The 121896-nt window shown below is 37.9% G+C and overlaps 2 protein-coding genes across 3 annotated transcripts; both read right to left on the bottom strand.

Annotated features, from left to right (window-relative positions):
- Nucleotides 1–3174: 3174 nt before the first annotated feature.
- On the bottom strand, nucleotides 3175–7773 carry CFL2 (cofilin 2). The gene is made up of 4 exons (XM_032344018.1): nucleotides 7644–7773; nucleotides 6260–6567; nucleotides 6062–6138; nucleotides 3175–5978 (listed from the first exon to the last, which is right to left on the bottom strand). Exons 1-4 carry the CDS (start codon nucleotides 7644–7646, stop codon nucleotides 5866–5868), a joined length of 501 nt encoding a protein of 166 aa, XP_032199909.1. The 5' UTR covers nucleotides 7647–7773; the 3' UTR covers nucleotides 3175–5865.
- Nucleotides 7774–26277: 18504 nt separating this feature from the next.
- On the bottom strand, nucleotides 26278–118370 carry BAZ1A (bromodomain adjacent to zinc finger domain 1A). Of its 2 annotated transcripts, XM_032344020.1 has the most exons (26): nucleotides 118078–118370; nucleotides 105969–106247; nucleotides 84364–84507; nucleotides 74783–74884; nucleotides 71987–72074; nucleotides 67528–67662; nucleotides 66578–66677; nucleotides 65670–65836; nucleotides 63298–63393; nucleotides 62498–62636; nucleotides 61070–61216; nucleotides 55682–55777; nucleotides 55330–55554; nucleotides 54014–54179; nucleotides 53642–53755; nucleotides 50537–50661; nucleotides 46667–47263; nucleotides 44697–44860; nucleotides 43829–43983; nucleotides 42503–42651; nucleotides 34547–34794; nucleotides 34224–34450; nucleotides 32393–32865; nucleotides 30016–30158; nucleotides 27757–27844; nucleotides 26278–27311 (listed from the first exon to the last, which is right to left on the bottom strand). In XM_032344020.1, the coding sequence occupies exons 1-26, from the start codon at nucleotides 118188–118190 to the stop codon at nucleotides 27115–27117; spliced, it is 4677 nt and encodes a 1558-aa protein (XP_032199911.1). In that variant the 5' UTR covers nucleotides 118191–118370; the 3' UTR covers nucleotides 26278–27114. The 2 variants fall into 2 exon arrangements, with proteins under 2 accessions (XP_032199911.1, XP_032199910.1); XM_032344019.1 differs by lacking the exon at nucleotides 55682–55777 and having other exon boundaries at nucleotides 118078–118220.
- Nucleotides 118371–121896: the final 3526 nt, after the last annotated feature.

Raw genomic sequence — 121896 nt, forward strand, 5'->3', positions numbered from 1 at the left:
GAGAGGCAGGCAGAGAGAGAGGGGGAGCAGGCTTCCCCGCTGAGCAGGGAGCCCGATCCCAGGACCCTGGGATCATGACCCGAGCCGAAGGCAGAGGCTTAACCACTGAGCCACCCAGGCACCCCCAGTGATGCCTCTTTTATCTACAGCTCAGCTGTCTTACATACTTATTAAAAAACTAAAAATTCAGAAAGTACACTGAATTTCTTTAAACAGCCAAAAGAAATATTAGAAGGTTCATGTGCTCAGGAATTTTGCTCTCAAGCCTACAATGAGTCTATTCACTTTCTTATGCACAATTCTAAACAAACTGGCTTTCCAAGTCCACATGAGATGAGAAGCAACAATTAAGACAAGCCACTATAAGTAAAGCATACTGTTAACAGCAAAATGCAGTATCTGAGAGTTTACAAGTTCTAAAGTCAAAAGGAAAGCTAAAGGGGAGCCTGGGTGGCTCAGTTGGTTAAGTGTCTGAATCTTGATTTTGGCTCAGGTCATGATCCCGGAGTTGTGAGATCAAGCCCTACACTGGGTTCCATGCTGGGTGTGGAGCCGGCTTGTTTCTCTCCCTCTGCCCCTCCCCTACTTCTCTCATTCTGCCTACCTAAGAAAAAAAAAGTTACCAAAAAAATGCATAAAAAAATACAAAGTTGACTGTTCTGAGGCTAATCACTTAAAAGTAGCCAAATACTTCAAGATAATCTTAGCATACTAATCCCTTATAAAACTGAAATTAATGACCTAGAGTCTTTCATTCAGTTTCTTCTATTTAATTATTTTGTTATCAGCCTACTTTTTGATAGTATGATCTGGTTTGCTGAGGACTGCTGCAAATTAAGCCTATTGTCCTCGCATAATTATTAAAACTCTCCCTTTTACTCTCAAGAAATGTCCTGGTTTGGGCTGCAAATTTTAGGATAACCCTACAAAGTACTTCTGATGTGCCAGTAACTCCTCAAGGTGCTTTCATTTATCCTCAAATCTTATGAAACAGGGTGCAATTATTACCTCCTTTTATTCATGAACTAATAAGACTCTGAGTGGTCAATTTTCCTAAGGTCACTCGATAAGTGTTAAAGACCAATATGTGAACAACCCAAGCAGTCTGATACCAAAGTTCTAGTACTTAACCACTATAATACATTGCACTATCTCTCCTTAGAAAGATGGGTAGAAGAGCATAGGGAGGGAGATATCCAAGTTTTTGGAAAAAGAGTAAGGGGTACCAGCCTTGGGGTGTCTGGCTGGGTCAGTCAGTAGAGCATGTCACTCTTCAACTCAGGGTTGTGAGTTTGAGCCCCATGTTGGGTGTAGAGATTACTTAGAAATAAAATTTAAAAAAAAAATTTTTTTTTTTAATAAGAGATACCAGTTTTCTGGAAAACATGTCTACATAATCCTTACGGTTTCCACATAAACCTACAATACTGAAACATCTAAGAAAATATTTGAAGTGTAAAATTATTTCAGACTTTATGACCATGGACTTCCTTAGGAGACAAAAATTCCAAGACTATTTTTCAAATATTCTTGAGACACTACTTTGAAAACATACTGAATAATAACGTCCTGTTCAAAAAAAATCAGATTATTCCAGGGGCACCTGGGTGGCTCAGTGGGTTAAGCTGCTGCCTTCGGCTTGGATAATGATCTCAGGGTCCTGGGATCGAGCCCCACATCGGGCTCTCTGCTCAGTGGGGAGCCTGGTTACCCCCCCTCTGCCTGCCTCTCTGCCTATTTGTGATCCCTCTCTGTCAAGTAAATAAAATCTTTAAAAAAATCAGATTATCCCATTAAAAAAAAAATTAGTAACTCACTGTATGTTACAAAAATGCAGAGTGAAAAGTATACTGAACTGGAATCAGCTTTGCTACTCAACAGCTGAGCTGTCCCTTAACCTCTCCAGACTTCAGCTTCTTCATGGTAGCAGAGAATAACGGTTACCTGGTTAAGAAGACCTAAGGGGATTAGGTGAATTTCAAGTACCTTGACAAACTCAAAGGACTACATAAATTTAGGATATTAATAACAGACAGTCATAGACTTTCAACAATGTGGATCTGGACTCATGACAAGTATTCCCATACCAGCATTTCTCTAGATTTATTTCCTCTTTTATTTTTTATTTCAAAATTATTTGGGGGAAACGACTAGTAATTGATTGGTCACAAGTGAAAAAGAAAACAACACTAAAAAGATTAAGAGCAGTCATGAACATCAACTCAGAGGCTACACTTTACACCATTCTGAAAAACCGATGCCACATACCAGCTAATGTCCTTAAACTGAGATTAAGTGGAATAATTACAAAAATGAAGAGGTTCAAAGACTTAAAATAAATCTTATTTTTAACATAGTTCTTTATCTACTTAACTACCCATAGAATGGTTTAAACAACTTACATTTACAAAGCATTTTTCTGTTTCCCCAAAATCATTTTCATAGTTGATCCTCTACAAGACCTATGGTAGATATTATTCTCATATGATTATTAAGAAACTGAAGCTCAGAAAGAATACTTTGCCCAGCTCCTTTATGACAAGAAACTGAAGTGGACAGATGACTCCCAATTCTATATAGAAAAAAGCAATTTGGATGTTCTAAGGCAAAAGAAACGCCTCTTTATTGGCTGAGGTAAGATATGGAATACCTATAAATTCAAGCTGTCTGAAAAAGCAATATTCAGGGGCACCTGGGTGGCTCAGTGGGTTAAAGCCTCTGCCTTCAGCTCATGTCATGATCTCAGGGGCTCTCTGCTCAGCAGGGAGTCTCCCTCCTCCTCTCTCTGCCTGCCTCTCTGCATACTTGTGACCTCTGTCCAATAAATAAATAAATAAAAATCTTTAAAAAAAGGAAAAAAAAAGCAATATTCATTGGAGCCTGCCTGAACATCTCTAATAGTTTAAATATTCACAGAAAAATTAATATTCATGTTTGCTTGGATCTCAAACTATTATTGAATTTACAGGCAAAAACAAGTACCTATAATGAGCAAAACCAGGTTATTTTCTCAGAGTGGCAAACCTTATGGTGTTCCCAACCCTTCTATGATCGACCATTGCTAGCATTATTCCTTAATAAGGGAATACTTAATTTTCTTCCAAAACTCATTTGCTAGATTTCATAAATTAGCTGCTATAAAAGGATCTGTATCAGAAAAACTCAAACATAAGAGGCTTTTTTTTTTCAATCTATTAAAAAGGCACATTAAATACACAATGCTGGCCACATTATTTTAGATGACTGAAAACAACAGCTGATGATAGCCAGTTGGGACAAATGCCAACTGTTCTCATTTGTCTGCAAATGTTAAAATTAATCACTGTAAGTTACAAATTTTCAAAAAATATTGGTATCTGTAAATGAGAAAAGTGTATCAACTAAAATCCTAAAAAAGACTAAAAATAATGGTGCCTCTTTGATCTGCAACATTAGTTTTTAAAATTTTAATGTTCTGAAGTAAACACATCTCAACAGCTTTATATATTTTCATACATTTTATTTTTTTAAACATTTATAATTTTGCAAGCTAGCAGTAAAATATTGAAAGCAATATTTTACTAATTAGCACCGTATAACTTTTAAAGCTAACTGGAACATTGTTCATTGTAAATAATTGTAAAATAAAACGATCATTTCAAACGCCAAATTAGTCTCAAGTAACATGTGAACCATTAATTTTATCATTATTTTTGGCTTTATGCACAAAGATGTATTTCAAAAATGAACTTAGTTATCAGTCTGTCAATCAAACAAATTAAAGTAACACAGTTTAAAGCAATATTTGATCTCTGAAATTATTATTATATGAGGCATAGAAGCTGATAAATCAGCTTTAAAAATAAAAGATACTACATAACTTAGATTCCCTTATTTTTTAGAATGAGAAAATGAAAAATTAAATGGTATAAGAATCGGTTACACATATGGTTTAGTATGCCATTACTGTCATACTTTCCTTATGAGTTTAGCCTTACCAAAAAGCCATGAAAATGTCCAGGATAACTCACAGGGACAGCTGGAAGCCTGAAATAAAATGGCTCAGAGCAAAAGATCCCAAGCCATTCATATAATTTTAAAAGGAAGCCTAGACATTTAACTCCTATTTTTGTGTCCACCTGAAAAAAAATCTTTTGAAAATATGGGAAAATACCTGATGACACTCAAATTACTTTCACACATTAAAAAAAAAAAAAGGGAGAGTTTCTGTTTCCCATTTTCTGATAAGAGCACACTCTTCAGAGCTATGGGGTTAAGTTCTAAGCCACGATTGACTGCTTACTAGCATGCCTGTTTTGCATACCAGTAGAATCGAGTCCAGTTTTGCCATTTGTGGATAACTATGACAAGATACAAAAGCATGTGTTTGCCATAAATAGCTCTGGCTAACAGCAAACTGCTCACACTGAGCAGATCAAATTCTCTATAAGGAGAGCACTCTGGACCACAGCCAAATCCCACTACTAATGCTTAAGACTGCTACATCGTTTTTTCTTTCCAATTTGCAAAATAAATTAAGAAATGATAGCTGAAATGAAAGATTCTAAACGTAAGGAGTATTAACTTTTGAAGGACATTTTATAAATTACTTTCATTACGACCAAATACGCAGTAAGAGCTTCCTGCTTCTACTACTCAATTACTTAGAAATGTAAACGTGAATTAAAAAATAACTACCCTAATTTACCCAGAGAACAAATCTGGTATTGAAGAATATTTATGTCAAAGTGCAAAAAATAACTTCTGATCTTCATATTAACATATAAGGAAATAAATAAACTAATGCTTATAAAAGTATCCCTCTGTCACAATATTTTCTATTAACTGGCTTTAGGATAGAATATTTTTTAAACTCAACAAACTGGAAAATATCATGCATGAATGTTGTACAAAAAAATTCTTAAAATGACCAGTGCAAAGATTAATAATAGCTGTTTACCTTAGAAGTTGCTTCACATACCATTTTGCAAAATGTCCAAGGAAAACAAGGCAACGTTCTGTAATATGCCACAATTTTTATTGCAACGTGGCTATTATTGTGAGGGTGGGGTTTGATCTCAAAAACAATGTTCCATTTAAGGCTCTTTTATACAGAAATTGCCATCATGACTGATATTCAAAATACTTTTAGTGTTTCAAAACTTACATGGTAAACATAAACTCCTACACTTATTCAGTAGTGTACACTCAATGGAAAATGAAGAGGCATTAGTAACAGCTATTTCTTTTAAGATATGCAGGTAACAGGAATGAATACTGAGGTACTAGGATAAGTGGATGACACAGTTAACAAAACTTAATTGGCATTCCTTTGGGGGGAGCGGTGGGAGGTTAAACTCATTACAAAAAAAGTGCTTTCAATGCATAGTGTTTTATCTGTGCTGCCATGTCACAAAAATAGGCTTGCCAAGGCAGGTGAGGTGTATGAATGCTTGAGCCTCACAGAACTGCAATCAAGTGCAACTATAAATAATAATACTGAATAAAGTTTACCATCTGACCAGTGGATAATACTTTCAAGGCATCCAATCAGCTTACCCTTTGCAGTATTCTAAGCTATTCACATTGACAATCACTTTCATTGTAGTGCTTGCTGCAAGGGAGGCATATAACCAGTTGTTTTGGCTAAAATATGATGGGAAGGCATTCCTTGGATTCTACATTAAAGTAACAGTATTTAAACAGTCTAATGGCAATCACTGATAGGTTGCTTACATGAATGGTATTTCCTTCATTCACTGTATTGGAAGGACCCAGTGGGAAGAGAAAGAAAACAAAACAAAACAAAACACCTAATACTATTTCAATTGATTGAGCTGGAGAAATGGAAGCTCCTTAAGATCCAGATGGCACTTGACTGTCATTTTATAAGGGTTTTCCTTCAAGTGAAACTACTACATTGCCTCCCAATTTCTCTCCAAGTGTTGAACGGTCCTTTATATCATCCAAGCCATTTACTTGCCACTCATGTTTAATACCTAAAAAGGAAAAACATTATCCCATTATCTCATTATAATTAAGAAGGAGTGATTCCTCTGCACAAAATTTTTAATGTCTGTACCTGTAAATTTCTTTTTAATGGCATCTTTAGAGCTAGCATAAATCATCTTGCTTTTTAAAGGTGCACTTTCAGGAGCCCTACAGAAAAAAAAAAAACACAATTGTTGAATTACACTTAAAAGAAAAACAAAGGCAAAACTGACTATGTTAATAACAATCCTTGCATTTTAAAAGTACTTTTTCTTTTGTTTTTACACACCAGAATATAAATACTAGGTCTTCTTTCTTAGACTCTTTTGTTTCGTATGTGGCATCGTACAAAGCATATCGGCAATCATTCAGAGGTAGCAACTTCACAAAAGATGTGTAGGGGTCCTCTACAGTATCACCAATGTCACCCACCAAGATCTGCTTTGCTTCTTCTACAATTATTTGTCTTTTGTCATCGCTTAAACAGAAGAGAACGGCTTTCTTTCTTTTTTTGATCTCCTCTTGTGTAGAAGATTTCCTTACTTTCATATCATTAAAAACTTTGATGACTTCATCATTCACTGTAACTCCAGAAGCCTGAAATAAAAAAAGAACAGTAACTCAGAACAAGCATTTTGGTTTTAACCAAAATTACTGTTTGCCTAGAGAGGATTCACTTTAATCTGGACATCAAAAATTGCATCGTATCATGCAAGTAGTCCAATCAGATTCGCCACATTTTAATTATCAATATAAGAGATGCGCCCAAGGATTCTAACTCATCCTGCCCCATTCATCCTTTTTAAAGGGGTGTGGAGGTTGAAGTAAATGGAAGGTAGAGGAAAAGGGACAAATGCAAGCTGTCCCATCCCTGAAATGTTTCCTATTTCACTGGGTGATGTCAGAGCTTCAGGAGCAGCAGCAAAAATACCTTCTGTATTGTGTCAACTCTGCAGGCCTTAAAAAAACACTTTTGGATTTCAGTTAAAGCGTCTACTATTTTTTTCTTTAAAGTCATCCCAGCCAGTGCCGTTTCCTCATAAGGAAAGAGAATCAAGTGTGAACTCCAAACCGCCCACGGCTACAACATAATTGCCTCACAGCTCAAATGCAGACACTTCAAAACTAACGGAGCTAGTGTAAAAGCTTTTTACGGCGAAAAAGCATTTTAAAAAAGCGTTCTCACACCTCCTTAATCTCCTCTTAGGGGTTTCATTACAGGCCACCAAGACCCTTAACCGAAAGCCTTCAGCAAGGGCTTTAGAGCACGTACCAATTTGAGAGGCGAGCGCTAAGTGAAAGGAAGCCCCGCGCAAACGCGGCACGCGCGGGATCAGCCCCGCAGACCCTCCCGCGCCCCTGGCCGCAGCTCCCAAAGCCTCCACCTCTCCGGACGCCTCCTGTCAGGCTTAGGCTCTGGCCCCCGACCCCTGCCCTCCTCGCCCTCAAGGATCCCAAGAGCAGCAGGGCCCGGCCTGCCGGCGGGCGGCTAGGCCGGCCGGCTGGCTGGCTGGCGAGCGAGCAGCGGGGCCGCAGCGCTGCAGCCCCCACCTTAAAGGCCTAAATCAGGGTAAAATGGCGGCCTCGCCCCCAGGGCCCTGCAGGGCCGCGCGGGGGATTCTCGCTTCCCGCGTGCCGGCCCTCGGTGCCTGGGGGTGGCGCGCCCGCCTTACCATAGTGCCCGCGGCTGTGGCTGCGGCGGCGGCTCGGACTCCGGCTCTGTGGCACTGGTAGGAGAGGGAGGGGCGGGCGGGCAGCGGCGAGTGCGGGGCACGCCGGGAGCTGCAGCCCGAGAGGCGGAGGCGGGGGCGGCAGCGGCGGCACAGGGGGCTGCAGGCGGCGGGCGGGGCTGTCACGTGGGCACGTCCCGGGCCGGCCCTTCCGCCTCCCTGCCCCGCCCGCGTCCTCGACCTGACCCCGGCGCGCGCGCGCGCGCCCAGCAGGCCCGGGCTGCCGGGTGGCGGTGGGTGGGGCCCGGGGGCCTGGCTGAGCCGACTGCAGCCCCGGGGCAGCATTTGTCAGCCGGCCGGGAGGGCGCTGGACTCCCGGAGGGGAGCTTCCACGTGCCTCCCCCAGGGCGCTGCTCCCGGGCTTGGGCGCCCGTGAAGGGAACCGGCGCCAGGATGTCTTTTATTTTCCTGTGGTTTCCACGGAAAGGGGTGGATTCCAGCGTTTTGAGGTTTTTTTTTTTGGAAAACCCGTGTAAGAGATGGCGTGAATTGTTGAGATTTCCTTCCTCCAGTTAAATGAGGATGAATACTAGAGGGGGTTACCCCAGTTGACCGAATTACTCAGCAAAAGCAAAATGATAAACAGAAGTGGAAAATGACTTTCGCGAAGTCTGTGGTGGACATAATAACAATAGGGGAGAAATTGGGTAGTAACATCCCTGGGTAGATATGAATGCTGGTAGTCCTTCCTTCATGAAGCCCCCGCTCTGACGGCTGATATCTAATAAACGGACCCAAGAGTAGAGATTTCGTCCTTCTTGGCAATTACACCTCTTCTAGCAAAGCCTACCTCACCGAGCCATGTGTCTTCTCTAACTAAACCTTTTTGGTACTTAAACATGTATCTACTTATCATTTAAAAAAAAAAAAGTCACTTGGGCTCCTGGGTGGCTCAGTCGTTTAAGCATCTTCCTTAGGCTCAGATCATGATCCCGGGTCCCGGAATGGAGTCCTATATCAAATTCCTGGCTCGAGAGGTGGGGGGTGGGGGGATAGTCCTCTACCCTTACCCCTGCTCCTGATCTCACTCTCTCTCACTCATAGAAATAAACTCTTAAAAAAATATGTCACTTTATTCTTCGAGGAAAAATTTCTGTGATCTATAATCTATACCTGAATAATCTATAATGAAAGATTTAATAAAGTGTTTAATTATTTTGGGCTGATTTATGCTCCCTTTTCTCCTGAATGCTTACTATTTCTATCTTTCTTCATTTGTAAAATTGATAAAATAAATTTAAAGCTCTGATAAACTTATTTTTTGAAAAAGACTTGCACTAAAAAAGTGCACTTGTTATAACCTAAAACTGCTGGGAAGAAAATAGTAAGTCCAGATAAATCTTGACACAAACTAAGTGAGAAGGGCACCACATGGGCAAGAACTTTGGGCTGGGAGCTGGTAGACTTGGGTATTAAATCTTGGCACTGCCCCTATCTCTATAACCTCAAAGGACTTTCAGCCCCACTGACAAAATAAAACAAGCTCTCATTAAACTATCTTTAAAGTCCTTTCCAGCTTTTAAATACAGTTTCCTGGTATTTACACATACCAGGAAATATACACACCCCTTGTGTGTATTTTCTTAACGGAAAGATTGACTTAGTTTAGAGACAAAATTTCCTGGTGTGTAAGCATGAATGACAAGCAAGTGGATACAGTACTTTATATTTAGGGGCGCCTGGGTGGCCCAGTGGTTAAGTGTCTGCCTTTGGCTCAGGTCATGATCCCAGCATCCTGGGATTGAGCCCCCCCACCCCAGTTGGGCGCCCAGCTCAGTGGGGAGCCCGCTTCTCCCTCTTTCACTGCTGTGTTCACTCTCTCACTATCTCTCTCTGTGAAATAAATAAATAAAATCTTTAAAAAATACCTTTTGTAGCTGGTACTTTACAATTTGTGAAACTGTTGGGAAAGAAAAACTTCTCTTTGCCCTTCAAGTTCTTCTGGCTGGTCTAAAATCAGATTGGCAAGAGACAAATTAACAGAGGAAAGTCAAATTTCATTTTGTACGTAGGGGGAATCCAAATAAACATGAGATTCCAAAGACAAGTCTGGCAAAATGAAGTACATATGGGTTTTTTTGTTTGTTTTATTATTTTTTTTAAGATTTTATTTATTTATTTGACAAAGAGGGAGAGATCACAAGTAGGCAGAGAGGCAGGCAGAGAGAGGAGGAGGGAGACTATGCGGGCTCTATCCCAGGACCCTGGGATCATGACCTGAGCCAAAGGTAGAGGCTTAACCCACTGAGCCACCCAGGCGCCCCTGTTTTTGTTTTTTTAAAGTAAGCTCTGTGCCCAATGTGGGACTTGAACTCATAATTCTGACATCAAGAGCTGCATGCTCTATCAACTGAGCTAGCCAGGTGCCCCGAAATGGAGGCATATATGTCATCCTAAACTAAGGAGAAGGGGTAGGTAGAAGTCTGGGACTTCAAAGCGAAGGAAGACAATTCAAAGGAAGAAAAGAAAGAGTAAATGTTTGGTTAAAAAAAAAAATGTTTGCTGGGCCACGCAGAAACAATGGGACATAGAGAGAGCTTTGATCAAATAGGCCTTGCTGGTTTTCTCTCTGTCTGCTCTGCCTAGTTCATATTTTAATGTAGTTCTCTGTGGTGATGGCTCTGTTAACTTGAGTAGGTCTTCTGTCTAAATTCCTATAGGCAGTTAGAAGGGAAGCGCAGAATTTCTTCCTGTGTCTTTTTTTTTTTCTTCTTCCTGCCTCTTTTGGGCCTTATTTTTATTTTTTTTTTAATACATTTATTTTTTTATTTTTTTAATTTGACACACAGAGAGAGATCACAAGTAGGCAGAGAGGCAGGCAGAGAGAGAGGGGAAAGCAGACTCCCTGCTGAGCAGAGAGCCCAATGTGGGGCTCGATCCCAGGACCCTGAGATCACGACCTGAGCCGAAGGCAGAGGCTTAACCCACTGAGCCACCCAGGTGCCCCTGGGCCTTATTTTTAGATCAAAATAATCTGCATGCCAAAGTGGCACATCTTGGGGCTACTTATTCCGAATGCCCACAAAACCTTTCGCTTTCTAGATCTCTCTTGAAGTTCCATGGAAATCATGGGGAACAGATCTCAGTGCTCCAAACATTTGTTATATCTGGGTATCAGGCTCTCTTCTCCTTCCTCGACTCTTCCTCTCAGGTCTCCCTCCCTCCACAGCTTGAAATTTGAAGCAAAATGATTACATAGAAGCTACAACCCTGATACAGCCAAGGGCTGGGGACACAGGGACCTAGATTAGGTGTCAGAACTCCCATCAAAGCTGGGGATTTCAAAGATGTTAGTCACCCCCAGCTGTGACACCAAACCCTCCCCAAACCCTAACTACCCCTCTTCACTCTCCACCTCCCACTGGCAGAGTGAATATTTTCCATACGCTAGGATTCTTTTCCTGAAGATATTTTTGTCTTCGCACTTATCTTGTTGCATTGTACTAGTTTACGTGTTTCACCACCCTGCGAGGCTCTAAATTCCTTGAGGATCTGAGTCCTACTCAATCTTTGAATTTCTGGAACCTAGAATATAGTAGGGGCTCAGTAGACAGTGAAGTAACATATTTAAAGTGCTTTAGTGTTATAGAGAGAAGAAAAAGGAAGCTCTTGCAGACTGTGAGTTCTTTCCATGTGACCTTGTGATGCCGGCACTTAGAACCTCTGGTTGGTCTCAAGGCCAGTACTCCTTTTCTTCATACCTGTTATTTATAACCAGAACCTACCACCACTTGGTAAAGGGATGACATTACCAAGAATTACTGCATGAATTTTGGTCCCTGTGTAGTGGAGGGATCTGAGTGTCAGACATCATGTGTGATGTGGGAAACAAAGGCAGAAGAAAAGTTATTAACTGTCCTTACTACTTACAGCCCACTGACACGTCCTTGAAACAGCAGAGTGACCTTTCTCTAGGGACTCAGCTGCCTCACTGTTAATATTTTGCTAAGGGGAGAAGGCAATCTTAGCCCAAACCCCAGGATCCTGTAATTCTACTTTAACATACAAAAATACCTTTGGAAACTTCCTTTGTCTCTCCCCTCCTCCCAAGATACATGTTGGCAATCATCCCCAAGCATATAACCCACTGATATACATCACAACTCAGGTTTTATTAGATAAATGCTCAGGTTTTATTAGGTAAATGCTTTTCTGGGGCACCTGGTGGCTCAGTTGGTTAAGCGTCTGCCTTCAGCTCAGATCATGATCCCAGAGTCCCAGGGTCAAGCACCACATTGGGCTCCCTGCCCAGTGGGGATTCTGCTTTCCCTCTCCCCCTGCTCCTTTTCTCTTTCTCGCTCTCTCGTGCACGCACACGCACATGCACGCACACTCTCTCCTAAATAAATAAATGAAATCTTTTAAAAAAATGACCTTTTCCTAGCAACAGGTAGCCCCTTCAAGGTCCTGGAAACCTCACTTCCAAAATTCCTTAGAGACTTAGGCTATCCCTAACCCCTACCCAACTTGAAAGTATATAATGGGCCATTCCTTGTGACCCTCGGGCAGGGGATCCTTTCTGCCCAGGGTCCTGCTTCTATGCTTTAATAAAACCACCTCTTTGCACCAAAGACATCTCAAGAATGTGTTCTTGGCCCTCAGCTTCGAACCCTCACATCTTTCCTACATCGACGCTGTGGCTGCTGTAGCAAACTACCATGAATTTAGTGGCTTAAAAACAATACAAGTTTATTGCATTGCAGTTCCAGAGATCAGAAGTCAGAAGTGAGTCCTACAAGGCCAAAATCAAGATGATGGCAGCCCTTCTTGCTTGTGGAGGCCATGGGACAAGAATCCATTTCCTTGCCCTTTCTGGCTTCTAGAGGCTGCCCATATTCCTTCGTTTATGGCCCCCAGGCGGCTTCGGTCATCATATCTCTGATTCTTTCCTGCCTCTCTCTTTTACTTCTGAGGACCATTGTGATGATTTTGGACCTGATGGATAATTTAGGATAATCTCCCAGCTCAAATCATTAACTTAATCATCTCTGCAAAGTCTTTTTTACTATGTTAAGGTAACATAGTCATAAGTTCTGGGATTTAAGACAGGGACATCCCTTGGGGTTGTTAAAAAAAAAAAAAAAAAAGAAACAAGAAGCTCCAGATGGAGTCCTTTGGCCCCCCACTCCCCTGTGACAGCGAGCCAAGTCTTCATTACAGCTTCAACCTATTCCAGGAATATGCCTGGGATATCCCCCTTCACCATATGTCCTGGCCTGAAACAGGCCTTTCTTTTGTTAATAACTCCCTAGCCCCACTCTCCTTTATAAAAACCTTCCACTTTGTATAACTCCTCAGAGCACCTCTCTACTTGCTGGAAGGATGCTGCCCGATTCATGAATCATTTAATAAAGCCAATTAGATCTTCAAACATCCTTGAATTTTGCTTTTTAACCGAGGCCAATACTCTGCCTCCCACACCACATCTGTTCCCTTTCGTCATTTCAAGCCCAAACAAATAACAGATGGCACAGAAGGACGCTGAACAATCCAGTTCTAGAACTAACATCCAAGCTCTAATTTTCCATTTGCTGGACCACACAGGGATGGCAGCAGCACACAGCACGGGTACTGAGTCAGAGGAACCTCAGAGAGGATGGGTCTGAAAGGAATCTCAGCTCTGCCACGCTGTAGTGGCACAGGCTTGGGCCATTTACTTCCCTGCTCTAAGGCTGTTTCTTCAGGTGCAAAAAGGGGAATTTGTTACCTCCTTCTCTCTGAATTACGGTGAGGATCAGGTGAGATAAAGTATGTAAACTCTTTCCAGTACAGGAATAGGATCCCTGACGGCCCTAGTTAACATGAGTGGCGTGAAGTGAGAGCATGATTTTACCAATGATGGGCTTCCGGGCAGGCTTCCCCCAAATATGCCACTTTGATGTTTTGATTATTTTAAGTAAAGTTACTTAAGAAACCTCCAGTGCAAATAACACACTCCGGTCATCCTTTGTCCCCTTGAAAGCCGGAAACACATCTCCCAAGTGAAAGGTATCCTTCTGGTACCCGGAGGAAACAAGACATCCCTATCACCAGAGATAGGGAAGTCAGAGCCAAGAAAACTGTATAAACAATCCCTGGTACTTCCTCACTGGTTTACTGCCCCCAGGTCCTGCTTCTTTGTTTTGGTAATCCCTCACACATTCATCATTTCTTTGTTTAAAAGGGATAAAAGCTGCCTGCCTTGAGTTTCACATTTCTGTGAGCTCCTGTGTATGAAATTACATTTGTTTTTCTCTTGTTAACCTGTTTTATATCCATTTAATGATTAGGCCAGCCAAAGAATCTAGGAGAGGGGGAAGGAAGTCTTCCTCCCCTACACCAGCTCACAGGCAGCAGTCACGAAGCAATCCCAGGCCTCATTGGGTATTGATTTGTAAGACACAGATGAAGCTGGTTTATTCAAGATACCTTAGAAAATTGGAAAAGTAAACATCCCCTGACTCATATTCTCCCAAGAGATAAGCTAGTCGGATTTTCTGTGACGTGTAAAAGTTTAGAATCATTTCTCAAGTCCTGTCAGAACCAGAGAATTTGAAAGATTATGCAGAAAAATTCTCTCCTAGCCCCACTCACTGTCAAGACATGTCACGTTTAGCTCCCACAGCTACTTCCTGACAAAGACAAATGTAAGCGTAAAGATACTCGCCACTTCAAAATGTACCTTTTTGCTCACATGCCTTCTTTCTTCTGAGCTATCTCCTAACCCACGGCTGAGCTAAAAGACTGGTAAGGAGGCAAATGAAATATTTTTCTAAATTCGAGTTGGAACTTAAAATGAGACAATAAACATAGTGGGAGATGTGTGTCAGAGTCTGATCTCTGTGACTCACTCTCTGATCCACAAAACTCACTTGGGGTCTTACACATCTCGTTTCTAGTTCTTTCCAACTTAAGAACATGACCTCACAGTGAAGGAACTTAGCAGTTGATGTCACATGATGAGGTGGTGGGGTAGACTCACAGCCGTGAAGTGGAGGAAGTAGTGAAATGTTGTTCGAGACAGTTGCAAACTCTGTATTTGAGGAGGCTAGATGCAATATTTTTTAAAAATATGTTTTAAAAAGATTTATTTATTTATTTGAAAGAGAGAGTGAGCGAGCACGTGTGTGCTCAGAAGAAGGGGCAGAGGGAGAAGGAGGGAGCATCTCAAGCAGATCCCTCGTTGAGCATGGAGCCTGACGTAGGGCTCCATCTCACTACCCTGAGATCATGACCGAAGCTGAAAGTAAGAGCTGGATGCTTGACTGAGCGACCCAGGCACCCCTCTAGTTTCAATTTATGAACTCACAGACACATTTATCAGATCTACTATCAGTGATTTGCTTTAAATCAGATCATGAGAGTAAGTAGCAACCGGTTACCTAAATTTTACAACCCCTACAAAAGCAGCATCTGAGAAAAGAAATTTGCTAGTAATTTTTTTGAGGTGGGAATCCTTGTTTAGCTTACTTCATTACAAAAGCTGTAGATTATTATTTTTTTAAGACTTTATTTTTAAATAATCTCCACACCCAGTTTGAGACTCAAACTTACAACCCTAAGATCAAGAGTCACGTGCTCTACTGACTGGAGCCAGCTAGATGTCCCCCAAAAGTCTTCAATCACAGAAATCATATAGACATGAAAAGCATCCCATTCGAAAACTGTATGTTAACAGACATGAATAAGAGTAGGCAACAGAACAAAAACTAAATCAAGAATGACGAAAGCTTACTCAGCCACTCATTCTTTTGTCTCATTTATCGAGCACCTCTGCTAGAAGCCGAGATTGCAGAGAGAGAAGTAATAATAATTTATTAAAAAAGTAATAATTCCCACCTGGAAGAGAATCAGTTCTGTGAAACTACAGCAAGGAAGCCAGTGTCTATGGGTTGGGCACACAAAGGAGGGCCACCAGCTCAGTCTGGAGGGAGCTGGGTCCAAAGTGACAAGAGCGAATTCACTAGGCAGAAAGGAAGGGGCAGGCAAAGCAGAGGGAACGGAATGTACGAAGCCACAGCTGCGTGAGTGAGGCCTAAGAAACCCCATGTAGTTTGCTGTAACTGAAGCTCCTGTTCTTTTTTTTTTTTTTTTTAAATATTTTATTTATTTATTTAACAGAGAGAGATCACAAGTAGGCAGAGAGGCAGGCAGAGAGAGAGGAGGAAGCAGGCTCCCTGCTGAGCAGAGTGCCTGATGCGGGACTCAATCCCAGCACCCTGAGATCATGACCTGAGCCGAAGGCAGCGGCTTAAGCCACTGAGCCACCCAGGCGCCCCTGAAGCTCCTGTTCTTGGTAGGGAAGGAAAGATGGAGTGGTAGGAGATACCAGCTCTTGTGAGCCTTGCATACGATCCTACACTGAGAATTTTATTCTGCAGGCAATGAGAAAGACAATGATTTTTTAATTGCTTTTTAATAACAGCTATATTGAGATATTATTGGCATATCATAACATTCACCCTTTCAAAGTGTACCGCTCAGTGGTTTTTAGTATATTCACATTTGTGCAACCATCACTGTTATCTAAGTCTAGAACATTTTTATGGTCCCCCAAAGAAAACCCTACAACCATTCTGAGCAGTCACTCCACATTCCTGCCTCCCTCCAGCCCCTGGCAATCACTAATCTGGGTGGGTTTCCCTGTTGTGGGCATTGTATATGAATGCAATCATATAATTCATAGTCTTTTGTGGCTGGCTTCTTTCACTTCAAGTAACATTTTCAAGGTTCGTCCATGTTGTACCATATGTCAGTGCTTTGTTCTTTTTTAGGGTCAAATAATACTGGGTTGCACAGGTGTACCACATTTCCTTTATCCATTCATTAATTGATGGGCCTTTCAACTATTGGCACTTTTTGGCTATTGTGAATAATGTTGCCATAAACATTAACGTGCACATTTTTGTGTGAACACATATTTATTGTCATTTCTTTGGTATGTATACCTGGGAGTGGAATTACTGGGTTGTATGGTAACTTCACATTTAACTTCTTGGGGAGCTGCCAAATTTTTCTAAAGTGGCCGCACCATTTTACAATCTCATTAACAATGTTCCCATTTCTCTACATCCTTGCCCGCACTTGTTATTGTTTGTCTTTTTTATTTTGGGTATCTGAGTGAGTGTGAAGTGGTACTTCCTTGTGGTTTTGATTTGCATTTCCCTCATGGCTAATGATACTGAATGTATTTTCATGTGCTTGTTGGCCATTTGTATATCTTCTTTGGAGAAATGTCTGTTAATACCCTCAGTTCATTTTTAATTTTTTAAATTTTTAAAAAAGATTTTATTTCTTTATTTGAGAGAAAGAGCGAGCATGAGCAGGGGCATAGGCAGAGGGAGAGAGAAAGGGAGAAGCAGACTCTCTGCTGAGCAGAGAGCCCCATTCGGGACTTGATCTGAGGCCCCTGGGATCATGACCCCTGCTGAAGGCAGACGCTTAACTGATTGAGGCACCCAGGTGCCCCACAGTTCATTCTTTTAATTGGTTATTTGTCTTTTGAGTTGTAAGAGTTCTTTATATACTTTGGATCCAAGTCCTTATTAGATATATGATTTACAAAAAAATTCTCATTCTGTGGGTTGCGGGTTGTCTTTTCAGTTTTTCAGTGATGTCCTTGGAAGCAGAAAACTGAAGTTTTGATGAAGTCTAGTTTATCTAGTTTTTCTTTTGTGGCTTGTGCTTTTGGTGTTATATCTAAGAAACCATCACCTCATCTATGTTTATAAAGATTTTCTCCCATTTTTACCCAAGGAGTTTTGTAATTCCAGCTTTACATGTAGATTTATGATCTATTTTGAGTTACTTTCTTATTTTTTTAAGATTTTTATTTATTTATTTGACAGAGAGAGAGATCACAAATAGGCAGAGAGGCAGGCAGAGAGAGAGAGAGAGAGAGAGAGGAGAGAGGAGGAAGCAGGCTCCCTGCTGAGCAGAGAGCCCGACTCGGGGCTCGATCCCAGGACCCTGAGATCATGACCTGAGCCGAAGGCAGAGGCTTAACCCACTGAGCCACCCAGGCACCCTTTGGGTTACTTTCTTACTATCATGAAATAGTATCATTGTTTTGCATGTGGATATCAAGTTGTCCCAGCACCACTTGTTGAAAAGATTATTTTTCCCTTCAATTTTTTTTTTTTGAATGCCACTATAGGTATGCTAGCAATCACATTAAAAAATGCTATCAATTTTTAGATTTATAACTGCTTACTGACAAATTGAACCAGCAAGAAAGGAATTTCTCTTGTCTGTCATACCTTGATTGCATGTCTTAAAATTAATCTCTAAATAAATATATCAATAGGGACACCTGGGTGGCTCAGCTGGTTCAGCAGAGGGCCCTTGGTTTTGGCTCAGGTCATGATCTCAGGCTGTGGGGACCTGGGGCTCAGCGCGGGGAGTTTGCTGGAGACTCTTTACCCCTCTACTTCTCCCCCTGCTTGTGCACTCTCTCATAAACAAACAAACAAACAGACTAACTCTTTAAAAATATCAATAGATTTTGTTTTGTTTTGATTTTTTGATGTTTTTAAGTATTGAGTTCCTACTATGGGCCAAGTACTGTGCTAGGTGCCAGATGTAAGGTGAAGAAAACAAAGAAGGTCCCTGCTTTCATGCAGCTTATAGGATATTGGAAAAGCAGCAGGGGACTTCAGGAGGGTTTCTCATGTTGAAGAACATTCCAAAAAAGACAGCAGCGTGAAAAAAGCAGCTCGGTCTTTTGGGGGGGGAAAAAAAAAGCCAGTGAAGCGACAGCATAGCAGACAAGAAGGAGAGCACAACAAAACGAGGCTGAAGTGGTTAGGGGCGAACTATTGCAGGAGCTATAAACCTGTCCCAAACCCTGGGTTGAGCCCCCCCCCCCCCCCCCCCCCCCCCCCGGCTGTCCCCAGCAAACTCCCCGGGGTGAGCTGCGGACGCTTTCTGTTTCAAGGGAAACACAGCGACATCTCTCGGACAGCGCGGGGACTTATCAGCTCGAGCTGGTTTTCACTTTGAACTTCAGATCCTGCTGTTTCTTTGGATGAGTTTTCTGCTGTTGGTGTGATAAAAAGCTACACCCTCGAGAGAATCCGTGTAGAGCAGGAAATTTGGGTGGTTGTCGGATTCGAAGGTCTGGGAAGTTCTGCAGCGCCCAGGAGGCGCTGTTAGGACACATTTATTAACTCGCTTGGACTTAACTACTTAACAAGCAGAACTGTTAGGTATTTCTTTGGGCCTAAGAGCACCTTGAAAACAAGTACTGAGATACTAAGTGCACCTTGAACAGAAAATTTAGCAACTTCTACTGTTAAGGATCTTTGGGTTTTATTCCAACTGTTACAGGAAGCTATTACAAGGTTTAAAATAGGGAGAGTGGTGTGGAGGCTTTAATATCTCTGAGCAAATTGTTAGGGTGCCTGGGTGGCTCAGTGGCTAAGCGGCTGCCTTTGGCTCAGATCATGATCTCAGAGTCTTGGGATCAAGTCCTACATCCAACTCCCTGCTTAGTGGGGAGTCTGCTTCTCCCTCTCCCTCTGCCTGCTGCTCCCCCTGCCTGTGCTTTCTCTCTGTCAAATAAGTAAATAAATAAATAAAAATCTTAAAAAAAAAAAGATTATCAAGAAACGAACTGATTATAAAAGATGATAGTTAAAAAATCTATACACTAAACCTGATGATACATTATGGTTTTTTAAATTTAATTTTATTTATTTTTTACATTTCTTTTTGGTGTTCCAGAATTCATTGTTTATGCACCACACCCAGTGCTCCATGCAATACGTGCCCTCCGTAATACCTACCACCAGGCTCACCCAACATCCCACTCCCCGCTCCTCCAAAACCTTCAGATTGTTTCTCAGAGTCCACAGTCTCTCATGGTTCGTCTCCCCCTCCGGTTTCCCCCAACTCACTTCTCTCCATCTCCCCGTGTTCTCCATGTTATTTGTTATGCTCCACAAATAAGTGAGACCATATGATAATTGACTTTCTCTGCTTGACTTATTTCACTCAGCATAATCTCCTCCAGTACCGTCCATGTTGCTACAAAAGTTGGGTATTCGTCCTTTCTGACGGAGGCATAATACTCCATAGTGTATATGGACCACATCTTCTTTATCCATTTGTCTTTTGAAGGGCATCTTGGTTCTTTCCACAGTTTGGCAACCGTGGCCATGGCTGCTGTTAACATTGGGGTACAGATGGCCCTTCTTTTCACTACATCTGTATCTTTGGGGTAAATACTCTGTAGTGCAATTGCAGGGTCATAGGGTAACTCTATTTTTAATTTCTTAAGGAATCTCCACAGTTTTCCAAAGTGGCTGCACCAACTTGCATTCCCACCAACAGTGTAAGAGGGTTCCCCTTTTTCCACACTTTCTCCAACACTTGTTTACTGTCTTGTTAACTGGTGCAACTAACTGGTGTAAGGTGGTATCTCAGTGTGGTTTTGACTTGAATCTCCCTGATGGCTAATGATAATGAACATTTTTTCATGTGTCTGTTAGCCATTTGTATGTCTTCATTGGAGATATATGATATGTTAATAAAAATAAATAAATAAATGAAATTTAATTTAAAAATCAACCTACATTCTAACCTACAGTGATTCTGCTATTAGTTACTTGTTTAATTACCACAATGTCTTAGGTTTAAATGTTGAAAGTCTAATTAATTAGGGACTCCAGTGCTTTCCTCCCCAACAGACAATTTTGCCCCAATTCGAGACCAATCAAAAACAGCCACCCAGGCCTCCCGGTATCTTCTCCCATTCTCTGGGCCATCTTTCCATTTTGTTTATAGTGTTTCCTAAGAAGTTAAAAAAATTATGTGATAGAATGTATCAAGTTATTCCTTTAGGTTTGTGCCGTTTGTGTTTATGGTTTACTTTGTCCCTTCCTTCCTGCATCCCTCCCTCCCATCTTCCTCCCCTTCCCCTTCTCCTCCTTCTTCCCAATGTTTTCTCCTTTCAAGAAATCCTTCCCCAGTAGATATTTGATGAGCTCAAGGAATCAGTATTAAAGTCTTTTTAATGTAATAATGATATTGAGGTGATTTTTGTTTAGGGTCCCTTTCCTTTTAGATGTACATTCTGAAATATTTACAGATGAGGTAGTGTGATGAGTTAATTTTCCTTAAAATAATATGAGGAATGGGAGACAGAGAAAGCAAGGTTGGCCACAAGTTGGTAATGGTCAAAGCTGAGTAATAGGTACATGGAAGTTCATCTTTTTTTTTTTTTTAAGGTTTCATTTATTTGCATTTATTTGTCAGAGAGAGAGAGAGAGAGCACAAGCAGGGGGAACGGCAGGCAGAGGGAGAAGCAGGCTCCCTGCTAAGCAAGGAGCCCAGTGCGGGACTCGATCCCAAGACCCTGGGTCACTGCTGAACCTACTGACCCACCCAGGCGTCCCACATGGAAGTTCATTCTATCTAATTTGTATATGTTAAAATTTGCCCATAATAAAAAGTATATATATAATATATATAAAGAGAAAGAGAGGAGATCCTTTTTAATCTTGATATAAAATATATATTCTATATCAAGATTAAAAAATATATATTATATATAATATATATTCTATTTTATATATTATATAAAATATATATATTAAGAATATATATTCTATATATTCTTCAAATAATTTTAAAGTTTTCTTCTCTTTGCTTCTAATCCCTGGGTGACTCTGAAAGAACGCCATAGAAGAGCACCACAGAGCAGGCTTCTATTGGGCTATCCAAGGATGGTCAAGAAGGAATGCTTGTGCGGTTGGCTGCGTCCTATGACAATTTTTATGCTAGGAAAGTTCTTTCCAAACCAATGAGGACAGTTTGCCTTGGTTATGTGGAAGCATAGTTTTTGACCTAAATTTGAAGAATGAGGCCCATTATCTTCTACAAAATAGGAATAAACAAAGGAGTATTTTACATTTATTAAAATATTTTTTTAGACCCTTCTTGGCCATTTATTTTTTGGCCATAGGTCAGAACATTTAAAAAAATGTGATAATTGTATTATTTATCTAAGTAAAACACTTTTGCTAAAGCTTCATCTCAAAAAGTTAGCTCTTCAAGATGCTGCCCTTGGAATTCCTACCTTCAAAGTAACATGCACATTCGGGTGGGGGCGGTGGTGGTTGTTTTTAGATCCAATAGAAAAGAGTTCAAGCTAAGAGTCTTTGATCTGCTGGGATTCCTAACATATGTGAACTCTCAATACACTTTCTCTAGTTCTACCAGATGTAGCCATAGCAAGTCCAACCACTTCTAACTTGCTGTGGTTGCAGATAGATCTCTTGTTTTCTACGTTTACAGGATACATTTCCAGATGTTCTTTTGATTCATACTTTGCTCATTTCTCTCCAAGAAATTGTCCAGGGACGGTCTGGACTGGTGGACCCTTTATCTTTGTCCTACAAGATGGCATTGTTCAGCCCCCAGTAAGTTAAACAAAGAGAGTACTTTGTAGGCTCTGACAGTTGGTTTAGGCTTTAGAGAAAAAAAAAAGCTGAGTTGAAATGGAGGCTTATGGCTCTGGATATGATCAATCTTGGAATATGTGAAGAGAATATGTATTCCACTGTTGTTGGTGGGGGGTTCCATGAATGTGAGGGGATCCTATTGATCACTGGTGTTTCGTGTTATCTACTTGCTGGTTTTCTGCCTAGTTGTTCTATCAGCTGTTGAGAGAGGAGGTAAGTCTCCACCTGTAACTGTGGATTTGTCTACTTCTCTTTTCAGTTCTATCAGATTTCGTTCCACATGTTTTGCTTCCCTAAATGTATACACATGTAGAATTACCATTCTTGGTGTATTGATCCCTTTATTATCATGTAATGTCCCTTCCTATCTTTGGCAACCTTAATTGTTCTTAAGTCTGTTTGACCTGATAGGGATATATATATATATATATATATATAGCCACTCCTGATTTTCTGTAATCAATGTTTGCATACCTTATCTTTTTCCATCCTTTTACCTTCAAGCTACCTATATAAATTTGAAGTGAGTTTCTTGTAGATCGCATATAATTTGCTCATGTGTCTTAATCCATTTTGTCAATCTCTCTTTAATTAGTGAACTATTTATTTGAACTCTTTTAGGTTTACATAAAACTACAGCAGAAAATACAGAGTTCTCATATACTTTCTAACCCCCATCCCTAGTTTTCCCTCTTAGTAACATCTTCCATTAGTGTGCTACATTTGTTATAACTGATAAACCAATATTGATACATTATTAACCGAAGCCCATAATTTACATTAGGATTCATTCTTTGTGTTGTACATTCTATGGGTTTTAACAAATCTATAATGAAATGTAGCCACCATTACAGAATCATACAGAATAGTTTCACTGCCCTAAAAAGTCTCTGTGCTTCACTACTGGGTGTTTACCCTAAAGATACAGATGTAGTGAAAAAAAGGGCCATCTGTACCCCAATGTTCATAGCAGCAATGGCCACAGTTGCCAAACCGTGGAAAGAACCAAGATGCCCTTCAAAAGACAAATGGATAAAGAATATGTGGTCCATGTATACAATGGAGTATTATGCCTCTATCAGAAAGCATGTATCAACATGGATGGGACTGGAGGAGATTATGCTGAGTGAAATAAGTAGAGAGTGTCAATTACATGGTTTCTCTTACTTGTGGAGCATAAGGAATAACATGGAGGACATGGGGAGATGGAGTGAAGTGAGTTGGGGGAACCTGCAGGGGGAGACGAACCATGAGAGACTATGGACTCTGAGAAACAAACTGAGGGTTTTGGAGAGGAGCGGGTGGGGAGTTGGATGAGCCTGGTGGTGGGTGTTATGGAGGGCACGTATTGCATGGAGCACTGGGTGTGGTGCATAAACAATGAATTCTGGAACACTGCAATTAAAAAAAAAAAAAAAAAAAAAAAACCTTAAAAAAGACTCTGTGCTTCATTCAGCCCCCTAACCCTCTTTTCCTCTCTCCCTCCCAGCCCTAGCCAATTTCTTTTGTTTTTGTTGTTCTATTTTTTAATCGGTATAGATTATTTAAAATTGCATATAATTATTGATCTGTTAGGGTATATGACTATCTTTTTTTTTTTTCTTTTCTGTTCCTTCTCCAAAGTTCTCCATGTCCCAATCCCTGGAATCCCTATGAATATGTTACTTTAAATGGCAAAAGAGACTTCTAAAATGTCATTAATTGAAGCACTTGAATGGGGAGATTTTCCCGAGTTGTCTGGGCAGACATAATCTACTCAAATGGGTCTCCTTAAAATCAGAGAAAATTCCCTGGCAGTGGCTAGAGAAAGATGTGATTATTGAAGAAATGCACAGAGAAATGTTATGTTGGTAGATTGGCAGATGAAGAGGACCCTGAGCCAAGGAATGTGGGTAGGAGCTGGGAGGTGCACGGAAACGGATTCTTCCCTAGAGACATCAGAAAGAAAAGCAGTTCTCTGAAAACCTTTTTTTTGGCCTGTGTCAGACTTCTAACCTACAACAAGCTTGCATCATCCAAGCTGTTTGGTTTGTGGTAATTTGTTACAGCAGCAGTAGAAAACTGAAAGTCTGTTTGTTTCAGGTGTGTTTGTAATTGCTCACGGAAGCATTTTTGTCATGGCTGCCTTATTTTTTTTTGTTTTTTTAGATTTATTTATTTCAGAGACAGAGAGAATATAGGGAGAGAGAGGGAAGAGGGGGAAGCAGACTTCTGATGGGGACAGAGCGCAACTTGGGCCTCGCACCAAGCTCAACCTCCTCACCAGGAAATCATGAACTGAGTGGAAACCAAGAGTCAGACGCTTAACTGACTGAGCCAGCCAGGCGCCCCTATCATGGATGCTTTAAAATCTTTTTCACTGGGGCACCTGGCTGGCTCAGTGGGTTAGGCCTCTGCCTTCCAGCTCTGGTCATGATCTCAGGGTCCTCGGATCGAGCCCTGCATTGGGCTCTCTGCTCAGCAGGGAGCCTGCTTCCTCCTCTCTCTGCCTGCCTCTCTGTGATTTGTCAAGTAAATAAATGAAATCATTAAAAATAAATAAATAAATAAATAAAAGCCTTTGTCACAGAATTCTAACATGTCTTCTTGGTGTTGGGATCTTTCTTTTTTTCATTCAGTTTGAGACCTTCTAGGTTTGTGGTGTAATTTTCAACTAAAACATGGACATTTTTGTATTATAAGACTCTGGACCTTATTTAAATCTTCCTTCTTCGTGGGCTTTCTCTGATCCCACTGGCAGGGAAAGCCTGGGAACTGCCTTGTAATTGCCAGATGCAGTAGAAATCCAAGTTTCCCACTCAGCCACTTATGGCAGCAGAAATGGGGTTCCCATTTCTGGCCAGTGGTGTGACTCTAGGCACCTCCTGCACAGACACTGTTGGGGGAGCAGAACAAATATGTCACTCCTGACTGGTAGGGATCAAAGTCCAGGCTTCCTACTAAGTCTCTGCTCGCACCACTCCAGTGGGCGTGCTGGGGCACCTCATTTTATCCTTATTAGGGTGGAAGTCTAGGGCCCCCACTTGATTTTTGCTGGGTGTGTGGGTAAGGCCAGTTTTTGTGGTATCTGGCTGAAATGGAGTGGCTATTGTCTAAATGTTTTGTCTTATGAGGCTGTTCCTTTTGCTAGGAAAAGCTTTTGTTGTGGCCTTTTGTTTGTTTGTGCCGTTTAGAATTTCTAGTTGCCGGCTTCTTCAGCATCTTCTGGATATATGAGCCAAAAAGAAAACCCAGGGAACTCATCACTCTTTCCTCAGATTCCAAGGTCTCCAGACAGTCTGCCTCCTCTCCAACTTTCAGTCTTAAGTTGCTTTATACGTAACAGTCAGGGTTTTCAGGTTGTTGTTTCTTTTTTAAGATTTTATTTATTTATTAGAGAGATGGAGAGAGAGCACAAGTAGGCAGAGCAGCCGGCAGAGGGAGAGGGAGAAGCAGGCTCTTTGCTGAGCAGAGAGCCTGAGGCAGGGCTCAATCCCTTGGGATCATGACCTGAGCCGAAGGCAGATCCTTAATGACTAAGTGACCCTTGTGCTCCCAAAGTAAAATTTTCTAAGACATTTGGTTATTGGCATATGAAGTAATTACAAACTTACCAAAAGTTACAGTTGTGAACATATTCCTGCAAAGAATCCAGAGAGTTGATCATCTCAAAGACGTAAGAGAAAGACCTGAAAGAGGGGAACTACCGAATAAACAAACCTAATTAAATGAGAATATGGTATTGTCAAGATTTAGATGAACAAATAGAGGGATGACTCTATTGCCTCCCAAAAAGTCCTGGGGAAGACATTGCCTTCTGCATCCTAAAGAGGAAGAGCTACTCCTATAAAACTGGGGCCCCTGTATATCTTCCACACCTAAGAAATAGAACTATTTTATTTAAAAATGTCTGAGTGGTGTTTTTTTAAGCAGGTAGGCATATTCCAAACCTCCTTTCTTTCGTTTACTGAGAATCCCTGTCACAGGCTGTTACTGTTCTTAATGGGAGGAATCTTACTCCTCCAAGTGTTTGGGCCCCAAAAGATGCAAATCCCACTGCCATGGAGACTCAGGTACAATAAATTAGTTCCTATGGTCGGTATGTATCATATTTAATAGTACAATTCTGATTTGTAAAAATTCTAGATTCAGAATACTTGAAAAACACGTATTATTTTATTTGTACATTTAAAAAGTTGTACATAGAAACTTGTAATACAGTTCTATAAAACTGGAAGAACTGTCAGGGAAGAGGGAGGGTGTTACCTTTTACTGATTGATCATGAAGGAAGTTAGAGAAATAAAACAAAAACACAGTAAAATGTTTAAAAAAATTAAAGAACATTTTCCAGGTACAAATTTTATAAATACAAAACAAATTCACAAATTATTTTGAATGCTAAATAAATATCTAGTTAATAAACTCAGACTTAATACCTCCGGCCAGCACTGGTACAGCACTGCAAGGATATAAAATTCGATTCATTCATGTGTAGTGTTGAAAGAATGTGTCATTAAACAATTCTTAGACATATACACTTTTCTAAACTGTGCTATAATAGAAGATTTATCTGTATACAGAAGATTTGTCTGTATACAGATAAATCTTCTGTATACAGACAAATCTTCCTTCATATCACTTCTAAAAAAAAAAATCAAGGACAAAATAAATCACAGGTGAAAAAATATTTTCAAAGATATTGGGACACATGAATGATCTCAAAATGTACAAAAACCTCTGTAAACCAGTACTGTATCCAATACATCTATTAAACTTATTAGATACTGAACAAAACTGTAGCAAAGGAAATCTTTCCTACATTCTCCTGAGTGCTTAATATTAAAATTGAGAATATAGTGCAGGCCACACTTCAGTGTGGTCAATCAGTTGTTATTGCTTTATATATATATGTCTGCTTTAGAGCATGATTTAATGTTCCATTTTCATGAACAATTTGTTTTCCTCAAATACATCCTTTAGAAGGACAAAATTAGATTCGTGACTTTTTTGCAGCTGGTGGTGTGCTAACTTGATCCACGTTCCCAGGAGTGACATGGAGTCCAAGTTTTTGAGCCTGAATATGAAAAAATGCTTGAAGCCTAGTTCCAGCTTTTGCTTCACTTGTGTTACGAGGATTGTACTCAAAGCAGTTTGAAAACATTAACTCAATATCATCGATAAATTCCGCTAGAAAGAAAAAACCAAATGAAATTAGAATAAAAGTACATAATTTATAAACCTAATTGTTTGTTTATATGATATACGGAAATGTCATTAAGAAAATGTAAGCCCACTTTTTTCTTTAGAAATTGAAGCCTCTGAAACAAGGTAGCAGATCTAAAGCTCAAAACTGTTTAACTACGAATGCTTTAACATTGTTCTACAGAAACTATGCAATTATGTAATTAGGAATGTTACATAATTACTCAGGACTTCTATTAAGTCAGATTCTACAAAATATCTAACTCATTCAAATCGCTATCTCTTCCTTCATCTACACAGACAGCATTTTAGAGACCTCTTCGGATCCCATCTACATAATCACATTAATATACATCATTTAAATCACAAGAAAACAGCTGTTACCTCTTTAAACAAAAATAATTATCAGAGAAGAACATAAATTACTTACATGCTAATTTATATTCACATTTGTTCACTTTTTCACGAATTATATTTAAGGCAATGGGCTTTTTGATGATGTCATAATAGTCTGGGACCTGTAAAATAATTCAAACATATCTCTTGTCTCTTGTATAGAAAATTTATCAGAATGTGTTATGGTGAGTGGTGGGAATTGTGTAAGACTGAGGATTCACAGACCTGTACCCCTGAAGCAAATAATATATTATATGTTAATTAAAAAAAAAAAAAAGAAAGAAACAAAGAAAGAAAGAAAGGAAATTTATCAGAGATAAGAGGTCAAATATGTGAAGGTTCTGCACTTAATATCAACTGAATATTAATTTTTGAATACTATTATTCCATTAAAACCCTTAATATGTTTCAGTCACTATAATGTTATAGAAGCTTATTTGATACTATAAAAAAATGACAGCTTATTGTGAAAAGAAAAAGCTTATGATTTTTCTTGTGTGCTCTCTATTTCTCTCCAAGAGATACATATATGTATCTATAAAGTTACTTAATGAGCATTATTGCATTTGTAATAAATAATAAAATGTATGTAACAAAACTTAGTTCAGCACAACTACTACTCAGGAAAAATAAAAGTCAAATGGAGATTTAATTTTGCAGGATGCTATCCAATGGTAATTAATCCTTCACATTTAAAAAAAATATATTTTATTATTTGACAGAGAGAGACACAGTGAGAGAGGGAACACAAGCAGGGGGAAGTGGGAGAGGGAGAAGCAAGCCTCCTGCTGAGCAGGGAGCCTGATGTGGGGCTCCATCCTAGGACCCTGGAATCATGACCTGAGCTGAAGGCATATGCTTAACTGAGCCACCCAGGCGCCCCAATCCTTCCTCTAGAAATCTCAAAGTAGAATTTGGAAGGTGTCACTTTTCATTCAGAAACCTTCACCTAACACACCTGACAAGTGAGACCCTTTATAATCTACTTGTGCCTCTCTAACTCACCTTTTATTCCATTCAAACTACCCATCATTTCCCATATTCTCACCTCTGGGTCTTTAACTTATCACGCCCTTTTCATGAAATGTCCTTATTCCATTTCTCACTGTTGAAATTTCACCTATCTTTAATGACCAGACCAAACAGTTTCCATTAAAAACTTTCACATTCCTGCTATTCCCACCCTCCGAGATGCTCAAATCAACCTCCTTTTCTTCTGTACTTCTTGAAGTCCATGAGAACTTCTATTACTGGGGGAGTGGTGAACTGGGTGATGGGTACTAAGGAGGGCACGGGTTGTAATGAGCACTGGGTGTTCTACGCAACTAACGAATCATTGAACACTACATCAAAAACTAAGGATGTAATGGGGCACCTAGGTGGCTCAATGGGTTAAGCCTCTGCCTTCAGCTCAGGTCATGATCCCGGGGTCTGGAGATCGAGCCCCACATCTGGCTCTCTGCTCCGCAGGGAGCCTGCTTCCTCCTATCTGCCTGCCTCTCTGCCTACTTGTGATCTCTCTTTCTGTCAAATAAATAAATAAAATCTTTAAAAAAGAAACAAAAAACTAAGGATGTACTGTATGCTGGCTAATTGAACATAATGAAAAAAAATTAAAATTAAAAAAATAAGTTAAAATGTTTTAAAAAATATTAAAAAAATAAACTAATCTGATTCTATTAAAAAAAAAAGAATTTCTATTACAGCACTATCACACTGTCCCATCTGCTGCAGCTCATGACATGCCCCACATGTATCAATAACTCCAGCACCATCTCAAATGCCTTAGTGTGAGGCCATCTCTGTTTCTACGAGTACCTACCTTTCACATCAGTGTTCTTACACAGTGAGATCTCAGCATTAGCAACATCTCAGACCTAGCGAATTAAGAACTCTGGGGTGAGGCCCAGTAATCTGTGTTTTAAGAAGTCCCCCACCGCCCAGGTGATTCTGGTGTATACCGAACATTGAGAACAGCTGTTTTACATTACAGAAATACCAAGAATAGTACACAGTTGAATTAAATCTACTCATACTCCTTACACAGAATAAACACATTGGAGCCATGTCAACATACTGTCACCATACATGAGAACTGGTCACAGGGTTAGAGGGGACTAAGGAGAGCATGCTCTCTAGTGGCCTTTTTTTCAGTGTGGAAACTAACTTTCCAAGTGTTTAAAAAACAAAGTAAATAGTGACTAATGGGTGTTTTGGCTACCTCAAAGTTGCCATGCAGACTAAATCAGATCATATATACATGACTACATTTGATCAAGTGTAATAATATTACCTGGATTTTGGAAACGAGTTTCAGAAAAGGCCAGCTATCATCATGGCGTACCAGTTCCACAACGAGCTGTTCAAAAGCAGACAATTCATGGACACCTCCTTGTCGACCAGAACTCCTTCGATTCAGGGTCAGAGGAGAGGATTCTAAATAAATAATTAATTTTAGGTGATGACAAAGCAAAATATTTGATCACTACAGGCTTAATGGGTATATAAACGCAACATAAATGCAAACAGAAAACTGATATTCTATATATGCTGAAATAAACTAACTTACATTCTTTTTTTTTTTTTTTTTTTTAAGATTTTATTTATTTATCAGAGAGAGAGGGGGAGAGAGCGAGCACAGGCAGACAGAATGGCAGGCAGAGGCAGAGGGAGAAGCAGGCTCCCTGCTGAGCAAGGAGCCCGATGTGGGACTCGATCCCAGGATGCTGGGATCATGACCTGAGCCGAAGGCAGCTGCTTAACCAACTGAGCCACCCAGGCATCCCTAACTTACATTCTGAAACATGAAAATCTGAACCAAATATTCACTCTTTCCTGTTTTAAAAAAAACTTTATTTTATTTTATTATTTTTTATGATTATTAATTTTTTAAAGAGGTTTTTATTTAAGTAATCTTTACATCCAATGTGGGCTTGAACTCATGACCTTGCGATGAAGAGTCGCAAGCTCTTCCAATGGAGCCAGCCAGGCACCCCTAAAGATTTTATTTTTAAGTCATCTTTACACCCAATGTGGGTCTCAAACTTACAACCCCAAGATCAAGAGTTGCATGCTCTACCGACTGAGCCAGCCAGGTGCCTCACTATCTCCTTTTTGATCATAAAATTTCCAAATTAATTAAACATTTATTGGGAACATGTTAGAAACATGTTTTATTAATTAAACATGTTTTATTTATTATTATTTATTTATTATTAATTAAACATGTTTTATTTATTAACCTACTGTAATATGAAAGAAAATTCCTAGGATATAAAGTTTATTTTTTGCCTATTCTATTAAAAATATTTTTTCAACTATAATAAGCAAGCAAGCAATTCTCCAGAATTTCCTGAAACACATCCTTAGGAAAGCAAACTCTTCAGATCTAGCAAGTAGGCCTCTTTAAAATTATCCTGCATAATAGAAATGTAATGCTCAACAATGAAGTAAAAGATTATCTTAAAGATAATCTCCCTATTTATTGGGGGGGGAGGAGCAAGTTGTGGGGCGGGGAGGAGCAGAGGCAGAGGGACAAGTAGACCCCAGGCTGAGTGTGGAGCCTGAGGTGGGCCTCAGTCCTGTGACCCTGGAATCACAAACTGAGCCAAAGTCAAGAGTCAGTCCCTCCACCAACTGAGCCACCCAGGTGTCCCTATTATCTTAATTTTATATGGCGACTTTGTTAAAGCAAAATGCTTTCTCACAAAACTCAAGGTATATATAATGAAATCTCAAGAGTATGAATTAGCATAGTTCATCCTATGAATTCAGGTATTTAAATTCTCCGCTTAAATATAAATGCATACATTTCCTTCTCCCCCTTTGTCATTGGAACCAGGTTAGTAATTTTATAAATCAATTAAAATTTTTTTTTCTTAGCAGAGTTTTTTAGAATACAAATGTTTTAGGTATACTATGTTTCCAAATAGCTTGAAGTTCAGAATTGGGGAAAAGCAAAACAGATAGATAATGGGACAGGAAAAGCTAAATTAGATCTTGGTGCCAAGTTACCTGATACAATACCTTTCCACCATCCCCACAATCTGGTGATTGCATAACAGACTGTCTTCCATTCTTTCACCAATGAACTCCTCAATCCTCTCAAGTATTTGAATAATGCAATACAACCTCTCTATAGTTCAAGGAACAGTATCATTTTTTATGTCTAATTTCATTTTTTGGAACTATCAAAGTTTTATTACTACTGATATTAAAGGAAAGAAATAATAGAATTGAAGAGATCATAAAGAGATTATTGCTTGGATAAAGATTACTATAAACAACAATTATCAGAAACTTCCCAAATAACCCAATGTAGCTTGTCTAGATGATGATGAGTATGTGTATTTTAAAGGAGGAAAAGAGAATGAAGTGTTATAACGTCTTCTACTGACACTACTGAAATGTTGGTCAATCTCTCCATTAGAGACAGGACACTGCAACTTTCTCACAACTACCTTACTAGAAAAATACTCGTATCATTTACATTATTCCCCAAAGTGCTGTCCTTTCAATGAATATTATGCCTCAGGCCACACTACTCCCTAGTCACTTTGTCTACTAAAGTGACAGCCTTTAAGAAATGATGCAAAATATCTCAACACTCAGTCTTCCCAAATGATTCTATTTTCTTAGGTAAGAATAATTTAAATTAGACTTCTTCATACCTGTAGACTGTCTTTTCCTTCCTCTTCTCTTGGATTCACTATCTTGGAGAGAAAGTTTTGGAGTAACATTTAGAGATCTTGACTTGTCACCTGACTTCGTGGCAATGACTCTGAAGTTAGGGAAGTTGGGACTATTTTCTGGAGTACTATTAGCACTCTTCCTGCCTCTGCGTTTTCTACGAGGACTAAGTAATTCCACAAATACATCTGCTTGCAGTGGGCCGTAACTCTGGCGAGTAGAACGACCAGCAATTCTTAAAGATTTAGTTTCTGTTGGAGGAGCAGACTTTATCTTTCTAAGGCTTCTACCACTGGTGGTTTTAGAGGGACCAGTTGTTTTGGGTGTACTCTGCTGACTCCTTGAAGTATATCTTCCAGGATCTTGTCGTTGGCCACGACTTGAGAAAGAAGAGCTAAGTCTCCCTCTTGTTTTAATTGGCAATCTAACTTGCGGTCTTCCTCGTTTTGGTGGGCTGTAAATATTGTTAGAAAACATAATTATTGTACAGAGAAACAATGTGCATAAGATTATGTCTATTCCCCTTGTTCTACTATTCAGCCAGTGAGTTCTACATACATTTCTTTGGTGTCCTTACGCTACAGGAGACTATCACTTTTCATTACCATGGATGCTGAGGTAACCCACAGATTGGTCAAAGTAGGCCCTAAACCTGTCCTGAATATGAAGCTAAGAATCTCTTTGCCATTTTCTGATTGTCAAGGTAAAATACAGAACTAGGTTCAACACTTTAGTAAACTCTATTCCCAACATGGGGCTAGAACTCATGACCCTCAGATCAAAAGTTACATGCTCCACTGACTGAGCCAGCCAGGCACCCCTACGTTCATCCTTCAATTGCCTTTAAGTTGTAGACAAGGATGAAACAACCCCATTAAGCCTCTTTTTATCCATCTGCCCACATATCTGGACTTCCAGTTTACCTAAAATATTTCCAAGTATTTTCTAAATTCATTATCATCTTTATGTCTAACACAAATACTGCCCTTATCATCTATAGGGATGTCGGCTCCTACTAGGTGGAGCTAGTAAAAAGTAACAACTTGCTTACATTAGATGGGGCAGCTCTCTCTACCTATCCTCCGCAGACTGGCCTTTCTGTACTTTCTCAGTCCAAAGCTGCCCTTGTTTTACATCCACTTTCCTGATTCCACATGAATGGGGTTCAAATGTTAAAAAGGTGGGGAGGTCTTGGGGCAAACAAGGGGGAGAAAGCTCTAGTGCTGCCATAGCAGGAATGACCAGGCCCCCACTCCACCCCATTCATTTGGCCTGGGTGACACAGCTTGCTAAGTTGCAGAACACCTGGTTATATGGTGGTATAGAAGTTGTTTCTGGGGGCTAATGTGGAAGGAGTAGAAGAATACCATGTGCTTCCTGGCCTTTCTGTCACTCTCTCTATAAATGCCAAGACCACCAATATTTGAAGATAACTCCTTGAGAAAGCAAGAGAGGCACTGGGAAGCTGCATTCATCTTTATATCATGAAAATCCTTTGGGACGCTTACTTGCTGCTTTAGGCATAAAATTAAGTAAAAATCAAACTCAGCAGGTCTGGATTGGTATTCCTGTCCAAACGTGAGCTCATATTTGATTTTATGACCTGGCTAAACTCACATAGGTACTACACTCCCTTAGGAATAACTTTAAATTCTTAGAATACTAAAGCAAGGAAAACTTCAGGCCACCATATTACACACCAGTTTTAAAAAAGTTATGGGCCCCAATCATTCCATTTGTATTTGAGTAGTCAAGAGACTGTTATTTAGCTATGACTCGCAAACTCTCACTTTGTTGCATGTTAGGACTTACCTGACTTCTTCCTCTTCGTGAGAATCATCTTCATCTTGTTCTATCTCATACTCCTCCTCCTCACTTTGACCCTCTTCATCATCATCATCAACTTCATCGTCCTCGTCTTCCATACCATCTTCCATCTCTTCATCACTTTCCAAGGATGGTCTCTGTCTAGATGAGAGTCTTCTAGAACGTTGCTTTGGTCGACACTCTGGACAAAACCAGTCGCCTTCAGGCACAGTCTGACAAGTCACAGAAATGATCATTAGTCATCTGTCACTCAAAAATCAATCACTCAATTCTAATCTAATCTAAGGCACAGAAGAGGAAAAAACTACCTTGAGCTTTGGTCGAACACAATAGGTGTGATGACCCCGATCACAACCATCGCAGAGTACCATGTTTTCAGCATCACCCTTCTTTCGGCATATCTTGCAACGAGCATTCAATATAGATTTAGACCATATCACACTACGATCCAAGGTGGAGAGATGAAGAAAGACTTGGGACAGACTAGCAGAAGCAAGGAGAGACTCTCTCCAACGGTCCAGGACTGTTTTGTAAGAACGTCCACTGTCACTGGCATCTTAAATGACAAAGTAAAGTGATTTAAGTTTCTAGACAAACCTTCAGATATCTCCTAGAGTTATTTTCTTGGTATTTTAAACAGGTTAGATATTAAAGTTCTAAAACTTAACAAAAAGATCATGTTGATATTAAAAATGAAACCGCATGTTAAAGAAAATATTTGCTGAGCCACATCTTATTTGTGACATAAGAAATTACTTAAATCCTAACTCAAAACTTCGGGATTCCAACTGTTAAAAAAAGAAAAATAACTTAGGCAATATGTTCTCAAACTTGTCTGACCTGACTTACTAGCTAAATATGATTACAAGCCATTTACTATCCATTTGAGTCAAGAATATTGCTTCCTCTTTTTGGATAAAGGATGGACTGCTCTGGGATGCCTGGGTGGCCCAGTGGGTTAAAGCCTCTGCCTTCAGCTCAGGTTATGATCTCAGGGTCCTGGGGTCGAGCCCTGCATTGGGCTCTCTGCTCGGCAGGGATCCTGCTTCCCCCTCTCTGCCTGCCTCTCTGCCTACTTGTGATCTTTCAAATAAATAAATAAAATCTTAAAAAAAAAAAAAAAGATGGACTGCTCTCTTAGTTAAGTATCAATCATATATGATTTTTTTGGGGGGGGCTGATGAAAATTTTCTGAAATTAGATCGTGGTGAATGGTTGTACAACTGTGAATATACTAAAACCCACTAAATTATATACTTCTTAAAAGGATGAATTTTGCTTATGTGAACTACATCTCAATAAAGCTATTATTAAAAATATCAATTATGTAGAAAAGCCAACTTTATTGTCTTCTATCTCTAAGAAAATTTTTTTTTAAATGAGGTAAATTAAAAAATACTAATATCCCACGTTTCCCAAAAGAACTTTCAGTACCAATTTCTACATAAGAACATTTGAAACATCCTTTCATTAATAACATCATTCTTTTGTCTTCTGGACTAAAAAATTTATTAAAAGTCATTTGATTAGGGGCACCTGGGTGGCTCAGTTGGTTAAGCATCTGCTTTCAGTTTGGATCATGATCTTGGGGTCCTGGGATTGAGCCCTGCATTAGGCTCCCAGCTTGGTGGGAGCCTGTTTCTCCCTCTGCCTCTCCCTGCTGCTACCCCTGCTTGTTCGCTCTCTGTCAAATGAATGAGTAAAATCTTAAAAAAAAAGTCATTTGGTTAGATGGCATTAACTAGCCGGCCTATCATTTTACATTAGCATGTGATTTCTCTCTTCAATTAATATTCAATTATTGCTGACACATTAGTTTTCCTGACATTAAACTTAATTATGAAGGGACTAGCACATAATGTCAAAATTCTACAAGGTATATAGGACTTCATATATAGTTTGTTTCTATTATGATATCTTTCCTACTATTACCCTCAAAAAAAGTCCTTTTGGGCAGTAGCCTAATGGTTAAGGGAATATAGGCTCTGGAGTCCATCTGCCTTGGGGTAAGTACTAGCTCCCCTATGTGAGTGAGCTCGGTCAAGTTACTTAACTCCTCTGTGCCTCAGGTTCCCCAACAGTAATATGTATATACCATCTACCTCTGAGGGCGGTTGGGAAGATTAAGTGGGGTAATATACACAAGACAAGTAAAATGCCGGTCATGGAGTAAATACTGTTACTGTTAACCATTATTCCTACATTATACTGTTCCTCCCGTGTGCCACTATTTAGAAGATAGGAGAAGTCTATTCTATGGTCCCTATCTTTAAGAAATTTTGTATATAGCTGGGAGAACACAGGAGTTGAAGTCAGAAAAGAGCAGACCTGCCAAACACTAGTAAGTCTTGAGCTCCTATTTCTCGGGCAGGATGAGAGAGACAGGACATGAAATCTAGGGCTCACCCAATGTGTTAAATCCTTTCTGGAAAGCTAGAACTCCAAAGCTATATCCTCAAGCATCAGGGTGGAAAAGGGTACCATGAGGAAAAGAAGTAGTGAGGAAATCAGCTTATCTGGACCTTGAAGTTGGGTGGAAAGGGAAAATAAATCTACCCGAGAACATGTAACTATAAGCAATGCATTAAACAGTTTAAAACTTGAAAAAACATAAGATTTTCAAAGTGGTCCAGGTTGGTAGTGACCTCAGGTGAATGACAGGAACAAGTACAAATCTTTGCAAATTCTCTCTGAAGAAATTTCCATAGATCAAGTTCTGAGGAATGAGAGTTAACAGTCACACTCACAATGCACATGTGGAAACAAAACACTACAGGCAAGAGCTGGCAGAATCAGACCCATAAAGACTTGAGAGATTCGAATTAGACACAGGATATCTTAAAACATATTTAAGAAATAAATGTTTTTTGTTTTTTTTTTAAATATGTATTTTTTTAATTTGACAGAGAGATCACAAGTAAGTAGAGAGGCAGGCAGAGAGAGGGGAGAAGCAGGTTCCCCACTGCGCAGAGAGCCCGACGCGGGACTCGATCCCAGGATCCTGAGACCATGACCCGAGCTAAAGGCAGAGGCTTAACCCTCTGAGCCACCCAGGCGCCCCTAAGAAATAAATGTTTTGAAAATATAAGTAACCAAGCAGTTTGAAAAAGCTTAAGAACCTCCAAAAATAATTGAGAGCAATAACTCAATGGGAGAGGGAAAAAATGAAAGGGTCGGTCAAAGGCTCTTCAAGCAAAGCTAAAAAGAAATATTAGCAAAGTAGGAAATTAATACAGTAATACAGTCCATTTGATTTATTTCCACCCTCTCATTTGTGTTTTCTATTTGCCATGGTTTTTTGATATAAGGCTTCAAGAAAAGCTCTGGTCTGAGCAGGATCTCTAAGGAAGTAGGCAACAAAAACTGCTAGTTCAAAGATCTTGAAGAAATCTTCCTGGATAACTCAACTCAAGAGGACATTCTTATTAGTAAGTGCAAGAAATAAGGCTGCATACAGGCCAATGTGGAAGGGTGGAAGAAAAAGCCAAACTGTAAAGAGCCTTTGGAACCTTGAAAGTCAGTATGAATGATTTTTAACTCAAAGGTTGGTGAAACATTAAAGGTTTTGATCAAAGAGTGTGCTTTAAGAAAATTAAATCAATAGTAGCCCAAAGTCCAATTTTTATCCCACCTACTTTTATTGATCTATTATTATTATTATTATTTTAAAATTTATTTATTTGACAGAGAGAGACACAGCAAGAGAGGGAAAACAAGCAGGGGGAGTGGGAGAGGGAGAAGCAGTCTTTCTGCTGAGCAGGGAGCCTGACGCTGCACTCGATCCCAGGACCCTGGGCTCATGACCTGAGCTGAAGGCAGACGCTTAACGAATGAGCCACCCATGAGCCCCTCCCACCAACTGTTAAATGGATGTTCACATTTTCACATTTTTATATAGTACCTAAATAAGGATGAAAAAGAGTGCATATAACTGATTCCATTTTTCTTTTAATTGTCTTGCTGCTTCTTTAGATTATAAAACTCTCAAGGGCAGAAACATCTTGTTTCTCTTTTATGTTCCATCATGCTAGCACAAATAAATTCCTCAAGAAGTTAGGATTAGGATTTTACTAATATGAAATAATGGCAGAGTCATATGATCAATTATTACACTGGGAAATTTCATATTGTTAACTGCCACTACATAGTAATCCATGTGACCATGCTATGTAGGTTTTTCCCGGAGATAAAACAATACAAGAACTCCCACCCTATAACTCTCCCTATGCTAGTAAAAAAGAAGAAAAAAAAAGCTGTACATAAATACCATATGCAAAATAAATAAACAAACCTCCACCACTGTTCTTAACCTCTTTTTCACTAATAACTTAAGTATATTAAAATTCACAATGTCAACTTTTTATATACCAATTTTTAGAAAGTTTCATTAGCTGAGGTATGCAATGTAGAAGAAAAATGCTAGGAAGATGATATTGTTTTATAAGCTTGTTCCCAACTTCATGCCTTTCCCAAAAAATTAAATTCAAGGTTTTCTGTTAAAAGCTAAATATTCAAACTAGTACTCAGCAACATAGAAAATAAAATCATAATTCTTTAAAAAGACAGAATTCTTTAAAAAGTTAAGAAGGGGGTGCCTGGGTGGCTTAGTGAGTTCAGCCTCTGCCTTTGGCTCAGGTTATGATCCCAGGGTCCTGGGATCTAGCCCCGCATCGGGCTCTCTGCTCGGCAGGGAGTCTGCTTCCCTTCCTCTCTCTCTGCCTGCCTCTCCGCCTACTTGTGATCTCTCTCTGTCAAATAAATAAATAAAATATTAAAAAAAAAAAGTTAAGAATTTACCACCTCTCACACTAGATTGATCTTCCTCTTTCTTTTTCTTATCCTTTCTTTCCTATCTCCTCTTTGAGCTTTATTAATATGTTATCTAATTTCAAATTGATAAAGTTAAAGGATTTTTTCATAGCTTAAGGATTTAACCATAAAGCATGAATTTATAAATAATGAAATTACCAACCTAAACAAACAGTTCTCACATATCTTACCTAAATTATTCAAATATGAGTATCTTCCTCAAGTTAAAAAAAAAGCCAAGTTTTACTAATGTGATTAATTTCTAGAATAAAAGAGACATCCTGAGGAAGGTGGAATGTAAGTAGAATTCTTATTTCTTACTTGCTTCCTCAAGAAACTATAGTAATCCCTGAAACTAAACTGGGAAAATGCCTACCACAATTAATTTGCTATGCTGAAAAATAATTGAAAGAATGGAGAATTTTAATATATATTCTTTCTCAAACATTCATAAAGCAGAAACCCCATTTCTTTCCCACATTAAGGATATTCTTGATTACCTTGCTCTAAATATTTAGATTATCTTGAAACTCTAGAGGCACCTCTATCTCTTGTTGTCCCATTCAAAACAGATCCTCCAAAGGCTTAAACATAATACAAAAAGTGGGACGCCTGGGTGGCTCGGTTGGTTGAGCCACTGCCTTCGGCTCGGGTCATAATCCCAGAGTCCTGGCATCGAGTCCCATACCAGGGTTCGCCTGGTTTGTGGGGAGCCTGTTTCTCCCTATCCCTCTCCCCCTGCTTGTGCTCTCTTTCTCTCTGTCAAATAAATAAATAAAATCTTTAAAAAACAAATATAATATAAAAAGCTACAAACATCAATTATTCTATTAGCTTTTTATGGGGTAACAATGTTAGATGATAATATTCATATTATAAATGATCAACATCTAAACTTTGATCAACATTTACCACCAAAGTTAAGTTGAACTTTTCTTATTTCACCTTTTTTAAGACCTCAAGCTGAAATTGTTTATTTTATATCCCTTAGGATGAAATTAATGTTCCAACACTCTTGTATACAAACTAGCGTAAAGAACACTATAGCTCTCAGCTCTCATATAACCTACTAGATGTAAATTGCAACATCTCCCAGCATTAACTTGTTCTCTTTGTCTAGATATTTAATGAGATATACTCATGAAAATATGGACACACTAAACAATTTGACGCTTTCCCCTTGAATTTATAAACAACTTTAATCGTTGGTAGTTTCAGAAATGTAAAAATCAGCAGAGCTGTCTTTTATCTCTTTTGGAATCACAGAATTAATGAATAGTAGAAAAATACTTATAAGGGCTACATAGTCTATAAATAACTTTTTAAAAATATTTTATTTATTTATTTGAGAGAGAGACAGTGAGAAAGGGAACACAGCAGAGGGAGTGGGAGAGGGAAAAGCAGGCTCCCCATGGAGCAGGGAGCCTGATGCAGATCATGACCTGAGCTGAAGGCAGACGCTTAACGACTGAGTCACCCAGGCGCCCCTACAAATTACTTTTAATTGAAATTTTAATTTTAGTAATTGTAGATTCACATATGGTTGTAAGAAATAATAGAGAGGGATCATTTGTATATGTAATTCGATTTAGACACCAAGTATTTTTTTTTTTTAAAGATTTTACTTATTTGAGAGAGAGACAGAGATACCAATAGAGATGGAGAGAGCACAAGCAGGAAGAGGGAGAAGCAGGCTCCCTGCTCGGCAGGGAGCCTGACCTGAAGCTTAATCCCAGGACCCCAGGATCATGGCCTGAGTCCAAGGCAGACAGATGCTTAATCAACTGAGCTACCCATGCCCCAACACACAGAAAATATTAAGAAATATTGAAGACTGCTAAGTAAGATTGATATACGAAATACAAACTAATATTTTTATATTAGCTATGACAATACATGTTTATTTCCACAACTGCTACTTCCAAATTTGAAAAGTGAGTTGTTGAGCTCATGGTGGAATTACCAATTTATAAAAATATGAATAGGTTTATTAGAACCTATTTATTATGAGATACTGGCCATAAACTTTTCAATTTCAAAACAGACATTTTACAAATACATTCACATTCTGACAGCACCACATATTTACAAAAACTTTGTTCTTACTATTCAAACAAGGTAATATTCAAATAATTTAAAAGGCATTTTAGTCTATTTAAGTTGCTTTCAATATGAGACCAAATGGATATGGTTTCATTTATTTATTTACTTATTTTGAAAGATTTTATTTATTTGAGAGCAAAAGAGAGCATAAGCAGGGGAAGGGGCAGAGGAAGAGGGAGAAGCAGACTCCCTGCTGAGTGGGGAGCCCAATGTGGGCTGAAGGCAGATGCTTAACTGACTGAGCCACCCAGGTGCTGCAAGATATGGTTTTAAAATCTTTCTTCTACCCCACTACTGAAATACAAATTAACTTGAATATGACGAGTTATAAAGTAACGTATCAGAAAGAGCACACAGAAGTAGAAGAAATTATGAGTTATGGTATGAAAATTGATTTGGAACTCAAAACATATTTTCCTAAACACACAATGATTATGTTCCTAGATTAGTACCTAAAAAGGTATTTCATATATTGCTAAACACACGATCCAGATTGTATCCTCTAAACATCCTACCATAAATTATAGAGCATTTCCTCATTTACGTACCCTTTAACACTTGGTATTTCTGACTTAGAGCTTCTTATACAGTGCTCAGGTTCCAATCCGATTACTGTTATTATTTTAAAGATTTAGTTACCCATTTTAGAGAGAGAGAGCATGAGAGGAGAGAGAGGTAGAGGGAGAGAGGGAGAGAGAATCCTCCAGCAGACTCTCCGCTGAGCATGGAGCCTGAAGTGGGGCTGAATCTCATGACTTTGAGATCATGACCTGAGCTGAAATAAAGTCATCGCTCAACGAACTGAGCCACTCAGGCACCCAGTGACCCATGTTATTTAACCATACCCGTAATGGCGGACATTTAAGTAGCTTCTCTGGGGTTCTGTTTTAGATAACAAACATTCATATACAGTTTTTGATTATGCAGGATCTGGCTAGTCACATGTTTTGGTAATTTTGATGAAACACTAAAGAAAAGACTGACAGAAAATTAAAAAGACAGTCATTAAGATGAGTACTTGGACTAAAACGTACTTAAGTACTATTGTTTTTGTAGTCTTTTTAAAAAATTTTTAAAAAATTTTAAAAATTTTTTAATAAACATATAATGTATTATTAGCCCCAGGGATACAGGTCTGTGAATCGCCAGGTTTACACACTTCACAGCTTAAGTACTATTTAAAAAAAAAAAAAAAACTCACCTGAAAGAACCCATGTTTTGGAATGAAAATACAATCTCAAGTTTTTCAAATTAGCCAACAGTATTGTGTCAGCCCGTGAGTTTATATTAAAGGGCAATTTTAGAATCCTTTAAAATAGAGCTAATATTTAGAAGTAGAAATTGGTACTTACCAAGTGGAGCTTTGAGAAAACGTCGCTCAATGCCCTGCTCTATCTGAAAAAGTGCCATTGCCAGATAATGAACCACGTTGCTCACTGATTGCGGGGTACTTGCATTAGTTGAGACAGTACTAGGAGTTTCTGTTTTTACGCCCAAAAGTCTACAATGAAAACATGGAAGAGTTTATGGTACTTAAAAACACTGTTCGGTAAATAAAACTTGAGTTCAGTCCTCCAAATGCTTACTTACACCTGTGTAAGAAATAGTTTCCTCCATCTCATGATCACATAAGCCAGTAAGAAATGGAGATATATACATGAATCAAGAGCTAAACTAAACACCAACTCATTTAATGAGGTCAGAAGGGCAAATATTTGGAGGGAAGGTGGATGAAACAAAGCTTAGGGGGAAAGGTTTTAGGCAGATGACCCAGTCACAGGCCTTTAAGATAAGTATCCCAGGCAGCTGCAGCTCCCTCTTTCTTTTTCTCTTGCTTCAACTTTTACTGGTTGGGACACTGATAGCTGCCTCTTCAGTTCCTTAGCCTCCCGTCTTATTCCCTTTGCAATAAATCTCCATGCTGCAGCTAAAATGATCATTTACATGTACAAACCTATCCGCTCAAAGCCTTCAGTACATCTTCCCTCCTAGGGTCGTATCTTCTTTTCTTTCCAGATAATAAACTCTTTTTTTTTTAAGATTTTATTTATTTATTTGTCAGAGAGAGAGCGAGCGAGAGCGAGCACAGGCAGACAGAGTGGATGGCAGAGTCAGAGGGAGAAGCAGGCTCCCTGCGGAGCAAGGATCCCGATGTGGGACTTGATCCCAGGATGCTGGGATCATGACCTGAGCCGAAGGCAGCTGCTTAACCAACTGAGCCACCCAGGCGTCCCCAGATAATAAACTCTTTTTAAGAGGGGTTACGCAAAAATAATTCTGAAAGTAAAAGTATCTGTCTATAGCTATAAAGATACAGGTTCTGATTAATAATTCATAAAATATTTAAGCCTACCACAATTTACTATTATCCTACAGAAAAGAAAATGGATAGAATAAAGTTACTTTAAAACCTTAAGTTCAAAGATTTTTCTTTTTTGAACTTGAGAAATTACCATTATCTTAACTAGCTGTCTTTTGGCTGCATTAGCACAAAGTAAAGTAAAAGAGAGCCCGAGGTTGAGGAAAATGTTCATTTCAGTGGTTACAAATATTAAAAGTCCTCATGGTAAGATTTTTAAAACAATTTTTTAAAGAAAAAGAAACATTTACTGAAAAGAACCACATAACTGAAGTGGCAAGGAAAAGTGACCGTTACTTTAGAAATATCCCTTTTGTACCTGTCTTTTACTATGACCTTCGCTTGCTCATCAATTTCCATCTCTTCTACGTCTTCATTCACAGTCTTAATGATCCCATTTTCCTTGTTTTCCTCACTTAACAGCTCATACCGTCCACTCTCTAATGCTGATCTCCAGATGTGTCGATCTGTAACCTGTAACAAAACCCAAATTTACCAACCTGGAAAAATGGCATATGTGGTTCCTAAGAAGTATGAGATTCAATGTACATATGAAAAATTCATGAATATTCTAGAACAGATTGTAAATCAAAAAGGGATCTAAAACGGTTACTAAGTGGCCAAAATGAAATACGTATCATTCATAGATGGAAGCTTTAGCACTTCACTCTTTATATAGGGAAATCATAAACAATTCTAAGATTGGTCACCTGAGAGTAGCAAAAAAGTGACAGATGATAGCAAAGGAATGAACAGAACACACATATCAAGCATGAATTACTTACAGATTTTAAAAAGGTAACAAAGAAACCAATAAACAAACCAGACTCAGCAGAGCAGGCAGGAGCTAGTCAAGGAAGAAGAAAATATCCTTACACATTTTAATATCTCGGATGAAAATACCATAAAACAGATACTTAAAAAATACTAAAAATTAGTATTAAAAAGGTCAATTACATTCTATAAATTCTGTTTAAGAAAGCAGATAGCCATAGAGTATGTTTAATGAAGATCTATACCCATATATAAGTATTTTGATACAGGGGACAAACTTAATTTTCACAAAAAAATATAGCACTCCCATGTATTTATTCAAAACACACATGCCTTGCCTATACCAAATAAATAAACAAATATGACCAAAACTTTGGTAATTAGGTAAACCAAAAATGGGAACAGGTACAAACCTTGATTGCTCCTAATGTTCCTTGGTAGATTCTGTCTTCAATATCCAAAAGAAAATCTCTCAGCCTCAATTCAAGCTGTCTTTCTGCGGACATCTGAGCTGAATCATATGCAGTGGAAGACCTTCCCCGACTATAGGTTGGTTTGCTATCAGTTTGAGGTTTGTCTGAAATAGTTATCAATACCTTTATTATGATTTTCTTACTAAAAAATATAATGTCCCCAATGTGATGGCTATGATAGTGAGATAACTGATATAAAAACACTTAATAAATCCTCAAGTGCAAAAAATAGGGGGTAGTGGAAATGTTTGCACATCAAGTATCTGATAAGGAATTCATGTCTAGAATATCTGAAGAACTCTTACAACTCAATAAAAAACACATTCCTATAAGAACAGGCAATGAATGGATATGAATAGACTTTTAAGGAAGACATACAAACAGCCAATAAGACCATGAAAGGATGCTCGACATGATGAGTCTTTAGGAAAATTCACATAAAAACCAAAGTAAAGTACCACTTCATACCTCTAAAATGGCTGGAATCTAAAAATCATCAATAACAAGTGTTATCAAGGACGTGGAAAAATTCTAACCCTCAGACACTACTGGCAGGAATACAGAACGGTGCAGTTGCTTTGGAGAACAGTATGGCCGTTCAAGTGATTATGCAGAATTATCATATGACCCAGTAATTTCACTCTTAGATATACACCCAAGAGAAATGAAAATTTATGTTGAGACAAACACCTGTACATAAATGTTGACAGCAGCATTATTCATAACTGCCAAAATATGGAAACAAAAGCAATATCCATCAACTAACATATGGTTAAATAAAATGTGTTATATATTTATAGAATGGAGCATTATTTGGTTATAAAAAGGTATGAAGTACTGACATGTGCTGCAACTTGGATGCACCTTGAAAACATTATGCTAAGTGAAAGTCACAAAAGACCATGTACTATATGATCACATTCATACAGAATGTTCAGACAAGGAAATTTACAGAGACAGAAAACAAATTTGGGGTTTCTTTTTGAGGTGATAAAAATGTTCTACAATTGTTTGATGGCTGCACATCTGTATATAATGAAAACCACTGAACTGTACACTCCAAATGTGTGAATTGTATGGTGTATGAACTTAACTCAATAAAGTTGTTAAAGAATTGTTATCTATACTTTTTAAAAAAATTTTTTTTATTTTTTATAAACATATATTTTTATCCCCAAGGGTACAGGTCTGTGAATCACCAGGTTTACACACTTCACAGCACTCACCAAAGCACATACCCTCCCCAATGTCCATAACCCCACCCCATCTCCCAACCCTCCTCCCCCCAGCAACCCTCAGTTTGTTTTGTGAGATTAAGAGTCATTTATGGTTTGTCTCCCTCCCAAGAGAACTAAAGTAGTCATGACAATATGTCCCTAAATTTAAGAGTTCTTTACCTAGAGAATCTCGTTTATAATGAAATAATGAAAACTTATACCCGAAAATGCCTTACTGCTTTCTCTTATCTGTTATTAATGAACCGGCCATCATATGCTGCTGCTGCCTGATCTGCCCTTGCAGCCAATCTCCAAAGAAGTGATCACTAAGGGAACCTGTCCCTAAACCCTTAGCCAAAACCCTCAGTGACCGCACTCTCACTATCCTATCAAATGCCTAAAATTAAGGTTATCCTTAGTGCCTTGGTTATTGGGTCTACTGATCAGAGAATGAGATCAGGAAGAGTATGGATCTTTGTGCACTGCCTTTTCTCATAATCCAAATGGAACCCAGTGAAATCTAGAGAACATTGTTCCTCTAACTGGTAAATATTCTCTAACTTGAAAACTGAGAGCACGGTCCAAGCGAAAGAGGAGGTGTTTTAAATATAGCTCCAAGACTTTGACAGATGTTTAAACCTGAACCGGAGATTATGGGGAGAAAGAAAGAAACAGTTTTCAATGAAAATTTACCTGAAAAATGAAATTTCTCTTCAGAAAAATGGGCTAGCTGGGCACATATTCTGCTCTTCTCTTGCAACAAAGTTTCTTTTAAGGCACTTTCTCTATGTCCTCTAGAATTAAGAGCTTCGATGAGCTGGTCTAGTTGTTCACAAGAACTGTAAAAGCACCACCGATTTGGCTTATGCACTGGTTTTGGCAGCTGCACAGAATCATCACATGGACCCTGGTCAATGTTGGAGGTAGATTCAGACATCAAAGACTCTCCAGTTTTAGTGGATACCTGAGGATCTTGAGACTGTACACTATTCTGAAATGATGAAGGTCTAGGCAACAGCATGTCTTCAGTGAGACCGGAATAATCCTCTTCAATAAATAATCCAGGAATAGAAGGGAAAATCCAATATCGCCTATACATGCGGTCTCGGCCCAAGGGAAAGATATTGGTACATGCTATGGCACTTTGGATTTTTTCCAAGAGCTCTTTCTCTTTCCGTTGATGTTCCTGTTTTAAAGCTTCTTCCTCATCAGCAGTAAGAGGCTCTCTTGTTACACAGCTGACTTCTTCTTGTCTTATAAATTCTTTAAATCCATTTTGTCGCCTTTTCCCTATGGTTTAAACATTTGACCATCACCCATCATATTTTAAATTTTCATCAGAAAAATATCCAAAAATATCCCAAGTTACTAAGTATTATGGACCAAACTGAATGCCCCCAAAATTCATAGGCTGAAATCCTAAACCCCAGTGTGACATATTGGGAGACAGGGCCCTTGAGGAGATTTTAAGGTCAAGTGAGTTCAAAGAGTGGGACCCTAATTCAGGACTCGTGTCCTTTTAAGAAGAGAAAGAGACCAGAGTGCTCATTCTGTTTACTTGTGGGCACAGAAGAGAGGTTGTGTGAGGACACAGCGAGAAAGGGTTATAGCGAGCCGGAAGATACCTCACCAGAAATCAACCCTGCTGGTACCTTGATCTTTCACTTCCAGCCTCCAGAACTGTGAGAAAATACATTTCTGTTGTTTAAGCCACCTAGTCTGCGTTTGTTTTGTTTTGTTTTTTGTTTTTTTTATTATGGCAGCCTGAACAGACTAATATGCTATGCTGATAAGAAACTGGTACAATAAATATGAGGGACACACTTTAAACTGCAATCTCTATACCGGAGAGTGAGGCCACACTGCAACATACGTTTGGTCCTTTCTCTAAGGCAGGAGTACGCAAACTATTATAAAGGGCTAGCTAGTAAATATTTTTAGGCTTTGTGGGCCATATGGTTTCTGTCACAGCTGCTCAATTGCGCCACTGTAGCATGAAAGCGCCATAGACCATATGTAAATGAACAACCATGGCTGGGTTCAATTAAAACTATGGTCACTGAAATCCAAATTTCATATCATTTTCATATTACAAAATATCATTCTTTTCCCCCAACTATTTAAAAATGTAAAAATGTCAAAACCAGTTTAGTTAGATTATATAAAAACTGGCAGGGCAGATTTGGCCAATTGGCTAGTTTACTAACCACTGATTTAAAGTAACAGAACCCCTAATGCTTAGTTGGGTACCTAGCAATTCAAAAGTAGGGCATTTCCCAAAAGGAAATGTCTCCCCGGGAGGTATAGCTATGAGAAACTTCTGATCAGAGATGGAAGTAGAGCGTTATATGTAACCTCTGGGATAAATCATTTTGGAACAGGAGGATGGCAGCAAAACCATAAGGATGGCAGTATGAACAAGGCAGGAAGAGCCTGGATTCCTGGAGGCCTACCTGGCCTTGTGTGGCGTGTTGAAGTAAACTTCTCCTGTTTCAATCACTGTCAGATTGCTTAGATGGTCAGGGAATTATTTCTTCTATCTCTTTTGTTTGAAAGGGTCTGTATACGATTAGAACTATCTGCTGCTTTAAAATTTGGGAAAATTAGGGCGCCTGGATGTCTCAGTCCATTAGCTGTCTTAGACTCAGGTCATGATAGCAGCGTCCTGGGATAAAGTCCTGCATCGGGTTCCCTGCTCCGCAGGGAAGCCTGCTTCTCCCTCTGCCTCTCATGAATAAATAAATAAGTAAATAAAATCTTGAAAATTTGGGAAAATTCACCTATAAAGTTGTCTAGGACTAAAGTTTCCGCTATAGGAAGATTTATTTTATTCAGAGAGAGAATGGTTGTGGGGGGCAGATCAGGGGATGGGCAGAGGGAGAGAGGGAGAAAGCAGGCTCCACGGCCAATGTGCAGAGGAGCCCAACGCAGGGCTAAATCTCATGACGTGAGCCAAAACCAAGAGTTGGACACTTAGCAGACAGAGCCACCCAGGCGCCCCTCTAGAAAGGCTTTTTTTAAAAAAAGATATTTATTTATTTATTTATTTGACAGGAAGAGATCACAAGTAGGCAGAGAGGCAGACAGAGAGAGAGAGGGAAGCAGCCCCCCCCCCACCCACCCGCTGAGCAGAGAGCCCTATGTGGGACTCGATCCCAGGACCTTGGGATCATGACCCGAGCCGAAGGCAGAAGCTTTAACCCATTGAGCCACCCAGGCACCCTTCTAGAAAGATTTTTTAACACTGATTCAAGATTTAATGATTTAGGACCATACACATTATACATTTTCTCATGAATCCATTTTTATAATGTGTATTTTCTAGGATTTTGTTTATTTTTTTGCCTCCACTTTCAAAGTAATTGCCATAAAACTATATATGCTATCCCCTTATCTTTAAATTTCTACTTAATCTGTAGTTACATTGCTTCCCTTTTGAGTCTTCACCTTATGTGAACACCCCTCCCAAATCAGTTTCAAGAAAGATTTGTCTAGTTTGTATTTTTTCCAAAGAACAAATTTTTGGCTTTGCTCTTCTCTTCTATTATTTTCTATTAATTTCTACTTGTACCTTTTGTTTCCTTTCATCTGGAGGGGTTATTCTGTTTTCTACCTCTAACTTCTTAAATGAATGACTAGCTCAATTTGCCTTTCTTCTTTCCCAATATGTAATAAAACTAGAAATTTTCCTCTAAGCAGAGGGAGTATCCAATAAGTGTTAGTGAACAATACTGATTAGTTTTTTTTAGTATAGATTAGTATTAAATATTTTCTAGTTTCCATTTATGGTTTCTACTTTGACCTATTATTTAGCAGTGTGTCTTAAAATGAATCAAATGAGGCCTTTTGGTTTGGATTTCTAAATCAATTGCATTATAATCAGAAAATGTAGCCTCAATGATACAAATTTTTTGTCTACTTACAATAACTACTTAGCAAATAAAGTAGAAAAAAAGATATGAAATTATAGGCACAGAATAAAGTTAAAAATCTTCAATAGTTGTCAAATGAAGATGGTTAAAGATCCTCAGAAGTAATTTGTATCAACAACTTTTAAAAAATATATTCCCTTTGATCCAGCAATTCATGCAATTATTCTAAGGTAGCTTATTTTCATTCTCAGCCATATGGTACCAATTATAAGCATTCCTGACCTTTGTATTTCTAGCAGCTAAATGGCACTTAATGCACGCTGAGTATGCTGTAGAATAAAAATTTCTATTTGGCCTAGTATAAAATAGTAAATACAAAAACTCCACAAAATTTGCTAACCAAAAGTTGAAATTATGAGAAACTGACCTATTAAAACAATATGAATATTGTCGCTCCTCCCTCAAGTATAAATGACATGAAAATAAAGACTGAATGTAACTTCTAAAACCATTTAAGAAAACGGTCACCATTTAAAAAACTTACCACAGCTATGAGGCGGGCATTTAAAAAGCAAATACACCTTGGAATTACAAATGAAGTAATCTCATACATATTTCAGGATAGCTAAATTATAAAGTTCCTTATAAATTAAAAACAAGCAAGCATGCCCCCAAGAAACTTCTGTATTACCTCTTCTGCCTCTTTTATGTGATCCTGGGTCATCTTCATCTTCAGTGACTGTGTCTTGATCAAGTTCCTTTTGCTCTATTTCTTTGCTCTCAGTGCTAGTATCAAAATATTCCCTTTCTTCCTCTCTTAAGGAAAAAAACAAAGATTATTTTCATTAATGAACATATAATTCTATTCATGAGATATTTATTGCCTGCCTATGAAGTGCTAGCCATTATGTTTAGGAAGTAGTGGACAAAATGACAAAGAGTTTATATTCTCAGAGAGATAACAGATAATAACACAATTATAAAATTAAAACATGTAATAACTATTAAAAATGAGAAATTCAAGTTGCTATGAAAGCTTTTCAAGGATCAAGAAAAAAGTGACATTTAAACTTTGAGACTAGAGAGACTAGGGAGGGGTAAGGTGGCAGGTAAGAAGAAATCTGCTAGAAGAGGGGGTAACATGCAAAGGCTCTGAACTGAAGAGAAAAGGAAGGAGCTTATCATTTTGAGAAAAATATAAAACAAAAAGAAGTAATCCAAGATATGGATGAGAAAAAGGTAGGGTTAGATCATACATACAAAAGGCTTTGTAGGGCATTACTTAAAAAGCAATGGGGATAAAAAGTAGAAGAGTTTAGAAAAGGGAAATGATAGGATTGGAAAGCACTTTGGTTGCTATGTGGAAGATGATCTGGGAGAGAAAGTAGATGAGGGGAGACAAGAGGCCACTGTAACAGCCCAGGTAGCTTGGCTGGGAGGTGATGGTTTGCTGAGTAGAAAATAGACAAATAGTAGAGGAGAGTAGGCTGAATGAACACATCAGATGTTTCATCTAATCCACTACACTGTCCAAATTAAAACTAAAACTGTATGCACCTTGAAATAAGCTCCACCACTTATGCTCTTTATCCAGAGGTTTGCAAACTCTAATATGTTTAGGAGCCAGAGAGATAATATAAATGAGTGAGGCTAGATGAGGATTAAAAAAAAAAAAAAAGAAAGAAAGAAATGGTAGAATCTATAATATGCTTATTTTCCTTTTTTTCCAAAATGAAAAGATTACAAGGAAAAAATCTTTAACTACAGGAGGTAATGAAGAGTAACCAAACTTATTGTAGTAATTATTTCACAACATATGCATATATCACATCATTATGTTATATACCCAAAATGATTAGTACAATGTTAGAAGTCAATTATATTTAAATAGAACCTGAAAAGGTTTATAAAATACAAAAAGAATATTGAGTTGTAACTCACATATCCTAAAATCACCATTTTAAAGTGTACAAATTCAGTGGTTTTTAGTATATTCACAAGGTTGTGCAGTCATTACCCCTATCTAATTCCAGAACAGTTTCATTATCCCAAAGAAAACCTCTGAAGTAGCCATTAGTAGTCACTTTCCATTTCCTCTTCCCTACTACCTTGGAAACCACTCATTTACTTTTTGCTATAGATTTGCCCATTCTGGACTTTTTATATAAATGGAATCATACAACACATGGCCTTTTGTGACTAACTTCTTTTAATCAGCATAATGTTTTCAAAGTTTATCCACACTGTAGCATGTATGAGAATCCTATTTCTTTTTATTGCTGAACAACATTGGGCTGTATGGGTATAGCACCAAAGAAATACAACATTTTATTTATCCATTCATCAACTGTTGGACATTTGGGTTATTACTTCTTTGGCTATTAAGAATAATGATGCTATGAACTTTTGTATATACATTTATGGGTCAACATTTGCTCTTAATTCTCTTCAGTATACACCTAGGAGTGAAACTGCTGGGTCATATGGTAGCAAATGGTTCAACTGTCTGAGACACTGCCAAATTTATCCAAAGCAGCTGCACCATTTTATATCTCTACCCGCAGTGCAAGAGAGTTCCAATTTCTCCACATTCTCACCAGTACTTCTTATTGTCCCTTAACTGGATTACAGCCATCCTAGGGAATGTGAAGTAGTATCTCATTGTGATTTCAATGTGCATATCCCTAATGACTAGTGATGCTGAATGTCTTTTCAATGCTTCTTGTATATCTATTTTCTTTGGAGAGATGCCTATTAAAATCCTTTACCCATTTTTTAATTGGGTTGTTCTTTTATTGTTGACTTATAGGAATTGTTATATATACTGGATATTAAACCGTTATTAGATACATGATTTGCAAATATTTTTTCCCATTCACCGTGTTGTCTTTTTACTTTCTTGACAGTGTTCGTTGAAGCACAAAAGTTTTTAATTTTGAAGAAACCCAATTATCTATTTTATTTTTCTTTGACTGCTTGTGCTTTAGGTATCGGATGAACTTTCCCAAGGTATCCAAATTCCATTTCTTAAAGTACTGTTGATGGGCATATAAAATACAGCTGTTACAAGTTTTTGACCTATGACTCTAAGACTAATAGGCATTTTTATGTGCATGTTTAACTAAGAGTCAATATACGAATTTCAGAATACTGAGATTTTAAAACCTTCCTTTGCAGATTTCATAAAAAAATTATTTTTGCAAAATTTGAACAGAGTTTGCCCTCTACAATATGCAAAAATTCCCACTTGTCTTCATAGCCAATTTTTGTCCCAAATATTTTCAAATGCCAAGAGTACTTAAGTCACTAAATTACTTAAGGTGCTTCTACCTTCTCCCTGTACCATCTACTAAAACCTCCAATTTCATCCCTATTCCTCAATAAAGTCAGAGGAACTTTGGGAAATACACTGTACAACTGTGATGGTGGTGGTAGTTGTGGTGGAGTGAGGGAGTTGCCACTATTAATGCTAGAAATGTACTACTGGTTAAAAATAGCCTATTGAAGGCTTTCTGGGCAATTATCATTTACAACATTAATTTTATGAGAAAATCAATTCTAGATTCCCTGAAAGTATTTTTTAACATAACACATGTATACTTGAGAACTGTATATATATATGTAAATTTCATAGGTCCACTGGTATAATTATTATGTACCTATAAACAAAAAACTAGAAAACTCGTTTTTAGAACTTCTGAAAAGCATTTTAGAGGTTAAGGTGCTGATTTTTATTCTTTAAAGAATAAAATTTTTATTCTGTAAAGCCCAGTGAGCACTGTAATTCAAACCATACCCAACAGATGTATCTGCAGCTGAGTTTCTCAGCTCATCTTCCTTCAGTTTCTCTTGTTTCTCTTTCATTTTTTGTTCTTGTTCCTTCAGTTTTTCTTCCTTCCTTTTACGAATTCTGAAAGTTAACATAAAATATTATAGTCTATTTGATGGGAGATAAACTTTTAACTTTCAGCATATTGTTTTAATCATAAAATTATAGAAGTGCTCTAAATGTTATCACAAATTACAGTGTAGTAATTCATTTATAACAGTTAAGTCATCGAACATCAGTGTGAGCCAGTATCGCATTATAGTTCAATGTGAAATATCATTTTAGATGCAAAGAAATAAACAGCCTTCATTAGCACAACTAACTATAATTATCTTTTACCTAGCAGCTGCTTCTTCCCTCTCTTTCCGATGTTGTTCCGCTTTTAACTCCCGGAACTCCTGCTTTGCCTGTCGTAATATATCAACATAATCTTCAATGAAATCCCTAGTAGAAACTAGGGTCAGTAGTTTCCCACAGAGAGCATGAAGTATCTTCATTTTTTCTCCTGTCAAAAGTGGGTAAATAACTTCTGTATCATCAATGGCAAAAAGGAATTGTTTGAGAAATCTTAATTTGTGGCTCAATGTGAAAAAGCTTAATAAAGAATAGAAAAAAGTCTCTGGACCAAACATGCCAATGGCATGTTTTCAGAAAAAGTACCTCTGAATCCAAATTAACAGATACATGACATACAAGGTATTTCAAATACAAATAATTACCATATAGACCAATTAAACAGACATGAAAAACTTTCTAATGACAAAGAATTTTTTTCAAGTTTTAATATTTAGGCTCACGTAGGAAGTTCAAATTAAAAACTAAATTATTACCATGTGAATTAAAAAAGGGTGACAGGCAAATCGGTACTCTGAAAATACTGCACAAAAACACTACTACAAAGTATAATAACTATGTGAATGTTAGGAATGAAGGCACTCTACTTTTATTATATTTATTATATATTTATTATATGTTCTCTTAAATAAGTATATTAAATTAAACTCTATGTATTTGTGCATTGTAATTTTTTATCCAAAAAAGGAAGTGAAAAGTAACTTCATCTTAATTTTATATACCATTTCTCATACCTCAAACACTGTTCAAGCAAATGTTAGAATTTAGCAGCTACAGCTTAAATTTCTGATATACTGACAAATAAAAGTTCTGGCTAATTCTTACTTATCCTTCTAAATTTAGTAGATTAACCACAAATTTTTAAAGTAACAGAAAACCTACATGAAAAAGAAAAGAACATCAGAAACAGCTGATATGAATATCAAGAGTAGTCTCCACCTGGGTCACTCTTTGTATTCCAACAATTTTTTTTTAAAAAGATTTTATTTATTTATTTGATAGAGCACAGTTAGGCAGAGAGGCAGGCAGAGGGGTACGGGGAAGCAGGCTTCCTGCTGAGGAGGGAGCCCGATGCAGGGCTCAATCCAGGACCCTGAGATCATGACCTGAGCCAAAGGCAGAGGCTTAACTCACTGAGCCACCCAGGCGCCCCTTCCAACAATTTTTTTTTAAGGATGGTTCTCCTTCTCTTTTAAAACGGCTATCTGAAATTTCTCAGCAGGACCTAGTTTTCTGGGCTAAAGAGAAAGAGGAGGGGAGGAAGTGGGCAAATTATACTGATTCCAACTTGCAAAGCTTACCTGGTGTCAAATCATACACTGAAGTGCTTGCCAGTTTCTTCACGAGACTGGGGTTGCTCAAACGCAGCTCCATACAGGCGTCGTCTGTAGCATCAAATCCTCCTCGCTTCTGATATCTATACTTTGCATTTGCTGACGTTACATCAGCACCTGAAGCTAAGATGTGCAGTCTGAGGATTTCAGAGAGAGTGCAGCTATCAAGATCCAAGCTTTTCAAACTGCAGCCTATAGTTGTTAAAAGATGAAGTTGTCATTTAGAATATCAGCAGTAAACCCTCAGCAATGTAAAATGTACCTTTATAAAATTAAAAATAAAAAGCCAAACAACAAAAAAAATAAAACCCACACATACCCTGGTGCAACTGCGGCCACGCAGCTGCCAGAGATGCAACTGCAGACAGTGCAGATTTTGTGGGGTCTGCATCTTCATCCAAAGCCTCTGTTAAATCTTTAAGGAAATAAATACTTTATTCTAGTGAAAATCAAAATTGGAATCTTTGGGAATAATGCCTTTCTAAAATGATGAAAGAAACAGCAAACAGCTTAACATGCGGAACCTCAAAAGAACCAACGCTAGGTACAACAAGCATCATTCACATGCTGCCTAGTGTCCACCTTCAACTAGAAATCCCGAGACATGTACTGCACACTCTTATTTCCTTAGTTAACACAGAAGACCATTCCAAGTTAACAAGTTACAAGATGCACGTATACATTCCCCCCAAAATGGTACAGTGCACTTTTAAAAACAAATCTCTTTGCTCAATATAACTTTAGAAAAGTCTACTTTGAAAATCAGAATCTCTTTGAAGATCCCCAATCTTATATAAATTTTTTAAGATCGAATCATAACAACGTATGGGTTATAATCACAAAACCAGCACAGAAAAAGAACTAAAACAACTTTAAGGTAGAACTTCTGTCTCTTAACCACTGATTTATCCTCTTCATTTAAAGTTCCTGTTTCTACTTTGAAAACTCTCCAATCTAAGACACAACAGGAAGAGTTCCCTGCATTTTCTAAGTAAACTGCTTTAATTCTGAAAGTCATGCCTGGCTTACAAACATGACTACAGAGTAAATCTACTGACACAAATTGTATAAAGCATTAGCATATGCAATTATTCCTAATTATAATACATAGATGATAAAAAAAAGATTAAAGTGTCAACCATGAAAAAACTTTAAGCTTACGAGAAAACCTGTTGTTATATCACAGAACGGTGGGAATAACTTCAGACTGAGTCGGATAATACATATTCTAGGCTCAGCACTGCCAGTCCCCTAGTTTCTAGATGTGCAGCCTTCAGACAAATCACTTAATTGGCTTCCTTCTTCTTAAAGGGGTGAATCTCGATCAGCAGTTTTTAAATTCTTCCAACTACGTCTTAGGAATCCAATACAAAAGAGATAAAAGTTCCCTTGTTCAGTGGGATATGGAGATAATAACCCTGACCAGACATCTTTCCAACTCTCCTGCAGGGGCCCCCAGGAACCCCTGTACAACTCACAGTACTCCATGGATTAGAGCTGGAAAATCGCTGGGCAAAACTCCATCTGTGGTTCCTTAGCCTCCTACTATGTTCCCCTTCCGAAAGTTCACAAGCTGACAAAATGAACCTCAGAGAACAGAACTACTGTCCTTTACTAAAAGGAAAAAAGCAGCTCTGGGATCATGTCTGATTACAATCATTGACAATTTCATGGCAGTTAAAGCATAAACACTACTACACGGGAGAAGTTATCTGACTGAACATTGCATATGTGCAGAAGTTTTTCCTCCCAGGCCATGAATCCAGCCCAAATGACATTCTCTTCCTTCTTACCAGGGAAATACTAGAGCTAAAACTTCTTCAATTTTCACTTTACATGGAAAGCCGAAGAAAATTAATAGGCACTCTAAAATTAGCAATAGTCTTAGTTACAGAACTGTAAAAGTGAACTGGCCCTCTTCCTTTGCAGCAATCACCACATTCAACCTATTTTATCTGTAGTAACTTTTAACTTCCTAGGACAAAGTTATAAAGGCCTTAGGAAATGGACAACCAACAAAATGACAGTTTACTTTTAATTGTTTAATTGTAAACTAGCATGTTAAAATATGTGTTTTTTTACAAAAGATTTTATTTGTTTATTTGTCAGAGGAGGGGAAGGGAGGGAAAGACAGCACGAGCAGTAGCGTTAGGCAGAGGCAAAGGGAGAAGCAGGCTCCCCACGGAGCAGGGAGCCTGATGTGGAGCTTGATCCCAGAATCCTGGAATCATGACCTGAGCCGAAGGCAGACACTTAACCAACTGAGCCACCCAGGTGCCTCAAAATATGTATTATTTAACTCAATTATCTACCAAATAGGACTCTCAAGAAAGTGTATTATTACTCTAGGATTTGCTTAGAGACAGTCACTTGGGTACATCATACCAAGAGAATACAGTTGCCCTTGAACAACATGTGTTTGAACCATGTGGGACCATGTATAAGTAGATCTTTTAAAAAAGACTTTTTAGGTACTTATTTATTTAAGAGAAAGAGAGAGAAATTTAGAGAGCAAGCAGGGGGAGGGGCAGAGGGAGAGGGAGAAAGAATCTCAAGGGAGACTCCGTGCTCAGCGCGAGCACGATGGGGGTCTTGATCTCATGACCCTAAGATCATGACCTGAGCTGAAACCAAGAGTTAGAGGCTTAACTGACTGAGCCACACAGGTGTCCCTATAAGTAGGTTCTCTCTCTCTCTCTCTCTCTTTTTTTTTTTACAATATAGTACTGTAAATGTGTTTTCTCTATAACATCTTCTTTTCTCTAACATACTTTATTATAAGAATATAGCCTATAATACATATAAACATACAAAATATGTGCTATTTAACTGTTTATATTATCAGTAAGGCTGCCAGTCAACAGTAGACTGCTAACAGTTATTTTGGGGGAGTCAAAAGTTATACTTGGATTTTGGGCTGGGGGTAGGGAGGGTTGGCATTTCTTTTTTTTCTTTCTTTCTTTTTTTTTTTTTTTTAAAGATTTTATTTATTTATTTGACAGACAGAGAGATCACAAGTAGGCAGAGAGGCAGGCAGAGAGAGAGGGAGAAGCAGGCTCCCAGCCGAGCAGAGAGCCCAATGCGGGGTTCGATCCCAGGACCCTGAGATCATGACCTGAGCCGAAGGCAGAGGTTTTTACCCACTGAGCTACCCAGGTGCCCCAGGGTTGGCCTTTCTAACCCCTGTATTCTTCAAGGGTCAGCTGTATGTTATGATTATCTGAAAGTTACATTTATCATCACAGAAACCTAGAATCTATAATTCTAACACTGAACAATGATATTTTAGCAAAAACGTGAAAAGATGCTATATAAGGGTACTCCTCTATATACTTTGAAGGGCTTTTTTCATGATGTAAGACTAAAGAGAAGAACTGAAAAAATTTAAAAAAAAAATTTATTTATTTATTTGACAGACAGAGATCACAGGTAGGCAGAGAGGCAGGCAGAGAGAGAGGAAGGGAAGCAGGCTCCCTGCTGAGCAGAGAGCCCAATGCGGGGCTCAATCCCAGGACCCCAGGACCATGACCGGAGCCGAAGGCAGAGGCTTTAACACACTGAGCCACCCAGGCGCCCCGGAACTAAAATTTTTAATGTAAGATGTAAAAAATTGTTGGTCAAAATTTCCAAGATTTGATATAAAAAAAGATGGATAATTTTATAGGCAATGCTAGGGAAACAAATATCAAAGTTTTCAAAATCTTTGCCATATTATGAGGCAGTATAGCATAGCCAGTATGAGGCTCCCAAGTAGGCTGCCTGAATCTGTATCCCATCACTTTCTTACTAGCCATGTGTCTATGGGCAAGTTAATTAAACTTCTTAAGTCTAAGTTTTTTTTAAGTAATGGCAGAAAATAATTATTAACAACCTACTGATGTATTATACCTATCTATACCATAAGGATGGTATGACCATTAAATGAAATAAAGTATATATAGTGTCTTATGTCACTTTCTTTCAGAAAAAACTGTGGGGAAGCTTTTTTGTAATGGAGATAGGAGAACATAGGTAAAATAACCTGGGGGAATAGCCTAGGGTCCTTACTATAACTGAAATAACTATGTAAAATGTAGTTGACAGGACAGGGAAGTGAAGAAGATTGGAAAAACTCCAAAGCATTTTTTCCCCTAATACTTAAATAAATAACTTCAAAAGGAGCATGAAAACCTTTATTTAATGACCAATACTCATTTAGAGGTAGATCTTGCATTAGCATGTATAGATTAGTCCTCTATAGGATTAGAGCTATAAAAATTACAGATCAATCATGAAAGGAAAATACAATGGCAATACAAACACCAATAGTTGCATATATTTTCTTTAAACTAGCTGATTTTTCCAATATAATTTCCTTGTCACCCCATTTTTGGTCATCTGTACAAAACTACAAAATTCACCCGCTTCAAATCCTGAATTAAATACAAATTTAAGGTCAGAAATTATGTTAAGGTCAGAATTTGGTCACCCTGTAATGTTATTGGTCATTAAGATAATCTAATGGCTATTTGCCACATTTTCTGTCTTAGATAATTCATCTTTAGTGCTGGTACTTGTTATCTTAGAAAATCTTTAGACTTTTATAAATTGTTTTCTCTTCTATCTTCCCTTTAGTAGAGTCTCATTTTATGGACTAAGTCATCTGATGACAAATGGGACAACACTGTTAAAATGACCTTGATAAGGGACCTACTATGATGCTTAGCACTCAAGCTCGAGAATATATTTAGTTTGAACTCAGGCTGTAAAAAGAAAACCAACATCAGATGCGTAGTTATTATTATCCTGTTGCTTTAGGGCCCAGGCATAAAAAAATAAGCTCACATTATCTGAGGTCAACAATACTATCTGAATGCAAGAATGTCCCATCTTTTTGTATTGAGAATGCTAACAAAATGTCTCCCAAAAGTTATTTCTTATTGTGAATTTGTATGCAATACATTGAAGTATTGTTTAATAAGGCTTCTAATAAGGCTTCTTCCATTTATCTCTCATGTGACAAGGTTCACGGAGAGTATAATTCAGGAAGCCAAATCGATCTCTTTTTATACATGCTTAACAATTCCTCTGATTAAGGTAAGTCCTAAACAAAATAGAGAACATACTCTATTTTAAAAATAAAAAGGGTTTCTCCAAGAATTATTCCTATGTTAATATGTACCACACACTGACTTTAGATATTTAAGTGCATAGAATTTAAATAGCAAAATTTCTAGGTCAAACTGTTGGTAAAATAAAAAAATTAAATTTTACTTAACTCTGATCTACAAACTATCACATCTGAAATGAAATCAGCAGAGTATTTTCAATTTAAGTACTGGTAACAATAATTAAAGTATTTCCTTAGGTGGGGGCAAAAAAAAAAAAAAAAAAGAATCAGTGCCATTTAGCAGAATCTCTTGGAACTAGATACTGATCAGTGACATCTATAAAGCTCCTAAATCAAAAGTGAAATCTAAAAGAATAAAAAGGAAGACAGATTGTGGGGAAGGGTAGATATTTTAAGGTCATCAGAAACAGGATACATTAAAACAAAGTTTTTATAAAACAACTGATAATGTATTGTTCATATATGATTCCAGAACTGGGAGACTTGAACAGCTATATTTTATAACTGTAAAAGCGAGGTTAATTTTAAGATAACCTTCAAAGATCAGTTCCAAAGCTACAAAGCTACTATCAATCAGCAATAATACTGAATTCTGACCTTTGGTGTCAGCATCCGTTATTTGCTCTTTGGCTACTTCCTCTTCTTCTTCAGCTATCGCCTGGAAGATGGCAGTCAGGAAGAAAAAAAGCAATTCACATAGTGGGCCTTCACTGTCATTTCCTACAAGAGCTTCCTCTAACACTTCTGTGAATAAAATGTTTAAAATGAATTTAAAGTTCTGTTCATGTACTGAAAAAACAACTCCATTGGAATAATAAACATTTTAATCAAACAGCCTATGTAATTATTTTAAGTGTCCATTTATCAAAGTAGAATATTATCCAAGGCCAAATCAAAAAACAATTTATAGTGATTACAATAAAATACAATAAAATCATAAGCCAAAATCACTACATTCAGGAAAGTCAAATTAGCCTCAGCAGATCAATACCATATTTCATTTTAAGTTTAAATTTCAGGTACAAATTAAAGCACATATTAAAAATTATCATTTTATTCTAATTTGAATAACAACTCAAAGATTTGTTATTGTTGCCCCACTGTTCTCAAGAGCTATGTGAGACATTACTGTTAACAAAGTAGTGCAAAGGAGAGGTAATCATTAGTATCAGGGATAATCTTAATATTGTATCCAAGTCATAAATGTTATCTAATTTATCTTACCTAAACCAGCATTGTTTAGACCTTCTTGATCTGCAAGGCACAATGATTCATGCCTCACCAAGTTCATAGAGAAACTGAGGGAATGTGAAGTGAAAGCCCTCCTGAAGAATACACTTTTATTAAAATAACAGTAGCATCATAATTGTGTCTTTGAGGGTCTTTATTTTGATTTTAAGAAAGTTATTTTGCTACTTAACAATTAAAAATCCAAAATGAGACCCAAAGCCCTTCTCAATTAATGTAGTTCTTATAATGTTTGTACAAAGTACAAGTACAGAGTCAATATAGAATGACAAATTAAGGGAGGCAGTAACTTGTCTCTAAATACAGCTGATGTCAATTCCTTCCTTCCCTGCACTTATGCAAACCATGACAACGTCAAGAAGAGGAATCTATTCCTTCACTCCCTTAAATCCCAGCAGGCCTGACCAATGGAATATGACAGAAATAAGGCTTGCCAGTTCCAACCCTAGCCTTAAAGAAGGCTGGCAGTTTCTGTCCTCTTCCTTCTTGGAGCCCTTAGCTGCCACATTACAAGTAAAGGCTACCCTGATGGAGCGGGATGCTCATGGACGAGCACTGAGGCACCAGGCATATGTGGGAGGAAGCCATCTTGAACATGCAGTCAGGTAAGCCTTCAGATGACTCCAGACCCAGCCCACTTCCTGTTACCACATGAGAGATTCCAAGAAACGGGTGGACAGAGAGGTCCAGTGACTCTACAGAACTCTGAGATATATTAATTTTTTATTTTAAACCACTAATATTAGGGTGAACTATTAACACAGCAATAGCACTTGCCTAGGGTTACTCCCTCAGGAAACTCATCTTGAAGATCAAAAAGTTCCCCAAAAGCATTAAGAAACTCCAGAACCATCAGAGCATCACCAAAGATTTCAGGAGGTAGTCTAGTCTTCACTGGAGTTGGTTCTGGAAGTTCCTGAAAGATTAAACAATTTATGTAACTGTTTGAGTTATATAGTGGAGAAAACTGGAAAAGGTAGATATATACTCTTTGCTGAATAAGATTTCAGGTAGACTAGTGGTTCATAACCCTGGATGTTATCACAATCACCTTTGGAACTTTAAAAATTATAGATGTCTTGGCCTTATTCCAGCTTTAGTAATTACAGTCACTAGTGACTTTTTAAAAATCAAGCTAAGAACAACTTTGAGCTGATGTGTACTTCTGACTACATTTTCTAGTTAAGAAAGACTTTTAACCTAGATTCTGAGATCAAGGCATTATTAGCTACATCAATATTATCCTCAATTCAGGATCTTCTTAGGATATGGAATAGAAGTAATCCACCATCTACTGAACATGGTATTGGTTCCTTACAAACTGAGATGCATGATAATACTGGATTATTAACAGCTATACAAATGACAAATTATGTCTGCAGAATGAGAATCATTTTTGAAGTCTGTTATAAAACACTAACAGTGCTGCTTTGGGACTCTACCTATAGCATCTGCTTAATTGACTATTTCCTCTCAGTTCAATATGATCCCGCTGTTAAAAAAAAGAAAATTTAATTAGCAAAGCCACATAAGGCACGTAGAGCATAGGTGTGAAACGTCACATAATATACTTATACCTTAAGATCATCACATTCCATATCTTCTCTAGGTTTACTCCACTGTTTTAAGTATTCCATATATTTTCGCTTTTCTTCCCGTAATTTTTCTCTTTCCTAAAACAAAAGGTTAATAAAATTTTTTATAAGAATTTTGTAAGGCAGCATCAGCATCACCTGGGAACTTGTAAGAATTACAAATATTTGGGCCCTAACCCGGACCTACTGAACAAGGAACTTGGTTTGAGACCCAGGAGTTGATGTTTTAGTAAGTCCTTCCAGTGATTTTGATACATGCTCAAGTTTTAGAACTACTGATTTAGAACTACTGATACAATGCCTGTCTAACACAACTGCTGCAAAGATGGAAAGGTCTCATACATAGTAGCCCGTGGATAAATACTAATTCAATCTGACTCTGCCTACAGGGGCTCTTCCATTTCAAATCAATTAAATCCTGACAAAGTAATGTAACAAATTATTAGAGTACCTAAAATAAAACCTCCCCCCATATTTCTAGTATAGTTGTTATTTTCAAGATTCATTTAAGTCTAGCAGCCTAAGGATAGAGGAACCAGGAAGTAAAAGCAGTATCAGAACACAGTTGGTAGGTTTCTTTTTCTTTCCATCCAGGCCACTTCTCTTGCTCTCTTGGTCTTTTGATAAATACACTTATTTCTTGGTTCTTGTATTTGACACTGGAAGATAAATAATGACCCTAAAAAGTCTCCAATAAAGCAGAGTGTAAAGGAAATATTTTAAATTGATTATAATTTATAATTACTTTCCAATAAATATTTAACATATGTTAATATTATTCTCTTCCTTTGAAATTTAGGACCACTTGAGGTAACAGATGGGCACTTATCAAATTTTCAACATAAAAAGATAGTTACAGAACTAATTCTGCTATAGTAAGTCTTCCCCTCCCTGCCCCAAATAATTCTTGTAGCATGTAATAAGATGGGTATTCTCATTCACTGTTAAGAGTGAAAATAAGCACATTTAGCAAACACATACCTATGTACATTTTAAAAAATGTTCTTAGCCTTTGACCTATTATTCTACTTCCTAAAAATTTATCCAGGTATATCATCTAAAAATATTAAAAACTTTTATTCATAAATTTGAACAGGGTATCATCATTTATGAGCAAAAAATTATAAAGTACTTTACTTGTATCTATTTGATTAACTATTATGCAGTCACTAAAAATCCCACCTTACTTAGTTTACTTAATAACATGAAGGGATTGCATGGAGCACTGGGTGTGATGCATAAACAATGACTCTCGGAACACTGAAAAAATAAAGTTAAAAAAAGAGGAAAAAATAACACGAAGGGATATTTCAATAATGTTAAAACAAAAAAAAAATTACAAAATTATAAATCCTGCATTTCTTTTTTTAAGGCCCAGAATTAAGATTAAATATAAACTGAAGTGCTAAAAAAATGCTATCTTTAAGGGCACGTGGGTGGTGCATCTGGTTAATCATCTGACTCAGTTTGGGCTCAGGTCATGATCACAGGGTTCTGGGAACAAGGCCTGTGTTGGGTTCCACACTCAGCAGGGAGTCTGCTTGAGATTCTCTCTCTCTCTGCTCCTCCGGTTAGTGCTCTCTCTCCTTTTCAAATAAATAAATAAAATCTTTAAAAAATTGCTATCTCTAATGTTAGCACATGTAGGTTACAAGTAGTTTTCTTGTCCTCTACATTTTCTGGAGTGTATATGTATTAGAGACCTCCAGCCCCAATCCAATGGCCTATTTGAAATAGTTCAAGAAACTACAGGCAATTTAAACGAGCACAGGGTGTAACAGGATCAGCTAGGGCTGCTTGCGAATATCTGGGAAAACCAAGGACACTTCCTGACTCTGGAGGAAACTACCTACAGAATTCTCGAAGAAATATCTACCACTAAAGACTGTAATAAAAGATATGCTGAAAAACCCATTTTTACAGATACTTTTTCCTTCAAGGAGAATAAGAACACTAATAATTCTTATTATTTGTAGATTTTATTGTATTTTTCCAATTACAGATTTTACAAGTTTTATGTATATCATCTCCCCTAAATTTAGAAGTCTAAATAATGAAGAAAATCAACTTCAGAATTGTTTTTAAGAGGCTTTGGGGTATAAAGACAGGTATGTGTACACACACACACACACACACACACACACACGTTGAACCTTAAATTATTAAATTTTTTTTAATTATTAAATTTTCCAAAGCAAAAGAGAGATAAAGCAATAACTGTTTATCAGCAGTCTATGCACGACTAGAAATATGAGTCAAAGTGTAAAAGCATTTGAAAATTAACCATGAATTTAAGTATGTAAAACCCAATACTTATTATATAGAGAGCATAGCTAATATACTTGAATGAATACCTTTTCTCTTTCTATTTTAAGTCTCTCTTTTTCCTCTTTTTTCTTCAGTCTCTCCTCTTCAACAATTTTCTTTAATTCTTCCTTCTTCTTCTCTTTATCTTCCTTTTCTTTTTTCTTTGCTTCTAGGGCATCTGCTTTTTCTCTTTTTAATTTAGCCTTTTCAAAAGCTGTGGAGAAGGTCAAAGTTAGAACTATTCACAGACAGAAAATATTTTTTAAAGTAACAAAATAATCCCTAAAATAATTTATGGTTAAATGTGATCAGTAGAGACTCACGAGGGTTGTAAATTGCTGGAGGGAGCCAGCAGGTGATTAAAATGGGAAAGCAAGTTGGCTGGGTTTAAGACAAACTACTGCACTGGGACAAACCTCTACCTGCCTTTCAAAGCCCTGTTACTACTCCAAGGGTGGTCCTAAGATCAGGAGCAAAATATCACCCTGTTAGAAATGCAGACTCTCTTCTCCCACCCAGACCTACTAACTTAGAATCTTCATAAGATTCCCAAATGATTCATATGTATAGTCAATTGTGGAATGCAATGTTTTATAAAGCTGCGTGAATCAAGCAAATGGCGCCAAAGAGTCTGTAAGCCATAGAAACTCTAACATGTGTGTAATCTAGCATTAGGCTGGTTTAACAGGGGATACCTTGAGATACTGTTTTAAGAGATGAACACAGGTCTCATTTATCATAAAAATCTACAGATACCTGAGGGGGATTTTTATCATAAAAAACTACAGATACTGTAGATAAAAATCTACAGATATCTGATACAGATACAGATACTGAGGCTTAAAAAAAAAAAACCCAAATAAAAGAAATATGCCATATCAGAAACACCCCCCACCAAGCACAGAGAAATATTCTTTCCTATACAAACAGTTTTTGGAGAGAATGTTAAACTCACCCAGTGACTTCATTTCTTCTTGTTTCAAAAGTTTGTCTCTTTCTTTAGTAGCTTTGTTCCTATAACCTGCAATAGTCTGTTTATTAGCAACGCTGTCCTCCTAAAAAAACAAACCAAGAAACTAAAGTTGTAGACCACCAAAACTTTTACAAACTAATGGTCTGGCCTTGTTCTAACAGTAATAAAAATTTTAAACTCTCATCAAATTAAACTCTCATCTTACTATAATAAGATTTTATTCTAAGCATAACTGAACTTTTAATAACTTTATTCAGTAACAGAGAGAATTTGAGTTAGTTCTATAGCTCTACAAATTAGTACAAAAATGTCCCAAGAAAAACAACCAGTGATTTACAAGAAAAGCCTTAAAAATATGCATTAGAAAAAATTTTTTTTCCATGGTACCTTATAAACAAAATGGTGTAAACATCAAATGTGAAAGAGGCGTATGTCTATAGTCAATGTCAAATAATTTCAGAAGATTTCTTTTTACTGTACTTCTTGGGAGAATAATGGTCTGTAACCTACTTAGTATGATATTTTTATTATCTTTTATCTTTTATATGCTCTTCATGTTTCAGTCCCATAATTTATCTCTGTATTTCTGCTGCTTTACATTTCAGTAACTGCTTATATGCTTGCTTCCACTTTGGTATAAAATCCCCGTGACATTAAAGTTATGTCTAATTCACACTTGAAACTGCTACAAGTCTCATTGCTAAGTAGTTATCAACATATAGTACATACATTGTATACAAAGGAATGTGCCCCTTATTAAGGCTATGTGCAGGAGGGGAGCCAAAGGGAGCCAGGGAGCCAATGACCATTCTTGATTTTAAACAGTTTTATTAAGAGCTACAATGTAGTTTTCATTCATTCTCTACTTACCTGACTAATAGATACTCGTTTGGTAAGAGCTACAATGTAGTTTTCATTCATTCTCTACTTACCTGACTAATAGATACTCGTTTGGGAGGTCTCCCTCTTCTTCTGTTAGTAGGACTAAATATAAATGTGGGTGGATCATCAGGGAAGAAGTAAGAAAAATCTTGTTCTGCTATTTTATATGTTGCAAGAGATGACGCCTTCATTAAAAAAAAAAAAGACACAGGGTACAGTAATAACACCATTAGGAAACCATATATAGATTTAAAATGTCTAAAATTTTGTATGACTGCTATTAAAGACTAGGTCAAAAACATTAGAATTTCATGTGTTAATACACAGTAATACACTTTTAAAAATTTTCTCTCCCATATGTTTTTTTAATTTTTTTTTTTAAAGATTTTATGTATTTATTTATCAGAGAGAGAGAGAGAACAAGCAGGGGAGTGGCAGGCAGAGGGAGAGGGAGATGCAGGCTCTCCGAGGAGCAGGGATCCTCCCGCCCTCAATGCGGGATTGGATTCCAGGACTGTGGGATTGTGACCTGAGTCAAAGGCAGCCATCTAACTAACGGATCCACCCAGATGTCCCTGGTTTTTTTTTTTTTGTTTGTTTGTTTTTTTTAGTTTTAGGGGTAGAATTTACTGATCTATTAGTTGCAGATAACATCAAGTACTCCTTACCTCAAATGCCCTCCCATCATTCCATCTCCCAATTACCCCAACCAACTCTCCCTCCCCTCTCCTCCAGCAACCCTTAGTTTGTTTTCCAGAGTAAGAGTCTCTTATGATTTGCCTCCCTGTTCTCATCTTATTTTACTTTTCCTTCTCTTCCCCTATGTTCACCTGTTTGTTTCTTAAATTCCACATATGAGTGAAATCATGTATTTGTCTTTCCCTGACTGACTTACTTCGCTTAGCATAATACCCTCTAGTTTCATCCACATTGTTGCAAATGGCAAGATTTCATTCTTTCTGATGGCCGGGTAATATTTCAGTGAGTGAGTGTGTGTGTGTGTGTGTGTGTGTGTGTACACAAAAATTGTTTATCCAGTAATACACATTTTAGCTGGTTCACTTAATCTATCATTAATCAGCTTTCCCAGAAAGAAAACCACAATTCAAAGGGTTTTCCCCCCATAAAATATGCAGGAATCCTTCAAACGTTTCTTAAATTCTAAAACTATTTCAAAATTATGTTTATATAATAATCTCTTTTGGATTGCATTGCTTTTGACTTATTTTGTATGGAATTTTCTTTGTAAATAAATAACCCATATATTTAACATTACAAGTCCACTGTATTAACCCAATTAATTTTTCTCAACCATTTCCTAAGTGCTGAAGATTTAGATTTTCCCTCCAATTGGGGGTGAGAGACTTTTTAACTTAAAGACTTTATGTATCAAATTTCAAAGCTGATCTGGCAAAAAGGAGAAATGCTGATAAATTCCTTTTTTTAAAAGATTTTATTTATTTATTTGACAGAGATCACAAGTAGACAGAGAGGCAGGCAAAGGCGGGGGCGGGGGGGAAGCAGGCTCCCTGCTGAGTAGAGGGCCCGATGTGGGGCTTGATCCCAGGATCCTGGGATCATGACCTGAGCTGAAGGCAGAGCCACTGAGCCACCCAGGCGTCCAATGCTGATAAATTCTTAACAAGTTTCAATTCAGATTTAAGTTCAGAAAAGTCAACTTTTTTTTTCTTTTTTTATCAGAAGTTGTGCAGTTTTAGGATATTTGCTAAATCCAAAAGTTTCAAAACTTGTTCACCTTTCATCCAAGTCCAACTCTAAAATTTTTATTTTTGGTCTAATAGCCAAGATCATCATTCCTTCTCTCCAAAAAAATTGAACATGGCATTCACAGTAGTATCTTTCAGAAAATGTGTAAGAAAATAATGATAATAAATATTTAGGGGCACCTGGGTGGCTCAGTCAGTTAAGCATCTGCCTTTGGCTCAGGTCATGATCCCAGGGTCCTGGGATCGAGCCCAGCATCAGGCTCCCTGCTCGGTGGGGAGCCTGCTTCTCCCTCTCCCTCTGCTTGCCGCTCTGCTACTTGTACCCTCTCTCTCTCTCTCTTTCTCTGTGTCAAATAAATAAATAAAATCTTATAAAATTTTTAATTTTTTTTAACACTTCAACTGGGAATCAAATTTTCTGTGTAATAATTGTAATCATGGTAGAACATAACTTTTAACATTTAAAACTCAATCAGTTCTGGGCATCATAATAAATCAAGAATCTATTAAGATTTTGTATTAAAGTCTATTAAGATGGTTGCTGTCTATCCCACATAAATAACTCCTGAATATATAGAATTGTCCTTTAAAAATACGAATATAAAACATATGGGTGGTTTCTTCTCAAATATATATGCTTAAAAAAGGTCAAAATAGGCTTTAATACATCAATTGCCAATGTTTCTTCTTCATACACACATAACACAATAAACAAATGCATCTTCGTGTTCTTGAGTACTCCTAATAGTGGACTATACTCACATTGGGTATTAAACTTTGTTGTTTTGGGGTTTGTGTGCAAGTACACTAGACTAACCACTAATAACTTTCGTTACACTCTAAGAGAAAAACGTGTACTGTCACTTTAATTTTCATTCATTCATTTATTATTTTTTAAAGATTTTATTTTTTTATCTGTCAGAAGGACAGAGATTGAGAGAGAGAGAACACAAGCAGGGGGAGCAGCAGGCACAGGGAAAAGCAGGTTCCTCATTGAGTAAGGAGCCTGATGCAGAACTCGAACTCAGGACCCTGGGATCATGCCCTGAGCAGAAGGCAGATGCTTAACTGACAGAGCCATCCTGGTGTCCCAATTTTCATTTATTTATTAAGTAAAGTTGAATGTCTGTTCATGTCTACTGATTGTTTATTTTCTTTGGTGAAAAACTGCCAATACTTCTTACCATTTTTTTTCCCAATTGGGTTGTTTTTATTCATCAATATGTAAGACATTTTTATAAGTTAGGGAAACTGGTCAACTTGCTATTTATGATAAACATACTATAACTTATTTCATATATAACAGATTGCTTACCAGTGCCAGCACTGTTCTAGCCACTTCTCACAAATATCTGAATCATTAACTTTTTGTAAGCATCTTTTTACATGGCTATCTGTGATTTTCAATGCCACAGATTGAGCACAATTTAAGCTTTTCCCTCTTACCAAGACAAATACATAAATATGCTCACATTAACAAAATTATTTCAGATGATTCTATCTTACGTTTTCAAGTTTTTATATTTCATCTACTGTGAATTTTGATCATGCCTATTTGTTTATTTTTCTACTAGGATATTTATGTTTTTTAATTGCTTTGAGCTCCTCATTATAGTCACTGAAAGTATTTTTCCTCTAGCACTTGTCTTTCAATTCTATTCATGACATTTTTATTTTTATTTTTTGAAAATTTATTTATTTATCACAGAAAGAAAGTGTGTGCGTGCACACAGGTGCAAGTTGGGAGGCAGAGGGAATCTCCAAGTAGACTTGCTACTCTGAGATCATGACCCCAGCCAAAATCAAGAGCCAGATGCTTAACCAGCTGAGCCACCCAGGCACCCACCTAGGTGCCCCTGAACCTACCTTAAGTTTCTATTGTCAAATAAGTCTTATTCTTGGTATTTCTTTTCTCTTGCTCCTCCTAAGTACTTTAGCATGCATAACATTAAGAATTATTTCATTTCCTTTTTTCTCCTTTGAGTTAGTTCTAATTTTGTTTTCCAAGTTAACCAGGTGTCCCAGTTTTGTTAAATAATCTATCTTGGTTTGTAGAGACTTGAAATAGTACTTTCCACATAAACTCATATCTTCTTTTTTTCCATTTCTTTTGATGGAACATTTATTTATTATGCAATACACAAATCTTAAGCATATAGTAGCTGATTTTTGACACATGCATACGTCTCTCTACCCATTCTACTGCTTTTTTACTTAGTATTTCTTCCAATATGAGTTAAATATTTCTCAGTTAAAAAAACTAGTCCTAGTTTTACCATTTAACTTTTTATTTACTTTACAATGTGAGACTTCTAAGCTTGATTTTCCCCCTCTTAATGATTATGAATAAAATAATCCATCTACTTAGTATAGGTCTCTGATGTTCTTTTTATTATATGAATTGTTTTCCTCTCTAGTAGAACTTATTTTAGCATTGTTCTTTGAATTTATTTTTGTGAGACAGGATCCCACTTAGAAAAATACAGTTGTTCCCTTCCCCTATAACATTTTCTTTTTCCAAGTTTTCCATATATTACTCTTACCTGTCTTGGTTGATCTTTTTTACAAGGGGTAAAAAAGTGCAGTACCTGAGCCATCTAGCAATTCTAGCAATTGCAAAAATAGTATTTAATAAATAGAAAAATTACTAAAAACTGGCTCCAGATGAAAGAAGAACTATTTTCAAACACTTTGAAATAACATTTCTGCAATGTTTCAACTTTATAATACAACCCGTTTCTTTTTTCTTCCTTCCAATAAATAATTTCACTATTCTGATTACCTTAATTTTAATGACTCCATCTTGTGGTTCACAGTGTTGCTTCAGAAAAAGCTTTAATTTATCACGAGAAAATAAGTGTTTTCTCCGGCTACCAGGGAAAGAGGAGGAGAAAGAGTAAAGTGTTAGTATCAAAGAATTCAGTTTGAACTTGATAATCTCCGTAAATCCATAACCTCTATTTCAAGCTTAGGAAAAGAAGGATATTTCATTTTCCAATAGCATTTATGTAGAAGTTATGAGAAACTTTATACAGAAGTATTTATGTAGAATGTTAAAAGATCAACAAGTGGATCTATTATAAATGTCCATTATGAACATAGTATATGCATTTGTTGCAGAAGAACCACTTAGACACCAAATAAACCTCAAGGAAAATATACTACAGAGTAAACCTAATTTTAGAAAATTTGATGATCATTCTTACAAATATCACCGTTGAAATTCTTTAAAAAATTAAAATCAGCAGACTACAAGATTTCATATAACACTAAGTAGGTCAACATTCGAATGGTTATTGTGAACATTCTTGAACACAGGTTGTTTCAAATTCTAAAATATTTCATATTTGCTGCCTTCAAAAGGCAGCAAACAAATTCATGGGATTAAGATGAAAGAGAATTAGAATTAAGATTCCAAAAACATGCTATTTTTGATTTTCCCTTGCCCCCAAACTCAAAAACCACCACCACAATGGTAACAAACACCACCAAAACCAAATCAAAACAAATTAAAAAATCCGCCAAAATGCCCAAGTATTTCTAGAAAAGTTCTGGAAAGAAAGCAAATGTTTTAATTGAATTCTATGTATTTCTTTCAAGAGAAAGCCAACTTAAAAGCTTCTAAGAGTGAATGAACAATATAGGAGTTTTAAAGTACTAGTCTCCTCAAAAATGTATATTCTTATAGAAAGGATTGGCTTGCTGTGCGTACTTACTGGCTTACTGTGCTATCCTGGCTTCTTAACAATAAGAAGGTTAATTATCTCTTGACTACTGAATAAACACACCAGTGCTCAAGAATCGTATTGTCCTACATGGCACTCACTAGCCTACTTAAAAAAAAATAGTTAAAAACAAGTGTGCATAATCTATGAGCATTATTTTGGGAATACTATTCTTTGGCATATAATAAAATGCAGAATGCTCCAGAGATCTTTTTTTTTCAATTTTTATAAAAAAGATTTTTATTTATTTATTTATTGTCGGAGAGAGAGAGAGAGCGCACACAAACAAGGGGAGAGGCAGGCAGAGGGAGAAAACCAGGCTCCTCAATGGACAAGGAGGAGCCCAATGCAGGACTCAATCTCAGGATCCCTGGATCATGACCTGAGTGAAGGCAGACGCCCAACCAACTGAGCTAGCAAGGTGTTCCCACTCCAGAGATCTTAGTTAATGATGTACCCCCAAAACCCAACCAAACAAAAACTACACTCACCTCCTTAAATAAAGTAATATATCTGACTCAGGAATTCACAACACTTAGGTTATTATCACTTTTCTTTGGACTCATATGAGTATATATGAGGCAAGAGGTATATGAGAATAAGTAAAACCATTTTTTTAAAAAAGATTTTTATTTATTTATTTGAGCAAGAGAGCACACATGCACAAGCAGGAGGAGTGGCAGGCAGAGGAAAGAGAGGGAGAAGTAGGCTCCCTGCTGAGCAGAGAGCCCGATAAGGAGCTGGATCCCAGGACCCTGGGATCATGACCTGAGCTGGAGGCCCATGTGTAACTGACTAAGCCATTCAGACACCCCCAAGTAAAATCATTTTACATCAAATGAAATGCAAGATTGACTACTAGGTAGCAAGTTGATCAATGGCTGATAGCGTCAATTTACTTTCAGATGACTAGGGGCCTAACATCAGCACACAACAATAGGGATTGTCCTAAAAATAGATCTGTGTCACCTAAAGTCATTTCCTTTAAATATTAACCACTAATTATCCCTCTTTTATTTATTTAATTTTTTTCTTTTCTTTTCTTTTTTTTTTTAAGATTTTATTTATTTATTTATTTGACAGGCAGAGATCACAAGGAGGCAGAGAGGCAGGTAGAGAGAGAGAGAGAGAGAGAGAAGCAGGCTCCCTGCTGAGCAGAGAACCCGATGTGGGACTCGATCCCAGGACCCTGAGATAATGACCTGAGCCGAAGGCAGCGGCTTAACTCACCGAGCCACTCAGGCGCCCTATTTATTTAATTTTTAAAAAAAGATTTCATTATTTACGTAGGGGGAGCACATGTGCAAGCAGCGGGAAGGACAGAAGGAGAGAGATAGAGAAGCCCAAGCAGACTCCAAGCTGAGTACTGAGCCCGACTTGGGGTTCAATCTCATGACTCTGAGATCATGACTTGAGCTGAAATCGAGAGTCAGATGCTTAACTGACCACACCAACCAAATGTCCCTCAAACAGGAATTTTTAAGGATACTAATTTGCTATTATTAACTTGAAGGAACAGAAGAGACTGATCAGATGTTTGTGTCTAATGAATAAAATATTACAAATGTGACCTATTTCTAAGTACCATCAGACTTCTCAGCATTGAAAACTGAGTTCTCTCATGAGAAATACCTTGCAAATAGGATCCTTCATAATTTTTTAGACTGAAGACTCTTTGGGGTTAGTTACAAAGGGCTCATGGAGTCCATTGAGATTCACTTTATCAGTCTATAAGTGTACATTTATTTTAAAAAGGGAAACAATCACAGGCAACACTGTTTGTTCTATAGCGAATCTTAATTGAACACAGTTATTCTATTTTTAACCAGCATGGGTGAGATACTGAGTTTTACCTTATTTGTGTTGCTTTAACAATAGCACACTCATACAATTCTTTTTTAGTGGGTTGCACCTTATACTTGAATAATAAGGGATCGATTGCATCTTTTTTCTTCCTAAAAAAGAGCAAAGGTATAAATCAGTTAATAACTTGTTTGAAAATCTGAGATTTTAAATAGAAATACAGTTTCTAAGAACACACTGTAACAGAATCTAATGCATTTTTAGTTTAACTAGGATTTTATAAGTTACTAACATCCCTCACCATTCTATTAGCCAAAATAGTACAAAGCACTATTTTATGTTAGGTATGTATTTCAATCATTCAATAAATTTTCCTGTGAAGAAATCAACTAAAGATGAAAAAGCACAAAGTACCCAGTTCAGGTAAGATAATTTTTTTTTTTTTAATGATTTTTTTTTTTATTTCCAGCATAACAGTATTCATTATTTTTGCACCACACCCCGTGCTCCATGCAATCCGTGCCCTCTATAATACCCACCACCTGGTACCCCAACCTCCCACCCCCCGTCCCTTCAAAACCCTCAGATTGTTTTTCAGAGTCCATAGTCTCTCATGGTTCACCTCCCCTTCCAATTTTTTTTAAAAAAAGATTTCATTTATTTATTTGGGAGAGAGACAGTGAGAGAGGGCATGAGAGGGCAGAAGGTCAGTGGGAGAAGCAGACTCCTTGCTGAGCAGAGCGCCCAATGCGAGACTTGATCCTGGCATTCCAGGATCAGGACCTGAGCCCAAGGCAGTCACTCAACCAACTTAGCCACCCAGGCACCTTAGGTAAGATATATTTGTAAGCAAACAAATAGCTCTTGGATTTGCTTTTAAGCTTTTTTCTTAATAGCTATGTAAAGCAAGAGCAAAAGTGGTGATAAACAGTTCACCCTGTTTTAAGAATTGGCAGAGGGTATAATTTAATCCTTGTCTCCACCAACTTCTCATCTCGTCTTTCCTTTGGGGATGCATTCATCCATCTGTCCAATAAATACTTAAGAGTGTATTATGTGCCCAAAACTAAACAATAAAGATTAAACAGTGAATGAAAAAGATCATAGTGGGGACATAGAGGCAAGCAAAGAAACAAAAATCTGCAGCAGGGTAGGTGGTAAGCTATGAAAGGAATTCATAGGTACTCTCTGTTATAAAGTGACAGCCCTGATCAACTGACGGGATAGGGCTGATAAGTTAACATTTAAGCAGAGATCTGAAAGAAAAGAGGGAACTCTCCTGGGAAAATGAGTTTAAAGGAAGAGAGAAAATAGTGTGCAAAGGCCCTAAGGTAGAAGTAGTCATGGTTTGCACAAGAATGATAAATAAGGAGAATAAAAGAAGAAGATCCAGTTAGAGAAGAAGCAGAAGGGCTAGATTACAAGCAAATAATAAGGGTTTTGGATTTCACTCTGAAAAGACACTAGAGGATACTGAATAAAGGGGGGATAATGACTTAACTTACACTTCAGAAATATTACTCTGGCTGCCAGACTGTTGGGCAAGAGTGCAAACAGGGACATCCATTAGAAAGCTAGTGCAATGAACCAAGTGAGAATTGATGGCAATTACAGACTAGGGTGGTCGTTGGCAGTAGATGACAAGTGGTTGGATTTTTGATAAGCTGCTGTGAATGCAAGTACATATGTAACAGGCATGTGAGTATGGGTGACTGAGATGAAAATGATAGGAAAGGACAATAAAGGAAGCATTTAGCAATGAGGGTCAGATATAGCCAAAGTGTTATAAATACAGTACACACAAGGTGGGGGGTGCGGAGAGACTCAGACAGAAGGGATGCATGAGACAATCACACAAATAAAACGGAAGTATTCACCTTTAACTGCATTCAAGTTTCTAGTTGGAGAACGAAAGATCTTTACATTGAGACCCAGTATACACAGGAAATATATTTAATCATTCAACCGGACTATATGGAATGCAGTCTAATATTTTCTATTCTGTTAAAATTCATTATTAAATTAATTTCACAACCTACACAAAGCTATATAACCCGCAGTTTGAAAATCACAGTCCCAAAAGAACAGATCAAAGAGAGAAGTCGAAGTGTTCAGAGAGTAATACTGATGTGAGTTTCCGATAAAGGAATTTCTTGGAATGAAAAGAAGGGGAAAAAAAAAAGGATCTTAATGAATCAGCAGCAGTTGTTCAAGAACAGACTTGATTTTTTATCTTGATATCATTTTTTTAATCAATCACTACCATTTTATACATATAAGGGGTTGATCAAGCATAATATAGATTGCACTTAAAAGATTACTGCCAGGAGCATTATATAATTATATTTTAAGTCACAGTTATAAATCTATAAATATATTTATTTTATTTATATATTATTTATTTATAGAAAACTTGTTTGGACTTTATCTTAATGGATTTAAGGTTATAAAAATGTGATTTTTTTGTGTATATAAAATTATTTTTTTCTTGCTATATCATGAAATTCATTTTTTTAAAAGATTTTTATTTATTTGACAGACAGAGATCACAAGTAAGCAGAGAGGCAGGCAGAGAGAGACGGGGAAGTAGGCTCCCTGCTGAGCAGAGAGCTCCATCCCAGGACCCTGAGGTCATGACCTGAGCCGAAAGCAGAGGCTTTAACCCACTGAGCCACCCAGGCTCCCCATAAAATTTGTTTCTGAAGATAAAACATAACAGAACTAAAATAATTTTTTCCAATCAGTGAAAATATTCTTGTGGGAGTTTTGTTATAACTCCTACACAAAATTCTATATAAATAAAATCATAACTGGATTATTTCCAAGGAAATACGGTTGTTGGAAACCAACAGAAACTGCTTATCATATGGATTCACCTATAAGACAGGAATTAAAAGATAATACTAAAAATAAAGGGGCACCTGGGTGGCTCAGTGGGTTAAGCTTCTGTCTTCAGCTCAGGTCATAATCTCAGGGTTCTGGGATCAAGTCCCACATTGGGCTCTATGCTTGGCGGGGAGCCTGCTTCTTCCTCTCTCTCTCTCTCTGCTTGCCTCTCTACCTACTTGTGATCTCTCTCTGTCAAATAAATAAAATCTTTATTTTTTTTTTAAAAGCCCATTTTAACAATTTTTCTCCTTTGCTTCCTAAAGCCTAGACCTAAATAGCTGGAATACTAAATTGAATGTAATGATCTTAGCCATGACTACTAAGAGACTGATTTTATTAGCAACAAGTACAGATCTATTACTAGCTCTACACTGGCAAATTAACACCAAATATTATATTTATAGAAATTAGATCACCATTCCAATGATTTATTCACAAAATTTTATCACCGATTTATTTTATAAATATACCATATTTCAATATGTCTAGTTATATGTAGTTTTTAGCGGGGAGGGGCAGAGGCAGAGGGAGAAACTGCCAAGCAGGCAGGCTCTATCGTGGGACTCAGTCTCACAACCCTGAGGATCATGACCTGAGCCAAAATCAAGGGTCAAGCATTTAACTAAGCCCACCAGGTGCCCCAATACATATACATTACATATAATGTATATGTAACTAGGCATATTGGCATATTGTATATATTATACATACATGTTATATGTATATATAATTTTATATGTATTATATATTATATAATTATATATTTTTCTATATATAATTTATTATATATTATATATTTCAGTATTATATTATATATTTAGTTTTTATTATATTATTATATATTACATATAATTTTATATAATATTATATGTATTATATATAATTTTATTATATATTATATATTATATATATAATTTTAGTTCTACTTTTATTTTCTCATAATGGGAATTGTTTTTGTTGCTATCCCATGGACAATATTTGACACTAAAAAGGCAGTTAAAATTTTTTTCTATAGCAGTACAACAGAAATGACAAAAGATCAAATAATTAAGCTTTCAGCACAGGGGTTATTTATGGTGGTGTTTTGTTTGTTTATTTTTAGAATTTAAAATGCTAACCTGACCTCACACATAAAAATTTCATATATGAACTACAATTAGCAAAACAATTAGGTCTACTTCTTTAAAAATAACACTTGGATAATACGTAATTCACACCCTGAAATATTATACAACAATGAAAATGAATCAACTATAGCTATCATCACAGCCAGATTACACTGCATGAAGGAAGTCAGTTGCATAGTATTTCAAAATGGGATACACAATACACTTTTCAAGGTTCCTAAAATAATTAGTTTTTCCTTGTGCTCTTGCAAATTACCACCAGGATTATAAAATGTTACCAAAAATGTATCCTTGTTCATATACTATTTTCAGGTTAGAATAATATTTTTAAGATAATTTTAAACTTCAAATAATATCTGCCTAGAGATGACTCTATAAAACTCTGATATTCAGATATTCATCAATATTTTCATCATTATTCATTTTCATCAATTATTTCCAATTTCATCAATTATTCATCAATATATTCACAATATTATTATTCATATAAACTCAAGCATCTATCAACAAATGAATGGATAAACAAAATGTAGTATACACATACAATGGAATGTAGAGTGATAAAAAGTAATGATTAGAAAAATTAGCCTCATCTCTTTCTAAAGTATATTTAAGACAGGTATATCAAAGCTCTATTATAAATCTCAACATACTATGACATGGCTGTACCTTGGAAAATAGTACTAAATGAAATAAGCAACACACAAAAGGACAAATGCAGTATGATTTCACTTATATGAATATTTAGAATACGTAAATTCACAGAGACAGAAAGCAGATTAGAGGTTACCAGGTGATGGAGGGGGAAAAGGGAATGTACCATTATTACCTAACGGGTATAGAGTTTCTGTCTGGGGTAAAGAAAAGGTTTTGGGAATAGTGGTGATAGTGGTATGATACTGTGAATGCAATTAATGCCATTGAATTATACACTTAAAATGGCTAAAACAGAAAATATTATATATATTTTAACGCCCCTTCCCTGGAATGCTGGTGACCATTTTGAGCACCTAGGCTTAATTCTAAATATGCTGCCTTAGTAAGTCTCACAGATATTTTTAACTAGGTGATGTGGAAACATTTTTAAACTCTGAACGTCCATTTCTCCTCAATGATAAAAGAATATGATCACCTACCCTTATAGAATGGTTCTGAGGAATAAAATAAATAAGAAAACAGATGTGGGTGCTGTTATACAGCTCAAGTAATGGAAAATGACCAATAAAGAACTGTTCCATTCTCATCCTTTCAGTCCACCTACTGAAACGTGAGAAACTCCAGATTATGTTTTGTTGTCAGGGAGCAACCTAGAAGAAGTAAAATTCTTACTCACTTAGGTCATAGAATTGATAGAAATAACAGAACAAAGGCCCAAAGATGATTATGTTTCACTTTTCCTGGTATATCAGAATACAATGGAAGCAAGCTATAAATAAGTAGGCATTTTATGATGTTGATGTATATAGTGAAGGCTCAGATCCTTTTAGAATCACCAACAGGTTAAAATACCTGTGAATAAAGTAATTAATTAGCTTACTCACTTTTTCTATACCAAGTATATTCATGGAATAAGGCACAAGCTATTTAGGCAGGAAATCACGGTCAAATTAAATAATACTCTGTGATAAGCTTGTTATACGTGGCAGAAGTAGAATTGATGGGAATAAAGCCACATATAACAAGTAAAATATTTACTATTACTAATGGGGATTATGAATTAATTTGCTTTGTACTCAAGGTACCAAATCAGCTACAAACTATGCATGTACCTCATATTCAAAAAAGGAAGAGAAAGAACATTAATGAGCTGAATAATGGAGTGCTGAACCTAAGAGTCTAGACATTCCTCATCCTAAAGCACCTCACAGCATCTACAAGAATTAGAAAGATTAGGTTAAAAGTTACTACAAAATAGGGGTGTCTGGGTGGTTCAGTAGGTTAAGCGTCTATAGGCTCAGATCATGATCTTCGGGTCCTGGGGTGGAGCCCCCGTATTGGGCTCCCTGCTTCTCCCTCTTCCTGCCCCTCCCTCTGCTTGTGCTTTCTTGCTTGAGCTCTCTCAAATAAATAAAATCTTAAAAAAAAGTTAGTATAAAATAGCCTTAACTGATAAATCGTTTAAAATGAAAAAATTTAATGCTTACCATATTTAAACATCAATTTAAATAAAGTCTTTTATATACAAATCTATATTTAACCCTTCAAGACTCATATATAATTAACTCTATTTAAGGGTTATAATCATTCATACACTCCAAACAAAACACATGAACTACTGTCAGGGCTGCTAAAGGACATATATTAACCACCATAATACTCAATAATTTTGCATCATAAACTCTATATTCAATGAGGGATGCGAAAATCTCTTTTTTGTCCTTAATAAACTATCAACTCAAGAAAAAAATGAGATGCATCAAAAGACTTAATACATGGGATCATGTCATGCTTCACTCACCTAAAAATTGTTTTTTCTGTCAGGCAATATACTAGGCTAGATGGTCTTGTGCAACACCAATTAACATTACTAAAGCTCAGGTTCTTCTTGTTTAACAAGGATAACAACACTCTTCCAGGAGTGACTGATATGCATATAAAGAACTTAGCACAGTGCCTGGACAGCAAATGCTCAAATGCTAGTTATAGATACAGTAAGTTCAAGTCAGATAAAACAAGAAGCTGAACTGTGTACAGAACTTGGTAGTTACTGATATTTCAGATACAAAGGAGATAAAGGAAGTAGTTAAGAGTGGCCTCAGAGAGTTCATATCCACAATATATAAAAAAGTGATACAATTCAACACCAAAAACCCCCCAAATAATCCAATTAAAAATGGGGGGGGCGCCTGGGTGGCTAAGTGGGTTAAGGCCTCTGCCTTCGGCTCAGGTCATGATCCCAGGGTTCTGGGATCAAGTCCCGAATGGGGCTCTCTGCTCGGCGGGGAGCCTGCTTCCCTTCTTCAATCTCTCTGCGTGCCTCTCTGCCTACTTGTGATCTCTGTCTATCAAATAAATTAAAAAAAAAAAAAATGGTGGAGGGCCTGACTAGAAATTTTCCAAAGAACACATACACACAGATGGCAAACAGACATGTTAAAAAATACTCAGGGCAGGGGTGCCTGGGTGACTCAGCAGTTTAAGCCTCTGCCTTTGGCTCAGGTCATGGTCTCAGGGTCCTGGGATTGAACCCCGCATTGAGCTCTCTGCTCAGCAGGGAGCCTGTTTCCCCCCTCTGTCTCTCTGCCTTTCTCTCTGCCTACTTGTGATCTCTGTCAAATAAATAAATAAAATCTTAAAAAAACCAAAACACTCAAGGGGTATATAGGCCTCTAACTCTTGATCTTGGCTCAGATCATGATCTCATAGGTTGTGGGATCAAGCCCCGAATCAGGCTACCTGCTTTGCAGGAAATCTGCTTGAGGTTCTTGCCCATATCTCTTTGTCCTTCCCCCGACTCATGCATGCGCAAGCTCTCTAAAAGTAAATAAATAATTCTTTAAAAAAAATGCTCAATTGCTGGGGCACCTGGGTGGCTCAGTTGGTTAAGCGCCTGACTCTTGATCTCAGCTCAGGCCTTGATCTCAGGGTAATGAGTTCAAGCCCCATGATGGGCTCCATACTGGACATGGAGTCTACTTAAAAAAAAAAAAAAAGTTCCATATCACTATTAATCAGGGAAATGCAAATCAAAACCTTGCACCTGTCAGGATGGCAACAATCAAAAAGATAAAAAAAACAAGTGTTGGTGAGCATGTGGAGAAAAAAGAACCCTGTGTACTATTGATAGGAATGTTAATTGGTGTAGCCACTGTGGAAAACAGTATGGAAGTTCCTCAAAAAAATTAAAAACAGAAATACCATATGATCTAATAATTCCTGTACTGGATATCTACCCAAAGAGAACAAAAACATAAACAAAGATATATGCACCCCACGCCTATGTTTATTGCAGCATTATTTACAATAGCCAAGATATGGAAGCAATTCAAGTGTCCATCAATAGCAAGTCAATTTACTCAACTGAATGAGTGAAGACACACATACATACATATACAATGGAATATTAGGTAGCCATAAAAAGGATGAGATCTTGACATTTGTGACAACATGGGTGAGACAAACACCATATGATTTCACTTATATGTGGAACCTAAAAAACAAGTGAACAAATAAAAAGGAGAATCAGACCTAAGTATGGAAAGCAAACTGATGGTCAATGGAGGGGAGAGGGGTGAGGTATGGGCACAATGGGTGAAGGGGAGTGGAGGATACAGCCTTCCGGTTATGGAATGAATTAAGTAACAGAAATGCAAAGGCACAGCATAGGGAATATAGTCAATTGTATTGTAATAGCATTGTAGGGTGACAGATGGTAGCTATACTTGTGGTGAGCGTAAGTACAGAGAGAGATACTGAATCACTATGTCACATAGCAAAAGTACAGAGAGATATTGAATCCCTATGTCTTTTTGTTTGTTTGTTTTTTGAAGTAAGCTTTATGCCCAGTGTGGGGCTCAAACCCATTACCCTGAGATCAAGGGTCAATCATATGCTCTACTGACTGAACCAGCCAGGAAACCTGAAACTAATGTAGCACTGTGTGCCACCTATACCCCCCGCCACACACCAAAAAAAAAAAAGCAGCCTCAGGTTAGGTTTCTTACTAGAACAGAGAAGGAAGTAGAGCTAAGAACATAAGAAGACTTTTTTTTTCTGGATATATTTTAATTTTTTAAAAATAATAATAATTTTTTATTATGTTAGTCACCATATAGTACATCACTAGTTTTCGATGTAGTGTTCCATGATTCACTGTTTGTGTATAACAGCTATGACCTGGCAACTCTATTTACCCCAATGATGCAGATGTAGTGAAAAGAAAGGCCATATGTACCCCAATGTTCACAGCAGCAATGTCCACAATAGCCAAACTGTGAAAAGAGCTGAGATGCCTTTCAACAGATGAATGGATAAAGACATGGTCCATATACACAATGGAATATTATTACTCAGCCATTAGAAAGAATAAATACCCAACTTTTCATCAACATGGATGGGACTGGAGATTATTCTGAGTGAAATAAGTCAAGCAGAGGAAGTCAATTACCATATGGTTTCACTTACTTGTGGAACATACAGAATAGCATTTAAGAAGGCTTTTAACCAGTTGAAGACTTAGCTGAGATTTTAAATTTACCTGCGGACAATGCCAATCTATATTTGCCTGTGTGATTTTTTTGCCCAGAACACTCAGCTGACCCAGGCTGTCAAATGACCAATTTCCATATGCACTATAAAGTGATTAGGTATAATAATTAAGGTACAGAAAGAATTTTCCCAAGAAAACCAAATTGGAATGTGTATGTGTAACTGAATGAGGCGAACTTCAGTTATTCCTAAGCAGCTGACTAGAGTTAACTAGGTACTTTCAATTTTGCAAATTCTAACACGTGTTGTTGAACCACATCACTTACATGGATTTTACACTATAGGCTTACTAAAGAAAAAGGGAAGGATTAAAGAGAAAATTGTATCAATAGGGTATCATTAGCCAATCTGATAATACATTTAAAAAATTATACATTTAAAAATAATACATTTAAAAAATCACTTACCCATTTTGAAAAGAACTGTTTTGTGTTTCTGAATCATCACTATCACTGATGATAATAGTTTCTCCATCGACACTGCTGATATGTCCATTAGCAAAGCCATTTTGATGTGATGGAGGGAGGACTTCCAAAATCCTACACTGTAACCTGAAAGAAAAGGATACATTAAAAAATGGAAATTATTTGATATTTTATAATCAAATGTTTCAGAACAATCTAATTATTCTGAACAACTGAAAGATATTTTGTTTCGTAGAAACTATGACTCATTGATGTAACCAAATAGAAAATCTGTAACATCTAATTTAAGCCAAAGGTTAGCTACAGTTTAAAATAATACGAGGTCAATTTATCAAAATTCTTAGCAATTACATTATTTTTTAAAAAAAGATTTTATTTTATTATTTATTTGTCAGAGAAAGAGAGAGAGAGAGGGAGAGAAATGGAGAGAAGCAGGCAGGTAGAGGGAGAAGTACGCTTCTTGCTGACCAAGGTGCCTGATGTGGAACTCAATCTCAGAACCCTGGGGCATCATGCCCTGAGCCAAAGGCAGATGCTCAACCCACTGAACCACCCAGGTGTCCTAGCAAGTATATACTTAACTAAAGTTACTACTTAGAAAATAAAACACTGGCATAATATGTCATTATACAGACTGGATCTTATAGTTTTTCAAAGCACCCAACATTTTAAATTCTGAAATTCTCCTGATGATAACCTTTTTTATTCTCACCATAGCTTTTGTTGGCATTTCTGATCTCTATAACAAACTTCCTATTCACTAGTTCTATTGCCTCTATTTTTTTTTTACTAACATATAATGTATTATTGGTTTCAGAGGTACAGATCTGTGATTCATCAGTGTTATATCATATCCAATGCTCATTACATCACATTCCCTCCTTAATAACCATCACAAGTTACCCTTCCCTCCATCCTCCTCTCCTCCAGCAACCTTAGTTTGTTTCCGTAGTTAAGAGTCTCTTATGGTTTGTCTCCCTCTCTGGTTTCCTCTTATTTTATTTTTTCCTCTCTTTCTCTGTGATCCTGTTTTTTTTTTTTTTTTCTTAAATTCCCCACATCAGTGAGATCACATGATAATTGCCTTTCTCTGAATGGCTTATTTTGCTTAGCATAATACTCTCTAGTTCCATGTTGGCACAAATGGCAAGATTTCTTTCTTTTTTGATGGCCGAGTAATATTCCATTGTGTATATACACACCCCATCTTCTTTATCCATTCATCTGTCAATGGATATTTGGGCTCTTTCCATAGTTTGGCTATTGTGAACATTGCTGCTATAAACACTGGGGTGCAGGTGCCCCTTCAGATCACTACATTTGTATCTTTGGGGTAAATACCCAATAGTATAATTGCTGGGTCATAGGGTAACTATTTTCAACTTTTTTTGGGTAACCTTCATACTGTTTTCCAGAGTGGCTGCACCAGCTTGCATTCCCCACTAATAGTGTAGGAGGTTCCCCTTTCTCTGCATCCTCGCCAGCATCTATGGTTTCCAGACTTGTTAATTTTAGCCATTCTGACTGGTGTGAGGTGGTATCTCATTGTGGTTTTGATTTGTATTTCCCTGATGCTGAGTGATGTGGAGCACTTTTTCATGTGTCTGTTGGTCATCTGGATGTCTTCTTTGGATAAATGTCTGTTCATGTCTTCTGCCTATTTCTTTATCGCCTCTATTTTGAATTCCTTAACCTCTGCCCACTCTATCTGGATTTTATGGGCAATTCCAGACATATTCACAACTGAAATACTTCTCAACCCCATTTTTACTATGCCAATTTGCAACCTATAATGAAAATGTAGTATATCCATACAATGGAATATTATTCAGCACAAAAATTAAAATGAAGCATAGATGAACTTTGAACACATTATGCTAAATGAAAGAAACCAGACATACAAGGCCACATAGTGTATGACTCCATTTATAGGGAATATTCAGTAAAGGAAAATTCATAGACAGAAAGTGGGTAAGTGGCTGCCAAGATCTTGGGGGCAGGGAAGGGAAAAGGGTGAGAGAAAACAACTTAGGCAATCCAAGGGGAGGTTTTATTACTAAGAATATCTTAAGTACATATATACCTATACTTACCAATGGGGTAAATCTCTTTTCTGAGAAAAAGCAGTTCAAGATTAGACAATTTGCTCACTATTTATCATTCATTTGGTCATCCTACAAACCATAAACAAGTTTTGATATATTGTGGGCATTCATAAACTGCCCATCTAGTCACCATCCCCATTCTCCTAGGAACTTCATTCTTCCTTTACCCCACCTCCCTCCACACAGCAACTAAGTAGAGCTGTCATGGTCCCACAAGGTCCTGGCCAGAGTTAGTTGATACTGGGTGGGCACCTTTTTGCTGAGCCGATACATTTTTTCCAAGCCTTTATTTATTTATTTATTTACAAGATTTTATTTACTTTTAGAGAGAGGGAGAGTGAGTGTGAGCACATGTGCACAAGGCGGGGTACACAGAGGGAGAGGAGAGAGAGAAAATCTCAAGCAGACTCCCCACTGAGCATGAAGTCCAACATGGTGCTTGATCTCACAACCCATGAGATCATGGCCTGAGCCAAAATCAAGAGACAGACAGTTAACCAACTAAGCTACTTATGAGTCTCACTCTTTTCCAAGATTTTAAAATTTGGAATCTAGAAAGCAAAAATCAGTCCCTTTCCCATCACGGAATTTATAAGATATAAAGTTCTGGTTGGAGGCCATGTTTCCTGCCCTGAGAAGCAGGTAACTGTGCAGTGAGAAGATGAAGCCAGGATGCCTGGGTGGCTCAGTCATTAGCCGTCTCGCTTCGGCTTGGGTCATGATCCCAGGGTTCTGGGACTGAGGCCCACACTGGGCTCCTAGTTCAGTGGGAAGCCTGCTTCTCCCTCACCCACTCCCCCCGCTTGTGTTTAAATAAATAAATAAATAAATAAATAAATAAAATAAAATCTTAAAAAATAAATAAATAAATAAATAATAAAATAAAATAAAATAATAAATAATAAAATAATAAAATAAAATAAAAATAAATAAACAAATAAATAAATAAAATCTTAAAAAAAAAAAAAAAAAGAAGATGAAGCCAACGAGAGAGGAGAGATGGCAAAAGTACTAGAGGCAATCAATTCTCTTATTTCTGTTTTTCCTCAGACTTAAGCTGGGCTTTGCTCATCTAAGGTTTAGCTATTTAATTTTTCCTTTGATTCAATAAACTGATAAGTGACCCTTTGTCCCTATTTTTTAAAATTAATTTTTGTCACTTACAGCCAAAATAAAGAGAATCATACAATTCAGAAAGACCAACAGGATATTCAGAGTGGACTCATTTTGGGAAGCTGGTGAATTTTTTTTTAAGGTTTTTTTTTTTTTTGACAAAGAGAGAGAGATCACAAGTAGGCAGAGCAGCATGCAGAGAGGGGTGGGGGGAAGCAGGCTCCCCACGGGGCAGAGAGCCCGATGCGGGGCTTAATCTCAGGACCCTGAGGTCATGGCCATAACTGAGGGCAGAGGCATAGCCCACTGAGCCACCCAGGCGCCCCGGAAAGCTGATGAATTTTTATAACATAATAGCACATATTTTCATTAGTGTACATTTTATCATGTGCTCATTAATTCTCCATTAGAAGAACATCTTTAGTATACCCTAAAATATCTAATAGTGCTGCTGTTAGGCACAGAGAAAACCAGGACCAGGGATTTCCTGCTAGGAAATTTCTGCATCATTCCTAAATTGAAGAAATAATCGGTTTTACAGCACCCCAAAGTTTAAGAATCCTCAAAATGTAAACTATGTAGGTGAATCCTCAAATCATCTTCTCTCTTTGCTCATTTTCCCTCATTCTGAGTGTTATATAGGTTCAATTAAAAGTATCATATGTGACTCCTTTACAACTTGCTCTTAAAGAATTGAGAACAAACAGAGAGGACTCAAATTACTAAAATGAGAAGTAAAGTGGGGGACATTACTAGTGATTTTACCAAAACTAAAAAAAGACTATAAGAAAAGATTATGGACAATTGTTTATGCTGACAAATGGGATAGCTTAGATAAAATGAACAAATTCTTGAAAATACACAAACTACCAAAACTGACCCAGGAAGAAATAGAAAATTTGAATAGATTTGTAAGCAGTAAGACTGAATCAATAATCAAAAACTTTCCAAAAAAGAAAAGCCCAGGACCAGATAGCTTCATGGCAAATTCTATTAAACATTCAAAGAATTAATATCAACTCTCAAAATCTTCCAAAACACTGAGGAGGATATAACATGTCTTAACTTATTTTATAATACCAACATTACCCTGATACACAAACCAGACAAAGACATGGCAGAACATATAAAGAACACTTATTAACTCAACAAAAAGAACCCGATTCAAAAACAGGCAAAGGACCTAAATAGATACAAATGGCAATAAGTACATGAAAAGATGTTTAGCCATCGTTAATCTTAAGTAAAGGAAATACAAAATAAAAATTGCAATGAGATACCACTTTATACCAAGACGGCTATTATTAAAAGAACAAAACATGAGAAATAATGAGTGTTAGTGAGGATATGGAGAAACTAGAACCCTTGTGCATTGCTGGTGGGAATATAAAATGGGGTAGTTGCTGTGAAAATAGTGTGATGGTTCCTAAGAAAATTAAACACAGAATTATCACATGACCCAGCAATTCTATTTCTAGGTATATACCCAAAAGAATTGAAAATGGGAACTTGGGGGTGCCTGGGTGGCTTAGTCGTTAAGCGTCTGCCTTCGGCTCAGGTCATGATCTCAGTGTCCTAGGATCAAGTTCCGCATTGGGCTCCCTGCTCAGGGGGAAGCCTGCTTCTCCCTCTCCCACTCCCCCTGCTTATATTCCCTCTCTCACTGTGTCTCTGTCAAATAAATAAATAAAATCTTAAAAAAAAAATAACAAACAGGAACTTTGCAGATACTTGTATACCAATCAAAAGGTGGAAAAAACTCAAATGTCTACCAATAGGTAAATGGGGAAACAAAATGTGGAATATTCAGCATCCATGAAAAGTGATGAAATTCTGATACAGGCTACAATATGGATGAACCCTGAAAACACTATGCTCAGTGAAATAAGCCAAACAAGTAACAGATATTGTACAAACCCACTTATATAAAGTATCTAGAAAAGGAAAATTCATGGAGACAGAAAGTAGAATAAAGGTTACCAGAGTCTGCAGGGAGGGAGAAATGGGGAGTTATTGCTTAATGGGTACAGAGTTTCTGTTTGGAATGATGAAAAAGTTCTAGAAATAGTAGTGATGGTTATGTAACACCGTGAATATACTTATGACAACACATTATACATTTAAAAATGATTACAATGGCAAATCTTATGTTTATTTTACTTTTTTTTTTTTAAGAATTCTTTTCTGTTCTAACAATAAAGCTTAAGAAGGCTCAATTATCAAGGCTAAATCAGTAGCAAATGTAAATGGTATAAAAAGAACTGCAGGCTGACTTTCACCATTGGTTGGCAGAAATAATCCAGTGTTTCTAAAGAGGAACAACTACAGGAAATCCTATCAAAAATGTTAGGTAATTATGTAGCCTAATAATACAAAGGTTCTGTAAACTTAGTGACATGAACTGCACAAAAATATGCAAGGAATCAATCAAATGGACCCAGTTTTAAAAAATGTATTATTGAGGTATAGTTGACATGCAATGTTATATTCATTTCAGGTATACAACAGTTATTCAACGATTCTGTACATTATGCAGTGCTCACCACGGTAAGTGTAGCCATCATCTGTTGCCATATAGCACTATTACAACACGACTAACTATATTCTCTGTGCTGCACTTTTCATTTCCGGATTTATTTATAACTGGAAGTTTGTATTTCTTAACCCCTTTCACCTCAAACAGACCCAGTTTTGAAGGGTCTGGGTATCATCTAGGGATGATTTGCTCAGAGTTCCCTTTGGTGATGAAGGAAGCTCTTCAGTGAACTTATGATAAGGTTCTTCAAGTTATATAAAGAGATGGTTTTTCACTAGCAGAGCCCAGGTGAGTTCCCCTAAGTTGTGATGGTGGTGGTGGTGGTGGTCATGAAGAAAAAAAAAGAAATGGGTCTGTGCCCAGCTCAGGTATGGCTGGTGTGATGCCTGAAATGGTTCGACAGTCTACGGAAGGGAATAGTCTATGATCCCCAGTAGGGCCCACAGAGCTACAATAATTCAACAACTAATTTATTTAAAACCAACAGAAAAATAACATAGAAATATAATTCCCTGACACAATGAGGGAGAAGCAAACCAGTCCAGAGGCATAGATGAGAATGTAGGAAATGTTCTACATATAAATTATACTACTTATTACCAACACTATTAACTTTGCACAAACCACAGGTTTAACATTTCTTGCTAATCTTATCAAGGCCAGGCCTCTTGCTAGTGCTAAGCTAAACTTCAGTTAACTATTCAAGATGTTAAGTCAACACCTTCTAATAGATTTCTAAATAAGCTTATTAGTCTATGTCTTTCAAATCCACTTGCTACAATTTCTTGGTTCTAGTCCAAAGAAGGTGGGAATGTAAAAAAGCTTAAAGAGTCATGAGTCCACAAATAGCTAGTGGGTCTTTTAGGGTACAGAAACTTTCTAAATTAAAGTTATGCTCCATTATTTGAGGACAGAGCGGAGGCTGGCAATCAAAAGATGACCCTTATTATTAGAGTTTCTGTATGCCAGATAAGTACATGACTTATACGTGTTTCTGTCTTCATATCAACTCCACAAGTTATACATTTTCCAGAAGATGAAAATTTAGGGTCAGAAAAGTTAAATCATTTTCTCATGCCCATAGAATCAGTAATGATACAATCAAAACTTTAGCTTTGACTCTGAAGCCCATGTATTTTCTAATCTTCCACTCTATTACTGGAACAGAAACACTGTACTGACCCAGGTGTACTTCAAAACTTTAAGCCCAGGCAGTCAAGAGGCTCCTAAGATGCTAATGACTTAAACAATTTTAAGAGTGAAAGCAAGTCTGTGGAACAGCAGTAAGCACAGAATGAGGACACAGCAGAAATTAGCCATAAATCTGTGACAATGAGAATGTAAACAAGGAAATAGCCTTTTATAAGAATACGGTATATAGCTCTTCTCCCAAAAAGTTGGGTCTTGTTTTATTTATTTTTAAAAAAGATTATTTATTTATTTGTCAGAGAGACAAAGAGCAAGTGAGCACAAGCAGTGAGAGCAGCAGACAGAGGGAGAAACAGGCTCGCCACTGAGCTGGGAGCGTGATGTGGGACTCAATCCCAGGACCCTGGGATCATACCTGAACTGAAGGCAGCCGCTTAACTGACTGAGCCACCCAGGCACCCCTGGTTTTGTTTTGTTTTATTCCTTCCTTCATTCATTCATTTAAAAGATTTATTTGAGAGAGAGAGACAGCAAGAGAAAGCATCAGAGGGGAGAAGATCAGAGGGAGAAGCAGACTCCCTGTGGAGAAGGGAGCCCGAACCCCGGGATTTCAGGATCATGACCTGAGCTGATGGCAGATGCTCAACAATGGAGCCACCCAGGTGCCCCCTGGTTTTGTTTTAAAAATAGTTTTAATACGGGCGCCTGGGTGGCTCAGTGGGTTAAAGCCTCTGCCTTTGGCTCAGGTCATGATCCCAGGGTCCTGGGATTGAGCCCCGCATCCGGCTCTCTGCTCAGCAGGGAGCCTGCTTCCCTCTCTCTCTGCCTGCCTCTCTGCCTACTTGTGATATCTGTCTGTCAAATAAATAAATCTTAAAAAAAAAAAAAAGATATATAGTTCAAGTGAAAATCTTTGGAAATAAAATCCTAGATATAAGATATATGGGTTAAATCCTACATATTTCTAATAAGTATCAAATACCTGGATATTATGAGCATGCTATTTAAGCTCTTTAGTATTCAAAATTATCACCTTAAAGCCCCAAGAGTTAGTCAGGCTTAAGTATAAATCATATTAATTAAAACTTCACCAAAATACTTTAAAATTCTAACTACTGTATTCAAATTAATAAGCAATTAAAGCGTTTGTGTGCTTAGCTTTATGTTAGCCTGGCATACTGACACCAACATGTAAAGAGACATGATAACCTTGTAAGAAGGCAAGACCAACATATGAAGATCAGAGACAAGTAAACACTAAATATAATGAAATGCCACCACAGATTTAGCAGCAAGTGACCTTTCGTTTTGACATATAGTATTTTATTTATTTATTTATTTATTTGACAGAGAGAGAGAGAGAGAGAACGAGAGAGCGTGCGCGCGCACGCACAAGTAACCAGAGTAGCAGGCAGAGAGAGAGTGGGAAGGAGGCTTCCTGCTGAGCAGAGAGCGCAATGCAGTGCTCGATCACAGGACCCTGAGATCATGACCTGAGCTGAAGGCAGCGGCTTAACCCACTGAGTGAGCCACCCAGGTGCCCTGTTCTTTTAAAAATATTAATGCACATGAGAAAGGCTAACTGAAGTAGGTCTACTTGTTAGATCTCACTGAAGTATAGATTAGTCCTGTGATACTTATCAGAAGAAAGGTCAAAGAGTTCTGTGTAATGCGAGAACTGTGTCAAAGGAGACCTATTCTATAGGTTCTTTCTACCTCAACCATAATAAACATTATAAAAATTCACCTAAAAATCCATTCTTCATGAAAAAAAATTCAATATACGGTATGTCTCTTCCACCTCGAGTTAGTCAAACGAAAGTCAAATGGCTTCTGCACATCAAAATACAGTGCATAGAAGTAAAAAAGAATTAGCAAAGATTATTATATACACGACTACTAAATTAAGATGACAGAATTATACCAAGTACTTCTTGCACTCTCAAATTCTAGCTGGAAGCTTAAAGGAAATAACCTGAATATTTTTTTACTATCCTTAAGGTCAATAACATTCTTTTTTAATAATTATTATTTATTTGTCAGAGAGACAGAGAGAGACAGAGAGCGAGCATGTAAAAGCAGGTGGAGAGACAGAGGGAAAAGGAGGCTCCCCACGGAGCAAGGATCCTGCCAGACTCCATCCCATGACCCTGGGATCATGACCTGAGCTGAAGGCAGATGTATGACTGACTGAGACACCCAGGCATCCCAGGTCAGTAATATTCTTAATATGGTAACAGTGAAAATCAACACACTGACTGACTGACTGGAAGCAGGTGAAGATGCAAGCATACCTTCATAAAGATTAGTAACTAAAAGGTAAAACACCAGCCCATTCTAATGACCAATCACAGCAAATTATTATCAGATTGCTAAATTAATTTGGCATTACAGTATCTTTTATTTGTTCTTTTTTTAAAAAAGATTTTATTTATTTCTTTGACACAGAGAGAGACAGCAAGAGAGGGAATACAAGCAGAGGGAGTGGGAGAGGGAGAAGCAGGTTTTCCGGTGAGCAGGAAGTCTGATGCGGGGCTCGATCCCAGGACCCTGGGATCATGACCTGAGCTGAAGGCAGACGCTTAACGACTGAGCCACCTAGGCACCCCTATTCCACTCATTCTATTTGAATGTTAGTGATATATTCACTAACAAAATAAAACTCAGCTATGTCTCTTTTAGCCCAACTTTTGCTGAGGAATTACTGACATACGTCACTGTAGAAGTTTAAAGCATACAGCATGATTTGATGTACATATACTGTGAGTGATTTATAATAGATTCAGCTAATATCCATCACCTGATACAGATACAATAAAAAGAACAAAAAAAACTTCTCCTTGAGAACTCTTAGGATTTATATATTCACTTAACAGCTTTCCTGTATTTCATACAGCAGTATTAGCTACAATCATGTTGTACATTATATCCCTAGTACTTATTTATCTTGTAACTAGAAGTTTCTACCCTTTAACTACTTTCCTCCAATTCTCCCTCCCCTCTATGCCCCTTAGGGCATTTCTTATTCAATCCTTTGTCATTTATACTTATTTCACTTATCTTTGTCCTGCAAACTCTATTTCTATTACTTATGTTCTGCTTGAGAACAGTAAGTACTAATTCTTTACTCATACTGGATTATCCTGTAGCATCCAACAGTGGTTTATGGAGAAATCATTGGATTTAATTGGCTAAAACAAAAAAGTAAAACTCAAGATTCTATTCCATCAAGTTTTCTTTTCTTTTTTTTTTTAAAGATTTAATTTTTTTATTTGACAGAGAAAGACAGTGAGACAGAGAGGGAACACAAGCAGAGGGAGTGGGAGAGGGAGAAGCAGGCTCCCTGCTGAGCAGAGACCCTGATGCAGGACTTGGTCCCAGGACCCTGGGATCATGACCTGAGTCCAAGGCAGACGCTTAAGGACTGAGCCACCCAGGCGTCCCAAGTTTTATTTTCTTTACAACACTGATGAGAATCTGAATTATCTTGTTGATTTGTGTGTTTCTCTCTCTTGCACTTGAATATAAGTCCCTAGTTCTTGCCTTAATCACTACCCTCTTTTCGAAACCTACAAGAGTAATAACCTAGCACACGATGCTTATTGAATGAACCATATAAAACTTGGCTTTGTTTTATACACAAAGTAGAGGACCTAGAATACATAATATTCCCCACTATCTCCAAGAAAAAAGACATAACTAATTCCATTGTTCATTCTGGCAACTCTGCCAAAAGACAAAATCAATAAATAAAAATTACAGTCTTCCCCATGCTTGCAGTAACCTTTTCATAGTTTTTTTTTTTTTAAGATTTTAATTTATTTGTCAGAGAGAGAAAGAGCACCAGCAGGGGGAGAGGCAGACATAGGGAGAAGCAGACTCCCCACTGAGCGAGGAGCCTGATGTGGGACTCTATCCCAGGACCCTGGGATGATGACCTGAGCCAAAGGCAGCAGCTTAACCAATTGAGCCACACAGGCGTCCCTGCAGTCACCTTTTGTTGCTAGTAAATAGCATTCTTTAATCTGAGGGCAAAATATCTGAAAAGAAGATAGCTTAAACAGGCCAAAGTACAGAAGTAAAATAATTAAGGTACCCTGTGGGAGTGCCTGGGTGGCTCAGTTGGTTGAGCATCTGGCTATGGCTCAGGTTGATCTCAGGGTCCTGGGACTCAGCCCCCAGTCAGGCTTCCTGGTCAGTAGGGAGTCTGCTTCTCCCTCTCCCTCTGCCCCTCCTCCCCACTTGTGCTCTCAGTCTCTCTGTCTCAAATAAATTAAAAGAAAAATCTTAAAAAAGAAAAATTAAGGTACCCTCTGATAGGAAAAATGATGAAGAATTTAAAGAAAAAGGGAACCTGTTTAAACATTGAGTTTTTTTCCCCTTTGAATCAATGATCAAAAGATGATGCTGATTTTTGGATACTCAACCTTATGACCTGTATCACTGTCTCTTAGAACAAATGATCAAAAGATAATCTAACCATATATATATAATCCTATCTTTCTTCACACTTAGACAAATTATAAAATACTTATGTAAAGGGAAGAGTAAATAATGGGTGTTCAATGGGTATATTCAACTATAATTTTTAAATCCTCCTTAACTGCTATTCTTTAATATATATATTTCTGAGTGTATTCTTCTCAAACAGAAGCAGTGATTCTGACAATGCCTTGTGCTTAGAAATCTCACTTGTGACCTTGATCAAGTTTTAATTAATTAACCTAGCTGTATAAGCTTCTCAACTGTAAAGTGAACAAATGAGCTCTTGTTACAGAAGGTGTTGTGGGAATTAAACAAGATCATATAAAGAGCTTAGAACAGTGTGTGGCATATAGTAAGCTCTCAAAAGTTTACAGGTATTGGCATCATCTCCCTAAAATGGTATGTGGCGAACTCTGAAGAACAGTGACTAGGACGTAAGAAAATTAGGGACTGACTTAAAAAAAGATGAATCATCACAGCTGGCAGACTCTTCACTCATCTCTGACAAGTACAGGAAGGATCTGACATTGACTGAGTGCTGCCTGTGCCAGGTACTCTGCTGGCCTACTAACAAATGGTAACTACTGTGGCAGATAATTGCAGGTATGGCTCCCGTTGACTCACATCTCTTTGATTCCCTCCCACAGCAACTCCGGATTTGTTCATGTGACTTGCTCTGGTCAATGGAATACTAGTAAACACAAAGCATGCTGAGGCTTGCAGTGTGCTTGCACAGTGGAGCTTGCCCTCTCTTGCTGCTGGGAACCCTGCTACTGCCTTGGGAACAAGTTTGAATTAGCTTCCTGTAGGATGAGAGGCCACATCAAAGTAGCCAACCCAGTCTGAGGCCCCAGACATGTGAGGAAGGCTATTCTAAAGTAGAGGACCTAGGTGATCCAGCCCCAGACAGGACAGCCCAGACCATAAGAACATTCCAGCCAACCAACTGTGAGAATAATGTTTACTGATTTAGGCCACTAAATTTTGGGTCTGGTTTGTTATGCGTAGAAGCTCATACAACTACTATATGAATATATATATTATTTCAGCTTTATAGATTATGAAAGAAGATTCCCAGAAACAGTAGTCAGTTTGGCTCCACAGGCTTTTCCCACCCTCCCAAATCACTTCGGCATGCCGAACTCTGAAGTTCTAAACATAAAGGGGACCTCTGTGGATTTTATTCGATAAACCTTATTTAAAGCAGGAACCCTTCCCTCCCCTCAGGAGTCAGCACACTATGGCCTATGCGCCAGATCTAAATTACCTCCTGTTTTTTTATATGTACGACCTGCAAGCTAAGAACAATTTATACATATTTAAGTGGCTTCAAATAAAAATCAGAAGACTACTCTGAGATATGTGAAAATAATAGGATATTCAAATTACAGTATTTATGAAGAAGGAACTATTAGAAAACAGCCATGCTCATTCATACGCTGTCTATGGCTGCTTTTGCACTCCAACAGCAGAGTTCGGTGGCTGTGATTGAATCCATATGAATTACACAGTCTGTAATATTTACTATCTGGCCCTTTATTTTAAAAAAAAAGTGTACCAAACTCTACCCAGAATTATTCTCTTGGCATATGTTTTTAATTTAATCAAAGGATTCTGCCTGTCCTTTAGTGATGAATAGATTCTATTTGTACTTTTTTTTTTTTTTTTTTTAAAGTAGGCTCTATACCCACTGTGGAGACAAATGTGGAGCCTGAACTCACAAGCCTGAGATCAGAGGTAAGGACACCTAACTGAGTCATCCAGGCACCCCTCTATTTGTATTTTTACCATTCCTATTCCTTTCATCAAAAATTATTTTAACTTCTGTCATTTCTCCTATTTCTCCTTTAACTTTTATGTTTGGATGGTCTCTGACTTTGTCTAAGATAGACAGATAGCCCCATTTTAAAAACAGTAATTCAGAACCATAGGTCCAATGAATGCCACTTACACACCATACTACTGGTCTCCAAAACAGCATAGAAAACTAACAAACTACAGTTTTATCTTGTTCTCAGAAAAATTCAAAGTATCTACAAGGTAAGTCACTCATCAAAAACTGATCTTATATTGGCCACAATATATTCCTACCTACCACGAAGTAGGTAGAAAAAGAGGAGAGATTTTATTCAGAAGACCTGAACTTGTAACCATGTAGAAATGAACTTCCCTTTTATTTCTAACAGCGATCTCAGGACAGTAATAGCTACTCATAGTCTCCCTTCTTGTGATATTACCTCTAATATTCTCCTGTCACAGGGAACTAAGAACTTCAGAACTACTGTTCTACTTCACCATCCCGCTACTAACAAGTTCAATGAGATACAAATTGAAGCAAGCAAACATTTGATTTCCTTTTATGTTAGAAAAGAGGTGAACCTCAATTTACTTGCCAACTCCTCATTTTGATCATTTTTTCTCACCCCCGTCATAAGGACTGTAAGTGTTGGTGGTGATGCACCTGACTGTACTTGGTTTTAATACAATAGGGAAGTTGCCACAGAGACTACCCTCACCCGTAACTTTTAACATTCAAAGACTTTTGAAAGACATTAGGCAGATGCTCCTAATGGCTAATGCAGTTTGAAGCCCCTTAGAATACTGAAGAAAATGAGTTAAGTTTGTATCATCAGTCGAAATTTTACTGAACTATTTTGTTAAGGTGAACTATTTTGTTGAGCCCATACAGAAATACAACATAAGCTTTACAGATGATTTAAATTAAACTTCTTTAGAAAAAAAAATTCTTTTTCAGGAGTACCTGGGGGGCTCAGTCAAGTGTCTGCTTTCAGCTCAGGTCAAGATCTCAGGGTCCTGGGATGAGCTCCATTCTGGCTCCCTGCTCAGGGGGGAGTCTGCTTCTCTTTCTCCCTCTTCTCCCTGTCCCCACTCTCTCTCTCTTTCTCAAATAAATAAAATATTTTAAAAAAATCATTTTCAGCGACATCTAGGCGGCTCAGTTGGTTAAGCATCTGCCTTCAGCACAGATCATGATCCCAGGGTCCTGGGATCCAGTCCTGCATCAGGCTCCCTGCTCAGCGAGGAGCCTGCTTCTCCCTCTGCCTGGCTCCTCCTGCTTATTCTTGCTCACCCTGGCAAATAAATAATATCTTTTAAAAAATCATTTTTGTGATTATTTAAGGATTTTTAGAGTATAAAAAAGTTTCCCAAAATATCCTCCTAATTTGCTTATGCAAGTAAATAAAGATTCTAAATTTTAACTGTTGAACTTGCAATGACAACCTGGGAATCAGCTTGTTAAGTCTGGGTCTTTGGTACATACAAGAAACACAACATATATCTAAAAAAGGGGGTTTCCACTTTAACTTAGAATTCCAAAGAATAGTTTGTCCCAAACAGCCCCCCCCCTTTTTTTTGGTATTAAAAATTCTATCAACATACTAGGCTCACTGAAAACAATTTGTGAATGTTGCTAAGGACTCTCTTTGGTTGAGAACCAGATATTTTTACCTTAAAAGATCAGTAGGGGGGCACCTGGCTGATCAGTCAGTAGAGCATGCAACTCAGTCTCAGGGTTCAGTTCCAGCCCCATGTTGGGGGTGGAGCCTCTTAAGAAAAAGTTCAGTAGTGTAAGCTGAGCTATAGAAAGCCTTCTTTCTGAAAAAGATTTGCAATACATGGGGAGCCAGGGTGGTTCTGTGAGTTAGGTGTCCAATTCTTGATTTCAGCTCTAGTTGTGATCTTGGATCCTGGGACTGAGCCCAGAGTCTAGCTCCCCACTCTGGGCAGAGTCTGCTTGAGATTCTCTTTCCCTTCCCACTCCCCCGCTTTGTGCGCATACGTTTGCTCTCTCTCTCAAATAAACCTTAAAAAAGAAAAAAGTTCTAATAATAAAAATTTGATTAATGGGGCGCCTGGGTGGCTCAGTGGGTTAAACCACTGCCTTCGGCTCAGGTCATGATCTCAGGGTCCTGGGATCGAGTCCCATATTGGGCTCTCTGCTCAGCGGGGAGCCTGCTTCCCTCTCTCTCTCTCTGACTGCCTCTCTGCCTACTTGTGATCTCTCTCTGTCAAATAAATAAATAAAATCTTTAAAAAAAAATCTGATTAATGTACATTGCTGAAAGTTCTATACCATCTTTACACTTAAATAAGAATTTCTCCTTTAATCTTTTTCTACAAATTTATATTTTTTTCTCTCTGCCTTCAAATTTCTAGTCAACCCTTTCCCAAAACTTCTCTTTGATTAATCCCACCTGGATGGAGTCACTAACATTCAAGCATGTATGTTTAAATAAAACTATATTTGGTCCTCAGTTAAATCTTTTATGTTCATCCTATCTTCTCAATATATTTAGTATTTCTGTCTTCAATATTAATGCAGTTTAATTATGATTCACTAATACCATTTAGGCCAGCAATATAAAAAAAGAACCCAAAGACTTATAAGTTCATTTTCTTATTTCCACTTCTAATATATACTGAGTGCCTACTTTCTATATTATAGGTTTTGATACTAATTTTCTCTTACCTCATTACAGTAAAGTGCTTAAAAGCTCCACCAATGAAACATAGAAAGCTACAGGGAATATACTTTAACAGCTGAATAATTAAAATCTCTAGTTTGTTGGTTAGTACTTAATGCCAAAACCAATATAGAAGAATTCTATAATATTTATTTTACAGAACAATTCTAAAAACAATATTGAACTGTTACCTCTTATGCTTCTTAATTAGGTAACATTTTGTAAATTTTAAATCTAAGTAGTATGGGGATAATATTTGGGAAAATCTGGCCATAATTGAAACTCTTTGGTACAAATCCAATTCTGCTATTTCACTGATTCATTTTTATTACTTTATTTTATTTTTTTTAAGATTTTATTTATTTGTCACAGAGAGAGACAGCGAGAGAGGGAACCCAGCAAGGGGAGTAGGAGAGGGAGAAGCAGGCCTCCCGCTGAGCAGGGAGCCTGATGTGGGGCTCCATCCCAGGACCCTGGGATCATGACCAGCGCTGAAGGCAGACAGTTAATGACTGAACAACCCAGGTGTCCCTATTTCACTGATTTAAACGGCAGTGGGGAAAAAGGTCTGTCAGTCAAGGGTCAGAGATTATTATTTTTTAAAAAAAGATTATTTATTTGAGAGAGAGAGAGAGAGCACACACAATGGGGGGGGTGAAGAAGGATGGGGAGAAGCAGAATCCCCCTGAGAAGGGAACCAGACCTGGACCTCACTCCAGGACCCCGAGCTGAAGGCAGATGCTTAACTAACTGAGCCACACAGGCATCCAGGTCAGAGATTATTTGGAAAAAATGTAGCTTTTTTATTTTCAAAGGGAAAATTCACATAGGACTAGTAAAAGAAGTAACTTTCTCCAGCCTCAGGAAAAGCAAGTAAGCTTTTTAGGAACCAATATTTTAATCAATTTATGCAAAACCAATTAGAAATGCCCATCTATGTATTTTGATATAAGAAGATACCCAAACATTATTAAGTGAAAAAGCTGCTTGCTGTTTTTTTTTAAAATCTAGCATAGTATAGAAAAAAGAACAATATTTTATATTTTTTTAATGTACTAATTTTTTGAAAATGGTTATCTCTGAAATGAGCATTTGGAAAATGCACTCTAGGCCTTCAATTTTCATAATTTTCTTTGATATATATGAACCTTTATAGAAAAAAACAGATTTTAATAAACTATAAACTTTAGTCTTAATAATCACAGCACATAATTTTATTGTTAATGCAAAGACTTTAGTTTTTTAGAGCAGTTTTAAGATTCATAGCAAAACTGAGAGGAAGATCTAGAGACTTCCTGTATACCTCTTGCTGCCCTACATTCTCAGCCTCTAATCAATAGCCCCCCACCAAAGGTGATTTGTTACAACTCATGAGTCCACACTGAGACATCATCATTACTCGAATTCTATAGCTTATGTGACAGTTCACTCCTGGTGTGTTCCACTATGGGTTTGGACAAATGTATAATGACATGTATCCATCACTATAGTATACACAGTATTTTCACTGCCTTAAACACCTTCTGTGCTCTACCTACTTACATCTCCCCAACTCTACCTCAACTACTGGCAACCACTGATCTTTTCACTGTCTCCATAGTTTTGGCTTTTATAGTTGGAACCATACATATGTACCCTTTTCAGATTGGCTTCTATCACACAGTAATATTCACTTAAGGTTCCTTATGTCTTTTCATGGCTTGATAGCTCATTTCTTTTTAAACCTGAATAATATTCCATTGCCTGGATGTACCAGCTTATTCATCCATTCACCTAGTAAAGGACATTTTGGTTGCTTCCAAATTTTGGAAGTTAGTAATAAAGCTGCTATACACATTCATCTGCAGGTCTTTGTGTGGACATTAAGTTTTCAACTTTTCAGTAATACTAAGGAACATACAACTTTTGGAAAATTCTGAGTTCCCAATCAATATCATGGGAATTGAAATGAAAGCATGTAACATAGTGCCTAGAATACAGGAAAAGTTCAATAAATGCTACGATACTTTTAATTCTGCAATGTCCTCTAATGCTACCAAATTAAATACTAAGCCAAGCAATCAACAGTAGTTAGTGGTTATTCCATCTCCTTCTTTCCTATCAGGTGCCACTTCTTGCTGTCAGTATACCTACTTTTTTAGCGGTACCTCTTCATATCTGTTGCTTCAAATCTCCTCTGAACTCCAAGAATATCTTGACTGTGCCTATAAAATGTCTGAAAACAAGCTGCCCAAAGCCCATTTTAATTTAAAAAAATTACCAAATACACAATTATATTGATTCAGTTTTTCAGATTCTCTCAAATTCCAACCCTATCCTTCAACTGAGAGAGAACTCAACAATCCCAAATGTGTATTTGTGGTGTGATTCCCACCTTCTTTTTCCTGATTTTATTCTCCAGTTCCAGGCGTGGGTTGAGGGTGGGCTGAGCAGGGAGTAAGAGTGGGTTTATCATGTGAGCACTGAGTTCTAGGTCACCATACTCCCAACCTTTCACTAAACAATGATGTTAAAAAGAAGATCAAGTTACTGAAACTTAGATGCCTTAAAATTGTTTGTGCAGCAGGGCGCCTGGGTGGCTCAGATGATTAGGTTATCTGCCCTTGGCTCAGGTCATGATCCCAGAGTCCTGCGATCGAGCCCCGCACTGGGCTACCTCTCTCTCCTACTTGTGCTCTCTCGTTCTCTCTGTCAAATAAATAAATAAAATCTTAAAAACAAAAACAAAAACCTTCTATTGCAGCATTTTTTAGACCATGTACAAAAGTGGGATGACCATCTTCAAAAATAAAACAACTATCTTTCTTAGTGAAATTGTTAACTATGGGGTTTCTTTTCATAGCTACAATAGAGAAATTTGATTCTTAGTTAAAGTGGCCCAAGCAGTTATTGTAGTCACTTTACCACTGAGATCTCTCAAAAAACAAAAGCAATCCGTCCAACTGCATGGCCTCACTACATACATTCAGATACTAACAAGGCACCTGTATCAAATGCAATATTATAGAATACAGTTTAAAAAAATTCGCCTTCATTGTCTCATTTCATCCTGTGTGTCAAACCTGTAAGGCAGGGGTCCATTTAACAGATGAAAAAAGACTAAAGCTTAAAGAATTTGAATTTACTTGCTCAGAGCAAATAAATAGCAGAATCTGAAACTAAGGAGACAATGATACAGTGTAAGAAATGATTTTGTAAGTCAGCTCTACCTGAGTTTAAATCCTACCACTTACTATTTATAAGACTAAAATGGGAGCTCCATGACTTCTTTTTGTTCACTGCTATATTTCCAGTGTCTAGAACAGTGCAAGTAAATAGCAGGAGATCAGTAATAGATGATAAACATTACCAAAATTCTTTGGATCTGTTTCCTCATCTATAAATGGAAACAATGAGGTTGTATCTGCTGATATAATGTAATGTAATGTAACATAAAATAACGTAATGCAATATAATCCTAGTTTAGTGCTCTTTACATAGACCATTGATTCTCTCACTTCTCCAGTAGGTTCTAAGGAAGTAGCAGAGAACAAATGTCTGCACAACTGACAGGCAAGCTAGGTGGTAATCAGGATGGGGAGGATAAAGAGCTGAACTGTTTCCTCAAGTAGTCAGGTTTTGTTTTTCCTATTCTGCCATAGCAATGACAAAGGATCTTCTAGAACGATCTGTTGGCTGATCTCTTATTTCAAAACAGAAAGTCTTGGTAAGGAGGCAAGCACCTAATCTATACTTATAAAATGCAACAAGAAAGAGGGGAGGAATACCTAAAGGTAAATGAGACGGTGAGAAAAAAGTACTGAGGTGAGAGGATCCAGAGTACCTATACAGACTAATTCACCCTAAGAATGGCATCCACCCCATTTCTCTGTAATTTAGCATGCTCTTTCCAATAAAACTAATTCTGGTGATAAAGCAGTCTTTAGGACCACTGGTAAGTACTACCAGAGATCGAAACAAAAGGTATACACTATTAGTAAGTAGAAACAAAAATTAAAATTAAGGGGAGATGGTACTGCAAATGGTACCATCAAGAAAGTGAAAGGACGGCTCATGGAATGGAAGCAAATAGCTGCAAATCATATAAGGGATTGTACCCCAAAACCACAAAGGACTCTTACAACTCAGTAATTAAAACGATACATAACCCAATTTAAAAATGGGCAAAGGACCAGAACAAACATTTCTCCAAAGAAGATACGTAAATGATCAATAAGCACATGAAAGGATGCTTAACTTGACATAGTCATTAGGGAAATGCAAATGAAAATGACCACAAGAGGGGCGCCTGGGTGGCTCAGTGGATTAAGCCTCTGCCTTCGGCTCAGGTCATGATCTCAGGGTCCTGGGATCGAGTCCCACATTGGGCTCTCTGCTTGGCAGGGAGCCTGCTTCCTCCTCTCTCTCTGCCTGCCTCTCTGCCTACTTGTGATGTCTATCTGTCAAATAAATAAATAAAATCTTAAAAAAAAATAAAAATAAAAGTAGTTTGAAGGCCCTTACAATCATATTCTTTAAAAAAAAGAAAAGAAAAGAAAATGACCGCAAGATACCATTCCATAGCCACGAGGATGGCAAAGTAAAAAAGATGAATAGCAAATTGTCCACAGTCAGCACTTGGTGAGGATGTGGAGGAACTGCAACTCTCATCCACCGCAGTGGGAATGTAAAATGATGCAGTTGCTCTGGAAGTCTGGAGGTTCTTCAAACGTTAAACATGGTGTTACCATATGACTTAGCAATTCTACCTCTAGGTATATACCCAACAGAACTGAAAACATATGTTCACACAAAAACTTGTACATGATTGCCTGTTACAGCATTATTTATAATAGCCAAAATGTGGGAACAACCTAAATGTCTGTCACAGAATGTTGACAGATCCATAAAGTAGAATTTATCAATAAAAAGAAATAAAATCTTGATACATGCTAAAATATCGATAAACTTTGAAACATTAGTCAGTGAAAGAAACGAGACACATGACACTACCAATTACATGATACCAAGAGGCTATAAAAAGTTTTAATGCAAATAAGAAAATATTATGGTAAGTATTAGCCAATCACAAATGCTTAAGACTTGAGGAAAGCAATAATAATTTTTAACTTAATGCCATAGATAAAGTCATTTAAAATTTTTGCATATGAAAAATTCATTTTTTCTTGAAGAGCGGGTAAAAGAGAACCCAGTGGAGTATATAAAATCCAGTCCTTGTATTATCAGAGGAACTACTAAAACCCAGTAAGAAATACATGTACATGTATATTTAAACTATCAGGTAGCATAATAATGACAAAATAGGTATCTTTAAGGTTTTTTTTTAACTTGGAAATAAAGATGCAACTTCCATACAATGGAACTTACTATACAATAAACAAAAAAGAGAAGAAAGGTGGTTCATAAAGCAATGGACTAATGTTCAAGATATTTTAAAAGAAAAGGGTATCAAGCATTAAAAGGGACAGGAGATTGTGTGTGTGTGCACATTCACATATATACACAAATACCTATGTGTATATGTTTCTGGTGGTCTGTATAGACATAAGCTTTGGAAAAATATACTAACATTATTAGGGCTATCTGTGGGGAGGGTAAGAGAGCAATGGAAGTAGAGAAGGGAAGCCTTCCTCTGTTCACCTTTTTGTGTACTTTGAGTTGTGAGTAATGTGAATGTATGTGTAACAAGAGAAAAAATTAGAAGTACTTTACCTTGCACCATTGTTCCTAATGACTTCCACAGTTTCTTCAACAAAATATCGATCCTTGATATACGCAAAAATATCATCACAAATTTCATGTAAGCGTGAACGATGGGTAAGGTTGGTTAAGTATAAAACTGGAATAATTAGTGGTTCTGGAAAACTCTGAAGATTCTGTCTTGCTTTTTTTTCTGACTCCAGTGCTTCCTGATAGGTCAGTCCAGGTCTACCCGTCACAGCACAACTCCACACAAGGCTGTTGCACAGAATGGTTCGTTCAAAAAAGTCACTGATTAAAAAACAAAAACAGAAATCCATTTATTACCTATCATTTCAAAAATTTTACATTAAAAGCTGATAAAGGATTGTGGCTTCACTGCAAAATTTTACATAGAATCATAGAATAAGGAAGGGCTTACTAATTGGTCAACTTACGCATTAATACAAAGCTAACAAAAAGTATATTTAAACTAGACATTTATATTTTGCAATTTAAAGGTACATTCAGCTAAAATTGGACTTTGATTTCCATCACTTTTGAAATTAGGAGTGAAACTGAAAATAAACTCAACCTTTCTTTTTTCCTCTAATTTTAAAGCTTTTTGTTCCAAAGCAGCCAAAACACTAGGGACAATTTAAGCACTTAACTATGAACTTTAAAAAGCTCTAACATAATAGAGAAAAACTGGCAAATCTAAGCATATAATGATGAGAAAATTTAAGTAAATTACAGTACTTCATATAATGAAAAATCATAGTCATTAAAACAGTATGAAAAGAGTTCTTAAATAACATGCTCACGGGGGAAAAAAAAAAAACCAACTTTCTAGTTTGATTTCCTCCTGTATTTTTATAAGTAAAAGCTTACCAAAGCAATATATATAATATGGTCCCACTTGAAAGAAAGAAAAAGGAAGGCAGAAAAAGAAAGACAGCTCAAGAAGCATGAAAAGATTTCTAGAATGTTACACAAAAATCAAGGCCAATAGCTACAGAGTATGGATGGGCCTGGGGACCATTCTACTGAGTGCTTTTCTGCACTGTTGGAATTTCTTAACATGAACATTTCTTTCTTTTCAAAATTCTATCCAGTCAGTTTTAAAATGCAAGAAATCCATAATATGGAAAGATTTCTAGGGCACACTAAGTAGAGAAAAACCTCAAATCACTGAATATACAATCCCATATTCACTAATTAGAACAAAAAATGTGTACTTATACAAATACTGTAGACAGATATTCCCTATGGAGAAAGGGAAGGACTGAGAAGGAAGGAAAAGGAAAATTTGTTATCCTAAGTATGTCTAGTGTTGCTTGAATTTGTATAATGAGCATGTACTTGTATTGTTTTTACAATCAACAAATTTTAGAAAATGTTAGACATACACAAAAAAGGTAATAATGGTTGCCTCTAAGCGGTAAGGTATCGGTAAATATCTTTCCTTCCTCTATACTTTGATGTACTTTAACATAGTTTCATTCATATATTTGTAGAAAGAACAACAAAAAAAATGAAATGTATGGAAAAAAAGAGAAACTAATCATAACCTAATATATATATATGTATATATATATATATATATATGAGATCTAAAGAGGTTGATGCATTCGTCAAGTTACATGAATCTAATTCAGTACAATGAAGATCCTTTGAAGTATGTACCTTTTAGTAGAGGTGATAATGGATGTATATCATTAAAATTAAAACTACAAGGTGATCAAAAGATACCTAAAAGATAAGTAAATATCCTTGGGAGATGAAAGGAAGGGACGGAGGAGAAACAGGAAAAAATGATCAAGAAGTTTTAGAACAGTTTTTTTGAGGAAGTGGTTAGGTTATAAAGGAAAAGTAGGGTTGAAGAAAGGGATACCAGACAGAGAAAAGATGAATGCAATAAGGTTCTTATTAACAAGAAAATTTATGTATGTCAGTGATCGACAACAGATATATATACCCAATAAGTGGCTATCAATGGTGCAGAATAAAGTAAATGAATGGATGATCTTGAAAGAAGTCTTAAGTTTTACTGCCTAAAACAGCAGTTCACTTAGAAAGTGTTATAAAAGTTTTAAATTTTTTATTATTGGAACAAACATAACTGTAAGACTTAGCTTAACAAGCCAACACATAACCAGCACATGATGTATGTGAGGTATACTTCTGATAGTTTAAACTATAATACTGTTTAAGAAAAATATATTTCAAATTTAGGTATCTAACATTAACTAGTCTCTAAACCAGTGCTAGCAAACATAGAATGCTAGCCACACATATAATTTTAAATTTTCTAATGCCTGAATTAAAAAATTTTTTAAAGAGAAACACTAATTTTCTATATTAATTACTTTTACATATTTGATTTAACCCACTACATTCCCAAATGCTTTATTTCAATATGTGATGAACTTTAAATGCTTCAATATGTAAATATTTTAAATTATTTGGGGGGTTACTAAGTATTCAAATTCCAGTATGTATCTTACTTTTATTGCCCATCTTAATTCTGATTAGTCATATTTCGAGTTCTTAAAAACCCCTGGGCCAAATAATGGCTCCTGACAGCTCTAATCAAAGTTATTTGGTATTTGGTCACCTAGGGTACTTCACGCCATGTCAGGGAGACAGACTTTATACTGAGTTGCAATAAACACTACTTAGATGTGTTGATGTTGTTCAAAATACCAAAAATCAATGGCACAAGTGCCACAAACCTCCGTTAAACGTGTTACTAGGCAGAAAAATAGGATAGTCAGTAACCATTGCTGTACATATGGCTCTCCTTTTACACCCAGGTTCCCAGCTCCTCTTGCAAAGTGTTTGTACTGTGTTTCCCTTGTGTGTATCTACTCTGCAAAGTTGTTATATTATAGCCCTGCTGTGTACAAAGATCTACCCTCAGGGGGAGGCAGACACAGACACTATCATCATGGCCTTTTTAAAGCAAGCAAGCAAGCAAGCAAGCAAAAATTTTAAAAAAAGGCCCAATTCTCCTGATTCATTACCTCCTACCAGCATGGTAGTATCTCTAACATTTTATACCTTCACTTTCTCACACTTCTGTAATTCTGCTCTTCATCCATTTGCCGTACACATTCAAATATACAGGATTCTTCTAATAATAACTCTGGGGGGGTAGGTAACAGTGCCTCCTCAATTTCTATATTATAAGAATTTAAGATCATGGGGCGCCTGGGTGGCTCAGTGGGTTAAGCCGCTGCCTTCGGCTCGGGTCATGATCTCAGAGTCCTGGGATCGAGTCCCGCATCGGGTTCTCTGCTCCGCGGGGAGCCTGCTTCCTCCTCTCTCTCTCTCTGCCTGCCTCTCTGCCTACTTGTGATCTCTCTGTGTCAAATGAATAAATAAAATCTTTAAAAAAAAAAAAAGAATTTAAGATCATGAAACTTTTATAAGAAGCACATTTTGCTATTGTGAATAAAATTCTTAAAAAACAAAATATTGTTTTGTATGAATATGTTTAGGCCAATATAATTATGTGTCCGATTTATTACTACATTCCTTCAACCATCTTCTTTACCAGAGATGAGTATACTACTGGCCTGGAGGCCAAATCTAGCCTTCCACCTGTTTCTGTAGTTTTAATGGAACATAACCGCACCCATTCCTTTAGGTATTGTCTGTAATTGCTTTCTCACTATGTCCTGTGGAGTTGAGCAGGCGCAGTAGACACCATTGCCTACAAAGTCTAAAATTTTATTTTATCTGGCCCTTTAAGAAATAATTTGAGGACTTTTTCTCTTTATTATTATTTTCTTAAGGAAAAAAATTGTTTCTGAGTTAACAGCTCGACTGCCAGCAAGAACACACCTTTAATTAATATAAAGTCAACCAATACTCTGGTGAACAAACTAAGGGACAAAGGGCAACATACTGTTAACTTAAAGGGTCATTTGGAAAACTTAAAAATCTAGTGGAATAAGATTAAGAATGATGTAACATGTAAGAATGATGTGAATAGTTAAAATTCACAACACAGGAAACAACAGATGTTATTAGCAAGTACGAAAGAAAGCGGAACCCTCTTGCATTGTTAGTGGGAAGGCAAACTGGTAAAGCCACTCTGGAGAACAGTATGGAGGTTCCTTAAAAGCTACCCTATGATCATTGCACTACTAGGTATTTACCCAAAGGATAAAAAAATACTGATTTGAAGGAATACATGACTGATGTTTATAGCAGCCTTAACAATAATAGCCAAATCATGGAACTGATGAATGGCTAAAGAAGATGTTTTATTTATAAACACACACACAATGGAATATTAGTCATAAAAAGGAATGAAATCTTGCCATTTGCAACAATGTGGATGGAACTAGAGAATACTACGGTAGGCAAAATAAATCAGAGAAAGACAAATACCAAGATTTCACTCACATGTGGAATTTAAGAAACAAAACAAATGAATATAGGGGTTAAAAAAAGACAAGCAAACCATAAAACTAACTCTTAACTACAGAGAACAAACTGAGAGGTTGCTGGAAGGGAGTTGGGGACAGGGCTGGGTTATATGGGTGATGGGTATTAAGCAGGGCACTTGGGCTGAGCACTGGGTGTTGTACCTAAATGATGAATCACTAAACTCTACACTTGAAACTAATATTCATGTTAACTATCTGGAGTTTCAATAAAAACTTGGAACTAAAAAAACCAAACCAAAACCAAAACAGATAAACAAAAAGAATGAAGTGACATAAAAACCAGAAGCTAAATATAATTTAGAAAAGATAAATGCAAAGCGTATTCTCCTTAAGGGCCAAACTTTATCAATTAAACTTAAGAAAGACTCAGCACAATACTGCACAAAAGATCTAAAGGATATAAACAAACTCCTCTGTCCATAACATATTTAGTATAACTGAGAAATGCAGCCACAGGTTAAAAACTAACATAATTTCTGGCCTTAAGCGGCATATAATACCAAGAGATGGGAAAGTATTTTATAAACTTAGAAAAGTAGTAGTTGCTATAAAACAGCATAGTGTTCTAATAATATCTCCCACTGAGAGTATTACAAAGCAGGAAATTAGGAGATCTTGGGCATGGCAGACTTAACATGCCTTATGTTAGAGAAAAATCAGCTAGATGATTATTACATTTATTCATAAATGGGAAGAAGTCAGATTACTTAAAAATATAATGCTTAGTTTTAAAAAACATTTAATGACATACTACTTTGCACTTGACTCAGTGCTGCCTCAGCTTAGATAATGACATATAAGGCAGGCTCCTAAAATCTGTAGATGACACTGAGGTGGAGGATAGCAATAAAGATTTTTTAAATCTAGAGTCTAAAACCCTAAATAGGTATCAACAAAAGTAAAACATTATAGTAGCTTAACAAAACTCCTAGCTTAACAATAATGAATGTGAAAAAGGCAAATTTTAAGTGAGACTGCAAATTCATACTTCTATGACTTTCTATAGTTTCCTCAGCTTAAAAAGTATTTTTTTTAGCATATTTTCTGCTTAGAACGCCCTTTTTCTCCATTCTGTGTCTTGAAAGCTCCATCTTTCAGGACCCAACTCAGATCTTCTCTCCTTATTCGAGGGCTTCCTCAATTCCCCAGCAGTTATCAGCTCCATTTTCTATGGTCCCATTACACAGGCTCCATAGCACACGTGATTTATGCCATTGTGTTACGGCATTCTATTCTCACTAGAGGGACAAATTATCTCAGTATCTCCAGACTCTGCAAAGCATAGTGTCAAGGGTAATAAACAAACATACACTCCACTGGCAGCCCACATTTATTTTTATGTGTATCTAAACAGAGAAAGTACACACATGACACTGAAGGAGAGGAAAGTGTCTGAATTTCAGCTTACCACTTGTAGAATGTGGTAACCTTTGGGTAAATTACACAACCTTATCGAACCTGGTTCCCCTCTATAAAATGGGGATATCTTCCATAAACAGTTAATATGAAAATTAAATAAGATAATAATAATGTATACCCAGCATATTGCATGTGCACTCAATAAATAGTTATCAATTCTAACTGTTCAGGTACCATATCTGCAAAAAGAGCCTAGAAAAATACATAGAATAACCAGTGTGATAGCGGAACAATGTCAGAGGAACTCATGAAAGACTTGAGCATCTTTGAAGAAAAAGTCTGGCATTGGGTAGAAGGGTAGCAAGAGGGATTAACTGCAGAGAGATTACCAATGAACTACCAAAATCCAATCAGGATGGCCCAAGCATAAAATCTTACCAGCTGCTCAGTGGTAGATTGTCTCCAAAGAGAGTTGAAGGTAGGCAGGCTCCTTAGAAATATGACTGATACTTGAACCTCACAAGAGAGAAAGTTTATTTTACCACCTCTTTAATCTGGGCTAGTCTGGAGACGGGCTTTGACCAACATTATACAGAAATGACACTGAGAGACTTCTGCTCTCACACTCTTGGAACCCTGAGACCAGCACCTAAAGAAGCCCATGTTAGTCTTTTGAGGATGATAAAGACCACATGGTAAGAAAAGCCATCTCGATATTAATATGCCACATTGTACACTTTAAATATCTTACAAATCTATTGGTAAATTACACTTCAATAAAGGTAGAAAAAAAAACCCACATACACATAAAGAAAGAAAAGCCATCCCGGCTGAGCTCCCTGCTGTGTGACTTGAGGCTACCTCTTACTCTATCACAGCCTCAGCCTCGCCTCCAGCTGACCATAGCTAAATGAGTGAGCACACAGGCCAGGAGAAACCACACTGGCATTCTGCAGAAGAGTGAGCAAATAAAACAGATGATTATTTTGAGCTACTAAATTTTAGGATGGCTCGTTATACAGCAACTGGTAAGACATGTTCTGTCTGAAGAAAGAATGTATTAACCCAAAACATGGTAGCCTACTAAGTGGATAAAAAGCAAAGGAAAGGCATTTAGGAATCTCTGCTATACCACCTAAGAAAAAAAGACTCATAGACCCAAATATCAGGACCATGTAGCAGACTTATTCCTAAAGAGGAGCTGAAAACCTAATTTGCAGACACTATCTATGAAGATTATCCAATTTTCTTAAAAATTCCATGCTCACCAAATGGCCTTCAGATAATAATTAGACTTCATACATACCTAATTATCAGTAAGAGAACCAGTCTGTGTGAAAGACGTTTTTCCCCACTGTAAACTGATGGCATTCTAGTTTGTATATTTAACACCTTGAGCTTAATCACTGGGGATACAGTAAAGAAGCCAAACGTCTGGGCAGACAACAGAGTAGTGCCTACCCAAAGATCTAGGCAGCAAGCTTAAACTCAAAGCAGAGTCCTATGTTCCTGGTGCACATTTCTGCAAGCTTCAACAAATACTAGGGAAAATTCTCCATAATATGTACCATGGGGGTAGTAAATAAGAAAATAACCTCCAGAGTCTTAGGTATGTGAATGAAACGTCTGGTGTCACCAACGGCTAGACAGGTTGTTTTTGACACTGATCTCAGACTTACTCTCTTTAACCCAAATCCAGTTTCCTTATCTGTAAAAGAGGGCTATTGAAAGGACTGAATTAACAAATAAGGAGCTGATGAACCATGAAAATCAGGTTAAACACCTTTCACTAGAAAGCCAGGTTGAAACATAAGCTAGCATATAAGTAATGAAGAGGTTCCTACATTTTGTATGAAAAGTATAACTCACTCAGAGATGGTAAAAACATTCCAATTCCAAGGGTCTAAATGGCTAAAGAAATAAGTTATTTTATTTAGGAAATTAAGTCATTTGGTAATACAACAAGTCACCTTCCTTATCCCACAACTCTAGAATTCCTAGTATTCAGACCTGACTGCTCTGTTTTTTAACAATCCACAGTCCTAAAAACATAAATAAAAACAAAACTGTCAGCTAACCAAATTACAGAATAAATTTTATCTTATCTAAAAGATTAAAGTACATGCTTTATTCTGCTCTCTTTGCCCATGAGCTTAGTTGTGTGTGTGTGTGGTTTTGGAGGTGGAGGGGGAATAAAATCTTTTTTAAAGTACAGTTGGACACACAACATTAAGTTAGTTTCAGGCATACAACTTAGTGATTTGACAAGCTTAAACATTATGCTACATTCACTATAAGTATAGTTACCATCTGTCTCATAACATTGCTCTTACAATATCACTGACTATAGAGTTGAAGGGTTGTGAGCTTAGTATTTTTCTTAACTTATTTTTTTTTCCCTAGATTCCACATAAGAGAGAGATCATTGGTAGTTTTCCTTTCTGTCTGACTTACGTGATTTAGCATAAGGACCACAAGGTCAATCCATGTTGTCCCAAATGGCAAGATTTCAATTTTTTTATGGCTGAGTAATATGCTTTTGTATATATACCACAATTTCTTTATCCATTCATCCACTGATGAAGACTTAGGGTGATGAAGACTTGGTTATTGTATATAATGCTGCAATGAACATGGGGGTGCATATATATTTTCAAATTAGTGGTTTTTAAAATTCGGATAAACACCCAGGAAGAGTTGAGGGATCGATTTGTAGTTCTATCTTTTTTAAGTTTTTGAGGCACTTCCATACTGTCTTCCAGAGTGGCTGCACCAATTTACATTTCCACCCACAGTGCAGAAGAGTTCACTTTTCTCCACATCGTAGGCAGCAACTGTTAACGCGCTAGTCTTTTTGATAAAAGCCATTCTAACAAGTGTGAGGCGGGATCTCACTGGAGTCCTGATTTGCATTTCCCTGATGATTAAGGTTGTATAGTCTTCTCATGTACCTGTGAGCCATCTTTATGGATCCTTTAGAAAGATATCTATTCAGATCTTCTGCTCATATTTTAGTCAGTTTTTTGTTGTTGTTGTTATTGAGTTGTATGAGTTCTTTATAACTTGAATATTAGCCCCTACTGGATGTATAATTTGCAAATATTTTCTCCCAAGTCAGTAGCTCACCTTTTTATTTTGATGTTTTCCCTTGTTTGCAGAAGCTTTTTAGTTTCACGAAGCCCCACTTGTTTATATTTGTTCTCCTTGCCTTCTTTTTTAGTGTCAGATTTTTAAAAATCACCAATAACTGTATCAAGGAGCTTACCATTTAAGAGTTTTATGGTTTCAGGACTTCTGTTCAAGTCTTTAATTCTTTTGAGTTTATTTTTGTGTATAATACAAAGATATTGGTCCACTTTATTCTTCTATACTTACTTTAGCTTATGCGTTTGCCTACAGTTAAAGGGCTATTTTTAACGAGTCTTCTTTACTTAAGAAAAGCAGGTCAAACAAGAGTTAGCAATTAGTTAAAGAGCATGTAGTTCAAACAAACAGAAAAAGGAGTTTGTACTGTATAATCACTAAGGATCCATCCTGGTCACAGTCCCTTTCTCAAAAAACTCAGGGTCTAAGAGAAAACTTGAGGCAACAAATGTACTGCATTACCCTGCAATAATAGCTGATCTTACACTAGATAAAAAGGAGAGATGGTCATTGATGCCTAGGACAAAGGAGAAAGTGTTAGGCTATTATATCAAGCACGATAAAGACAGAAAACTATTTAACAAAAGGTCATGGGCAACTTCTACTAACCAGAGTCAGAGGGAAAAGTTACTTTTCACTGTGTTGCAAAGGGAACAAGGCAGGGAGATGTAGAAAATCTCTTTGAGATTAAGGTAGAAAAGGTATATTCAAGAAATTAAAACCTGAGCAATTAGGTGAGCACAGTAGTCTTCACACCATTACAAAAGACAAATATTCATATAATGCACTTAAAGGGTAATCTTCAAACAAATTCACATAAACCAACTGGTGATTTAATGAATGAGTAAAAACAGAGGTTTCCTTCTCCAGACCTGTGTTAAGGCTCAGATTACCATAATACTAAGGATCACCATATACCATACACTATGAATGCAATTTTCGAAGGATGTCTCTGTAATCATCTAAGAGAGAGAAAGTAATCCAAAATTTAACACAAATGTAAGTCTTCTTCCATTTTTGCCAATTCAAAGTCACAAAAATTAATACCTAAGAACACAATACTAGCAGCTCTGCTTTGTTCAGGGTAAATGATCAAATATCTTTGCTCCCAAACCAAATGCCTTTCCTGAACTGCTTGTAAACTGCAAAAACCCAAATACTTCAGCACAAACAACAAAACCAAAAACCAGCTATTAAAGTAAAAAATCTGTTAATAAGACGACAAAGGGCACAGTTCCGTAATATTAGTGGAAGGTAGTAGGTTTGGAATACGAAAAATCTCTTCCTCTATTTTGGCATTTTAGATATTTCAGATTTCTCCATTATTATATAAATCATCCAGAACCAAAGTATACAAAAAATTTAATTCAAAAAGGACAGTCATATCCTGTTTCCTTCTAAAGCAAGAAAAGCCTCTCAAAAAGATAAGATTGCTTATACCAAGGTGGAAAAGTTAAGTCCATTTTCTATTTTGTTGGCATTCTTAAATGCTATTTAAAAAAATTTTTTTTGGTATTACCAAGGATTTTAACTTAAAAAAAAAAAGAAAAGAAAAGAAAAGAAAAAGACGTCGTCGTTGTCAAGTTACCTAATCCAAATTCACTTAAGGAGTTACAAGAGTGAACTCTATTTGAGTAACAAAACAAGTCCGTACAGGAGCAGAGTTAAGATGTGCACTCCTATTTAAAAGCACAGTCTGCTGAAAACTTTTCCAGATATAACAAGTTTAGGTGTAACTCTTTCTGTGGAGCTGAAGAAAAAGAAGCCTTACTTTAAAAGCTCAAAGGAACGGACTTCTCTAACGTCACTGCTCCTTTCTCGGACAGGTGCAGACTTTGCGTAAAGCCCTCCCTCGAGCAAGCCCCCACTCAGAAAAAGTGGCTCCTACACACAATTTACTTCGCTGCTCTAACATTTGGTTTCTAAGCCACAAAGGGATTCCTTCCGAGCGGAGACGATAGAGCACCAGAAAAAGGGAGGATCAGGCTGTTTCCCCGATCGACCAATTCAGGTTCTCAATTGGGAGATCCCGTTTCAACACCGATCTCTAAAACACCCCCAGTGCTCGGTGTCACAGGCCAAGGGGATCTCTGGGGACACACCAGGCGAGGCACTGAAAATTTAGCAGCCGAAACTACACACGCGGCAGCTCCGGGATTCTTATCAAAACAATAGCGAGTGGCACATGTCAGGCAGCCCACATGCGCAGCGGGATCAAAAGAGGAGACTGGCTGAGGCTGGAGTTGAACTTGTCTTAACCCCCTCCCCCAACAGCCACCGCCGCCCTTGGGGCCACGCGAAAGTGATAACTAAGGGCGCCCAGTGCCCCGCTCTCTCCGCCTTCTCCTCCCCCGCCGGCACCCCCGCCCGAGCCCGACTTCTTCCTCACCGAGGTCTCCCGGAGGCGGAGACGCTGAGTTCTCCGGGGCCGGGAGTTAGTCACCGACAAGAGGTGGTGACAGAGCACTCAGCTCGCGTCGCACACTGCGAGGCCTAGCCGCACGGGACGAGAGGCCGCCGCGGGAGGCTGTCGCGTCCCGGCCCCCCACCCCCCACCCCCCACTCCCCGCCCGCCGGGGAGCCCCTTCCCTCCCCGAGTCTCAGCTCCGCTCCCTCCCTTCCTCTCCTCCCCTCCCCTCCCCTGGGCAGCTCCGACGTCAGGCTCCACTCCCCACCGAGGAGCCCAGCCCTCGTTTCCTGCCCCCGGGGGCGGGGATTCCCTCTCCCGGCCGGGGGACAGCGGCCCCGTGCCGCTGACCCGAGCGGGGATCCCCTCGGCCGCCGGGCGGGGATCCCGGAACTGGCCCCGGAGTGCGCGTGTGGCCGAGGCGGGGAGGAGCGAGGCGGGGAGTTTCCGCCGCTCGGCGGCCCCGCGGCAGCCGCGGCTGGACGCGGTCCCCGCGGCCGAGCGAGGACCCCAGCCCCGTCGGCCCCGGCCCGCTCTCCCCACGCGCGCCACGGCCGGCCGCGCCGCCCAGGGACCCCGCGCCGTCCCCGGGTCGGGCTCGGGGCGGGGGGGGGGGTGCGGGGGGAGACGGAGAAACGCGGGCCCGCGGCCAGCCGTCACTTCCAAGTCGCCCCGCCAGAAGCCCCAGGCGAGGAAAAGGAGCGAGACAAAAGGACGCTGGGGAGGGGGTCCCCACACCCCCTCGCGCCCCCGCGCCCGGCCCGGCCCTTACTCGTAGTGGCGGAAGATCTCGTTGGTGACTTTACAGTAGAAAACTTCCTCGTCCGGCCGCAGGTCCGCGGGCGGCTTCCGTCTCACAAACGGCTTTCGGTGTAGCAGCGGCATCTCCCGTGCGCCCGCGGGCTCACCCGCGCCCTCGGCCGCCCGCGTCGGCCCCGCTTCCCTATCAGAATTGGAGGGAAAGGAGAGCCGGTAAGGTGGGGAGCGCTCGGCGGCGGCGTGGGCCAGTCCGCGCGCCGGGGGGGAGCTCCACCGCCTTTTGTGTGACTGACGCGCCCGCGGCCGCCGCCGGAGCGGAGGTCGTCCCCTGCCGCTCCTGGGGTCTGGAGCCCGCGGGGCCGCCGCCTCTGCCCTCCCGGCGCGCCCCACCTCCGCACGCCCGGCGGCCGGCTCACAATGGGGCCGCACGCCCCGCCGCGGGCGGGCGGTGCGGGAACGGCGGCGGCCCCCTCCCCCAGCGCCGGCTCCCAGCCCGCCGCCGCCGCCGCCGCCGCCGCCGCCGCCGCCTCGGGCTCGCAACGTGCTTGGCGCGCAGCCGGCCGGCCCGACGCCGCGAGAGCTCGCTGCGGGCGGACCCCGGCGCCGCTCCGCTTTGTTCCCCCGCTCGCCTACACTCCCCGCCGGCGCCGGCCGGCTCCCGAGCGACCGCACGGAGCCCCTCACCTGCGAGCACGCCGGCTGCCACTTCTCCACCTTTCCAACTACAAAGGCAGCGCGGGGAGTCCCTGTCCTGCCGGGGGGTCGCCTCTCGCCGGCCCCGCCGCGCCGCCGGCCGCCGCTGCTCCCGCTGCCACGGCCTGGCTCCGCGCGGGGGATCGCGTCCCACCGCCACTTCCCCGCCTCTCGGAGCTCCTGGGAAGTTTCTGATCTACTTTCGGCTCCGAAGGAGGAAGAGCTGCTGGGAGGAGCTTTTCACTTCTCGCTTCTACCTTTTTATTGGCTACTCGATGACTTTTACAGCCTGTCACTGATACAGGAAGAGACGGCGGAGAGCCTGGGAGAGCTACATTATTAATTAATGGAGCAACCCCTTGTGCAGAATCAGAAGCATCCTCCATGTTTGAGATTATCAGCCGAGAGATCTGGGGAAGGCGCTGGGCTTTCGTAAACACATGGCTAACAAAGTAAAGCCTTCATCTTCAAGTCTGGCACCATCGCTGGGCTTCACAGTGGGGAAGGGATTCCAATTAAGACTGAACTTTTATTTTAAAGATGGGAAGGGAAATGAGGAATAAAAAATAGAAAGTATTTTGGTGTTTTCCTCCAAATTAGAACTTTCGTGTCGAAAAAATACTTTGCTTGGGTAAACATCCTCCTCGAAGAGAAAATACCTTCCTTGACAGCAGTTCTCGTTAACATTTAAAGAGGACAAGTCAGTCAAAGACTTAGCAGAGGAAAAGACCAAAAAAGTAGGTTAGAAAATGTCATCGTGCCTATAGGACCCCCCACATATTTAAAACTAAAAAACCGCACCTTTAGAAAGTTGTTTTTTTTGGTAACACGCCGCTGAAAATGCATTGCCAAGTATCGATATTCAGTTCAATCACACAGAATTTTAAAGGTTGTGGATTTACTAGTGAAATTTCCCCTAAAGCAACTTTCCCATATCCACAAGTCATTTGTGACACTAATTTAAATGCACATAATGCATGTGACTAGAAACTGAAAGGAATTTTCGAAACTACAAATAATTCAAAATTTTTGCCAGCTTTGTATTAAATGGTCTTTTTTGCTATTGCCCTTGACATTTGCTTATTTCTGGATTAACATGTAAGAATGAGTCTATAAGATGGTTAAGTTTGAAGAACATTCAGCCAAGGACATAAGTACCAATACTGTGATATGATAACAGTTATAGAAACAATGTGGAATTAAGTACATGTGTACGTAGGAGCAGGAAATGTAAGGACTCTATTCAAATAGCAAGAGTTATAATTTTTTAAATTCTTTCAAGATACTTTTATGGCAGCTGGTAAAATAAAATTTTGTGGAAGACACAATATACTTCAGGTGTTTTAAAAATCATTAAGAAAGTTAACGCACCTTACTGTACGAATATAGTAGTCACAGAGGCTTGGAAATGTTCTCAGTACTAACTACATTCTTTTTTTTTTTTTTTTAAAGATTTTATTTATTTATTTGACAGAGAGAAATCACAAGTAGATGGAGAGGCAGACAGAGAGAGAGAGAGAGAAGCAGGCTCCCTGCTGAGCAGAGAGCCCGATGCGGGCTTCGATCCCAGTACCCTGAGATCATGACCTGAGCCGAAGGCAGCGGCTTAACCCACTGAGCCACCCAGGCGCCCCTAACTACATTCTTTAGTACGGATAAACTCTTCAAAAAATTATGCACTCATTTAAGCTGGCATTGTACTTGAGTGACAATTTAGAATTCCCTATCTAGAAAGTATTTAATATTCCAGGTGAAAATTTAGAACCCATAAAAGTAATCTCAAAAGCAGATCATGGAGGATGGATACATTTATAAGTGCTAATGAAGCATCACTCTCACAAGTCAAAATCCCAACTTAACTATTAAGCTAAAAACAGGAAATTTTCTCTGAATATACAATATTTGTATTTCTTAGAGCTCACTGATTTTTTAAGTTTTTATTTAAATTCCAGCTAACATACAATGTAATATTACTTTCAGGTGTACAATATCACGACTCAACACTTCCATACGTCACCCGGAGTCTTAGAGTTCACTATCTGATAAAGTGTTAAAATTTTGTTAAAATCATGATCAAAGATACTGATTTTATTTTCATTAAATACAGATTTTTAAACTGCTTCTTTTTAGTACTAACTTAAAATTGAAATTTAATTCTATTTTATCATAATACCATTTCCCTACCACCATATTATGGTATGATAGATTTCAGTACTATCATACCATAGTAACTTAATTCTCTGAGTTATATACATAGCATTTAATGATTTGTGATATTTAATAATGTTATATAGTTGTTCATTGTTAATTCACAATAATATAAGTATAGTAAATTATAATTAACATATAAGTGTAATTTTTTCTAAAAGATTTTATTTATTTATTTGACAGAGAGAGAGAGATCACAAGTAGGCAGAGAGGCAGGCAGAAAGAAAGAGAGGAGAAAGCAGGCTCCCTGCTGAGCAGAGAGCCCCATGCAGGGCTCTATCCCAGCCTGAGATTGTGACCTGAGCCACCCAGGTGCCCCATATTAGTGTAATTTTGATGTATTTATATACTATTTGATCAAATTGATAGCCTTTATAAGTTACCTCAAAATAATACTTCTTTTAAAGTTATCCTACACATTTATTACCAAAAGCTTACCTAATGTATTTATTTTATATTTTGATATCATGATTGCTTTCTTATTACTACTTCTAGGCTTTTGAGAATGAAAAGCTCATTGCTATTTTAGGAAGTAGTTAAGGATACAGTCATGAATTAAGAATTCATAAGAGAAAATTGGAAATACTGTAAACTGAAAAAGTATCACATAAAAAGAAGCAATAAAATTAAAAATCATTTAATTTTTTAACAGTTTTAATATTTATCAGGCTTTTCTTACATGCTAAGACACTACTAGCTCATGTGATACACTATAAATTTTCCTGGCCTTAAAAATTGTACAATCTGGGGTGTCTGACTGGTTTAGTTGGTTAAGAGTCGCACTCTTGGTTTCAGCTCAGGTCATGATCTCCAGGTCGTGGGCCTGAGCTTGCATCGGGGCTCCGGGCTCAGCCTGGAGTCTGCTTGGGATTCTCTGCCTCTCCCTCTCCCTTTGTTCCCTGCCCCCCTCACTGCTCACGCTCTCTAACTC

The sequence above is a fragment of the Mustela erminea genome, chromosome 5, assembly GCF_009829155.1.
Source record: "Mustela erminea isolate mMusErm1 chromosome 5, mMusErm1.Pri, whole genome shotgun sequence".
NCBI classification, from domain to species: domain Eukaryota; kingdom Metazoa; phylum Chordata; class Mammalia; order Carnivora; family Mustelidae; genus Mustela; species Mustela erminea.

Bases quoted from the DNA above. Each gene is read 5' to 3' on its own strand.
- BAZ1A (XM_032344020.1), bottom strand. From the start codon at position 118,190: ATGCCGCTGCTACACCGAAAGCCGTTTGTGAGACGGAAGCCGCCCGCG. The intron at 84,508-105,968 runs GTAAAGTACTTC...CTTTTCTTTCAG, and splicing joins ATTAGGAACAATGGTGCAAG to GTTACAGTGTAGGATTTTGG. The intron at 32,866-34,223 runs GTAAGTCCTAAC...CAATATTTACAG, and splicing joins CACGAAGAGGAAGAAGTCAG to CCCACCAAAACGAGGAAGAC.
- CFL2 (XM_032344018.1), bottom strand. The intron at 6,139-6,259 runs GTGTGTAAAAAC...TTTTTTCTGTAG, and splicing joins GACCTAGTATTTATATTCTG to GGCTCCTGAAAGTGCACCTT. The intron at 5,979-6,061 runs GTACAGACATTA...TTTCCTTTTTAG, and splicing joins CATTAAAAAGAAATTTACAG to GTATTAAACATGAGTGGCAA.